The 144,179-nt window shown below is 33.1% G+C and overlaps 8 protein-coding genes, 2 long non-coding RNA genes and 1 pseudogene across 10 annotated transcripts in view; 2 read left to right on the plus strand and 9 right to left on the minus strand.

Annotated features, from left to right (window-relative positions):
• The first annotated feature begins 28,033 nt into the window (after positions 1–28,033).
• On the plus strand, positions 28,034–33,527 carry LOC120264288. Its single transcript, XR_005537396.1, has 3 exons — positions 28,034–28,249; positions 32,458–32,803; positions 32,904–33,527. It is a non-coding gene; the product is annotated as an uncharacterized LOC120264288 (long non-coding RNA).
• Positions 33,528–40,893: 7,366 nt separating this feature from the next.
• Positions 40,894–42,568, minus strand: LOC120264294 (cytochrome P450 94A1-like). Its single transcript, XM_039272094.1, has one exon. The coding sequence runs from the start codon at positions 42,520–42,522 to the stop codon at positions 41,002–41,004; it is 1,521 nt and encodes a 506-aa protein (XP_039128028.1). The 5' UTR covers positions 42,523–42,568; the 3' UTR covers positions 40,894–41,001.
• Positions 42,569–56,936: 14,368 nt separating this feature from the next.
• Positions 56,937–61,258, minus strand: LOC120265389 (protein NRT1/ PTR FAMILY 3.1-like). The gene is made up of 6 exons (XM_039273267.1): positions 61,110–61,258; positions 60,700–60,917; positions 59,875–60,434; positions 57,817–58,730; positions 57,413–57,487; positions 56,937–57,273 (listed from the first exon to the last, which is right to left on the minus strand). The coding sequence occupies exons 1-5, from the start codon at positions 61,180–61,182 to the stop codon at positions 57,414–57,416; spliced, it is 1,839 nt and encodes a 612-aa protein (XP_039129201.1). The 5' UTR covers positions 61,183–61,258; the 3' UTR covers positions 56,937–57,273; position 57,413.
• Positions 61,259–76,010: 14,752 nt separating this feature from the next.
• LOC120265974 (protein NRT1/ PTR FAMILY 3.1-like) lies at positions 76,011–78,250 on the minus strand. The gene is made up of 4 exons (XM_039273917.1): positions 78,060–78,250; positions 77,737–77,954; positions 77,110–77,666; positions 76,011–77,037 (listed from the first exon to the last, which is right to left on the minus strand). Exons 1-4 carry the CDS (start codon positions 78,187–78,189, stop codon positions 76,128–76,130), a joined length of 1,815 nt encoding a protein of 604 aa, XP_039129851.1. The 5' UTR covers positions 78,190–78,250; the 3' UTR covers positions 76,011–76,127.
• Positions 78,251–87,465: 9,215 nt separating this feature from the next.
• On the minus strand, positions 87,466–89,766 carry LOC120264555 (annotated as a pseudogene).
• Positions 89,767–95,298: 5,532 nt separating this feature from the next.
• LOC120265685 lies at positions 95,299–96,010 on the minus strand. The gene is made up of 2 exons (XM_039273636.1): positions 95,716–96,010; positions 95,299–95,596 (listed from the first exon to the last, which is right to left on the minus strand). The coding sequence occupies exons 1-2, from the start codon at positions 95,986–95,988 to the stop codon at positions 95,447–95,449; spliced, it is 423 nt and encodes a 140-aa protein (XP_039129570.1). The 5' UTR covers positions 95,989–96,010; the 3' UTR covers positions 95,299–95,446.
• A 273-nt stretch (positions 96,011–96,283) lies between these two features.
• On the minus strand, positions 96,284–97,254 carry LOC120265160 (protein FAR1-RELATED SEQUENCE 5-like). The gene is made up of 2 exons (XM_039273050.1): positions 96,412–97,254; positions 96,284–96,304 (listed from the first exon to the last, which is right to left on the minus strand). The coding sequence occupies exons 1-2, from the start codon at positions 97,252–97,254 to the stop codon at positions 96,284–96,286; spliced, it is 864 nt and encodes a 287-aa protein (XP_039128984.1).
• Positions 97,255–104,229: 6,975 nt separating this feature from the next.
• Positions 104,230–106,584, minus strand: LOC120265644 (protein NRT1/ PTR FAMILY 3.1-like). The gene is made up of 4 exons (XM_039273594.1): positions 106,455–106,584; positions 106,133–106,350; positions 105,503–106,059; positions 104,230–105,409 (listed from the first exon to the last, which is right to left on the minus strand). Exons 1-4 carry the CDS (start codon positions 106,576–106,578, stop codon positions 104,500–104,502), a joined length of 1,809 nt encoding a protein of 602 aa, XP_039129528.1. The 5' UTR covers positions 106,579–106,584; the 3' UTR covers positions 104,230–104,499.
• Positions 106,585–118,702: 12,118 nt separating this feature from the next.
• LOC120264335 (protein NRT1/ PTR FAMILY 3.1-like) lies at positions 118,703–121,157 on the minus strand. Its single transcript, XM_039272142.1, has 4 exons — positions 121,000–121,157; positions 120,663–120,880; positions 119,894–120,453; positions 118,703–119,811 (listed from the first exon to the last, which is right to left on the minus strand). The coding sequence occupies exons 1-4, from the start codon at positions 121,073–121,075 to the stop codon at positions 118,893–118,895; spliced, it is 1,773 nt and encodes a 590-aa protein (XP_039128076.1). The 5' UTR covers positions 121,076–121,157; the 3' UTR covers positions 118,703–118,892.
• A 13,503-nt stretch (positions 121,158–134,660) lies between these two features.
• LOC120265878 lies at positions 134,661–135,497 on the plus strand. The gene is made up of 3 exons (XR_005537783.1): positions 134,661–134,872; positions 134,987–135,064; positions 135,147–135,497. It is a non-coding gene; the product is annotated as an uncharacterized LOC120265878 (long non-coding RNA).
• Positions 135,498–141,162: 5,665 nt separating this feature from the next.
• LOC120264906 (bZIP transcription factor 39) overlaps positions 141,163–144,179 on the minus strand; it is a 5,869-nt gene continuing 2,852 nt past the window's right edge. Inside the window, exon 2 of the mRNA XM_039272796.1 lies at positions 141,163–141,927. Coding sequence (XP_039128730.1) covers positions 141,488–141,927 — 440 coding nt within the window. The 3' untranslated portion in view covers positions 141,163–141,487. The remainder of the gene's footprint in view (positions 141,928–144,179) is intronic.

The raw sequence follows: 144,179 nt of genomic DNA on the forward strand, positions 1-144,179 counted from the left end.
TCTCTATGATTTGAAAAATCAATATTTTTTCAATGTACAAAATAAAAAAACAGATTATGAAATATTAAGTGGTCATTAATCGCTGCATTATTCTAACAAATGTAGTTGTTAGATGAATTTGCAACAGATATAAAATGCTGCATTACTGTAACAAATGTAGCAATTGAAACAGCACATCATGACTCATATGTAGTGGTTTTTAAATGTCCTTATTTTAACAAAGGTAGCGGTTATTACAACCGTTACATGGCATGACAATATGCAATGGTTATTTTGTGAATTGTTGCATTACAATGAATATGCAATAGTCATGAACCACTGCATTATTTTAACAAATGTAATAGTAACAAAACTACTACATAATTACTCATATATGCAGCGGTTTGCAACGGTTTGTGACAAATGTAACACTTAAATGCAAAATTGCTTGTAACGATATGAAACCGCTACGAAATTGCTGCAATAGATAGTCTATTGTAACAGTTTTATAATCGCTACAAGCTAACCATTGCATAAGTGCAGTTATGTAGTAGTGATTGTAGCCATTTAACAGCCGTTGCATCTACTCACGTTGTAATAAGTTATTACAGTAGTTCTATACAATGTATTGCAACGGTTTCACAATGTTGCCTAAACAGTTCCAATTGCCATTGTTCTTTGTAGCATTTTTTAATGTTGAAGCGGTTGCTTCATATACTATAGTGGTTTGTTTTGCAACAGTTATTTTATATAATGCAACAGTTTCACAATACCTAGTGCAATGGTTTTATAATAACTATTGCATTTCAATTGTGTTGTAATACCTAGTGTAGAGGTTTTGTAATATCTATTGTAGCAATTTTATAATATATTTAGCAGTGATTTTATAATATATATGACAACAATTGTATAATAGCTATGGCAGTGGGTGAGTAAAAACTATAGCAACGATTTCATCATATCTATTGTAGCAGTTTAGAATATCTGCTGCAACAATTAATAAAATCTATTGTAGTGGTTTTATAATCATGTATTATTTTACAAATAATAATTTTAATAATTCAATTCATTAAAATTATAACATTAGCAAACATCATCCTAAAATGTAATAAACACTTAGAGTCAAATGAATATTAAAATTTACAAAAATATTCAATAACATAAGAATTCAAGGAGAACACCAATTAATACAAAACAATTTTAAAGTTAATACAAAACAAGTGATCTTCAATGTGTTGGGATCAAACCAACTAAAAGTATAACATCATTGTCCCTATAATTATAAAAACTTAGTTAGTAAAAATAATAAGAAGAAACTTTTGTGATATATAAAATTTATATTACTTAATATAATAATAAAATTTGTTAAAATAAATTGATACTATAAACAATATTCCAACATAATGACATCAATTAAAATGAAAATTATCATAAAAGAATACCTAAGATAGCTGATAAAATTGAAGACTGCCAATTTTATTAGGGAGTGTTTTAAAACATTCATTTTATAAAAAGATACACGTTTAATGCTTATGAGCATACAAAAACACTTCACCCTTGAACTTGAGATTCAAAAAGGACCATGCTTTAATATCACAGACAACATAAGCTTATCAAAAATTCATGAAAAGATGGATCTTAAAAGATGCTGAAATAAATTAAAATATAAAAATAAAGAAAAAAAAAGGGGCAAGTCTATATGTTTAGATATCACAGACAACTGGAAACAAATAATTGAGAATTAACTACAAAAACCATACTTTAATCAATGAACCATGGTTTATCCATCTTTTTCATTAAAAAAATAAAAAAAAATCTAAGAATAAACATAAAAGGAAACAACTGGAAGAAAAGGGCTAGAGAAGTCCAAACCAAGATATTGATCGCTAACAAAGTGAATGTGATGAACTATATAGTGCATAAAACATCATTCAACAAGGATTCACACAACACACAGTTGAATATTACAAGAAAGAAAATAGAAATCAATTAATTGTTATCAGAGGAAACAACTCATGAGATACGAGGATCCCAAAAACTACAACAAGATATCAGGCTAATAACTATCAGATAAGGTGACATATTAGTTGATAATCATATAAAAATCAATCCCAAAAACACTTTATCATGCGTCAAGGGAAAAAAATAGGAAAACAATTAAAGATATCAGTGAAGTGATCTTCGTATAAATACAACTGTGCCTATGGATCAGCAAATTAGCAAACTTAATACCATCATCTTCATTATTGATAAAGAGCATTACTTTTCCAAAATCTCCATTGTTTTATATGAATTAAAACATCAAGAAAACATCTATCATAGAAATTAATAACTTTGTTCACCCATTAAAAACAGATGAATATTCCACTAAGCATATGCAAGCCACACAACCAATGAACATGAATCATACTTCCAACGAATAATCAGGTCATATTGCTAGAATGGCGCAAAATAACTATCTTAAATCAACCCAAAATTCAAGAAAGAACATTGAATTCTTCAATATAACACCACAAAGCTAAACTTTTCATCAAACAAAAGTTCAGTAGTTTCTCAACCAGTCAAGTTCCCATACTAAAAAAATCTAATTATGAAGCAAAGAGAACCCTTGTTATGTTGAAAATTATCACCATCAGTTACTAAGTATATCAAAACTGAAAAACACCATATTGGCACTTTATCTTAGACATGGCCACGGGCCAATTAACCGGGTCCGCCGAGCCTAAAAGGGCTAGTCTAGGTCAGGTTTTGGTTGACCCACAATGGCCCGGCGTACAGTACTGACCCACTGAGCCTGTTAACCTAGCCAAATCGACGGTTCAGGAGCCACTCAAGAGTGATTCGAACCCGGCCCGTTTGATGTTACAGCCTGTCAGGTCCATCCCGCCCAACCCAGGTGTGTGCTTTGAATGAAAGTTGTGAGAATCGAACATGCACACCTTCAAATTCCCCGAAACACTTTAACCACCTATTCCACGCTTTTTTGTTGAGTTGCTATTGAAACAACTTAAATAAAAAGAAACATCAAATCTTTTTTTAAATTAATTGTAAAAAATCATAAAATTAAAAATAATTTTACTAAATTAATAAAATTTAAAAAAATATAAAAAATTCAAAATAAGTTAAACAAAAAATGAAGGGCTTACTCATAATTCATCTACATGTCGAATTAAACTACTTATATTTCACTTAAGTGTGAGAGAATCTAAAGTTCATATAGTTTTTTTACTTTAGATTGAGATTATTACTCATTTACTTATTATCACTATTGATGTCTACCTAGGGCTTAACCAAACTCTCACACTCTCAAAGGTTGTTATTTTTTTTGTTTATCATGTTGTCAGTGAAAATAAAATAACTAGCTTCAGGGCTTCCCATCTTTGCTTTTTTGTTATCAAACTTAATCGCACTTCCAATAATCTATGCAAATTTGTATTTCGATATTTAATGGCGATAATTGAGAACTTCCTGTGTCTAATATGTTTCCACTTGATATTAAGTGTCTACCACACTATTTTATCTGTGTAAGACACACAAAAATATTATTTATAACTAATTAAATAAAATATGGTATAAGTTTTCATTATCTCATTAATATTTAATAATATTGAAGTTGATATTTATGTGAATGAGTATGTTTAAACTAGATAAGCAACAATTATATATATATATATATATATTCTATACCTTCTCCTAAGAGTTCTTAGTCTAGTTTCGTTATAACTTTTTTGAGTGGAGCTAGAAGTTCAAGGGTTCAAAACCCATGAGAGGCAAATAATGTTTTTGATTGTCATTTTTGAAAAATTTAAAAAAAAATTAAAAATTTTTTTTTAAAAAAAAAAACTCAACCCGCCAGGTTGACCTGGTTCAACCTGGCCATGAGAGGCAAATAATGTTTTTGATTGGCTTTTTGGAAAAATTAAAAAAAATTTAAAAATTACCCGCCGGTTAACCTGGTTCAACCTGGCGGGGAGAGCACCCCAGTGACCCGGTGGGTCAACCCGTAGGGTTACAAGTTGGTGGCCCGGTCCACTGGATCACCAAACCTAGCAAGTTTGGACGGGTCGGGCCAAATTTCAGCCCGTGCCCCCTCTACTCTATCTCTTGATGACATACAACCAGTTGTATGATGCACCCAAATCTAGATTGACATCTAGAGGTAGTAAAGTTAAAAAAAAAAAAAGTTCAAATAGAACATTGCCATCCATATTAATCAAAGATCCTCTCTCAATGCAACATTAAACATAGTGACCACAGAGATAGAATCACTGTTAAATTCACAAACAATAAATTAAAAAATGATAAATAAATAAATAAATAACCTACACATATTTCTTCAATCAATTGAAACATTCTACTGCAATCAATAAGTACACATTTGTTCAATCAGTGGCCTACACCAAATCTAAACCTAATCATAATCAATCAACACTTAAACACTCTCCATCCTCAACCCTAAACCTAAACAATCCAAACTAGAGATCTAGAAAGAGATGCAATACCTGATTTCAAGGAAGAAGATAATTCTTACATTTGATTTTGCAATTCTGTGATAACATCTGCAAAAATGAACACCGATCAACAATTAAAACAAAAAATAAAAAAATTCAAGGAAATAAAACCAAATTATTTATAAATAAAGAAATGAAATCAAATTGCAAGAATATCTTACCTTCCCACTCATCTTCGTTAAATTTGGAAAGACTAACAACAAATAAACCTTGGACTTCATTTCAGCAAATACCTGATAGCCTCATGTTGCAATTTGTTCAATTTGTTCAATTTGTTACAATAAACTAACACATATAAATTAACCACAACAAACTTTTTTAATTTGTTCAATTTCACATAATTCAACAAAATCAAATGGAATAGAAAAGCACTTATAGTTATGGATCAAGAGTGTTAGGATCGAGAGGGAGAGGGAATGTATATATGTTCTCACAAAACACTCTGGTTCACTTATAATATTGAACTCTTAATACTAGAACAGAATGAGAGGAAGAGTTGTTTAGAGGAAATAGATAATCAAGATGCTCTGAATTCCTTCCTTTCATTTCATTCATTCATTCAAGCATTTAAACAAACATCTGATATGCATGCCAGTGAAGCAGCATAGTTAATACAACCAGAACTTTGAAATACAAGAATACAAACATACAGTGAAAGTAGATACAACAATAAGATAAATTTGGATTGATGTGATTCCCAATTCAGTGCTGAATTGATTTTTCTTCGGCCTTGGTGGAGAGTGAGCTGGAGGATGGAGTGTGTGCAGGAAACCTGGGGAGCAAACGACAGTGGCAATAGTGCAATGTCTGATCAAACAGCCTCAACATCCTCCCCTTGATCAGAGAAGTCTCTAATTCCCAGCTCAAGTCTCTGTGCTTCAAACTTGCATCTTGGCAATGGTTTGGTAAACGAATCGGCAAGTTGCTCTTCAGTCCTGCAGTGTTTAACATCAATTGCTTCATCTCTTATAAGATCCCGGATGAAGTGAAAGCGGGTGTCAATGTGCTTTGTACGCCCATGGTGAATAGGGTTTTTGGCGATACAAAGTGCAGACCGATTATCACACCAGATGAAAGTGGAGCCAGATTGTGCTTCATTCAAATCTCCCAACAAAGGCCTCAACCAAACAGCTTCACAGGCAGCAGCAGTCAGAGAAATATACTCTGCTTCCGTGCTAGACAGGGCAGTGATGGCCTGTTTCTTGGAGCACCAGGCTATAGCTCCTGAACCAAGTGAGAAAATACATCCTGTGGTACTCTTCCGGTCATCCTGAGAACCGCTCCAATCACTGTCAGAATAACCAAATAATTTAAAATTCTCACCTCTGTTATAATGAATCCCATAATTAACTGTTCCACTGATATAGCGTAGGATTCTCTTCAAGGCTCCCAAGTGATGCATACTTGGTTTTTGCATGAACCGAGATGACAAGGAAACAGCTTGAGCTATGTCTGGTCGAGTATGAGATAAATATAATAGCCCCCCAATTAACCTTCGGTATCTCACTGGATCAGTTTCTCCTGAACTGTCAAACAGAGAGAGTTTTTCATTTGCATTCATAGGTGTATCAATTGATTTACAATTCTCCATCCCAGCTTTGTGAAGTAAATCAACAGCGAATTTGTGTTGAGATACAAAGATTGATCCTTTCTTCTGAGTAATTTCAAGACCAAGAAAGTACCTCATTGGTCCGAGATCAGACATCTCGAAGGTATTCATCATGGAGTTTTTGAATTCCCTTAGCTGCATCTCAGAAGAGCCCATGTATAAAATATCATCAACGTACAAACAGAGTAATAGAACGTTGTGATCTCCTCCCTTCTTACAGTACACAGTCGGTTCATTTGGACTGCGAATGAAACCCAATTGAGTGAAATATGTGTCGATATGGCTATACCACGCTCGAGGAGCTTGACGGAGGCTATACAAAGCTTTGTGAAGTCGATACACACAAGTTTCTCTTCCTTTCACTATAAACCCTTCCGGTTGTGTGACAAAAACCTCTTCCTTGAGCTCTCCATTAAGAAAAGCCGATTTAACGTCACGTTGATAAACTGTCCATTCTCGTTGAGCACCAATGGACAGAAAAATCCTCACTGTCTCCATGCGAGCAACTGGAGAGAAGATTTCTTCAAAATCAACTCCCTCCTGCTGAGAATACCCTTTTGCTACAATACGAGCTTTCTTCCTTAACAGTGTTCCATCTGGATTAAACTTCGATTTGAAGACCCATTTCAAACCGATTGTTTTCTTCCCTTCTGGTAGAGAGGTTAAACTCCATGTTTTGTTTTTAGTAATTGCAGTAACTTCTTCCTTCATGGCTGCAATCCAATCTTTATGCTTCGCAGCATCTTCGTAAGTGATGGGATCTCCAACAGTGAGAGCAAAAGAGCAAGAGTGATAGATTTCGGAGAGATTTCGGTACCTCGTCGGAGCGCCACCGTCTTCTCCGACGAGATCTTCAATATTTGGAGAAGAAGAAATAAGTGGAAGACGATGATCCGGCAGTTCAAAAAACTGATCGAACGGTGTGGATTGTGGACGAGCTTTAGTTCTAGAAGTCACACTTTCCTCACGTGCAGGCTCACAGTTTGATGGAGCTGACTCAGCACGCTTCAGCCAATCCCACGCTTTTTCTTCGAAAAAGCGAACGCTTCTGCTGACGTGTACGCGTTTAGAATCCGGAACGATGATCTTATAGGCCTTCGATATTCCGCTATATCCAATAAAAACGCCATCAAGTGACCTGGAGTCAAACTTCGACCTGAGTTGCGGGTCAACGAGCATGAACGCCAGGCACCCGAAGACTCTGAAGTGATCCACACTCGGTTTCTCTCCGGTCAAGGCTTCCAAAACCGTTTGGAGCTTCACAGGAGAGGTGGGAGACAGGTTGAGAATATAGACGGCGGTGGCGACGGCTTCGGCCCAGTATTCCGGCGGCACAGACATTTGCCTTAACAGGGTGCGCGCCATCTCTGTTACAGTCCGGTTCTTCCGCTCGGCCATTCCGTTCTGCTGAGGTGTTCGAGGAACAGATAGTTGATGCCGAATACCTGCATCTCTGCAAAAGGTATTGAATTCGGTGGAGGTGAACTCTCCCCCACGGTCAGCGCGTAGTATCTTCACTGGGAGAGACAATTGCTTCTCCACCAACACTTTGAACTCTCTGAAGTTTTCAAAAGCTTCTAGCTTTCTTTGTATAAAGAACACCCAACTGTGTCTTGAGTAATCATCAGTTAACAAAAGGAAATAGATATTACCTCCTATGGATGGAGTATTGATTGGTCCGACGAGATCTGGATGAATAAACTCCAATGGAGCTGCTGCTCGCTTTGCCATTCCTTTGGGAAACTTCGTCTGTGTTTGCTTTCCTTGAGAGCAAGCTTCGCAGGGTTGTACATTGCTGATGTTTGGTATCCTCGACACCAACTGTTGCTCTGTCAGTTGCTTCAGCTTCTTCACATTTATATGACCATACCTTCTATGCCAGAGGTCAGAGACCTCTCCATTTTGTGCCAAATAAGCAGATCCGACATCATCTACTTCCAAAGGGAAAAAGGTTGTGGGTTGTCATGCATACCTGTGCTATTCAAGCTTTGGATTCGGCATTCTTGATGTTGCACACTCCTCCGGTGAACTCAACATCATACCCGGAATCCATCAATTGTCCAACGCTTAATAGATTATGAGCAAGGTTGGGGACGAATTGCACATCATTCAGGGTAGTTAATCTTCCTCTGCTTGAACAGAGAACTACACTTCCAATTCCCTCGACTTTGAGAGCATTCCCATCTCCCACTGTGATTGATCAACATGGAACTGCTTCAAGACTTTGAAACAGATTCACATCTCCGGTCATATGGCTGGAGCAACCGCTATCAATGAGCCAAACTCCTCCTGTTTTCTCAGTTTCTTCACTAATGGCCATAAATGCAACTTCTGTCTCCTCTTTTTCTTTTCCTTTCTCCTTTTCTTCTTTTACAATGTTGGCTTCTCTGTTTCTATACCAACACTGGGCTTTCACATGCCCAAATTTCATGCACACAAAGCATTGAACACCTTTCTGTGTCTTGCTACTTTCTCCTGGGCGACTATCCTCTGTGCGACAAGCATCGAAGCTTCTGCCGCGCCCTCTTCCTCTTCCTCTGTTGTACTGACGACCACGTCCTCTTCCTCCAGCTTGAGCATATCCTCTTCCAATGTGAAGAGCTTTTTCTCCTTCCTGATGTTGTTCTCCTTCAATATTTAGTATGGACTCATGGTTCTTCAACAAACCACTGAGTTCTTCTACCATGAGAGTGCTGAGGTCTTTTGCGGATATGATGGAGTGAACCACCTGAGAGAACCTTGATGTGAGACCTCTCAAAAGTTTGGACACAACTGTCTTCTGAGGGAGTTCTTCTTTCATGGCTCTAATTTGGTATACAATGTCCAGGACCTTGCTAACATAATCTTGGACTGTTTCTCCATGCTTCATCTTAACTGCATCAAATTCCCATTGAAGAGAATGGATTTGGACAGTTTGATTAGTTGTATTTCCTTGGAACTCTGTTTTGATGGTTTCCCTAAGCTTGCTTTGTTGTTTTAGCTTCTGAGATTCTCACAAGGATTCTGGTGTCTAAAGCCTGTTGAATGGGATACAAGGCCTTTGCATCCTTTTTAACACATTCATTCAATCTAGCTCCATCACCTTCTTCGCTGAACCCCTTCTCAACTAGTGTCCACAAATCCTTGGACCTGAACATCGTCTTCATCATCAAGCTCCAGAGATTATAGTTTTCTCCTTTGAAGAATGGGACGTTGGCATCCCTTGCAGATGAGGAGCTAGACATTTGGACAGTCTCTGATACCACTGTTAGGATCGAGAGGGAGAGGGAATGTATATATGTTCTCACAAAACACTCTGGTTCACTTATAATATTGAACTCTTAATACTAGAACAGAATGAGAGGAAGAGTTGTTTAGAGGAAATAGATAATCAAGATGCTCTGAATTCCTTCCTTTCATTTCATTCATTCATTCAAGCATTTAAACAAACATCTGATATGCATGCCAGTGAAGCAGCATAGTCAATACAACCAGAACTTTGAAATACAAGAATACAAACATACAGTGAAAGTAGATACAACAATAAGATAAATTTGGATTGATGTGATTCCCAATTCAGTGCTGAATTGATTTCTCTTCGGCTGTGGTGGAGAGTGAGCTGGAGGCTGGAGTGTGTGCAGGAAACCTGGGGAGCAAACGACAGTGGCAATAGTGCAATGTCTGATCAAACAGCCTCAACAAAGAGAAGAGACGAGAATCGGCAAGCAGAGTTGAAAAGTCTGGAACTCAAGCTCTTGATGGTCTTCTTCAATGGCGGGATCCTTGGCTTGAACTTCCTCTTTTGCCAATCTCAGTCCTATTACACCTCCTAGAATGAAATGACGGTGGTGGGGAGCGTGACGAGCTTAAAGATGATGATGGAGGAGGAGAATGGTTGCCAAAGATGGGCCGACTAGGTGGTGGGAATCGAGGGAGGGGTCGACTGGGCGGATATCAAGGGTGGAGCTAAGAATGGAAGCGCCTTTGTTGAGGTAGAGGATTTGTTAGTCTAGGAGGTGGAGTGGTCGTCAAAGTATTCTCCGGAGAAGGAGGAGAAAAGGCAATGTGGGAGGCTAGGGTTTGGGAGCAACAGAGGAACAGATACATCAATCTATTTTTTAGCCTTATTTTACAATATAAAAATATCAATAAAATAAGTGAAAAAAATAAAAGAGTTTTTATTTTATACCTTGTTATTGAAAACTCCATTTCAAAAAATTACATAGTACTCTATGGGGAAAAGTCTAACAAAAACAATGAATTCATAATTGTGATGGTGGCTCCATAGAGTCATTTTAATATTTGTTGTTGTCTTCATATTTTATCTATTTAATAACAACTTATGTTGATTTGTATTATAAATTAAATTTTTTATTATGTGTTGCAGATATTTGTCATAAACATAATATTATCTTAATTTTCCTGAAATCCATATATATCTAGTGATATTTATTATATTTTCTTCAAAATCCAAAATTTTTTATCTCAAGATGATTTTGTGAACCATATTATATCGTTAAAAACTAACTTTGTTTTAGAGTTAAATATAATAATTTATTTAATATTATACACTTATACATTTACATTTCATTCCTTCACAGTTTTAAAGCGATAAACCTATATTTTGGCTATAAAAGTTCCTTTTATTCTCATACAAACAATTAATAAAAAAAACTAATTACATATCAATATTTTTCTTTGAAAAAGTTAATAAATCACACTTTATTAAAAATATAAAAAAAAAACACACATGGGATAAAAGAAAGACTTAAGACTTAGATGTCTAAAAAACAAAATAAACTACTCTAACCGAACCTTTGGTAAAACACTTGTTCTTCTCTATCTTTTAAATAATTCAAAAAAACTATATTTTAAGGCATTGTTTGTTAAAGTAAACACCGTTGTGTGATGAAACTATAATTTTTTTAATTATGTTGTTTTTTTTATTATTTTATGTTATGAAAAGTATTTATTTATTTATTTTTATTTTTATATCCTCTGATAATATAAAGTATTTTTGATATGGTTATCAAATTGAAATCACATATATATTTTATAAATATTTTCCTCCTCCGAGTGTGCTCATGTGAATATACCTACACCTCTCCTCAACCACTACATTGACCAAGTTGACCATGTATTAAAAATAAAATTAATTATTTTATAATAAATATATAAAATAAATAAATATGGATCTTGAGCAAGATGGATCAAGGAGGAGAGATGTGTTTTTTTCTTCGCATATTATTTTTTTATTTTTTTAATTAATTAATTATTGATTAAGGAGATGTGTACTATACACAAAAACAAATTACTTTCAAGTGTATACTCGCACAAGTAAAAATACTCTTTCTAATTTATTTATTTATATCATTTATTTTAAACAAATGATATTTTTTCTTATTTATTAGATTTATTGATTTTGTCATTTGTAAGTATAAATTTTATTAAACTTATACATTATTTTCACATGTGCAACTGTTTTAAAATATCATAACACATACGCAGCAGTTCCGCTGCATATCATAATCCATATGCAGTTGTTATAAACCGTTGCTTTGTTTAACATTTGCAGTGATTGTATAAACCGTTGCATATCTATCTTAATATACAACGATTTTTGCAATGGATTGAGTCAAGTGTAATATTTACTTGAAAAATTGGCTGCAACGATATGAAATCACTACAAAACAATTGCAATAGATAGCCTATTGTAGTAGTTTTATAACTGTCGTCTAAGTGCAGTTATGTAGTAGTGAGTATTTGTGCTTCACTTTCTACATTCCCCACCTTGTTTTATATGTTGGGCTCTTTTATTTCTATGTCGTAAAAGGGATCTTTTTTTCTTGTTTATGGGATCATTGGTTATTTGAATTCTTCTTCATCTATAATAATTTTTTACTAAATTAAAGGTTTGATTTTATATTGAATTTGTCTTATTCTTTTATAATAATTCTTCTATAAGAAATTCAAGTGCTTTGAGTGAATTGTTTCTTTGATATATATGATGTGTGTTCATAATCTTTCTATTTGAATTTGTTGATTCTGTCATCCATTGATTAAACTAAGTTTTGTTAATATAGACCAGCAGAGTTAGGTAGCTGGTTCCATGAATGTAGAATAGCAGATTCAAGTGATGTGCTTACCCCAATCCCCGTTGTTACTTATCTGTCTGTCTCTCTCTCTCTCTCTCTCTCTCTCTCTCTCTCTCTCTCTCTCTCTCATGGATATGGTTGTGGATGAAAAGTGTTGCATTATTTGTTTGGGAGTTTGAAAATCAAGGAATCTACAATTGTTAAAGGATGCGGCCATTTGTTTTGGTATGCATGCTATCTTAAAATTTTCTTTATACCATTAATCTATGCTTTTCTTTAAATTATGATTCTATCTAATTTGAACCAATAATCAATGTTTTGATTTTTCACTAGCAATTCTATAAGGGTGTTGTTGTGTTTTTAACTATCTCATTTCACTTATTGATTGATAAAATAACAATTCTACATGTTTAAGCTTGTAGTACGATTTGCATATTAATGTGGACAATGCATAAACGATTTCCATACTACCCTGAATGTAGAATACAATTTAATTCTCTTAATGTATATCTTACACATAGTGGAAGGTACCTAAATTTTTTTATAGTATTTATATTCTATATCTACTACTTTCATTAAACATGTTCGAAGCATTGATCCTTCTTTTTTAATTTGAATGCATCATTAATGATTCTCCAATTGAAGAAAGTATATGTGACTTTGAAAGAATAGAAGAGTTAAAATGTCCTTGAATATAATGGAAGTTGCTCGCATAGTAGCTATCTAAAAGCACCAGCAGCATTTGAAGAGACTAGGCTGAATTTGAGCAAAAACCAGAGAAACTTAAATGTAATGGAAGACATGAAGTGTAGTTCCTGAAGATTTTAAATGTTACCTATCTTTTGATTTAGTACCTTAACACAATTAATAACATGGTATTTACATTCTCAAGGGTATTATAATGCTTTTAATACTAGAGTTTTTGAAACATTTGACATTGGAACCTCTTTATTGCAAATTGTCACTCTAGTAACATCTACTTTCATGCTTTTAAAAACAAACTTAAAACAACACACAATATAGTATAACAAATGATATCTTGCTTCAAGGAGACTAGATAATTTTTATTTAGTTTCTCCAGGTGTTGCAATGCCTGTCAATTCACTTATAGACTTATTCTTGTTTGGCATGTGTTCTCGACTATGTAAAGACTAAAAAAAGGTCAAAATGATCATCAATATAAGGCTAATCCAGTGCATCTGCAACTTGGAAGAAAACCTTTTCAGCCAACCCTTCAGCTATTATCTTTAGTCATTTCAGTTATACTTTTTCTATCAAAAGTTTTTATTGAGTGAGTGTAAAAATTGCATTTCTATGTTGCATTTTCATCTTGTTTTCTCTCTTGGGATTTTGTTCTTCCTTTTTCTCGAGATTCTTTGTCACATAAATTATAATTTCCAATGTTGTCAGACCCTTACCGGCCCGGCCGGTTCAACCGGAAAAACCGGGAACCGGCCATGTGGCCGGCCCGGGTATACCCCATTGACCCGGGTATTAAAAAACCCGGTGTTAACCCGGTGACCCGGGCGGTTCAACCGGGAACCGGTTGACCCGGCCGGGTCAATCGGGTCACAATGTTTAATTTTTTTTTACAATATTTAATAATTTATTATTATTTTCTCATTAAAAACCACAAATCGTGTATATTTATTAATATTAATTTATAATTTATAATCAATAAATAGAATTACAATATATATATACCAACAAAAAAATTAACATTTAAATAAATAAAAATATATTAATGTATTATGTAAATACTTTTCTAAAAAAATTTAATTTATTAAGAAAAATAAAACAATAAATGAGTGTAATTTTTATTATAAAAAAATATAAAATTAAAGTATTCTAATTAAATAAAAAAATATAAGAAAAATTTAAAAACAAAATAAAAAAACTCAATTGAGATATAAGAATTAGTGAATTAAATTTCTTATTTATTTTTAACAAAAATCAACCAATAAACAAATAAATAAATAAATAACATCGAGAGAAGTTTGATAATTATATATTAATATATTAAATTTGTAAATATTTAAAAAAATGTAAAAAAATAAATGACCAAATTAGAAAAACTCTCATCGTATATAAGGTCATTTATCAATTTAAATATCAAATTTGAGTAGGTTTTTGTAATATAATTATGGATTTAATATTATATTTGCTTATTATTAATTATTATAATATTTTTTTATATTTAATTATTGACCCCGGTTCAACCCCGGTTCGACCCGGTTGAACCCATTGACCCCTGACCCCTGGGCTTAGCCGGGTCATTGCCCGGGCTGGGTTTGATAACCTTGATAATTTCTCTATCATAATTTCTTGGGATCTTTCTTCTTCTCTTTCTACATTTCCCATCTTGCTTTCTTTCTTGGGATCTTTCGTTATTTGAGTTATTCTTCTTTTCTATAATATTTTTTTAATAAATTAAGGGTTTGATTTTGTACCATATTCTTCTTCTTCTTCTATAATAATTCTTCTACAAGAAATTACAATACATTGTGTGAATTCTTTTTCTGTGGTATATGATGCTTGTTCCTAATCTTTTTTGTTTTGAATTTGGAGGTTTCGTCATATATTAATTAAGCTGGTTTTGTTAATATAGAGCAACAGAGTTATGTACCTGCTACCATGAATATAGAGTAGCAGACTCAAGTAATGTACATCTCCCCTCCCGTCACACTCTCTCTCTCTCTCTCTCTCTCTCTCTCTCTCTCTCTCTCCCCTTTGTATCTTGTTAATTATTTATAACCTTTTGTGATCTTTGGCTTTTTAGATTATAATTTTTACATTAAAAAATTTTACTAAAAGAGTGTAAAAATTGCAGTTATTTGTTTGAAACTTTCTTTGATGCTTACAATCTCATATCATTTTCGTCATGAATTAGCAATTTCTCAAATCTCAGTATATGGCTGTGTATAAAAAGTGTTGCACTATTTGTTTGGAGAGTTTGAAAATCGAGGACTCTGTAATCATTAAATGATGTGGGCATTTATTTTGGTTTGCTATCTTAAAATTTTCTTTGTTCAATTAATCTATGTTTTTCTTTAGGTTATGATTCTATCTAATTTGAAACATTAATCAATGTTTTGACTTTTCACTAGCATTTCTGTGAGAATGTTGTTGTGTCTTTAACATTCTAATTTCAATTATTGATTGATAAAATAACTATTCTATATGTTTGAGCTTGTAGCACGATTTGCATACAAACATGGACAACATATAAAAAATTTTCATCCTACCCTGAATGTTGAACACAAATTAATTCTCTAAACGTATATCTTTTGGACATGTTTAATGAAAATAGTAAATATAGAAAAGAAATACAGTAGAAAAAATTTGGATGACACAAAGTGCAGTTCCTATAAATTTTTAATATTACCTATTATTTGATTTAGTACCTTAACACAATTAATAACAAGCTATTTCCATTCCCAAGGGAATTATAATGCTTTTGGTACTAGAGTTTTTCAAACATTTGACATTGGAACCTCTCTATTAAAAAATTGTCATCCTTGTAATCTCTATTTTAATGCTTTTAAAAAGACACTTAAAACAACACACAATATAGTATAACAAATAAAATTAGGCTTCAAGGAGTCCTCCGAGGGATTGAGATCTCTATGGCATTGAGATCTCTATGGCACAAGGTTTTTATGATTATAGTAGATCCAGGTGTTACAATGAGTGGCAATTCACTAACAAACTTATTTTGTCTGGCATGAGTTCTTCACTCTCCAAGGACTAGAGTAAGTGAAAATGCCCATCAAGATGAGGCTAATCCAATGCATCTACAACTTAGAAGGAAACCTTGTCTGTCAATCCTTCAGCTACTGTCAATCCTTTTCTTAGGATCTTTGGTTATTTAAATACAACTATTTCCATCAAATCTTTTTACATAGTGAGTGTAAAAATTGCATTTGTGTGTTGTATTTTCCATCTTATTTTATCTCTTGGGTTGGTTTTTCTTCTTTTTTTGAGATTCTTGGTTAAATAAATTACAATTTTTCTATCATAATTTCTTAAAGAGATTGAGTCTAAAAATTACACTTCTGTGTTGCATTTCCTATCTTGTTTTCTATCTTGGAATCTTCATTCTTGTCTTTCTTTATTTCCCATCTTGTTTTCCATCTTGGGATCAATTTATTTCTTTTCTTGGGATCTTTGATTATTTGAATTCTTCTTCTTACTCTATAATAATTATTGTATAAGAAATTCCTACACTTTGTGTGAATTAATTCTTTAAGATATACGATGCATGTTCGTAATCCTTTCTATTTTGAATTTGTTAGTTTTGCCATCCATTGATTAAGCGTGTTTTGCTAATATAGAGTAGCAGAGTTAGGTACATGATTCTATTAACGTAAAGAAGCATATTCAAGTAGTATGCATCGATGTTCTCTCTTTCTTTCTGTCTCTCCAATAGTATCACTCTCTCTGCCTCCCATTGGATCTTGCTAATTTTTTTTATGGGCTTTTGTGATCATTGCTTTTTAAATTATACCTTTTGTATAAAAAAATTTTGCTGACTTAAGTGTAAAAATGGGTAGTTCTTTTATTGAAACTTTCTTTGATGTTTATGATCTGATATGATTTTCGTCATGAATTAGCAATTTCTCGAATCTATAGATAAGACTGTAGATGAAAAGTGCTGCACTATTTGTCTAGAGAGTTTGAAAATCGAGGACCCTGCAATTGTTAAAGGATGTGTGCATTTGTTTTGGTGTGCTATCTTAAATTTTTTCTTTCTTCTATTAATCTATGATTTTCTTTAAGTTATAATTCTATCTAGTTTGAAACATTGATAAATATTTTGATTTTTCACTAGCATTTCTGTAAGGATGTTGCTGTGTTTTTAACTCTCATTTAACTTATTGATTGATAAAATAACTATTCTACATGCTTTTGCATACTAACATAGACAACGCATAAACAATTTCCATCTTGCCCTGAATGTAGAATACAATTTAATTCTCTTAACAATATCATACATATATTGAAAGGTTCTTAAATTTTTTGTACAGTATTTCTTTTCTATATTTACTACTTTTACTAAACATGTCCAAAAGCATTGATTCATCTTTTTTAATTTGAATGCAGCATTAATGTTTCTCCGATTGAAGAAAGAATATGTGACTTCTTGAAAACTCCTGGGTTTTCAAGGTTAAGAAAGAACTGAAGAGTAAAAATCAAGGTTGTCAGACCCGGCCCGGGCAATGACCCGGCTAAGCCCAGGGGTCAGGGGTCAATGGGTTCAACCGGGTCGAACCGGGGTTGAACTGGGGTCAATAATTAAATATAAAAAAATATTATAATAATTAATAATAAGCAAATATAATATTAAATCCATAATTATATTACAAAAACCTACTCAAATTTGATATTTAAATTGATAAATGACCTTATATACGATGAGAGTTTTTCTAATTTGGTCATTTATTTTTTTACATTTTTTTAAATATTTACAAATTTAATATATTAATATATAATTATCAAACTTCTCTCGGTGTTATTTATTTATTTATTTGTTTATTGGTTGATTTTTGTTAAAATAAATAAGAAATTTAATTCACTAATTCTTATATCTCAATTGAGTTTTTTTATTTTTGTTTTAAATTTTTCTTATATTTTTTTATTTAATTAGAATACTTTAATTTTTATATTTTTTTATAATAAAATTACACTCATTTATTGTTTTATTTTTCTTAATAAATTAAATTTTTTTAGAGAGTATTTACATAATACATTAATATATTTTTATTTTTTTAAATGTTAATTTTTGTTGGTATATATATATATTGTAATTCTATTTATTGATTATAAATTATAAATTAATATTAATAAATATACATGATTTGTGGTTTTTAATGAGAAAATAATAATAAATTATTAAATATTGTAAAAAAAATTAAACATTGTGACCCGATTGACCCGGCCGGGTCAACCGGTTCCCGGTTGAACCGCCCGGGTCACCGGGTTAACACCGGGTTTTTTAATACCCGGGTCAATGGGGTATACCCGGGCCGGCCACATGGCCGGTTCCCGGTTTTTCCGGTTGAACTGGCCGGGCCGGTCCGGGTCTGACAACATTGGTAAAAATAGCCTTGAATGTAATGGAAGTGGCTCACATCGTAGCTGCCTAAAAGCACTAGCGATATTTGTAAAGGTTGGGAAGAATTTGAACAAAAACCTGAGAAACTTAAATGTAATGGAAGACACAAAGTGCAGTTCTAACAAATTATTAATATTACATATCATTTGATTTAGTCCCTTAAAACAATTAATAACACGCTATTTCCATTCCCATGAGTATTATAATGCTTTTAGCACTAGAGCTTTTGAAACATTTGACTTTGAAACCTCTCTATTGAAAATTGTCATGCTCGTAAGCTCTACTCTCATACTTTTAAAAATCACTTAATTAAATGACACACAAAATAGTATAACAAATGATATCAGGCTTCAAGGAGTCCTCTAAGGGACAGAGATATCTATGGCACAAGGTTTATATGATTAGAGTAGATCCAAGTGTTGCAATGCGTGCCAATTCACTCACAGACTTATTATTGTCAGGCATGAGTTCTCCACTCTCAAAGAACTAGATGAGGTCAAAATGGCCATCAAGATAAGGCTAATCCAATGCACCTACAACTTGAAAGATAACCTTGTCAGCCAGCCCTTCATCTACTATCAGTTCTTTTCTTAGGATCTTTGGTTAATTAAAATAAACTTTTTCTATCAAAATATTTTACTGAGTGAGTGTCAAAATTGCATTTTTGTGTTGTATTTCTCATCTTGTTTTCTCTCTTGGGTTGTTTTTCTCCTTTCCTTGAGATTCTTGGTTACATAAATTGTAACTTTTCTATCATATTTTCTTAAAGTGAGTGAGTGTACAATTGTAGTTCTGTGTTGGATTTCCTATCTTGTTTTCTATCTTGGTATGTTTGTTCTTCTCTTTCTACATTTTCCACCTTGTTTTCTATCCTAGGATGGTGTTTTTTCTTCCTTTTCTCGACATCTCTCATTATCTGAATTCTTCTTCTTCTTCCATAATAGTTTTTATATAAGAAATTCCATTGCTTTATGTGAATTATTTCTTTAAGATATATGATGCATGTTCATAATCTTTTCTGTTTTGAATTTTTAGGTTCTATCATCCATTGATTAAGCTGGTTTTGTTGATCTAGAATGGTAGAGTTAGGTACCTAGTTTCACAAATGTAGAGCAATAGATTCAGGTAATTAACATCCCCCTCCCAATCTCTCTCCCCCATTGTATCTTGCTAAATTTAATCATTTTTTCTGATCTTTGACTTTTTAAATTATACTTTTTATATCAAAATGCTTTCCTAAATGAGTGTAAAAATTGCAATTATTTGTTTGAAAATTTCTTTGTTGTTTGAATTTTTTTTGAATCTTTGGATATGGCTTTGGATGAAAAGTGTTGTACTATTTGATTGGAGAGTTTGAAAACCGAGGACTCTGCGATCATTCAAGGATGTGGGCATTTGTTGTTCTATGCTATCTAAAATTTTCTTTGTTGCATTAATCTATTGTTTTCTTTAGGTTATGATTCTATCTATTTTGAAACATTTGATCAATGTTTTGATTTTTCACTAGCATTTATGTAAGGATGTTGTTGTGTTTTTAACTTTCTCATTTCACTAATTGATTAATAAAATAACTATTCTATATGTTGGAGCTTGTAATACGATTTGCATATGAACATGGACAATGCATAAACAATTTCTATCATGTCCTGTAGAATTCAATTTAATTCTCAACATATACTTATAGTGGAAGGTACCTATTTGCTATATTTATTTTCTATATTTACTACTTTCATTAAACATGTTGATAAGCATTGATACTACTTTTTAAATTTGAATGCAACATTAATGATTCTCCAAATGAAGAAGTGATGCGGACCTGATTGATGAGCAAGCTTGCGCCTACCTGGACAAGTGGGATGCGATGACCTAGGTGGGGTCATTTTCGTAATTTTCCTTAAGAGGTAATTTTGGTGTTCAGAGGACACCATTAGATGAAAAACAGGTCAACAAGCAAAAGTCACAGTTTGCTGCGCAAACTCTTGTGTCACATCCTTTTTCGGCCAAATTCCATCATCTGGGCCTCGAAAACATCAATTTTGCTGTTTGTGGAAAGATTTCCTCCATCGATATCTTGGGCTGAAGATCTCTGATTGAGACGCCATTTTTGGCACTCGCTATGTTTGGTTTTTAATTTTTAATCTATGGTGTCATTCGCGAATTTTCTATTTTTGGAAAATTTTCGATTTATTTCTCTTTTAGTGTTTCTTGTTGGTCTATTTATTTGTAAGCCTTCGGGCTATGAAGGCATCTTGAATTTGAAATAAAATTGATATGTTTTTTCCTCTAAATTCCTGGGTATTTTTAGACTAAACAGGATTTAGGTTTCCATTTCGTTGTTGACTTGGGTATTCATAGACTAAACAAGTCCTCAACTATATCCCGCTGCGTCAAGAAGTATATGTGACTTCTTAAAAACTCCTTATTTCTCAAGGTTAAGAAAGAACATAAGCTTAAAAGGACTTAAATGTAATGGAAGCCGCTAGCATAGTAGTTGCCTAAAGGCACCAGCAGCATTGGAGAGGTTGTGCCGAATTTGAGCAAAACCCTGAAGAACTTAAATGTAAGATAACAAACAAAGTGCAATTCCTGCAGATTTTCAATGTTACATATCATTTGATTTAGTACCTTAACACAATTAATAACACACTATTTGCATTCTCAAGGGATTTACAGTGCCTCCAACTACTATTAGTCCTTTTCTTGGGATCTTTGGTTATTTAAATACAACTTTTTATATCAAAATTTCTACTAGTGAGTGTAAAAATTGTATTCAGTGTTGCATTTCTCATCTTGTTTTCTCTCTAGGGATATTTTTCTTCTTTTCTTGAGATTCCTGGCTACATAAATTATAATTGCTATCATAATTTCTTAAAGAGATTTGGTGTAAAAATTGAAGTTCTGTGTTGCATTTATTATCTTGTTGTCTATTTTGGAATCTTTGTTCTTCTCTTTCTACATTTTTAACTTGGTTTCTATCTTGGGATCTTTTCCTTCGTTTTCTTGGGACCTTTGGCTCTTTGAATTCTTCTTCTTGCTCTATAATAATTCTTCTATATGAAATTAAAATGTTTGTTTGATTTTTTTTTTTTTTTGATGTATAATGCTTGTTTGTAATCCTTTTTGTTTTGAATTTGCAGTTTTTGTCATCCATGTATTAAGCTAGTTTCGTTAATATAAAGCAACAGAGTTAGCTATCTGGTTTCATAAATGTAGCAAGCAGATTCAGGAAATGTGCATTCTCTCTCTCTCCTCCCCCCCCTCTCTTGTTGTATCTTGGTAATTATTTCATGTGTTTTGGTAATAATTAGCTTTTGAAATTATACTTTCTGAATGAGTGAAAAAATCACAGTTCTTTGTTTGAAACTTTCTTCGATGTCTATGATCTAATATTATTTTCATAATGAACTAGCAATTTCTCGAATCTATGGATATGGCTGTAGATGAAAAGTGTTGCACTATTTGTTTGGAGAGTTTGAAAACCAAGGGCTCTGAATTTTCAAAGGACGTGGGCATATTTTTTAGTATGCTATCTTAAAATTATGTTTGTTCCATTAATCTATGCTTTGCTTTAGGTTATGGTTATATCTAATTTGAAATAGATCAATGTTTTGATTTTTCACTAGCATATCTCTAAGGATGTTGTTGTGTTCTTGACTTTCTCATTTCACTTATTGATTGATAAAAAAACTATTCTATATGTTTGAGCTTGCAATATGATTTCCATACTAACATAGACAATGCATAAACAATTTCCATTCTACCCTAAATGTAGAATACAATTTAATTATCTTAACGTATATCGTACTCATGGTGGAAGCTACCTAAATTTTCTTTTAATGAATTTCTTTTCTATATTTACTACTTTCATTAAACATGTTGAAAAGCATTGACCCTTGTTTTTTAGTTTGAATGCAACATTAATAATTCTCCAATTGAAGAAAGTATATGTGACTTCCTAACAGTACTTGTTTTTCAAGGTTAAGAAAGAACATATGAGTAAAGAAGGCCAAGGCCTTGCATGTAATGGAAGCCGCTCGTATAGTAGATGCCTAAAAGCACCACCGGCATTTGCAGAGGCTAGGTAGAATTTGACCAACCTGAGAAACTTAAACGTAATGAAAAACACAAAGTGCAGTTCTTGCAAATTTTTAATGTTACATATCATTTGATTTAGTAACTTAACACAATTAATAACATGCTATTTGCATTTTCAAGGGTATTATAAGTAACTTTTTAAGCTCTACTTTCATGCATTTAAAAAGTCACTTAAAACAACACACAAAATAGTATAACATATGATATCATGCTTCTAGAAGTCCTCTGAGGGACTGGGTGTCATACCCACCCCTTCTACTGAAGTAAATGTGGCACCCATCAGTTAAAAATTCATTTTAACTGGAAAACTAACACCCTGAAAAAACAAATCAGACTTACAAAACATGATTAATAGCTTCACTCAGCTACAGGTTCAAATACACGGATACACTGAGCACAATTACTCAAACATACTTGTGCACCCGCTACCCAAATCATGATACTTGCAGTAGAAAGAAAAGGGATCCACTGTAACCCTAAACTCAGCTTTGACTGGCTCTATACTCACACAGGCAATCTAGTAGGGCCATGCTCCTGCAACTACAGTACATTCAGTTAGTCGATAGTGGCTCAATAATTTCAAATATTTAAATATAACATATATACAGTATCTCAAGATCAATTTCTCATATAATTTCCAAACTTCCACAAAGACCAAAATTTTGGCAAAATACAACTTTAAAAAGCCTTTGAAATATAAATTCAATATAAATCAACATCAAATTAATTTTTTTCCAGAAAATACACATTTTGTGAGGGACTGCCCTCCTTAGAGCAAGAGTTGGGCTTCGCCCCCTCATCGCAATCCAAAATAATATAAATTTTTGTGAGAGACTGTTCGGGCTTCGCCGCCTCATCATAATCCAAAATAACATTAATTTTTGTGAGAGACTGCCCTCCTAAGAGCGACAGCTGGGCTTCACTCCCTCATCACAATCCAAAATAACATGTAAAGTAAAATCCGCCATCAAATCATCGGTCTAAAAACACTCACCGACTTAGCCGCCATTGCAACTAGTTTCAGAGCCACCAAAACCACAACTTCAATATAGCACAACAAAAGGATACAACATGGTCTAGAAACCTCTTTAAACCTTCGCCGTAGTCCCGGCTAGGTTCAGAGATATCAAGGAACTCATGTCCTTAACGTTGACCCATCGGTCCACTGTGTGGTGACCCCGGCTTTCCGATGAACCTCCTGTCAGGGCTCTACTCTCCCATTGAACATGATCATTAAGTATGCCGGTCTTCCACGTCACCTCAACAGGCTGGCCGTGAAAACCACCTACTGCAGTAGAATGTCACCACTCAAATAATACAAACATGCATCTCGCAATGAGGAGTCTATAACCAGGACAATAATCAATATCCAAAATATCAGCCATTTCCCCACGGAAATGATAAACACAAGCGCATCCAAAGATTTTAACATAAATCAATGCACAATTTACGAATCAGGTAACAATCCGAAAATCCTCGCCTTTGAATAATAATGCTTTACTAGTATGAAACATATGTAAATAACTCCTTCCAATTCCATTAAAATCTCAATGCAAGTGAAATAACCAATAAAACTTTACTTAAGCAATATCAAATAATCATAGGTATTCTCTTAGAAGAATTGTGTATAATTAATCCCACGGTTGAAACTACATATAATTGTGAAAACCAGAAATACTAATACAATTTCTATGGCATACTACAAGTAAATATAAGTATCTTTTAACCATATGCAATGAAATAATTAAACAATTATTTCAAGTAGCAACCATTTAAATAACTATTTCAAAATCAAAGCAATTAAAAAATTATTCAAAAACAGTAGCCACTACCAACTCACCTGGCCTCCCTTGGGCTTCTAGCTAGACCTGAAATTCCCTACCAAGCCTGAACAACACCTAACAAGATAATTAAATAAATGAATATATACAGGCCAATTACGAAACTAATCCAAAAGAAAATACAATAAACAAATAACTGACCATCTAATTGGGCCCACTCACTCCAACCGGTTAAAACCCAACCTTGCATAATCAAATTGGTCTCTAATTGCACTTAAACCAACTCAATTTGTGCTAAACCCTCCTATACCAACCCGAACCAACCTCAATTCCACTGAACCAAGTTTATTTGTTATACAAAGTTTATTGAACCAGCTTGGTTCAACTGAACCCAATTCTACTTGAATTGGTTCACCACAAAGTCACTAGCTCAAAATCTCAACCAAGTCCAAATCAACCTCAACCACCTTAATTTAGCCAAAACAGTTTGAGCCCAACAACAACTCATCTTGATTTGATCAAACCTAGACCAAACCAATGCAATTGAACTCAATCACAACAACTCTCATCCAACCCAACTTCAAATTCAACCAAATCAATTAAACCAACCACCTAATTTCCAACCAACTTAACTTGATTTGATCAAACCAACTCAACCAAACCAATTTAACTCAACCAACACATTTCCAACCATTATCATCACCATCTTAATCTTTATCATCAACTTAACCATCATCACCATCAACTTAACCACCACCATCATCAACTTAATCACCCAAACAAACCCTAATCTCGGTGCTACAGTAATGCTATAGTAAAACAGAAAATCATTCTTCATTCCATGCAAAAGCCCACTCAAATACATATATTTTCCAAACAAAATTGAAGCAACAACCCTTATTAAACCCAATTCATCTTTTCCATCATCAAACTCTTTCTCTTTTCCAAGAAAAATGAAAATTTCAATCCAAGATACACACACACACATCTTCTTCTTCATCAACCATCTTCTTCATCATCAACCAACCACACATATAAACATGCAAACATGCACCCATACATTTCAAAACAAAATTATTTAGAACCCTTACCAATCAAGCACCAAGCTTCTTCTCTCAAAACCTCCAAGTTGCTTCTTCTTTCTTCTTCTTCTCCTCTTTCTTTTCATTCCTTCTTCTTCTTCTCTCAGGGTTACTGTAGCAACCATGAAGAAGAAGAAAAAGCCACACAAAGCTAGAACCTGATCTCTTGATTCAAATGTCTGCCAAAATTCATCTTCAGCCCCCGAAAATAAAATTCCTTATGAAAAGTCCCTGAAAAAGTCACCAATGATCCCTGAATCATAAAGTAGTATTTCCAAAAGGTCCTTTCAAATTGTCCAACGGTTCATGGATTATAACCCAGTATTTCCAAAAGGTCCTTGGTGCCTTACCTTCCAGTCCTTGGTTTCTCGAACCATTTCATGCCAATCCTTTTTCTATTACTTTTGAACCCAAAATCTTCTAGAAACTTTCACACTTAGGTCATTGTTCTTTCCACTTGGGGTTTCTCAACAAAATTGCTCTGCAGGAAAAATCTTATTGCAACGGTGTTAATACTCTGAATATAATTTTTTACAAGTATCTAAAGGTTTAGGGTATTACACTGGGCACTAGATTATTATGAATATAGTGTCGCCTGGTGTTGCAATACATACTAATTCACTCATAGACTTATTGTTGTCTAGCATGTGTTCTTCACTCTCTAAGGACTAAGCCAAGTCAAAATGCCCATTAGGAAAAGGCTAATCCAATGCATCTACAACTTGGAAGGAAACCTGTCAACTAGCCCTTTAGCTACTACCAGTGCTTGAGCCCTCTGAACTTGAACAAGGCTCAAAGTGGTACCTTGACATTGAACTCCATACTTCTTTGCTGGATACCTTAAACTACCACCGATCCCACACCCAACAACAACCACTCTCTTTGTCCACTTTAAAGAGTCCTCTGTGGCAATAGATCAAAAAGATGGGCATATGGACATAATTTGATTTTTATAATTTTAGATTTGTGTTGTAGTTTGTAAACATGAAATTCAAAGATCATATTATTATGAATTTTTTATCATTAATATATCATTTGAGGAAAATTCCTATTTGATCACGCTTTGGATAGCCTTATTCTCAGTCACAAACTTGGGTGTTGTTTTGGCAAAATTTAAGGCCTATTTCATCTGGCTGGGCCAGGCGGGCTGGGCTTGGGTAAATTTGACCTTGTTACTTGCTAGTCATGGTTCAGCCCAACCTAGCCCATGGACAAGTCTAATAGCAACATAAAGATAGTAATTCGCAAAATAGGATGTCTAACCCACCTTTTCAGAGAAAAAATTTTCAAATTCAAGTGTTATATTTGTAGAACTTCCTTATATTCATGTTTACCAAAGCATAATGAACAAATTAAAAGAATCTTTCCTTTAGTATGAGAAAAAAAAAGGTTTTTGCAACACAAATTTATGACACAAACTCGTTGAAATATACACAAAATTCGATTAATAACACAATGAAAAAAATCACATTTTAAATGTCACAATTTTTCATAGCATTTTTCCATTAAAAATGCATCCCATATGTTACCCGAAATTGTGAGTGGATGAATGAGACCATATGGCACCTTGTTGAATGGTTTGACAAATTGGCAAGTTACACAACAGGAGACGTAATCTTAGACAAAGAATCTAAGATCAAACCAAGCTCTGATACAAATTGTTGGAAGTTCTTTATTTCTAACTTACAAGAAAATTTAATAATTAACATTCCAAAAGAATCTTCATTGCAACTATAATGAAGATCCAAAATAACACTTTAATAGTCACAATTTTTGCACACTTGATTCACACAAAAAGAGTATAAAATTCACAGAATTTAATAAAACTTACCTTGATCCATGTTTAAACTTATGAAAGAAAACTAAAAAAAATGTGGCAAAAGAATAAAAGCTCTTCTTTTTCTTTTTCTTTTCTCCTCTTGCCTTCTCCTTTTCTTGAGTTCTTGATGGTTGCAAAAGTTCCTCATCGTGATGAGCAATTATAGGCAAAGACAAAAGGAAGTTTTTAACGTCAACTTTAATCCTCTTCGACCATCATAATGAAAAAATCATAATGTTAAAACTTCCTGACATTATATAGATCTTAATTATGACATGAGCCACATCGTTAGAATAATTTATTCTAACATGTTGATCAAGAGCATTTACTTCATGCTATGTAGTCACTTATATAAATGATAACTTTAAAAGAGTTTCTCTCTTAATTTTCTATTAAAGGGAAATATATTGTAGTTCTTGTGCTTGAAAGGAAATAATGTAATGATGCATTTATTACAAGAATTGAAGGTGAAGCAAGATAAATATACTATTTATTATCATAGTTTAAGTGCAATATTTGATCTTTACAAGGATACAAATTATCATTCAATAATCAGATAAAATCGTTATTTCTTAACATTAGGTTGGGGATACTTTAGAGATGCAAAATATGAAATTTGTTAAAATTTATAGAAATCACAGTTCTTGAGACATGACGAACAGGACTTTTCTTGGAGAATAGCTTGGGCTTTGTAGGGGTTTGGTTGTCATAGAACCCTTGTAGTATGGTATTTGTGCATGGATCTTTAGGCATTGAGGTGCTATTTGTTTGCAATGAGTGGAGTGAGATTAGATTGGGAATGGGCCCAGACCTTTATTTGGTTGGCATACATAGGAATGAGGGAGGATTATATGAGGAATGGGATGAGGGGAGAATCCTGATTGGGATTCAACCAAATATCTTGAGGAATGCCCAATCCAAAACTTGAAATGACCATTTTACCCCTGACTTTATTTATTTTTCCATCCATGTTTTGTCCTTTCCTTTGGTCTATGAGAGAAACCAGCGCCCTTGAGAAAACCCTACTTCTTCTCCTGCCGATCTCCTCGTTCGTCATCCTTCTCCAAAGGCACCACTTCGATCGGTGATTACCCAGTGAAGGCATGCAGAGCTTCTCCTCCGCTGATGATCGAACATCACCAGTGCTACTTTTCTTCCTCTCTCTTGCTCCCTCTCTGGCGCTAGTATGCTTTTCATCTTATATATTGTTTTGATTCAATATTATTCAATTTGTCTTTTGTTGCACTGAATTCAGAATATATTCATATTTGTTATTTTCTTAATCTATGGAATCATTTCAAAAATTTGTTTTTTGTTCTGTTGAGACTGTGAAATACAGAATATTTTCATCCTTTACTGTTTGTTCTGTTGAGAGTCTGAGAATTGTTGAAATTTATTAGATATTTAGCCCATTTGTATATATCATGCTGTCTGGAAAACAGTGGTAATGATAATAATAATAATAATGTTATGTGAACTCTACAACTTCAGCAATTTGCAATGTTGTAGGAAGGAAAATAAAAAAGATTACATTGTATAAGATTAATACATGCATGTAGATAAGTGAGACTCTGTATGTGGTGAATATGGCCCTCTCCCAATTTAGATAGCATTTTGCACAATGGCATATAAGATTAAAAATTAAATACAAGCATGCATGTCTTTACTAATTTTAGTTCACAACTCACAGAATTTTTCACTGAAGATAACTATATAGATGGTCAGAAAGGGTTTCTTTCAACTTCAACTAATGGTTTCAGCAAATATTTGTTGTCCTTAAATAGCCCATAGGAAAAGCTATTTAGCACTCCATCCAAATGACTAATGAGCCTAATTAACTATGGTGACTAGTTTCTAGGAAGAATTTAATAGTTCTAATGAACACATGAAATTTTTACTTTTTTTTTGCCTATAGAGAATCCAAACATAAAAGATAATAGTAGAAACAAGATTTTTCTAATTAAATGCATGAAATGTCGATGATGGGAAGGCAAAAAACTATGTAATTATACTCTACATCTACTACAACAACAATAACAATTAATATCCAAAACCTATATATATATAGATAGAGATAGTCTATTGGCCTTGTAGTTTTGGAATTCTTTGATATATTTGAAGGCATGCCCTTTTTTTTTATGTTAATGCATTGGTATTTTAAGTCCTACAATCATGCATGATTGAACACTAAGCACGCAAATTCAATGTTTCTATGTCATGATATTACAAAATCATAGATGAACAAATTGAATAATCTATCATGATATTATATTGTTTCTTGAGCTACTTCCACGTGACTAGTGAACAAGAAACACTGCAAATCATTCTTTTTAGCGTTTGGAACCTATTGATTATATGTTATATAAGAAAAAAAATTATGTGTCATAGATGTAGAGAGAGTAGAATGGTTGTAATTCTTGCTTTTGGTTTCAAAGCCTTTAAATTCTACCATCTATGATTTCCTTTTATTTTAGCTGCTTTCATGATTCATGAACAAAGTGTCAATGAAAATCACCCTCTTTTTAGGGTCTGTTGTTAGTTATATTTTAAATTCTCTAGATATATATACACACTGCAGATATGTTTGGATTCATGAAAGGACACTGGTTCGTGCCAAAGTTCCTCTCTTTATTGCAACAGTACATAGTTAATGATAAAAACTTTAGCTTCTGTGGCACCTTTTGCTTGTCTAGCTAATGGCCTTACAATCCTTGTGTGTACATGCTTGACTATCACTACAAGAATACAGAGATCAATTAGCACATGCTTTATGAGATGTGATTTGAGTAAGAACTTGAATTTGATTTTAAGTTTGTTACACATGAGAATTCTTCCTTTCAGTTTGGTAAGCACATTTTTCTAAATTTGGCAACCTTCCTCAAATGATTGATCTTCAAATTCATGCTTAAATGACACATGATTTGACTAAGAACTTGAATTCAATTTTAAGTAAGTTTTTCTCTAGAACTGTTTATTTCAGTATAGTGAGCATGTTTTACTAAATATAACAGTCTCCATGAAAGACTAATCTTCAAACCTTAGATCAGCAACTCTGCTTGAAAACAAAGATAATAACATAGGATTGATTGAGAACTTGAAATCTTCTCTTGAGAATTTTATTCATTAGTTTAGTGACCATGTCTTACTAAATAATGCAGCCTCTATGAAAGGCTAATCTTCAAACCTTAGATCAGTAACTCTGTTTGAAAACATAGATTATGACACATGATTTGATTGAGAACTTTAAATCAATCTAAGTTAGTTTCTCCTCGGAATTCTTTTAGTTTGCTGACCATGTGTTTCTAAATAATGCAACCTCTAAGAAAGACCAACCTTAGAACCTTAGATGATCAACAACCACCTTTCTTTCTATTTTTTTTTATTGAGAATCTCACACACTTCCATCCTGCTCAAATGCACAACATGGGCTTAGCAATGCAAAATGGTTTATTGATTATAAGCAAATCAAAATATTTTTAATAAGGAGTAAAATATTCGGTCAAAGTTTGGATAGATCTCATCCACTCCATGTGTGTTGGGGAGAGACCCTATAAAATAGGATAATTGTTTACATCCACATAATAATGATATGTATAGTATAACCTTCCAATATATATGTATATATTATTTTTATTTGCATATGAGTTAGTTATAAAATATTGAACTTATTTTTGACATAATGCAAAATATGGACAAGAGTTTTTTGGCTTTCTTTAAAAATATTTGATGACGTCCTGCCACACAGATGCATACAAATATGACAACAATAGCTAACTAAATTCTTATGCATGTAATTGTTATTTTAGATATGAAGAATATTAAACAACTTCAACGATATGTCCCAATGATTATGTGTTACATCTACGTATAAGGCGTTATGACTGTTACATGTGCAATAAAGCAACGAAATCATAGAAATAAAATGATTCAACGGGAGATTGTATCAATATCTACAAGACACTGCAGACAACAAGAATACCTTCACCACGTGGTTTACGAAAGTGATATAAAATACGTCGATAAGTTGCATATGGACCGATGATGTTTCCATAATTTGTATCAATTACTAACTATTACTGGTGAGCTGCAAGGCACTGTAAATGTCCAGGTCCAAGAAGTAACGCCAATGTTTCTTAATATTATGGCATACCATGTCAAGAATAGGATATTTAAATTTGATTTCTTCCGATCCGGAGAAATAGTTAGCCGACATTTCCATGCTGTATTGAAGTCAGTCATTCTTTGTCATGGTGTTTTATTGAAAAAACCATAACATGTACCCGAAAACTCAATTGACTTTAGATGGAAGTGGTTTAAGATAAATAACTTAACTTTTTCCTTTTAAGTTTTATTTATATTTTGTAAGTGACATTTTTTCCTGACATAGTGTTGTTTAGGAGCGTTAGACGGCACACACATTCGAGTAAATGTGTCTAAAGCTGATCGCACAAGATATAGATCAAGGAAGTCTAAAATAACAACTAATGTACTCAGTGTTTATGATCAAGATATGCAATTTACATATGTCATGTCTAGTTGGGAAAGTTTAGCTCATGATGGTCGAGTTCTTAGGAATGAAATAACGAAGCCTAATGACTTGAGAGTTCTAGATGGTAAATAAAATGCATATTTTTTTTGTCTGTCTAATATCACTAACACAACAGTCCATAAAACAATGTGCACTTTTTTTTACATCTCTTAGGTTTCTACTACTTAGTGGACGTTGGGTATGCAAATTGCCTTGGTTTTCTTGCTCCTTTTTTAGGACAACGTTATCACTTAAGTGCCTGGGCCGATGGACATCAACCATGCACACCTCAAGAATTTTTCAATATAAAATATGCAAGTGCAAGATATGTGATCGAGAGGGGCATTTGGTCTTCTAAAAAATTGATGAAAAATTTTATCCAGTCCAAGTTTCTACAACATAATCACTCAACGACGTATCATTAACGCATGTCGCCTACTACATAATTTTATTAAGAGGGAGATGGCAGAAGACCCTGCCGAAGATGAAGTTGATAATCTAATCCTAGAGGAACAACAAGAAGATGATATGGAAAACATCACAACTGTTGAACCAACTGATGAGTGGACACAATTTAGACTTGACATGGCTATCAATATGTATAGCAGTTGCTGTTTAGGTTGATGTATACTATTTAATATTGACATAATTTGCATGTGTGCTTCTATGTATTTTTATTTTGTGATATGGTTATTATTTTTGTGGGATTGTACTCAGTGTGGATTTTGACAACATGTGTCCTGGAATATATTTGGTTGGTACTTCATAATTATGTTATTTTTGTTTTGTGTGACACTTAAATATGTTTCACATGCTCAATATGTCTTCTTTTTTCTTAGCTTGTTTTCTTTTCTTTTTTTCTAGTATGGATTCAAAATCACAATCAAGGGACAGGGGACAAAATAAGCACTAATAAACTGTACATGAGGATAAAATGTTAATTGACTCAATAGTTGAGTTATCTACAAATCCTTGTTGGACTATAGAAAATGGGTTCAGAAACGGGTACCAAAATCAATTGGAAAGAATGATAAAGGAGAAGATTCCTCAAACAACACTGAAGATCGTCTCCAATATCGAGTCTCGAGTGAAATTATTTAGAAACAAAACCATTGCAATTACCGACATACTACGAATAAGTGGTTTTGTTTGGAATCATGAACAATACACTATCGAATGTGATAAAAGTTCATATTACGAGTATGCTAAGGTATGTAAAAAATGTTATTTGGTAAATTTATATTGTTATTTTTATATGTTGTTTGTGTTACTAATTGTACTTTTCATTGCAACGTGGGCTCACAAAAAAGCTGCAAGTCTTTATGGAAAATCTTTTCCATTTTTCATTGACCTTGTCCAAGTATTTGCAAAAGATAGAGCATAAGGCACTGCATGAGGAGATATTGGTGATGATGTAGAGCAATATCAGCATGAGAACATTAATTTGAATGATGACAAGGGTTTCTTTGAAATGGTCACTGATGATTTTTTTTATGTCAACAGAAGAAGCCATTCCTACTTAGTCACCTATGGTATTTGATGCTGGTACCTTAAAAATGTGTCGTGAGAGGAAAGTTCCAGCAACAAACCAATCATTTGATAAACTAAATAACAATTTGAATAACTTTGCAGAAATAGTTGGTCAAGGATTTCAGGCAATAGCTGATTCTACAACTCGCAAAGAAGCTTGTGAAGCAGCGCTTGAAGTAGCCCTCGAAAAGGCCCATAAATTTGCTTTTGCAAAGCGTGACGAAAAGATAAGATTGCTATGTGAAATTATATTTGAAATTGATGGGTTGACGGACGATGAGGCAATGTTCATCTTGCAAGAATTACCTAATAATGAAACATAAATGATAATCTTTTTGAACTTACGGGACAGTAAGAAATTGCGCTTTTGTAGCGTATTTCTAACGAGATCATGGTTTTCCCCACCTGGTTTCAATATTCATATTAAGTTTTCCTCACAATGTTTGTTTTTTAAGTTAATCAAGACTGATTGATTGAATGAATGTTGTTTGGCTAGGTTATTAAGAGAAACTTATAACATCAGCTTAGAATGTTGTTTCGCTAGGTTTTTGAATGTTACCAATCTGTTGACTCTACATTTTAGCTTGAATTGTTGTTTGGTCATAGACTAATTGTTCTACTTGCTTGATTTACTTGATTGCAAAGCACCTAGAAAGTCGAAGAAGTGATTGAGGACACAAGCACAAGATTCGACCTGATTTATTATCTCCATGCAAATTATATTTTTTAATGATGTTGACTATGTCTCCGATTTTCTTCTTTATTTTGTTTCTTTATGCCAAGAAAATTGTTTCAAGACACTACTTTCATTCTTACTTTGAACTTGTTTCTATCTTGTTGACATGTTGACATAGTAGTTTCTTTATGCCAAGAAATTTACTTCGACTAGGGTCACATGGTTGTTTCATCTTTTGTTGTATGTTTGTTTGTTCAGGTTCTTGTTCCTTATTTGTTCTTGTTCCTTAGTTGGAACGTTTTTGCATTTTGCCAAAAAAATGAAAAAGGATTGGAAAAAAACAATATATTTATATATATATATATATATTAAGTTTCTATACAAAAAAGTTTTTATACATGATATACAAGATTTTTTTCTTAAAGTTTTTATTGCATGATCCGCATAAAAAGGGCGAGAAAGACAATGCATATATATATATATATTGTTGAGGACATTATAAAAAACAATAATGATAACATAGTACTAATAAAATAATATTACAATAAAATAAAATAATAATAATGATAATATATTTCAAATAAAATAATATTGTAAAATAATAATAATAATAATAAATTAAATTAATTATAAAATAATAAAAATAAAATGATAACATTGTCAAAAAAATAATAATAATAATAATAAATATTAATTGTAAAATTAATTATAAAAATAAAAATGATTTAAATTATAACAATAATGATAATATATTACAAATAAAATAATATTATTGGCTAATATATTTATTTGTTTAATATTCACTCTATAAGTGTATAAAAGACATTTCCCACATATTTCTTTTTTTTTACTTTTCCCATTCATAATGAATTACTCTCTTATGTCCTCCAACTAAACACAGTTTTTCTTTCATTCCTAATCCATTCCCTCTTATTCTCATTTCTATCACATTCCTCCTCAATTCCACACCTTGTGAGCAAACAACCCTCGAGAGAAAGACCCCCTCATAAGTCTATAATAAGGTTTTGAACAAGCTAAACTTTCTAAGCTCTGTTCAAATCTGTAAACAAAGCTTGAGCTCAAGGTAGCTCCTTAATTGATAAAGGTGGATAAACCACTTCTATTAAACTAAATAAAACCAAACAATAGAACCAACCAAATACAACCAGGAAACAAAAACCACTCATACCACAAGAAGTGATACAAGAGCAACAAAACAGACCACTACACGAGGATAAAAAATCATCCTCCAACACAGAAGAAAAAAACTACTCCGTGCTCCGGTCTGGTGCCTCCTCAGCAATACTATCCCCCATGTCCCTCTGGCTCCTCGACTAAAGGAACTCCAGACTGCGCCTGACGGTAGCCGTGGTGTCTTCTAATCTTGCCTTAGCGCCATCTGCAAGTGCATCGAACCATGATAGGAGCATACGATTAATACATAGCTGAATGCAATAAGCAGGCATAATTTAATCATTAAAAATTCTATCGTTGAGTGCAATCCAAATATTCCAGACCAACGCCTTGTCACTAAGTCCACTGCTACCCTAAGTTCGGGCCTAACTGAACCCCGCCACTCTAGCCACACACATTTCATTGAACTCGGGGGCTCCGGCATGCACAACAGCCTGCAGAAGTAGCCCTACACCTCCTTAGCAACTGAACACTGAAGGAACATGTGATCCACTGATTCCGCATCCGCGTGGCACATGACACAAGTTGCAGTCGGGAGCTTGTTACATCGCCTAATTTTCAAATTTTCCATTGTCAAAATCTTATTTTTCCAGACCAACCAGTTGAAGATGTTGATCTTCTTTAGGCATTTACTTTTCCAAAAGAAATTTGCAATCTCACACCTCACACCCCCATCATTAAGAAAGTTATAAAGCGACTTTACAGAGAAAACCTCGTTGGCATTAAGCGACCACCTTTTCTTGTCCCTTGCATCATGTCCAATAGACCACCACCTGTCCCGGGTTTGAACTAAATCTGCATCCTCAAAGAATGGTTGCTCCTCAAGCAAGTGGGCCAAATCCTTGAAAGTAGCGTCCTGCTGCCCACAGCATCTGTATTGTTCCTGCCAAACGTACATGGGCGCTCTGCGGTTGAGCCATCTGTCTCTCCAGAACAAGGTGTCAGCACCAGATTGAATTTCACTTGAGACACAGCACCTTAAAGCAGGGTACACACTCAGGACCCCTCACCAGAAATATGACATCCTCCCCCTCCTTTTAGGAAACAGATCCCCGCAGCTACCACCATAATTAAACTGGATCACCTCAGCCCTTCCCCAATCGCAGTCATTTGCTAACTTCCACCACCACTTCCCCAACAAAGCCTGGTTAAAGTTATGAAGGTCAAGAATCCCCCATCCTCCTTGCTCCCTGGCATGGCACAACGCTTTCCAGCTTACTAATCTACACTCGGGTTTATCGATGTCCGGCCCCGACCATAAAAAATCCCTTCTGATCCGGTCAATTGCTTTAACTACCCAAGCAGGCAGACGGAAGATAGACATCTAATAAGTTGGAATCGCCGACAAAACAGAGTTTAGCAGGGTGATTCGCCCACCAATGGATAAATGTCTACTCTTCCAAGAAGTCAAACGCTATCGCACTTTAGCAATTAGACCTTCCCAATCCTCGCTTTTGAGGCCTCCCCGAGATTGGAATGCCCAAGTAAGGTACCGGTAATAGCCCCACATCACAGTCCATAGTCAACGCAGCCGTCTCCTCCGGAAACGTCCCCTTCTTCACCGAGTATAGACATGTCTTAGAGAAGTTCACTTGAAGACCAGACATACCTTCGAATAGGTATAAGATTAGCTTGATAATTCTGAGATCCTCCATACCACCCGAAGTGAAAATCAAAAGGTCGTCAGCATAGTAAAGGTTGCACCTATTTTTAAAAGGCCCAAGTGGCACCCCCACCAATACCTTGGATGCTAGGGCATACTCAAACATCGTGCTAAGCATGTCAATTACCAAGATGAAAGCAATAGTAATAGCAGATCCCCTTGCCGCAGACCCCGAAGGTAACGAATATAACCATTAGGAGACCTGTTAACCAGCACATTAGCTTTAGTGGAGGAAAGGATAGTCTCAATCCAATCCATCCACTTAGTACCGAAACCCCTTGCTTTGAGCAGGTCCAATAAGAATTCCCAGTCCACAAGGTCAAAAGCCTTTGTGAAATCCACTTTCAAAATGAACCCCGGAAGCCTTCTCTTATTCATGCTAAAAATCAGCTCCTCAGCAATCGCCACGTTGTCCAGGATACATCTCCCCTTCAGGAATGCAGATTGGGAATTGTCCACAAGATCGTCCATCACCTTGCTTAGTCTAGTAGCCAGAATCTTGGAAACAATTTTCAGAGATGAATTGATAAGACTAATAGGCCTGTAGTCACCCGGGGATTCAGGGGACACCATCTTGGAGATAAGAACAATGTTTGCCCAGTTAATCCTTTCTAAATTAGCTCTACCAAGGTAGAAGTCCTCACAAAGCTTAAAAATGTCCTCCTTGATCGTCTCCCAGAATTTTTGAAAAAATGAATCGGGAACCCGTCAGGCCCAGGGGCTTTGTCCCCCTAGGCTGAAGACCGCGTCCTTAACCTCAATCATTGTAACTGTCCTTTCCAACCCACCCAGATCCACATGTCGCTTGTTTGCCAGGAGCTTAGAGAAATCCACATTGAAACGCGACGTAAGCTTACTTCCGAATTGTTGCTGGAAAGGATTAACAAACATCCTTCCCACATCTTTTGGGTCCGATATGAGACTGCCCTCCTGATAAAATCCAGGAATAAGATTCCGGCATTTCCTCCCATTTGCCACAGAGTGAAAAAATTTTGTATTTCCGTCACCTTCCTGCAGCCACTGGAGCCTTTTGATTTGGAGAGATTGAACTTTAGTTTCTAATATTTAAAATTTTTATTTATTTATATTTTCTATTTATACTCTCATAAAAAGTTTGCAGTTTTATTTTTAACATATTTTTATTTAAATGTTTATAAAAAATAAATTAAAATTTTAATTTATTCTTTACTTAAAATTTTATAAAACCCTTTATCAAAAAAGAAGTCATATTGGCTTTACAACCATGTCATGTATACACATACATACCACCCTGCAATAGAGACTGGTTGATATTTCATTTCTTTCACATTACTCACAATGTCAAATTATTTCTAATATTAATATTTTTTTATAATCTCAAGATCAATTCAGTAAAGTGTGATTTAGAGGTCATGGGATCTTCTGAGAGCGAGATGACTGATCACGACGAGCTTTCACCTTCCCAAGAATTTGGCTGATTCCTAATAGTTAGACATGTTTTTTTTTTTTCAAGATAAACAAAGTAAATAATCCACTATTGTTTTTTGGGTTTTTATTTGGTTCATTAACTTTTAAAAATTATGATTTGATCTTCTACGTTATGTTTATCTTACGATAAAATCATCCGGCTTTACGGTGTTATTGACGATCATATATGACTTATTACATATGAGGTTGATGACTAAGAAAAAAAGTGTCACGTATAATCGCAACTAACACCTTAAACTCGGATAATATTATTATAATAAAAATTAAACATAAGACTAAATCATAGTTTAAAATTGGGACCAAAATAAAACATGAAAAAAAATGGGAAGTATTTAGATTATTTATCAATTTTTTTAAAGTTTGTATTTGCCTTTCCTTTTTCTTATACCCACTTTTAGTAGAGTTTTTGTTGTTAACCCACTGTTGTATTTTTTTTTATATATTTTTTTAAATTTAATTTAAGTGATTTATTGGTAAAGTGGAGCCACATTCAGCTCTCTTGTAAAAAGTGGAGCCGAACTTGGTTGGTGAGGACAATAGAATTTGTCCTATTTAAGGCATCAACTATTGTAGGTAGTCTTCTGTTCTTTAAGCAATCATGTTTTTTGAGGACGTTTTGATTTTCTTGTAATTAAGTTTGTCTTTCTTTCTTATTTCAATGGCCATTATACGTTTTTATAAAAATATATATATATAATTAAATGAGATGAGATTTCAAGCTAGGCAAAACCGGGTTAAACCGAACCCAAAAAGTATAGACGGTTTGGTACCACTTTAAAATCCAGATCAACAAGTCAAAAATCAATACTCACCAGTGTGGACCTGGCAGTTCAACCGTGAACTAGTGAACCATGCCCAGTTCATATGGGTGAACACATCTCAATCTAATTTTAATTTTTAAAAATTTAAATTAATGCACATAGGTGAACAGGGTCCGTTTCATATACAATATTAAAAATTGAAAACCTAGGTGGCCAAAACCTAAAGTGATGCACATTAAAATCTAGGTAGTCAAGAACTAAAGTTTAATATTTTATAATTTTGTTATATTTCTATTTTATTTGAATGAATCAATGTTAAAAGAACTTGTCTATTTGATTTATTTAGTTTGATATTTCATATGGATTTAGTTTATATGTTATAAGACTTCGTTTTTGTGTCTTGTGTGTATTCAATTTTATTGCTCAAAGAACCTTCTTTGCAAAATTTATTTGATTTGGTATTTATAAATAATTAATTTAGTTTATATGTCAGGACTTTGATTTTAAATATGAGATACAACTTGCTTTATTTGATACTTTCTTCGTTCCAAAATACATGTCATTTAAAAAAATTATTTTAAAATAGGTGTCGTTTTACAATATCAATGCAATATTTATTTTTTTGTTTTTCAATTTCACCCATCTTCAATTTTTTAAGTTATATAAATGAAGAGATTAATATTTATAGTTATAAAAAAAATACATGGTTTCAAGAGAGGGATAGTTTAGTAATTTGGTTGTTTTTTATTTTAAAATTTAGATAATTTAATGCTATTTTTTATTATTGTACAACATCCTTAACTGACATGTATTTAGAAGAAAAAAAATATTTTAGATATATTTAGTTTAATAATTAATTTAATTTTTAATATATTATATTTTTATTTTTATTATAAATTCCAGATTAAATAACTAATTTAGTTTATCCTTGTTGGTTCAATGGTCGAATACCTAGATTTCAAGTAGAGATAATATTATGATAATTTTTTATTTTAAAAGAATTTTTAATGCGCAACCAACTGCACCATTTTCCGTGGAGTCCGTAGCGCGTGAACCTAGGTTCTCTTTCTCCACTTTCTACATTTATGCTATAGCAACCTAGTACTTGGGAGACAATGGAGTACTTCGTAATAAATGTAATGAATTGGTGAAACTGTGCTGCTACTCATGAATTCAAACAATTGCTATCAATGTCATGCAACTCTCATCACCATGTAAATAGGCGTCTCCACTCTAATTTGCGTTTCAAAATAATTTTCTTTTTCTCTATTTTATAAACTGTACAATACTGGAGTAATATTATAATGTACTGTAATTTGTTTTCAAATAGATTTGATGAGTTCCCACTAAATTTGGTTCATAAAATTTATCTGGGCGTGTTTTCATCACCTCATCTAATAGACTAAGACTTTCATCATATTAATAAATTTTTAAATTATCAATAAACTATAATCCGTGCATCATCAGACCTATTTGTCTTCTGACATAAAAAAAAAAAAAAAATGTTTTTTATAAAAAATAAAAAAGGGCAATATTGAATAAAACATGCGGATTTTTTAAAAAATAACAAAAGTAAATCACGGATTAATAAATATATCTCTTTCAACTCTTCAGCAAATTTCATCAATAAACACAGTTGGAATCAGAACCTAGGATATATATTCTCACATAACAACCTCCATAAGTTCCAAATAGAAAACGATTACACTTCACCATTTATATCTAATCAATACATCATCGTCTTTGGGCTTGTTTGGATGAGCTTTTGGAAAACCCAGAAGTGCTTTTTTATAAGTTAAGCACTTCTGGGTTCAAAAAAAGTTGTTTGTATTGGCTTTTCTGCAAAAGCAGAAGCTATAAAAAAAGCTGAAAAACAGTTTTTTAGCTTATTTTTACAGCTTCTGCTTTTACAGAAAAGCTAATACAAACACAAAATATAAAAAAGTGCTTAACTTACTCTGGAAAAACACTTTTTCCAGAAGCACTTCTATTAAACTTAAAAAAAGTGCTTTTTTGAGAAGCCAACCCAAACAAGGCCTTTATAAGTGACATGAAGCACAAAAGACAAACCTTTCAACAAATAAGTATCAAGAACCAGACAAACCACTCTTCTTAACTTAATATCTATCCCTGATCCTAACCATCAATCCATGCTTCATCCTCAATGTAAGTGACAATGTATGTTCAGGGATTTTTTCCTTCTCCACAACATCCACTCTGAACCTCTCCAAAACACAAGCAACAATAGACTTCATCTGAATATAAGCCATTTCTTTGCCCAAACACATCCTCGGTCCTGCATGAAACACTGGATACTTGTACGGGCTCTCTGGCCGGAAAACTCCATTGTTGTCAAGCCATCTCTCTGGTTTGAACTCCAAACAATCCTTCCCCCATATGCTCTCCATCCTCCCCATTGCATAAGAATTATAAGCCATAAACATTCCTTTCTTGATCACTGAACCGTCTGGTAGTACATCATCATTCATGCACATAGCTGAGTTCACAGGCACTGGAGGATACAGTCTCATTGCCTCAGTTATTGATGCATGAAGATAGTGCATTTCTCGTAATTCCTCGAATTCAAATACTTCCTTATCATCTGCTTTCCGTGCCCGTATCGAGCTTATCTCTTGTATTATCTTGTCTTCAACTGTTGTATTGAGAGAAATGAGCCAAAAGAACCATGACAGGGCTGATGATGTAGTTTCCCGGCCGGCGAGGATGAAACTGATGACAATGTCACGGAGGAACTCATCGGAGTTGTTCTCCTCATTGGCAAGAAATCTAGAAAGAAGATCATCATCAGCAGCAGCAACAGCAGAAGCATTAGGCTTCCCCTTCTTTGATTTGATGATCTGGGTAGCGAAATCATGGACAACAGCAATGGATTCCTTGAGTTTTCTCTCAGATCCGATGTTGAATAGTCTGGTAATGACCCAAAATTTGGGAACGGCGTAACGGAAGCGGCCGGCGCTGAGCTCGGCGGCGATCTTGAACGCGCGGGCGAAACGGGATTCAGGGGCGTCGGAGAGAGAAACAGGGTCATGATTGAAGGCGAGCTTGCAGACGTTGTCGAAGGCGAAGCGTTCGAGTAGGTCTTGGAGATCGATTGGGGAAGAAGACCGGGAGGAATTGAGGAGAAGGGGAAGGAGACGAGAATGGAGCTCGTGGTGGACGATGAGGACGATGAAGTTGCGTAGAGATCGGGTGTTGAACTCGAAGCTGGCGGTCTTGCGTTGGGAGAGCCAAAGAGGGCCGTCGACGTTGAAGATGCCGCGGCCGAGGAAGTCTTGGAGATGGTGGATAACGCGAGGGCCTTTGGGGAAGTTGGGGGAGTGGGATTTGAGGTAGTGGTGGAGATTGGAAGGGTTGGCGGTGATGAGGCCGCGGACGTTGCCGGGACGGTGGAAGGTGATGGTGAGGTTGTGGGAGGAGGAGAGGAGGGAGGTCATCCATGAGAGGAAGTGGTGGCGGTTGAGGAGGAACTGAGGGAGGTTGCCGATGATGGGATAGGGACGGAGAGTGGTTGAGGATTTGGTTGAGGAGGAGGAGATGGAGAAGAAGATGGAGAAGAAGATGGAGATAAGGGGAATGAAGAGGAGGAGGATGATGGTGAGTGGACAGAGGAAATCCATGATGAGTAGGATAGTAGGATTTAATGGGATTGTGTACAAGGTTTGTTTGGGATTAGTAGTATTTATAGATTTGTTTATGAAAATATTATTATGTAATCTATAATGTTAAAAATTATGGTAGTTTTTTCTAAAATTATATATCAGGCCTGTTTTAGTATATGTAAAAAAAAAATTTAATAATAATGTACTTCTAGAAACTTAGTACACTATTAGTATGAACCTTGAATTGCTGAAGGAATTGATGTTAAAAAAAATTTTATTTTTTTTTTTAAAGGTGGATGAATCATTTCTATTAAAACAAAAAAAAATATACCATCCCAACTAAACTGGTGAGAGAAAAACATCAAACAGTATAATACTACAACAACAACAAACAAAAAAAATAAAAAAGAGGAAGCAAAACAGCTCCCTCAAGGAAAAGGATTTTTTTAATAAATTTAATAAAATGTGGGGTAAAAAGAAATTAGGAAAACGAAAGTTTATTATAGGAACAAATTGCCATGAACAGTATGTTTCTAGAAGCTTAATATATTATTGGTAACAACCTTAGCTTACGGGAGGAATTGATGTTTAAAAACTTAGAACAAAAGATTTATTTTTAAATAAATTAATAAAATGTGAGTAAAAATAGAAACTAGGTAAAGGAAAGTTTATTATGGGGACAAATTGTCATGAACAGAATGTTTCCAGAAGCTAGATACATTTTTTTTATTATAAATAATTATAACTTACTAAATGGATTGATATTAAAAATTTCAAAAGAAGATAATTTGATTAAATTAACAAAAAAAATTGTATAAAAGAAGAAATTAGGGAAAGAAAAGTTTAAATTATGGTAACAAATTAAGCATATATGAAGATACATAAATATAAAAAAAAAAAACACATCCAAGCATATACACACACATACATATATAATAGATAGGGAAAATTATTTTTTAGTTCCTGAAAGTTTCAAAACATCCCAGACATACCCTCTGACATTTGAATTTGCCAGATAGTCCCTCCTTTTTTTGACAGCTTATTTTTCAATCCTGACAGTGTACTTTTCAATTAATGCAACTTACTCTGTTAGTTTATTCTATTTTACAACATATACTTCTCGCTTAAAATTATTAGTTTCCGCTTAAAATTTGGTGTTTTCGCTTAACTACATAAGTTTTCACTTAACATATAACACATTTGCGTTTAAAATTTGACTTTTCCGCTTAAAATTATGGGTTTCCGCTAAAAATTTGGTATTTTCGCTTAAAAACTGAGAGTCAGCCCAGTTAATATCTGTTACCTTTATGTCAACGTCAATCACTTTTATGTCAGAAAGGTCTGAAAAATAACCTGTCAGAAAAATGAAGGATCTTTTGGGAATACTCAAAGTCATGGGGTTTTTTTCTGAATACCTGAACTTTGGAGGGATTTTTTGTTCATTTCCAGTAATAGATATTGCGTCATTCATACATCATAGTGTTAAAAATTATGATAGTTTTCCAAAAATTATATATGGGGTTTTTTCCCCTTTCTAATATAGCTCTTTGTAATTAGGATGGCAAACATATGAAACACATAATTCCCAAGCCTAGAGCTGTTTAAATTTTTCAAACTCAAATAAATTCCAACATGTGGAATTTTTAAATAGTAAGAACAAAATCAATTATATACACTTCTAGAAGCTTAATACATTAATATGAACAATCATAACTTACTAAATAAATCGATATTAAAGCTCCAAAGGAGATATTTTGAATAAATTAATAAAAATATAAAAAAAAGAGTAAAATAAAAACTATTTAAATTATAGTAACAAATTTAATATGTTTATCAAAATCAATTTGATATATATACATCTAGTGGATTTTTTTCAAGCATGCAGTTTATCTGCTTTTTGAAATATATATATATATATATATATATATTTGAGCGAGAGGTTTTTTTCAATGTATGTGATTTATTCATTTTTAAAAAAAAAAACATATTTAGAGAAGAGGTTCTAAAGTGTTAAATCCCAATTCAGATTCTAATTTAAAATCTCAAACGAGTCCCAAATACTAAGGATTAATAAATGAGTTTTATTTGAGGTCAGATAAATCATGTAGACCCTCAATTCAATACTAGGTGAATATTTTGAATATATTTTTATTATTATATCATTTATACTTTATAGTTGTTGTGCATAATTAAAAAAATTGTTGTAATAAAATACTTAATTTACAAATAAATATAAAATTAAAAAAAATCATACTTGAATTATTTTTCATTAATCAATAGCTACAAACATATGAAATAGTCAATATATCTTTAAATAATAAAAGTTTTCATGTCATCCCGTGTATTAGCATGCAGTAACATCCCATTTGGTTCTCGGGATGGAGATGAAAATGTTGTAAAAATGTAAAATCCAATAAAGCAGTACCACAGCCAAAAATAGGGTAAAACTCAGAAGTAATAATAGAAAAATTTACTAAATGAAAAATTATAGGAGTTACAAACTCTCTCTAATAATAAGAAGAAAATTACTACACTCTCTTATACTATGAGAAATACTAAGAGGACGTTCATTTCGCAGTAAGTGAGGGGAAATCAAGAAGTTGGAGAAGTGACACTTTTCTGAAGTGGCGGAAGTGATCTGACTTCCACCACTTTTTGTGTTTATTTTGTAGGAAGTGTCACTTCTATGAAGTATCTAGTTTTTCACTTTCAGTGTTCATTTCGGTGTAAGTGGTATCACTTCTGTAATGACTTACATAACATATTCATTTCAACAGAAGTGAGAGAAGTATATAAAAATAAAAATATTATAGAGATGCCAGACTTTTATTCCAAAAATAAATAAATAAATAAATAACTGCTGCAAAACAACTGCATAAGTAAAATGAAGCTATCTAAGTCAAGTGCCATCTTTAGGCTTCACATTTTTATGCTAATGGTAAAAAAAACCACATGTAGTTTTAAATTTTTTAAAAGAATACTTGAAATGAGTAATAAAATATCATAGGTATATCTGGAAAATATAGAATGGATAAAAAAAATGCTTATCTATTTGAAGGACTAACCTAAATCATATTTACATGCTTATGAAGATAATGATTTCTTATACAATATTTTATTCTAGAACATCAACCACAAAAAAAAAAACATTGTGTTAATAAATTAATAAACATCATTTATTAAAAAAAAACGTATATATATTAAAACTTGGTAGGCTCCATCGGATTCCACCACTCTTTCAACCTTTTGGAGCATGATACAGTTCTGCTAATAGATCCACTCTGACCGGATAGGATAATAGATTAAGACATAATGTTAATGCGAAAAATTTGTTAGTTCTAAATGGAATGATTTCAACCATATTCACACACAAGTTGATTGCATATACAGGTGCTGCACTGAATATTCAGCAATATATATATATAATGCTAAACTTGTCAAGGAAAAAAGAAACTCAGCAGGCATATTTCATCTCAGTAACTTTCACATGCCAAAGTTAAATATCAATGGCAGAGCTACACAAAATGAAAGAATTATGTCAACTAATCAAAACCTACATCTTTTTCTAAGTTATAAATTAGCAATACGAAAAAAATCGAAATTACCTGTATAGCTAAATCATAACCTCCACTTCCGTCTTGCTCAAAATAAAGAAGGTGTAATAAACATACATAGTGTTAGATGACAAGGCAAGCACTTAAAGTTGTAGTTGGTAGAAGGAATATTAAAAATGAAAGAGTAGACAAATTGGACTAGAAGAAAATTTTAGTTATCATGCAACAAATTTGATTTTCAGTGGTGAAGTTGGGAGTTAATGACTATTCCTTTCAGCCAAATGTAATATAATAGCCAAAGCAGGCAATGCTTAATAAACTGATTATCTTAAACATAATTAAGGTCAGTCACAGTACCTTAAATTTACTTTGTGATGATGATGTAACCCTAACAACTATCCCAGCCTAAGCTTGTTCCTCATTGATTGTCACACTATAAAAATGAGCACATTGCTTGTCAACCTGCGGATGATAAAAAGAGAATATAAGAATTTAAAAGAAGAGAAAGAAATTACCAATATGAGAAAAGGTATAAGATAAAAGCACCTTTCCACTTAGTACAAGAATAAATTTGCAGCCACCTCAGATAACTGCTTGTCCTTGTATATGCTTCTAAGTTTTACCTACATTAATATATAAACAATTTAGCCAGTTTCTATCTCGACGAAGACAACCAAATCTGCAGTTGTTGACCTGGATTTTGAGACAATAAAATAGCAAACCATGCAATTCAAAATGAAGAGGAAAAGCCTCTGTCAAAAGGTTACATAGTACCACCAAGAGTAAACTTATTAACAAGGAAAAAGAAGGATCATCTTAAAATAGGTTTTCCATCTCATATCCATGTCCTAGATGTGGACAATAAAAAAGAGCACTTTTCATCAACACTTCGCACAAACCTTAACACCTTTCAGTCACATAAATTCATTTTTCCAACTAAATAAAATCAATGGAGTCACACGAATTGAACAAAATTCTAGAACAATTGCAACTAATGATATTTAAGGCACGCAAAAAATTAGCTAAACCTCAACAAAACCTTAAAAATAAGAGTTGCAAGTATGGAATTACACGAATTGAACAAAATCCTAGAATAGTGGATGCACAATTAGTACTCAAAGAATAGAAATCACCAAAAATAATGAAAAAAAGAACTACAAAATAAGGACCCAAAGTAATTGAAGAAGAAGAAGAAGAAGAGCACCTTGCCGAAGGAAAGATCCAGCCACTATCGAAAGGGAGATCCAACTACTGCCATAGGGCAGATCCAGCCATTGCTGGATGGGAGATCCACATGCCGCCGGAGGAAAGATTTAGATGCTGCCGAAGGGGAGATCAAGCAGCTGTGGGGGGGGGGAGATCTAGACGCTACCGGAGAACAAATCCAGATGCTGCTAGAGGGGAGTCTAGTCACTTCCGGAGGAGAGATCCAATCGCTGTCAAAGAATTCCAACCAAGAAGATCACCACTCATCCTCGCGAAGGAGAGATGGTGAGATGGCCCGATAATCCACTTCAGTGACTTCAAAATAAATTTTGGAAGTGGATGGAAGTGAGCTTTTATAAGGAGCTCACTTCCCCCACTTCAGTGTAAAAAATACTGAAGTGGGGGAAGTGGCCACTTTCTCCACTTTAGAGGAAAAGAACATCATAGTGGGGGAAGTCAGCCCACTTCCTCCCACTTCCCCCCACTTATGGCGAAATGAATGCCCCCTAACTCTCAATATATTTTTCTCACATTTCTCACTCTTCTTTTCTCTCTCTAATTACCACAATCTCACTCTTTCGTTCACTTGGTTGTATATAAATGAGCTTCAACCATTGCCCTTTTACAAGCAATTTATCCACCAACCCCAGCCGCCACTTTTGACATTTTCACACCTTTTAATTTTTTATTATGTTAAGGCTAATGGTTTTTGTGAGAGAGGTTGGTGAGCCATTGTATCAGTGGGATTGTTTTTGACTAACAACTCTCCCACTTGAAGATTTGATTGAAAGACAATCAGAACTTTACACCATTCTTTCTACCTTATCACTCGATATTGCTTACGTCTCTATTAGGCCACAAGAGGATTGACACTATATGAATTTATCTGTGTTGATAGCTTTCGTCAAAAAATCTGCTAGGTTATTCTTTGTGTGATTTTTTTGCATATCTACTATTCCTTCTTCCACTTTCTCTCGAACGAAGTAGTACTAAACTTTGATATATTTTATATTTGAATGAAATGCCAGAGTTCTTGCAAGAAGCAAAGCACTCTGGTTATCACAATATAGAGAAATGTTTTCTCTCTTATGCTGGAGTTTTTCCAGCACTATCTTTAACCACATTACTTCTTTACTAGTTTGATGTAGCCACGACTTACTGTAGTTTTGAAACCCAGCTTACAGATCCTCCAACTAGTTTGAACATATATCCTATGGTGGATTTGCTTTTGTCAAAATCACTTGCACAATCAGCATCAACAAATCCTTTGACAATAAAATATGATCCCCCATAACATAATGCAACATTTGAGTTTCCTTTAACATATATGAGGATACTCTTTACAGTATTCCAGTGTTCCAGTCTAGGATTTGCCATGTATCGACTTATAACTCCCACTGCATGTGCAATGTCTGATCTTGTACAGGGTCATAGCAAACATTAGGCTTCCCACTACTAAGGTATACAATACTCAAGACATATCCATCCTCTCTTTCTTCATTTCTAGGACTCATTCCTATGGATAATTTGAAGTTAACAGAAATAGGGATAGAAATTCGCTTATAGTCTTGCATGTTGAAGCACCGCAAGATCTTCTTTAGATAATCCTTTTGAGAAAACCAAATCTTCATGTTATTTCTATCTCGGTGAGTTTGCATCCCTAGAATCTTGTTTGCCTGTCCCAAGTCCTTCATTTCAAATTCCCTAACCAACTATGCTTTTATTTGCTCGATATGATCATTGTTGGGGCCTATCACCAACATGTCGTCTACATACAGCAATAAGAAGACAAAATGGTCTTGTCCAAACCTTTTGACATACGCACAAAGGTCTGTATTGAGTCTACTATATCCAAGGCTCATAATGAAGTAATCAAATCTCTTGTACCAATATCTTGGCTCCCGCTTTAGACCGTACAAAGATTTGCTCAACCTGCAAATCAAGTTCTCTTTATTTTTTTCTTTAAATCCCTCTAGTTAGAGCATGTAAATCTCTTCTTCAAGATATCCATGAAGAAATGCAGTTTTGACATCTAATTGTTCAAGTTGTAAGTCGGATGTAGCACACATTGCCAAGACTACTCGGACTGTTGTCAGACCCATTTGTTGCCAATGGGTTTTTGCCCTTGTGGTGGTGACATTAGTTCCCATGTCTTATTTATATGAAGAGCTTCTATTTCTTCTTGCATTGCAACCATCCACTCAGATGCATCTGAATTGTTCAATTCTTCTTGAAGAGTTGATGGCTCTCCATCCTCAGTTAGAAGACAGTATGTAATATTACCCTCTATAATATAGCCAGAATGCCAACTTGGTGTATTTCTTGTACGAGTTGACCATCGAACTTCTGGAACTTCAGATTCAGCTGGCTATTGTACCTCGTGCTCTGGTACAACTTCAGCTTTTTTTTCTACCTATTGTCGTCCACTTGCTCTTGTTCTTTGCCTTTTATGAAAATAACATCCCTGCTGATTACAACCTTGTGGGCAGTGGGATCCCACAGATGATATCCTTAATTCCATCAGCATAACCTAAGAACATACATTTTCTGGATTTTGGATCTAGCTTTGTAGTTTCTTGGATATTGTAAATTACATACACAGGGCTTCCAAATATATAAAGGTTTGATTAGTCAATTGACTTACCAATCCCCATCTCCATCGGTGTCTTTAACTTGATTGCAGTTGATGGAGTCTGATTCATCACATAACAGACAATGTTGACTACTTCTTCCCAAAACTTCTTATTTAGGCCTGCAGCTCCCATCATTACTCTTGTTCTTTCTAATAAAGTTCTGTTCATCCGCTCTACCACTCTATTTTGTTAAGTAGTGTATGTAGTAGTGAATTGCCTTTTGATGCTTTTTTGCTTGCATAATTCATCAAATTCTTTGCTAGTGTATTCTCCTCCATTATTAGTCCTCAAGCACTTAATCTTCTCGCCATATTCAAGTTCCACCCGTGCTTTGTAAAATTTGAAGACTTGCAACACATTTGCCTTCCTTTTGATAGGATACACCCAACATTTCTTGGAATAGTCATCAATAAATAACACAAAGTAATTTGCTCCTCCCAAGGACTTAACTAGTGCTTGCCACACATCAAAATGAACAGATTTTATAATTGTTTTGCTTTTACAATTAGATGTTTTAAACTTTAGTCGATGCCGCTAGCTCACAATCAATGTTCACAAAAGGGTAGTGTTACCTTTGTGAGACCTTGAAGTAGATTTCTCTCTGTAAGAATCTTCATTCCTTGCTCCGACATGTGTCTAAGCTTCCTGTGCCATGTCATTATGCATCTTTCACTTGGACTACTTGTAACAATTGAAGTTTCTCCTTCTTGCAAAGTTTCCCCCTTCAGCATGTATAAATTTGCAATTATATTTTCTCCTTTCATACATACAAGCGCACCTCGAGTTACCTTCATGATCTTCTTTAGAACTTCAATATTTCAACCAAGATCATTAAGTTGCTCTATAGACAACAAGTTCTTATTCAAGCCCTCCAACTGTTGAACTTCTTGAATGGTCTAAACTGTGTCATCATACATCTTCAGTTTGATAGTGCCAATGGCAACAATCTTTAGAGCTTGATCATTGTAGCTATGCACAGATCCCCCAGAGATAGGTTTATAGTGATGAGACCATTCTCTTCTAGAGGTCATGTGAAACGTGGCTGCTGAATCGAGAAGCCACACATCAGCAAATCTTTCCCTTGAAGTTGTTGCTGCTTCACACACCATGGAATCTATATCTTTTGAAGTATTTGTAACATTTCATTGAGGATTGGAATCCTTTTTATTTAGATTCTAACAATCTTTCTTCAAGTGATCTTTTCTACCACAGTGATAGCACTTGAAACACTTTTTACTCCTTGATTTTGCCCTGCCATGATTGTAGCTCCAACCAACTAGAGCTACGTTCTATTGGTCTTCCTCTCATCACCATCAAAGCCTCCACTTGTTGTGAATTTGCCAACCTGTCTTCCTTGTTCTTGCGCCAACTCTCTTCTTCCAGAATAGCAGCTACAATGTGGTCGAAGACTAGAATGTCCCCGGGCATATTGTTTGCTAAGTTAATGACGAGTTGATCATAAGAATCTAGTAGACTTTGGAGTAGAAGTTCTGCACACTCACCTAACTCTATTTCATGTCCCAATGATATGAGTTGGAAAAATAGAGTATTTTCTGTGTTCAAGTGCTCCGTGACTAAAGTTTATTCCACCATGTGCAAAGGTATAGAGTTTCCTCTTAAAAAAAAAATCATATTGTAGAGTGACTTGGCCTTGTGCAATTTAGTAAGGTGATTGCAGATCTCCTTCGCCATCTTCTTCTCAGCTATGCTTGATAGAAATCCATTAGCAAGCGCCAAATGAAGATATGCAACAATGTTTCCATCCATCTCATTCCAATTGTCATCTTTGGCCTCAGCTGGCCTATCAATGATGGAAGCTAAGCAGTGGTCCTTCCTCAAGATTACTTTCATTTTTAGCTTCCATAGTAAGAAATTACTCCCACAAAATTTGTCAAACTCGTATTTTGCCGTCATTGCTTCTATTACAAATTGCTTCAAGAGTAATAACCAGTTTTAAAAAGGTAAATAATAATCTAACTTATTATCTGATGTGGAGGATCCACTTGTAGTGGCAGCCACAGAGCATACGATAAGTAGATATATTCACCAAGATCTGGCCCTAATACCATTTGTTGTAAAAATGTAAGAATGAATAGAGCAGTACCATAACAAAAGAAATGAAAAATAATAATGAAAAGTAAAAGACACAGAAAAATAATAATGATAAGTAAAAGACACACAGATATTACATGGAAAACCCCTATATAATTAGATTAAAAATCACGGACAAGGATAAAAGAATTTATTAATTGGAAAAATTATAAGAGTTACAAACTCTCTCTAATAATAAGGAGAAAACCACTACTCTCTCCTATACTAAGAGAAATACTAGGCTTTCTTTTTTTTAATATTGTAAAAAAATATTTATGTAATTACGCATGTTCTGGATTATTTACATAATGGGTGAAAACAGAGAAAATTTCCTTGTTTTCAACTTTGTTTTTTTTTAAGAAAAAATAAAGAAGAAAACCGGAGCTTCTCCCGTTTTTGATTTTTTTTTTATTTTGTTATAAAAAGATTGGAAATGGGAGATTCTTTCCGGTTTTCTTTTTTAAATTTTATATTAAAAAATAAAAATTCATTTATATTTTTTACGTTTTAATTTTTTTTCAAATCCCGAAAAAATATTTGAAAATAGGGCGACCAAAACTGCACTGGTAAGAAATTATCATGAAGTTGGTTAGTTCAGCCTACACTAGTTTGTAATTATTATGAGGTAAGGCGATCAACCTACATTGGTCTAACAGTCTAACCTGCACCCTACAAAGTAGGATAGTCAAACCTGCACCGGTCAGTAATTTGTATAGAGTAGGACTGTCAAACATGCACCGGCCAGTACTTAGTACAAAGAGAACGCTCAAACATGTACCGGCCAATATTTAGTACAAAGTGAAAAGCTCAAACCTGCACCGGTCAGTACTTAGTATAAATCAGATTTGACCATCCTAATTATTGACTGGTGTATGTTTAATCATTCTATTTTGTACTAATTACTGACCGGTGCAGGTTAGACCGCCCAACTGATGTAGGTTTGATCGCCTACTTCGTAATAATTACTGACCGGTGTGGGTTGAACTAACCAACTTTGTAATAATTTCTGATCAGTACAGGTTTGACTGCCCTATTTTCTAATATTTTCAGAATTTTTATTTTTATTTTCTTTAATTAAAATGTAAATATATATATATATATAAATGGATTTTTATTTCTAATATAACTTTTTAAAAATTTAAAAAGAAAATAGAAGAGCATCTCTAGTTTTCATATTTTTATTAAAAAAATAAAAAATAGGGAGAAAATAGGGAAATTTTCTCCGTTTTCACCCCACTTGCGCATTCGAATTAATAATCCAGAACATGAGGAATTTCGTAAATAATTTTTTTTTAATATTAAAAAAAAAACCAAAATACTAACTCTCAATATATTTTTTCACACTTCTCACTCTTCTTTTCTCACTCTAATTGCCTCACTCTCACTCTCACTCTTCCATTCACTTGGTTATATATAAATGAGCTTCAACCATTACCCTTTTACAGGCAATTGATTCACCAAACCCTAGCTGCCACTTTTTACATTTTCACACCTTTTAATTTTTAATTAAATTAAGGCTAATGGTTTTTGTGAGAGGGGTTGGTGAGCCATTGTATTGGGATAAAATTATTTTGTACAATTTTAATATTTTATTTAAAAATATTCTTTACACATTTTTTATATAAAAATTGATATAAATTTTTAAACTAATTGTAAATATTATCCATTTAAAATATTTATTATTTGAAATATTTATTATTAAAAATTTAAATAAATTTAAGCTACTTTTATATTTAAAAATATTTAAGGGAGATGGCCTCTCCAATACTTGATGAGTTAGGAATTTGTTAGAAAATGGGAATATATAAATATGTAATTTTGCATTTGTTAACGGTAAAATGGTAACTTCATCTATCATAATTGTTTAAACCTACCCATGTTGGGAGAGACCACCATGCAATGTTTGGGGGGCATTTCTTCCTTCTCTATGCCTTTCATAAATAATTTAGTGTATACTTAAATATGGGTATGTACCAAAAGAGGATGTGATCCCCACTAAAACCAAATAGGGATATCGAGAGAAGGTTATTTGAAGTGATTGTAAATAATAGAGGATGTACATCCACGAATTTCCCACCTAATCTTTTTTTATATGATTTTAATTATTGACATAAATATATTTATTAATTCATACAAACAATACTACTAAATATTTATTATTAGCCAGGAAAATAAAATTTTTTATCTTATAATATTGCATTTGATTAGTATTAATTAAAATTGTTAAGTCTGATGACGTGGATTGGCATTATATGACAAGCCAAGTGGTGTCATGGCAAGAGGATGATGACGTGGCATGTGGTGACTCATCAAAGGAAAAGATGACTGGGATGATGATGTGGCAAAGGATGTTATCATGAAGATCAAGGTAGAGATTTAATGGAGATCAAGGTGGAGATTTAATTAAGATCTAGATTTTATAGATATTTCTCTCAATACAATCATGTGATGATAAACTATTTTTGGAAAGTGCATCAAGACTATAGGATCTTTTCTAGAAAGGCAAGTTTTATTTTAGATATAATTATCTATCCTTGGTAAGATCCGTGATGATAATTCATATCTTTGATAGAGCTCTTTTTTAGAAAGATCTATTTGAAGAGAGAGGAATATTCTATTATTGGCAAAAGTTCAAGATCATGAAGATTATTTGAAGCTATTTGAAGACACAAAGATTTAGTTTGGTGTGAAGCTATTTGAAGACACAAACTAAATAAGGTAAAGACATACCAAGGAGATCATCAAGACCATATTTAGCATTACTATATTGAAGGAAGATTCAAGAGCTATCTATGGGCGGAACTATTCATGGAGACTAGTCATATGAGGAGATTGATTGAAGATTGCATAAGATATGATTAGAGATTTGAAGATCCAAGCATGGATGATTAAAGATCATGCTTAAAGATATTGAAAGCTAAACTTGGATGAAGACAAGATCAAGTTTAGTAACAATATTTCCATGAGTCAAACGAAGATCATTTGGAAGACCAAACTTGGGCCAAGTTTGGAAATGAAGATCGGGAGATCTTTGGTGGCTATCTTTAGTGAGATGGTCGCGTGTGCCTTGGTGGGCACGTCCCTCGGGAGAGGGAGACCTTCTGAAGTGATGTGAGGAAGGAAGCGGTGCAAGCGAGGAGGAGCTCGGGTCGAGTCAATCGCTATGAGGCGGATCGAAGGAACCCGGGAGGTTGAAGGTCGCAGATTCGGGTACATCTGGCTAGAACTCGGTCCCCTGTTCGATGAGGTGGGCCATGTTGCAGCCCGAGTGTTGCAACATCTAACTGGAAGGTGTCCAAGTTAGGAAGCCGCGGAGAATTCTAAAAAGAGGTAACTTTGTAGAGCGTCGGTGCGTCTATATAAGACATCCTGCTCGAAGATTTAGGATGGAGCCAACAAGTGAGAGACTCTTCGGTGAGAATTGAGTGTGTGGCCGTCGGGCAATCTTGAGAGGATATTCTTTGTATTGAGAGAGTGAGTGAGTGTTGTACTCCCTTGTTCCTATACCTCTTTTAGTGGATTGTTTCTCCCGGGCCCTAGCCCCCGGATGTAAAGCGAGGTTGTCTTTGAACTCAGGGTTACCAATTTACTTGTCTCTTTTATCTTGCTTTGATTGTGTGCGAGTGTTTAAGCTTTGAGTGAGTTTTTGAGTAAACTTAACACATCACACCCCCACCGGAACCATAAAAAATAAATCACTTTAATATATAAATATATGTATATATATATATATATATTCACACAAGTAACATGCATCATATCCTACTACCTCTTCTTCAACTATTAGCGAATTCCTTATTTTTGTTGTTTATGCGTCATGTTAGCAGACTTTTTATTTTTGTTGTTTATGTGTCATATTTTTCTCTTTACCTGATATTGTACAATTGCTTTTAAAAAAAAATGAATGTAATTTATCAATTTTATATTAAAAAAAAAGCATCACATCCTAGAATTTCCCATAGTCTTTTGTATTGTTAAATGGTATGGTTACAAATATTTATATTTATTAAATTACCTTATTTTATATATATATATATATATATATATATATATATCAATCTTCAATTGATTGATAGCATGACTTATATCCATGAATAAGGATATTGGTCTAAGAAAAATAATGTATGAGCAAACACAAATTAATTTAATTAGGTGAATTTTGGATTCGGGTATGTTGTATTTAAGATATTCTCCTATCACTAATTATTTATTTGAGGTAGGGCGACAAGCGCCAACCCTCAGGGGCACACGCGGGCGGGGGAATTGCCACAACGTCCTCACCCTCTTAGGGCCCGGGGAGGCGCTTGAGTCAAAGGGAATCGAACTCGCGTCTCCTCCAACGAGGGGACCCAGGGTATCGTTAGGCTACAAGCTCTTTGGTACTAATTAATTCCTTCACTATTAAACTTTAAATTGCCATATATGAATATTGTGACTAATTTAGACATCACTATTACAATACAAATCAAAATTCAAATCATAGAACAAGTCTGAAGTAATCTCACGCTATACCTAAAAATTGATTTTATAAACAAGTCTTGTTTGATATTATATATATATATATATATATATATATACTTTTTTTGAGAAAAGGCGACAAGCAGGAAGCGGGAACGTGCACGTGTGGGGAGCAAGGCTCAATGTCAACCCACGTACCCTCACCTTGCGTAAGACACGAGGTTCAATCTTAGGTCCTCCTCGAAACGAAAGCCCTACGCAATGAACCCGATACCAATTGACCCAAAGGCTGTTAAAATATCTATATATATATATATATATATATAAATTGATAAATTACAATTTATTGAAAAGAAAGCCGAGTGCAAGCACCAAAAAATAGTTATCAATACAAAGATTAAAAAACATTGAAATGAGCTCCGCAGAAAGTGATTAATTTGACTCTTTACTAATTATGCAACCAGTATTTATAATTGATGTCAAAATCAAATTAAACAACCAACCACATTCTATTGACAGGGAGGAAATGTCTCGTTTCTGATAAGAACACTTAATTAAAATGAAAGAAAGAAATACAATTTATATACATCTGACTGGAGAAAGAGTTCATGCCAATGTGGCATCTCTAGTAGAAAATCAACCTTCCAACCATTTGAACACCACAATGAGGCTTCTCATTCACAAATCTCCAGCACAAAGTGGTAAAATGGTCTTGAATTTCATATAATCAATCAGCTCCACATCAAATTCACCAAGAACATCATCCTCTGATACTAGAGTAAAGAAAATACCCAGTAAAAATGCTCTTCGGTCTTCAAATCCCTGACCTGCAAAATCCAATTTCTATATTGTCATACACAATCAATCTTGTTAAATTAGTTTACATTTTAATCATTATTATCTTATTATCATCAAACTCACAACTTCTTCCATCATCTCAATTTTGCGTTATGACATTAAACTCACTCTATGAACCAAGCAAAGGAATCTCTTCCGCCTCCAATTTCTTCTCTCCGAGCAACTTGTTCAACCTATCCACCTCTGCAAGATAATTTTTCAAATAAAATGTTTATCTCTGAGTAACCACAAGCACCAAAATAATAAAAATTTAGCTCATACTAAGGAAAAAGTTTATATTACGAATTGCGCTGTAACTAACTAAAAAGGAGGACCTCTTCATACAATGTCAAGTAACAGAGATTTACAAGAGGCCCATTTCAACATTTACTGCTTTCCCTTCATTTGTTTTGTAAATTGGAAAATACTTGTACACGTATATAACTCTGACAATCTATCAAGTATTGTGGGAAACAAAATTAACATGATTTTATCTAGTTCTCACAATAAAAGCTAAGGATTATCCTACTTGCCTTCTTGGCTGCGGCGCTCATTGCCATCCCTTAGCTCCGTGTAGCCATCATCACGTTCATCAGTCACAGCATTTGATGATATCTCAGGCACTGACATTTCCAATCTCTTGTAGGTATAAAATTTCACACATATGATAAGGTAAATGAGGTTAAGGAATTCAAGCCCCGTCATTAGCCACCAGTAATAGTCCAGCTTCCCTCTATTGATGTTGTCTTGGAGCCAGTCTCCATGATTCTTGCTGCATTTGTTCACTAAAGCTACTATGCCTGAGCTAACATAATCGCCGATGGCTATCGCCAGCCAATATAATGCAACAGCTATGCTTCGCATGCTCTCCGGTGCTTGGTCATAGAGGAACTCCATCTGACCAACTGAAAGGAATGCCTCGGCCATTCCATAGACAATATACTGAGGTGCTACCCAAAAGACACTGACAGGAATTACTGCCTTTGGCTTGTCCAAGAGTCCATACTCTTTAGCAACTGATTTCCGTTTTATTTCAGCAAGTGCGGCGACCACATAGCATAACATTGAAATAACTACGCCAATGATCATGCGTTGTAATGATGTGATGCCAGAGGGCCTCCCAGTGATGCGGCGGGCAACAGGTACAAAGATTCGGTCGTAGAAGGCCAGAGTGAGAATAGTAGAAATGTCCAAGAAGATGGACATTGTGGCAGGAGGGATTTTCAAGTGTCCTAGTTTCCGATCCATGGTTCGTGCTTGTAGGATCGCAAATGTGCCAATGTTGGAAGCTGTGGCAATGAAGAAGATACCAACTGCCCAGATAGGAATTATGTGAATCAGAGATTTCAACTCTTCTACTCGATGCACTGTAGAGAGCCTCCAAGGGTTTGGTTTGCCAGTGTCAGTTTTGTCACCCTCCATCACAATCGCAGCTTTATCCAGACACCTTCATGGATGCATTTGTTTCAACAGTCAGAATCACATAAAGGGAGCATTTAACCAATTCATTAAACTCTAACCAATGACAAGCTTTAAAAAAAATCAAAACTATTGTTAACAAAGCAGTAAGTAAAGGTGATCAGCAAACGGAAATCAAAGTTCACTTGTCCTCACAAATGTTTGTGATTGCGCAGATGTTATATCATATTTTTTATTCTATTTATTAATTATTTTCGTGAATGACATTCATCTGCACAAGTTAAGAGAAACCATACTCACATGGAGAATGCTATAAAATAAACACAGTGACATCAAAGTCGGTATTCAATAGGTCGATTCTTTGAACCATAATAGTAAAAAAAAAAATTAAAACATGATTGAAAGGTTAAATTAGAATACTCGGGCAATGCATGCAGTAAAAATGTCTTATTCACAATGGTAGTATAATCAGTTCACTGGGACATCCGTAGCCATTCTTCTCCTTGGCCCTTTTTTTAATCCACTATTAGATAGCCTTTAATGTTTCCAACAAGATTGGAATATCCAATAGCATTTTCCTGTTGGGCAATGTGTCCCTATTTTATCGTTTTACCCAAGTAATGAAGAATAGTTATCAACAAACAGGATGAACTACTAATCATAATCCTTTCAAAAATATGAATTGCTAGAATAAAGCTCCTAGGTGATTAATGGGACTATACAAGTAATGAAGAATAGTTATCAGCAAACACGATGAAGTAGCTATCACAATACTTCAGAAAATATGAATTGCTAAAATAAAGGTCCTAGATGATTAAAGAGGCTATAGTGGCACATAGTGAAATCATGAGCTAAAGTTAGGGCTAAGAATCCTTGCTCACCAGGCGAGCAATATAATACAAGATACAGAGGCTTCGAATTAGATTCAAACACAAGTCAATATCTTTTCAAAACATCATGAGAGATGCAGAACGATACATTCTGCATCACAAATGACTTTAGCAAAACTAGTCTCAAACTAGAAATCTCCTAAGTGAAATCATATCGGAAAACATGAATAAACATGCTTTAACTCAAAGGTTAAATGGTGAAATTATGCATTCTTTTCAAGAGCATACAAACATAAATTCAAGTTCAAAAACGATAGCGATCTGATATGAACACCTAATCACCTGAGCTTATCTGTGTGGCAAAGCAGCCCCGTGGTTGAAATACTCGCATCTAGTTCCTTATCTTCGTAGAGAAGTTTTGCATCAATAGGCCCAACAACCTTCATTTTCTTAATTGCAGCAACCACAACTTGAGCCAACCTCGTCAATGGACTTCCCTTTGGCTCTGACTTAATGTAGAGAGAGTAGCCAAACACAAATATTACGATCGATATAAACATGGTTATTGTAGGAATGTTCAATCCCCATCCCCAGCCTACATTATCTTGAACATACACCACAACAATGAGTGCAATGCCAGTAGCGAGCCTCATGCAGAAGAAGTAGAGATTGAAGAAGGTCCGTTTCTTCGCTTCCATGTTGGCTCCGGCATGGTTGAATTGGTCTGCGCCAAAGGCCGCAACACAAGGACGAATACCACCTGAGCCAATAGTTGTTAAGAAAAGAGAAAAATATAGAAGGATGAGTTGCCATGTCGAGGCTTGTTTGCACTTCTCATCACCAGAGCAGCTCGGTGGATGGAGCACGGGAAGAATTGCGGAAATTGTGAGTATGGCCAGTCCCTGTTGTACCATGAACCATCAGGGTATTGAAAATTTGGCAAGTTGTATAACATCACTCTATTGATCAAAAATAAGATTTTGACAAGGATTTTGGTATTTATCTAAAAGTAATAACAGAAACAAGTTCAAGAACAATTAAAGAAACTCATGATTCATCAAATTGCTTCAATTAATTTTGACTCTATGACTCTCTTATGCAGATGATGAACATTTTCAACAATTTTAGAAGTTGAATTAAAAGGGGGGAAAATCCAAAGACTTTTACCAGCAGATAAAAGATGGAACCAACTGTGATAGTCCAGAAACACCCAGCAAATGAATCAGAGATGAGACCTCCAATGATAGGAGTGAAACTTGATGTGCCTTTAGTGATTGTAACTGTATTGGTTGCTATAACAAGGGGCATATGCATCTCTTTAGTTAAGTAAGAGATCAAATTGGCATTCAATCCACTTGTGGCAATTCTATCACAAAGTTCAGTTGCTACAAAAAACAGATCCAAAAAATCAATCCTCCATTAAACTGTCCAAACTTCAAAACTACAAATGCAAATCATCAATTCTTACAATCAAGAATAAGTCACTATGTTACAAACCAAGAAAAACAAAGAAAAGAAAACAAAATTAAAGAAAGAAAGGAAAGAGAAGAGAAGGGACTCAAAGGAGTTTTTCTCACCTAGAATGAAAGGCATAGACTTGAAGCCTCCCTTGCTGGTATTCTTGGCCTCACTACCATTCTCTTCAGCCATGTTTGGGACAAGCAGAGGAGTTCTTGGGCTTCCCAACTGAAAAAAAAAAGGTACTGATCAAAGTCAGCATATATGTGCAAGCAAAAACATAGATTTTTATGACAAAGTGGGACCAAGACAAAGAGTTCATACAACAATAAAAAGAAAAAAAAAATTTTAACTTTGTGAATGTTTAAAAAGGGGAGAACAGTGCTTTCTCTGTGACATTAATGCCACCTCAGCAAATACACACGTGCGAACGAGCATTTCTCACGACCCACACAACACTCCACCCATGCTCACGCGCGCGCAAACAGACACAGGGTTGTCTCTACACACGCACGCACACGCATTATATATATATATATATATATATAATTTTGACAAGGATGGTTTACAAATTATAAGTACGAATGTAAACAGGTTGTTGTGGTGTTCAAAAGAATCAAAACTCTTGTTTTCTAAAATTCCAATGAGGTGGCTAAATATTATTGTTTCTCATTCATAGAAAATATAGTGGATGCTCCTTTATTTATATTTTTCCAAAATCAATATACATGTGTAGAAACAGAAATATCTATGTCTATTGGAAATTGTTCAAGCTAACTAACAACTTTTTGACCTATTGGTATGAGATCCTTTATATAAAATGTTCGTTTTGAAAAGAACTAAAAAAATAGAACCTCAAAATCTATACAAAATAAAAGTATAGGTACTTGTTGAGATTATAGTTGTGCTTTACGTGTACGTCTATGATTTTCCTTAAATACTATATGGGGATTACTTAAATACTAAATGGGGATTTTGTCATCTGTTTATAAAAATAATTAAAAAGTAAAATTGTTCAAGCTATTGTTAATGGGACCTAACTACTTTCTCAAAGGGATTTTTTTTTTTTCATTTAGAGGTAATATTTGTTTGTTTAGTGTTGGATTATCTCTAGCAGTTACATTTAAGTCTACTACGTTATTTAGTAATACCTTTTAGGTAATTTTGTACTATATATATATATTAAAAATATAAAATAAAGTCAACTATTAGATAGCCCAATGGCATGACACCAAAGTGTAAAGAGGGAGGTTATGAATTCAAATTCCTCCCCGGTAGTACTCTTTCCCTTGTCGCCTATTATTTAAATATATATATATATATATATATATAATAAACCAATATTATAAGAAGTAAATGGAAGAACTATTATTTTCAATGGGCGGATTAGAAAAATTATTATAAATTATTTAATTATCAATAAGTGGGTTGTTCAAGAACATGTAATATTAATAATATTTTTTAATTGTCTTTTTATTTTGAAAATAATTTTTATTATGATTTATTTTTAAAATAATTAAAAGTAAAGGAGAAAAAGAAAAAAATACATTTTTAATTTAGATAAACAAAGAAATAAATTAACTGATAAACTAATTCATGATCTATCACTAGATCAGTTCACCTCTAGGTATAATTTTATAGAAGTCGCTTTAAAATTTATCAATAAAATTTATTTCGAGAGTAAAGTGCTTAATAACTCTTTAAAGACTGTTTAGTTTCCATTCTTTTTATTAAAGAGTTTAGTTGGCATTTAAGCCAGGAACGGATATAAATGTAGTGTACACTCACAAGCTCAACAACATCTTGCCCTCACCTTGACTATATTTTGATCTCGAGATTCATCTGAAATGAAAATCTTATGCAAAAGAGCCGATATCAATAGGCCAAGCAATTGTTAGTATAAAAATAGTAAGCTCACATACATATATACATGCATACATACATATAAAAGCAGTCTTCTTTGAAGGTTCGTAAATCTACCAATGTCACCCATGGGCGTTGCATCTGAGGGCTCCCAATGCCTATCCGGGAATTCCCCAAACTCAAGGGGTGTTTGGTTGAAAAGAGTGGAATGAAAAAGGAGTGGAAGAATAATGACAATAAGAGGGATTGGAAAAGTAATGGAGATGAAAACTATATTTGGTTGAAAGGATTGGAGAAGTAGTTTATTGTGAGTGGGAAAAGTGAAAAAAAATGATAATATGACTATTCTGCCTTTTATGCTAATAAATATTATTATATAAATAAATGAGTTATGATAATTATATTTTTTAAAATATTTAAGTATTGACATAAATTAATTATTATAAATAAATATTTAACTTTAATAAATGATCAAATCTCAAAATTTAATTATATTTTTTAAAATATTTAATTATTATAAATATCATTACTAATTTTAATTAATATAATTAAATATTTAAAATAATATCTAAATTTAATAATTCATTGATTTTTTTTGGAATTTTTTTTAATAAAGAGGTTCTTAACCCCGCCATTGGGATTAGAATTTAGATTCTAATAAATAAAACACAATAATTAATCATTTTAATTATCATAATTAAAATACTTAATTAAATAACTAATTACAAGATCTTTGTGTGTTCCTTCACATATAAATTAACAATATAGTAATTTTACCTACTAGGAATTCTCATTCCTCCCGTTTCTTCAAGGCATGTGAATATTCCATCAGTATGATTTGATTACTTCATCATACCTACCCCATTACTATTTATGTACATCCAAATAAAGGTGTGCATGGACTGGTAAACAAACGCCCCCAATCCAACCCCGATTCTTTTTCGTAAACCAACATTCACTAAACACCCAACGTACATTTTTTTTTTTTTTTAATTCTTTAAACCTGCTCATGTTTATGACCGTGCAAAGATGGCTCTTATATATAGATATAGTGATTATGTCATAAAAGGCTAAAAGCTTAACAAAATACAATATATATATAATCCATAACCACAAACCACAAACAAGCAAACCATTATTTGCAAATATAAAAGGGGTTGGTGAGGTCTCAACTTTTTAATTTATTATTATATATTATAAATATGATAAATACAATACTATCATAAGCATGCCCATAGAATGAGAATTGATTATATACACATTGCATTCTCATCTAGTGACACGTAATTTAAACTATAAATGTGTAATTATAACCAAAAACTCATAAACACCACTGTGTTGGACAAAACTTGAATTCAAGACATGAATTTTTCACATTAATATTATTTAAAATTGGACCACTACCGTTTAAGTATTAACTTTTAGTTTTTAATTAATATATTTTTTAAGTATTATGATTTGGCACTGACTTTTAAAGAATTATTTTAGTTCACTTGATTAATACTTGTATAAGATGAGAATATTATGGTTTTGAGGGGATTATTTGTGAACAAGGGACAAATATCACAGTGAAATGAATTATTAAATACAATCAAAATCTCAATGTTCTATTTTAAAGATTCTCAAAATAGTCAAATTTTCACATTAAAAATTCCAATTTTTTTTAAATAGTGTCATCTCCCATGGATTTATTGAATGAAGTAGTATCTAAGTCACGCATATAATTAACTATTAGGAAACAAATCGTTTTGGCCATCCTATTTTAAATATTATTTAATTTCTTCACAGTATTTTTACAGATTAATTTAAAATTAAGTAATTTATAATTTAAAAGAATTTATTTGACCAACTTCAAATGGCTCTGGTGGGTGAATGACCCTATTCTCGGGTAAAACATCGTAAAGTTATGTTATTAATTTTTTTAATAAAATTTAATTAGTTGTTAATTAATTTTCATATATAATTAATATATAATTTTTATCATTAATGAAAACATAAAAATATACCTAAAATATTTAATTTAAATTGGTATCCGTTAACTCAAATAAAATTTTAAAATAATTCATTTTCCACATTCACTCTTACCCCGTCTATCAAAATTTGGAGTTATACCATATAAAAATTATAATTACTTTTATACCCCTTGTAAAAACATATTTTCATGTATATTCTTAAAAACCAGTCATATTTTTACTATTCCGTTGATGTTGAGAAAAAAATTTCAATGGTGTTAAATATACATATATAGGGAGAGGGGAAAGAAAGCAATTATTGGTAAAATTAACAAAGTGACCATAAAAGGTGGCATTGCATATGGTGTAGTTAAATATAGTTGAATGCATATTTATATCCAAACATATCTCAATAGGAAGGTAAATATTAGAGAAATTGTTTACATTATTCCTCCAACTTTCTCACTTGATCAAAAAAATTTTTGAACTGTTTTATATTCCCAAAAAAACTCTTTTTTCTAACACCCTCTAATAGCTTATTTTTCAGTCGTTTTTGACTTAAATGCCCCTCAATGTTTTTAAATAAAAACACAAAATAGTCAAATAAAAAACTAAAATATTAAACATCAAAAACAAATATTAAAAAAAAAGTTACATATTAAATGAAAATTTATATAGCTACACATAAACACACAATATTAAATAAAAAAAAATTTAATAAATGGGGTAAAATTAGATTTTTAAATAAAATAAACGCATGAGTTGTAGGGATTGAAAAATAAATAAAATAGAAAAAAAAGGAATTGTATGGAAAATTGAAATATCATAGGAATAGTAGGGGATATTTGAAAAATTGTAGAGGCTAATAAATAATTTTCCCTAAATATTATTGTTATGGAAATAAACATGATTTTGAGGTTTTCAAAGAGATACATATACATTAAAAAAGTTTATTTTTATTACATCAAAATTACATCAATAATATGTCATAAAAATAATTAAAAAAATATTTGCAAAAAGAAACAATAGTGGGAATGATTGGTAGCCAGGCAATAATTTGAACTTTGAAGAAAATGCCATGCGTACAAACTACAAAGTTGCGTGACAGAGAAATTAGGTCTTGGTCTTTGGGAATGAAGAAGATCAAGAGCATGAGCAGCATCTGAACATTCAGACCTTTTTATCTTCCATTAATTCAAGCCTATCTAAAATTCCACACATTTGTGTGGTTCTCTTTGTTTTGGAAAATTTGTCAAATAATTGGAGTTGGACATGGAAAGAATTTTCTATGTTATTTATGAAATGGAATTATTTGTCAATGAAGTTATGTATGTGTCAACATTTATAGTATCTTGAAGATAAAAGAATGGCTCCAAAAGAGTGGCTCCACCACCAAGTCTTGGAATGCTTATTGATGGAGTCAACATTAAAGCTTTTGTTTTATGTTCTTCTTTTGTTTGGCAAAATAAATTAATCAAAATTGAAGTTTTTGCATCCATTGTGAGCATGATATTATGCTTCATGAGACTTCACAAACCACAAATTATATATCATTAATGCTAACTAAATTGTAGACTTTATCTCAATTTACAACAATTTGTACGATAATATTTTAATAATTAAAATTTTTAAAAACAATACGTATAAATAAAGAAAATTATACATTAATTGTTGCCATGATCCTATCATCCATGTAAACAGATGAAATTTCATTATCAATCATTTTCATCATAAACTAATCTATTAATTACAATAGTCTTGGAATTTTTCATCATATTAATAATTGAAGCATTGACAATAAAATTACATGGTTTACCTAATTTCATGGGTCTACAAAACTATTACACATGTGTAATATCTACCTGTTTTTAATAAACACTTACTAAACACTTACTATATTAATCCCGAGTACACCAAATAAAATAAAGTTTCTAACTCTCATAAAAAAAAAAAACTCACTATTTTTCCTCTTAAGAATATTTGTATTTTTTTTCAACCCTAAGCTAGCGCTATATCAATGAGAGAAGCAGCCAATAATTTATTGGCTCATATCACTATGCTATATGTGATAAATAATTACTTTCATTATTTCTTAGCATTTTATAGATAGTAATGTCAATTATTCTCCTCCATTTTCTCAACAACATCAGCGATTTATGGCAATATTAATTACTTTTTTTATTTTATGAAGTTGTATTGCATGCGCACAATGATATGGTGGAAAGTAATATTTAATGCTAAGAAATAATGAAAGTAATTCTTTTGGGTGGAAGTATGGTATATTCTTTTTTTAATAATAATCGTCCGGATATACAGTGTATGTAGGTGAACAATACTATTGGTGGAGAGATTTGAACCCATGACCTCCACTTTTACACTTTGGTGTTATACCATTGGGCTATCCAAAGGTTGACGTATGGTATATTATTTAATTATTTACTTATTTTAACATGAGAATTCATCAATATTTTATATTGATAACATGGACAAGCCATGACACATATCCATTATATCTCAATCATGCATTAAAAGAGAGTCAAATCCTCGACCTCTCTCATATGAGTCAAATCAAACTGCTCGACTATTATAGTGTTGGCTTCATAAATAGTTTTTAAATCATGCTTTAAAATATATTTTTTGTTCTCAAATTACAACTCTATAAATTAGTTCTTCAACCATCACAATAAGAAAGTGATCAATCATTTCTTTACAAGTGAAATGTTGGAGGTTCAACTCCCCTTGTAATAATAGTTGAGGATTTTGGTTTGTAAACATTTATCAATTAACAAAAAAAATTCAAACTAATAGTTAGTTGATGTTGGAAAGCAATCATATGTGGGATATTATAAATAAAACAAAAACTTTATATAAGAAATGAGAAAACCCGATCTCAAAGACGAGATGAGACAAAATCAGGACCTGTGTATCATATAATTTTCTTAAAGCAGATTCACCATCCTCCCGTGCTTGGATTTGAATTAGTATTTTCTTCCCATATACAATAGTTTTCAGTTGCAAGACAGCACCATTTTACAACTATGACAAACTGAATTATGTGAGTTCTATCACATTGTACCTAGAATTTAGGCCTACTAAGAGAAAGTAGGAGAGAAAGAAGGAAAAGGAAACATCTCTCTTGTCTTAAAGTTAGATAATGAATCCTTTATAAAGGCTTTAAGAAAGAGAGTTAGAAACCAATTGAAACTCCAAAATTAAATTCTAGAGTTTCAATAGTTATAAATTTTTCAAAATCCAAACTAAACATAGAATTTGAAAGGTATGAAACATTTTCGGATAAGTTCTTTTAGAGTTGTAAAGGAATTATAAGAGTGGAATTAGTTTAAAATCCTATGGCAATTATTTAATTTTCCAAATTCCAACTTTTCAATTTCCGTTCAATATTTAATTTTCCAACAACCCCCCTCATCAATAAAAATTGGAAAACAATTATGAGAAAACACAAAATTTTTGACCTAGTTAGCGACAAAGCATATCAGTAAAACCTGCAAAGGATAGGTAGATGTTAATCCTTGGACCTTCCCTTGAGAAAGTATACTTATTTACCTACTAAGCAATAGACTTTGTTGTCCTCGAACTGTTCTGTCTTTATGCTAAATGATAATACATTTCTCACATGAATCTTCACCAACCGAAACGCGCTAAAGCGAGATAAAAAGTAGGTCATGGGTTTGAATTCCTTCGATGGATAAACTTGGCGACTACTATACAATACTTGGATTGTGTTGAGAGGGCAAAGCCCAGCTATCGCTCTTAATTAGGAGGGTAGTCTGTCAAAAAATATTTTTAAGGAAAAAGTACAAAAAAAACCCTTGTGGTTTCCGAGATTTATAAAATAAGGAGTGAGGTTTTTTCCAATTCTATGATGTGTAATTTCCCAAATTTGAAAAAAGAAGAAAAACTGTTACCAAGCTATTAACAGTGTTAACTTAAATGAGCAAAATTATCATTTCATTTAAAAACTAACTTATATGACATAATATATATATATATATATATATATATATAAGTTTATTAATCTATTCCAAAATTTTACTAAAAAAATTAAATTCCAAAAATCAAACAAAATCATGTTAAAATCATGTTTTTATGCCATGTGGTGATTTTTTACATGAATGGATGATTTTGCCCCTATCAAAAATGACAGTTAACACCGTTGATTGTTTTTCCTCTTTTTGCAAATCTGAGAAACCACACATCATGGAATCGAAAAAAACCTTATTTTTTATTTTGTAAATCTCGGAAACCACAAGGGTTTTTTGTACTTTTTCATATTTTTAATAAAAGTGAATAAACCACAATTTAATTCAAGAAAGATTAGTACATAGATGATTAGAACAAAGTAACATAAATAGTATATAGTGAAATAGACATAGAGGAACTAAAGAGAACATGAAGACAGAAGTACAGCTGTCCACCAGTGGTGGATAGACTAAGACCAAGACCTCAAGGAGAATAGCGAAACAAGACATATGGCAAAAGTCAAGTGGTGGACTTGGATGGATCGCTTTACATATTGCTAGGATTTTCTGTCACGCCCCGACTCGCGGGTCCACAGGACACGACAATTGCCGCAGCAATCCCGAGGAGGGATACCCCGCCACTCAACCCTCAGGACGTCGCAAGGCAAATCAATACACCTGGAATTCAACAATAGTAACAACAACAACAACAACAACAACAACAACAACAGTAGGATACAGAAAATATAGAGGTTCACAAATACATAAGGAAACAACACTAACAACAGTAGAAAATGCTAGTACATGAAAGTTTAAGAGTTATTTAGATACTAAACCATGCAACAAAGTTTTCTACACACTAGTGGATCCATAGGTCTTACAATATGTTCCATGACAACAACAACATACATGAACTGAAGGAAATACAACAGAAGATAGAACGCTGCCACACAGTCACACCTACTACCTGCAACAGAGTAGGAGGAAGAAAGAGGGATGAGTAACTCAAGTTACTCAGTGAGGGGAGGTTAGCACAACTTTAGCAGAAAATACACCAACAGTAATAACATTAATAAAACATCAAAATAAAAGCTTTACCAAAACAATACTAGTTTAGAAACATTAACACATATAATAGAAGTCTTCAAAGGATTAAAATAACATAATAATACCAAGAAAACCATTTTTACCCCAACTAGGGTTTACAACACCAAAACCACAAAATATGGTTTTAATAAATTAGCACAATACCCAACACTCACCCAGCATAACGTGGTCTAGAAAACTCTCTAAACCTTCGCTGTGGCCATGGCTAGGTTCAGAGTCATCAAGGTACTCATGCCCTTGACGTTGACCCATCAGCTCACCGGTTGGTGACTCCGGCTACCCGATGAATATCCAGTCAGGGCTCTACACTCCCACTTGAACTGGCCCTCGTAGTAATCAGTCGGTCATCACGCCACCTCAACAGGCTGGTCGTGGAGACCGCCTACTGCATTAGGATATCACCATACAGTCACCACAATAAACACAACTCCACTCGGAGTATAAAAGTCATCCATTTTTATCAATCAACAACACCTCGACCATTGTACGAGGACAAGATAAAACACAAGGAAAGCTCAAGCTTTTAACACAATTTAATTTATAAATCCCACACAAGAAACAACATGGTAACCATTTCCTTTCAACCATTTAAAATGAGTTTTAAGCCTTAGATTTCACAAAATCAATGATTTCCACAACAAATCTCAAGTTTCATACAAAATAAGGATTTCACAAACTCATGGATATATATATATATATATATATATCACAAATCCAACAATAACAAATCAAAAGCCAAATGAGACATCCAAGATTTTCTCAATAATAACTATCATTCACCAAAATACCAAACAAGTATAAATCAATAAAACTTACTTAAAACATGATATGTATATATATATATATATATATATATATATATATGTATATTCATATCTACCTATTGGCACTCTTCTAATTAAAGCTATGCTCAACAATTCCACTCACCGAATTGGCGATTTGTCTTCCTCACTAACTACTCCTCGGCTAAATCTTTGGCTCGAGCCAAGACTTCTCCTTGCCAAAGTATAACAAAACACAACAATAATTAGCAAATAAAATAAATCACATGAGAAAAACCCTAAGTTTTCTAACAAAGAACCTTAATTCGATCCAAGAGTTAGCTCAAAACTAGGTCTAAATGTTACCAATGAATTCCTGAGGGTTTTAGCTTCACTCTAGTCCAAAGAAATCAAAGAAACAACTAAAGATTGTCGGTACTACAATAACATCGAATTTGCTACAGTAAACCGGCCCTTATACTATGATTTTCTCCCAATTTACAACACCAATTCAAGAAATTTCTTCACAAACATTCTCATATATGAACAACAAGTCAATGGCTTCAATTTGAGCAAATAAATAACTAAATCCATGGAGAAATCTAGGTTTAAAAAAAATCTAAAAACAAGAAAATACAAAAAGAAAATACGGTATAAAACATTAAATCCAAGCCTACCAAGTTCAAGAGTGAGGGAGGAAGGGAAATGACATTTGGTTCGCCGGAAAACCTGGCCGGAAAAATTTTAGGATGAGAGAAGGGTTCGGCCAAACTAGAGAAGAAGAAGAACAAAGGAAGAAAGGCTTTTAGAGAAAAAAATTCGTGTTGCTACAGTAACTGACTGCTACAGTAACAGATCACTAAAAGACCGGGCTGCTACAGAACTAAACCGCTATAGTATTGGACTGAAAAATCTATAGAAATGGACTATTTCAATCTACAGTAAAAACTAATTATAACATTTTTCACTTCAATGATAATTGTTCAAAATATTTTAAGTCGATGAGATCTTCAAAGAAAATAATAATTGCATTATTTTGTAAAATGATTTTTTAATTTATTCTACTTGCTACTGTATGGACTAAGATTTGATATACAAAAGTATATCACAATGTATGAAATTTTACCAAGTTGAGCTTTATAACCCATATTTTGTTTTTTTAGATTATATCACTTAATATTTGCTAACAGAGAAAAGTGAATTACTAACTCTCAATTTAAAAAATTCAATATTTAGTGATAAAAGTCTTTCTAGAGCTCAATTTTTTAAAAGTGATTTCATTAATCTTATAACTTCATTCATCAACTAACCAGCCTTCTTTTTGAATAAATGTGGATAAACCACAGTTTTATTGGAAAAAAAAACAGCATAAAACACTGAAAAGGGAAACTGAAAAGAAGACAGACTAACACTGAAGGGAAAGAGGATCAGGACAAACACTGGGAAGAAATAAAACATAACAAAACAATGAAGGCAGACTAAGACCTCACCAAGTACGAGATTCGCTGAACCCAAAAGGAGCAAGAGCAGAAAAAGAACAGAAGAAAGAAAGCTAAGTCAGTGAAGACATCCTCTTGGAGACACAGGCTAGCCCGAGCTTGGAGACAGAAGAAAGAGAATTACTCTCTGGGGAGGTTGATCTCTGGATCGCCGGCGTGATCTACAGACCTGGCGCTCAAGAAGTTGAGGGAGCGTTTTATCCTTTGAAAAGCTTCAAGGTTGGTTTGTTGAGGTGAGACTAGAGCTACAGATAACCAAGAGAGAAGCATGTTAATAGTCTTCAAAATAATAGAATGAAAGGATAAGCAATTAAGTTGTAAAGTTTGATTATTTCTCTCTAACCAAGTATTCCAAATAATTGCTCAGGAAATGAGATCCCAAATGTTCCGAAGATTAGAATTTAAAGAAGATATATAGGCAACCAACCAGTTCTTGTGTGTTTGAAACTTTCGAATCCTTATGAAATTTGATAATTTTTTTTAGTGAATGGATACAAGCCACAACTCTCAACCATTCTTGTGAGAAAGCATTGAACATTCAACTTCTCACTTAGGAAAAAAATAAATTACTACTCTCCTTTGTACATGGAAATAGTTTATCTCTTTATCATATATATATATATATATATATTTGTCATATTAACGGCAGAATATATTGCATCTCAATTGACTATATAAATTGCATAATTACTTCATCGCATTTAAGGATGGCAATAAAATTTTTATTATACAAATTAGCCCACTTTTAAGAAAAATTTCTTTTTCATAGTAAAATCAAGTTAAAAAGGAGGTGAGTATTATGTCATAAAAAACTTATCATAAAATTAGCAAATTCTTTCTTGCCATCAAACAAGATAAAAAAATCAAGCTGAAAATTTTATTAACAATTTTCGTCACATTTAAAATCCTTCCCAATTTCTTATAACAATGGCATTCACATATATATATATATATATATATATATTATATACACACACTATATTAATTAAGCTGACTTCCCAACTTAATGATAATTATACAAAATATTAAACATCAATGATTCTGGGAAACAGAAAATGATGAAAATACTAGTAATCTTAACCATTAATTTATTTTTAAAATATCACCACATAGTAAAATTTGATATATTAAATTGGGTTACAAGATATCGAAATATCTTTTTTATAATGTGTAATATTATATGTTATACATGAGTTTTTTATTAAAAAAAAAAAAAAATTTAAGTTCTAGGGATTTTGTAAAGCAATTTAATAATCAAACCTTACTTTATGAGTTGACACTCATGTTTTATATAAATATATATGTTCCAACCTTTCTATTTTACAAGCAGACTTGAGATTCATTTCTAATTTTAAAAACAAATTGATTGTAACACCCCTTCGTCTCTTTTCTGCTAGCCAAATAAAAAAAATCTCATTTGTATACTCCTAAAAAATAGGTGACAAAGGTTGAGCTGTCAACTCAATGAGTACACAATTTAATTATTTATACAATTATATCACAAATCATACAATGATATATATGTAATAACATGAAATCAACTATACTAGTGTCAAATGGGTCGGCTTAGCCCTGCACATCATCGGCCCACTATGTCCCGTGCGCTGTGTGTGCCGAGCTAACACAACCCGTCATGAACTCGTGTCGGGCCGGCACGACCCATCTACTACTAAGGTAGGCCTAACACGTGGCCCAACCCATTATATTATATTTATATTTTTGTTAAAAATCTGAAAATAAAAAAGAATCCAGAAATTGTTAACAAATTATTAGAAAAAGGAGAAATCTAAAAACATAAAAGAGGATGGCCTCATTGGTTAAAATTTTGAAAATATACAATATATATATAAATATAAATAAATAAATAAATAAATAAATAAATATATATATATATATATAAAAACCCTTATGGTGCATGTAAGCCTGACACGGGCCAGTGGGCTGCAAACCTCCAACCCAGCACAGCCCGGGGGTCTATGTCGTGCCCTGACTGTGCCGGCACGGTCTGTTTGACACCTTTAATCAACCATATCAATTAAATTCTTATAATAAAAAAATATGAACAATCAAATATTACGCATTATCAATCATACCAATCTGAAATTTACAAAGCATTACTTATTTTATACCATCATTAATTATTCCATTTTATTTATTTGGGCATAGCTTGACCTAGTTAAGTTTGTTCAATGATCCAATGGTCTAATGGGCATATCTCTTTCTCCGGGCATACGCTATAGTTGCTTATTATGGATGCACATCCCAATCCTATCAATCTTAGTACAACTATCATCGCCTATATGGACATAGTACCATGATACCCTATCGTCACCTATATGGAGAGTATCAACACCCTATTGTCACCTATATGGACAGGTGCAAGAAAAATCATAGTACACAACATAAATCTTTAGGCTAAAGGACATACTTAAACAAAGCAAGCAGTAGTCATCTACAATTTTATGATTATTACATATCTCACTTCATAACATTAAATAAATCTCGCTCTAGCTACCATAAATTTTTATCATCTCCTTTCCAACACATCTATGTCTGAAACATAAGAATTTAGTCTTATCTTAGGATAACATAAATTCCACCATGCAATCAATCCAAGAATAACAATATTGTACTTAACGTTTACACACACACATATAAAGTAATCCCTCAATGCAAATAAATTCATCACATGCATATATTCACCTGATAAAGGATACATCCACATACAAGTCACTTAAAGTAATCACTCAATCTAATCATTCAATCATATATATAAATTAACATAGTCAAAGATACAATCCTATATAAGTAGAAATAAAATACTTACCTCTCACCCAACGCTAAACCAAAGATTGTGCATCCTCTACTTCACCCATATTTTGCTCACTTGGTTACCGATATTGAATGTCAATAGCCTTTTTAAAATATTATCTAACCCTTTAGATTGTAAAGAAATTCAGGAATCTCGAAGAATTAAGGTAAGGGAAGGGGAAAGTTTGGAAGCTTAGAAGGGAAAAATGGGGCCTTTGTGAGGAAAAATAAAAGAATAAATTTAGGGTTAAAAAACATATCTATATATAGATATTTGTTAATCCACATTAATCTCTAGGACTTACTTTAATTCTATATTTTCCTTGTTTTTATATTGATCCATAATATTTAATTTATTTTTGATTTTCAATTTAGTTATAGTTTTTAATTTCGAGAATGTTATATTTATAATTCGTTGCTAATTTACAAATGGATTTCAGGTCTTCTCCAAAATAGAAATAGATTAGCAATGGATTAAAGTTGTATTTTTTAAATTTAAAACAGATATAATTTTTGTTTCTAAAACAAAAAATGAAACTCAAATCTGTTGCTAGTTAGTAACGAAACAATATGTTTTTAAATTTTTATTTCTAGCTAATTCAACATCATCTCGTGGTGAATAATTTGGATATTTATCTTAATAAACTTACCACGAATGATCTATTTTGTTCAAAAATAATTTTTAAAAATTATTTAAAATAAATATTTTTAACATTTAATATATATATAATTATATTTTTTTACAAAAGGATAAGTGACATTATGAAATTGCATTCCACCCCTAACCTTCTATATGACACTTCTATGCTTTACTGTTAAGCAACACTAACACTGGTAATTAATATATGTGAAAATACACTTCAAATTCTTCCAAAGGCATGGAGCTCCGGAGTTCAACTTGCCGAATTCTCTATAGTATTTATCGGATAATTACTCCCCTCCAAATCTCCCAATGATGAACATCTCTATTAATTGGACACTAGACAAGCACAACTTTCTAATTAAATATTACTTTATAATTTGGATAAGGAAAACTTTTCCAAATTCTGGTGGCAAGTTTAACTTTTATTTGATTCCACAACTACCTTAATATCCAACATATATATGTTAACAAATACCACTAAAATACAGGCACATATAATACAAAACAAATACAATAAAGTCTTATGCAAAAGAGGTCCCATTACTTTCACGCCCTTCACCAACCTCACTTTCTCTTCCCTCAGCCTTCAATATCTGGTTATCTTCCATCACTTCCAAAGGCTTCAGAGTGTGCAACATGGCACAGACAAGGAAATACATAACATTCACCACTTGCAATCCAACCACAAGCCAATAATAATAATCAAGCTTCCCCTTATTAATATTATCCGGCAACCACTCCCCACTCTTCTCTGTAATTCTACTCACAAGACTAACCAAAACTGTGCCCAAATAGCTCCCAATGGATATGGCCAACCAGTACAAAGCTGCTGCAACACTTCTCATGCTCTCCGGTGCTTGGTCATATAGAAACTCCATTTGACCAACTTGCATGAAAGCGTCACCAATTCCATGAATAGCATATTGAGGCACCAACCAAAACACACTTATTGGTATCACAGCTTTCGGTTCATCTATCAATCCATTCTCGGCTGCTGCAGCTTTCCTCTTAACCTCGACAAGTGCGGCGGACACATTGCAAAACAAGGTGATGACAAGACCAATACCAATACGTTGTAGGCTAGTAAAACCAGAAGGTTTATTAGTAAACCGACGAGCCAAGGGGACGAAGATTCTGTCATACATGGCAAGGGTGACTAGCATAGCAATGTCAGAGAAGACGGACATCGATGCCGGAGGAATTTTGAAATTGGATGATATATGTCGGTCCATTGTTCGAGCTTGTAGTATTGAGAATGAATGGTTATTAGAGGCAGAGGCCGCCAACAAGATTCCGACTACCCAGAATGGCAACACTCGGATAATACATTTTAGCTCCTCTACTCTATGAACTGTCGATAATCTCCATAACCTCAACTCACCCAATTGTAACTTGTCACTCTCTGTGACAATCGCTGCTCTATCAAAAAATCTGAAAACATGAAAAATCATTAGTTGTCATCTAACAAAGCATCAGAGCTACTGTAAATATTTTTCTACTGACCGGAGTTGGCTGGTATGGAAAAGTCTCCCCTTGGTGGATATGTCTGCATCCAACTGCTTGTCAGTGTAGAGAAGACTTGGGTCTGTTGGCTTGGATGCATTTCTTTTCCTTATGGCTGCAACCACAACTTGTGTCAACCTTTTCAATGGACTACCCCCAGGCTTTAACTTTATATAAAGCGGGTAACCGACCATAAAGACTAGCAAAGATGCAAACATAGAGAGTGTGGGCACACCCAATCCCCATCCCCACCCCACATTGTCTTGGATGTAGACCACCACAGTGTGTGCGGTCACTGTCGCCACACCCATGCAGAAAAAGTAGAGATTGAAGAAGCTCCCTTTCCATTTATTCTCTGGATCGCCGGATTCTAACTGATCGGCTCCGAAAGGGACGATGCAAGGCCGTATCCCACCGGAACCAATCGATGTTAATAGTAAAGACATGTAAATAACAAGAAGTTGCCACCAAGAAGCACGCTGGCACTTTTGGCTTTTAGAGCAAGACGGAAGCCGGAACATCCGCAGAAAAGAACATACAGTCAAACTAATCATTCCCTGTGAATACAATAAAGTAATTATTCTAAGCTCTGATGCTATGATAGATGGAAATTGTTGTGAATTTTACCAGTTCATAGATGATGGTGCCGACGGTGATGGTCCAGAAACGTCCGGCAAATGAATCGGCGATAAGACCACCGATTATCGGTGTGAAATCTGATGTACCTTTGAAGACTGTGAGTGTGTTTGTGGCTTGGACAAGAGGCAAGTGCAGTTCTTGAGTCAAATAAGTGATCAAGTTTGCATTGAACCCAGTCATGGCAAATCTATCACAAATATCATTTGCTACAGAAACAAAAATATTAAATCATCATCATCCTTTGTATTTGGAATTAGAGATCGCCAAAAATGAAAAAAAGGAAAGATGAGAGAAATGCATGTGTTAATTACCTAGTATAAATGGCATGGTTTTCAAGCCACCTTGCTTGTTCATCTTCTTCTTCTTCTTATTCTCTTGCTTAGTGGAATCCTCTGCCATAGTTAGACACAGAGGGGAAGGCGTGTCCAGGAACTTATGCATTCTTGTTGGCTATGGCATGGTGTGGTGTGAAACCTTTTATAGGCTCAAGCCGCTCAACTTGGGGTCATATATAACATATATATATATATATATATATATAATTTAATAATGGCAACTTATATATGGCTCAGTGTACATTCAAAAGAACGGTTGAGAGAGAATGAGAATACTTGAAAAGTATGCTGATTCATAACTTTTTTTTGTTTAAAACAATATTATTATTATTGTTATTTTCATTTATGGTAAAGTATTCTTTCAAATTATTTCATTGAAAATTAATTGCTCGTCCAACTATATTAAATACTACTCTGCTTGACTAACAATAAATATTTTTTTTAAAGCTTTTTTTGTCCAATTTGACTAGCAATAAAAGTCTAAATGGCAACTCTATCAAGGTGGTTGTGTGGTTAATTGATTATGAAGATTTTCTTAATGGTGCGAATGTGATCTGAAATAAATTTAAATTTTTTGACAAATTCAAACTGAAAACTAATCCTATTTGTCAGCGTCATTAAGACAGAAGAAGAAAGAAAATAATAAGTTATAAATGAGATTTTATTTTAAAATGATCTAATAAGAAATTTCTTTTAAAATTAAAAATTAAAAGAGAAAATATAAGGAAAAATCTAGAGATCTATTATTTATTTTTGTCTTAAAATATATGTTTAATTGTGAGTTGATAAACAATTATATTAGACTAACTAAGGTGAAAATTTTAAATTGCTTGACTCATACTTTTGAGAATTTAATTTTTTTTTCATATTGATTATTTTTAGTTTTTTATATGTAGTTTAATAAAAATAATATTAGAATATATGTGTCTTATACTAGTTTTTTTTTTATAAATAATCACACCAATAATGAAATCACACATATATGCAGTACCAATGATTGTCTATCTAGTTGCTAAATGAGACAAGATAAAAAGGAATTTTAGTGGCTTAACCAAGTGACTAATATGTGGATGACTTTCGTCAAAGCTTTCATCAACCTGGATCAATCTCTTATCAAAGGACTGCTTTATGCCATGTTGGAATTTCAAATAGAGAAACTTATCAATGACTACTATATTTACAACTTTCCGCCCAATCTCTTTAACAACTAACATTTTTTTATTTTTATACTTTTAATAATTTTTATAATACCAAAACTTTGTTCATTTCGGATAAGGAGGGAAACTTGCTAACTTGTGACCCAGCCCAGTACACCCAAACCAATCAAATCAACTAACCCGAGGAAGTCAGGCCAGCAACCCGTAACTGGTTTGCATTATAAAGGTCAAATTATTGGTTAAGATATCCTAACCCAGTGTCGGGCCAACCCGGTTGGGCACCATTTTTTTTTTTAATTTTAAAAGTAAAAGAACAAATTTTACAAAACTAATATTCACCAACCACACATCCTATATATACCCTTATATATCACATTATTTAAAATGAATAAATCCATTGTTTTTTAATGTATTACTTGCCTATATTATTAATATTATTTAAAATGAATATAGTTTATACTAAATTATTTATATAAAAAATATATATTTTTTTATAAATGCCCATTATGTGCAATAGTATAAATATATTGTTAATTTAAAACTTTAATTTTTCCACAACATTTTTGTGTTTTTAGGTGGGATTTCTAAAATCTTGTGTAATTTTAAACATGCTATTAATTTCATATCATAATATTTTCTGAAATATTAATTAATAAATAATTAATTTAAACTTTTGTTAGATTAATTAACAAATTTTTCACTGCAATTTAATTTAAAAAATTCTTTTAATTATATATTTTTCCTCCATCTCCATTAAAAATGTATTTTAAAGGAAAAAATTAATATTCATTAACCCATTAATATTTTAAAAAAAATTTAGATTTATCATTTCTATATTTAACTGTTCTTTTATTAAAAAAAAAAAAATCTTTCATTTAGTAAGATCTCTTCAGTCCCCACCATCAATTCATTTTAATCAAATCAATGAATCTTAAAGAAATTCAAATTTAATCTCACTTCAAGTGATATCCAATTTTTAAAACATTGTGAAAAATATTTAATAATGAGTATACATAGGAAGGGCACATTGTGAACTTTATCATAATTACATAGTGGCAATCATTATTGGAGAATTTGCGATTGATAGAGCCTATAGTTGATTTCCTTTAGAGGGGCGGAACCAAGTGGGGGTTAGCAGGGGCTAAAGCCCCCTCGGCACCGGAGAGAATACTTTTTAACCAATATAAGATTTGATAGTTTATGATTTTTCTATACTTAATTCCATGTAAAATATAATATTTGGACATATGAAAGTGTGGAATGTGGATGTGCTTCAGTGGTTAGAGGGTTTATCCCATAAGTTATATGATCTCTTCACCCACCCAAGTTCAAATCCTACTTGGTACATTTTATTTTTTAATTTAAAAATTACTATTATTTCAAAATTTTAATAAAATAAATCTTATATGCAAATTTTAGTAATTTAAAAAAAGTTTGAATTGGTCATGAGGCCTAACATATATACATATATGTTATAATGTACCATATATGCTAGAGTGAAACAACAAAAGTTTTTTTATAAACAATAATTGGTTGTTTGTAGTGAGAGGGATCAATTTTACCATATTTTAAAAAAATACAAACATGAGATGTATTCTTATTAGTTGAATTATTGAAAATCTCATATATTTACTATTGGTAATAACAAAATTTTAAATTATACTTTATATTTTTTTAATATGTGTATTCAAATTTTGGTTATATTAGCACATTATTCTTCATTTAAAATAATTATTTTATTAGATTATTTTTTACTTTTTATTTTTTTGTTTTGTCTTTAGGCTTCAACCCCTTTTACTATCAAGTCCTGGTTACGTCTCTAAACAAGAACAAGAAAATGAAAAGCAAAGTTGCAGTAGATCGAAGCGGAGCAAGCCATATCTCTGGAACATGAAATAGTTGTTGCAACCTCACAAATATATAATTTTTTCTATGCAAAGGCACAATACACACCCCTTTCATATATTCGGCCTGTTGCATAAGTGTGAATAATCCAAAATTTTTAAGCTTTTATAAAAAAATAAATAAATAATACATGGCATTATCATCTTGATCATGAGGTTGGAATTTAAGCGTCTACCAAGACTTCTAGCTTGTGCTTGTATTCAAACTTCAAAGTCATCATGTGAATGATGGAAGACTAACATAGCAAGCACCTCCAAATTACATCTCAAAACTACTATCTCTGTCAAAAAAATAAATAAAATAAAATAAAATATAATAATAATAATAATAATAATAATAATAATAATAATAATAATAATAACTTATTTTCTTCTCAAACGAGAGGTTGAGGACTCAAATTTCTCCTCTAAACAATGGATTAGGGTTATAACTTATTTATATTTATATAAAAAAAATCTTAAATGACTTCTGCATGCCATGTGTTATTAGTAATAATGTCTATATTTTTTTATTGAAAAAATCATATTTTTTCTAATGTTGCTTCATATGTTAAGAGCTTCAAACGAATGTGGTAACTAAATAATTTCTGTTAAAATTTAATTTATATAGCAATTATTTTTATGATAATATAAATTTAAGTAGTCTTAAATTAGTTATATTTGATGCTTAATTTTGGATGATTATTCATTTTAAAATTTTCGGTGGTGTTAAATTTTTATTATAGGAAAAAAAGATCACATACCACAGTGTCCAATATATTACTTTTGTTAATATATACCCTACCTATTAAGTTGGACATAAATTGGAAGTATTGTCATGGTCTTCGAGTACTGAGCTTAATTATTCAATGTATACTTGTTGAAATTGTTATAGTTGGAAGTATATGGTTCTATACATAATTTATCCAATAAAGATTACCTATGTACGTATATATATAGATATCATAGTATGTTAATTTTTTAATAAATAATTGTTGCTTTTGTTAAGAGATCAAGTTTTAAGCATCTAACGGAGCCTTTTTGAGATTGTAATATGTTGTAAAAATCAAGACTGAACTCTTAAAACAAAAAAAATTCTGTAAGCATATTTTGATATAGAACAAAGCAAAATTATTATTTTTATTTATTTATCTTATAAGGATGAGTTAACTTTAACAATGTTCTTGGCCAATATGTTCTAACGATGAGTTAACTTTAACAGTGATCCGATCTTCCTTCAGCATGAGTTGACCTCCGTCACTTTCTGGCAAACTTTGTCAACTCCTCTGTGTTCTCTTTTCTTTTGCTGCTTTATTGTGTGATTTTAGAAATGCATCACCTCTGTTGATGTACTTCTTATTCTTTTTGTTTTTATACTTTTGCTTTTCTCTACTCATGCTTCCATTTAGTGTTAGTTTGTACTATTTCAGTTTGTTCTGTTCTCCAGTTTGCTAATAAAGTCATGTTTTATCTATTTTTATTAAAATAATAATAATAATAATAATAATAAGCGCCATATATGCTAAAAAAATTAAAATTAAAAGACCCAGAAAAATTTATATGTTGAGTCAATGTGGAAAATTGTATAATATTTTTATAGAATTAATTATTAAATATATTTTTTTACAAAAAACGATTGATGGTCTGAGGTTTATCCTCTTTATTAAAAAAAATTGATGGTTAACTTGGTTGGAATTTTCCGTACCCTTGTTGACAAATGAGATATAAAGTCAATTCTAATAAAAAAAAGGGTTTTATACTTCAGTTAAGTATTGTTGAAAAGTATTTTATTTTTATTATTTTATTTTATTTTATTTTATTTTGAATAAGCCAATGCATACCACATATTATTTACACCCAATCATAAATTTTAAATCTTCAACATGAGAGTTAAATACCTTAACTGTTCAGTCATTATGATGTTGGTTACAAATATTTTGTGTAAATAAAAATATTTTATCATTGTGGCTTGGTTTATGAAGTGCTCTTCTCAAATCAAATTTAACATACAATAATGTTTAAACATTCTTAATTTTTTTTCTCAAACAAAAACTTTAATTAAAAATTACATAATTATGTCTAGAGATGGTAGTTATATTTTTCCCTTAAAAAACAAATTAGATTTTTTAAATAATTTCTCTTTAAAATTTTATGAAATAGTCACTTACATGGATAATGTTTTTTTTTTTTTTTAAATGTGAGCAAACCACAACTTTCAAACATTGTCATGAGACAAAATTAGATCTTCAACCTCTTATAATTATAGAAGTTGTACGTAATTTGTTTTTGAGAAATTGTTTGCATACAAGCTTCCAACTATTACATGCATGCTTTATCACGGGGCAATTGAAATGAGAAATTATTTTTCACTCCATTGTCCCTTCATTAATAGGGTGTAGAGCTTCATTGGCTATTTATTTGGGCCTAGTGTCTTTCTAAATTATATATGAAGGATTGTTGGAGCCTTTAGAGATCCTAGCTCCATTCACTGATTAAAGAAACAAGGGACTTTATTGCCCAAGCCATTATTTAGAATATTTTGTTAAAGCGGAATTAATATATATTCAAAGTCATCTCACTTACTCCTCATATTGATCATTCTTAAAACTAATCATATAGTTTACTATATTTTAATATAGTTCCTAAGATAAAAGAAAACTAGATTTAGGGATTCAATTGCAACTATTAAGTGCAGCATGATGTTTCTGAGACCTTGTGAAAGAGAGGCAGTGCACCTCGAAGAGACAATAGTCAATAGCTATCTCAAAAGTTTATTTACTTTATAATTTCTTGTGTTTCTCCGGAGATTCACCATCTTATTCTCACCCAGGGTAGAGTCAGCTTGTGTCCATTATGTTATGTTGTATCCACTATTAGTGGACCTATATTTTGTTTATTCTACATTATTCCTTTTGTTGTATAGTTGACTTATCTATAACTTTGTCTCTAATTTAGTTTATCCAATTTTTCTAAAAAAATATTTACATACAATTGTAAAAATGTGTAATTACTAAAAAGTTTTTTTAAAAAAAATCAATTTGCTTTATATTTTAGTTATAATTCAATTTAATAAAAAAAAATTAATTTTTTCCCTCACCCCACCTAGATTGAAAAGAAGAAGTGAATGATAATTTGGTCCTTTAGTAAATTTATTTTAACTAATTTTTTAATTAAAATAGAATAATTTGTTAGGAGATATTAGGAAAAGACTGGTTCAAGATGAATATTGGCAAGTGGCAATTGCACACTTGCCATCTACTTAGTCTAAGATGCTGGCAAGGATGATTGGTACTTGTGCCATTTTCTCACTCAATTTTTGCACATATATTGGTGTTACTTTCAAATTAAATCTCCAATGACTTTCAAGTCAACTAATTTTTTTTATATAAAATAAATAAATTTCATAAATTTATAGCTTATAAACTTTATTTAAAAATAAATAAATAAAGTTTAAGGCTGTTGGAGTCTACTGAGACTTGGATCTATTGACCACTTGTTCTTACATTGTGCTTTCGCTAGGCAAGTGTGGGCCGTCTTTGGGAGAATTCTGTAGATACCAGACCCTCCTGAGTCTATGACTTTGGTCTGAAGTAGACGTGGCCATTTTGAACCGAAACCGTGGAACCGAACCGGAACCGAACCGCCAAAAACCAGAACCGGAACCGGAAAAACCGTAACCGTCCTAAAACCGGAACCGGAACCTTCATATAAGGTTCGGTTCCAGTTTCAAAATTTAAAAACCGTGGAACCGGCGGTTCAACCGGCGGTTCCATATGCGGTTCAACCGCCAGTTCCACATACGGTTCAACCAAAGGTTCAAAACAAAAGTTCATATTATATTATATAAATATAATATGAATAATGTCATATTATATAAATAAAGTCATTTATGATTAGGTTTTTTTATTTTTGTTAATATCATTAATTAGTAATTAATTAAGTAATTGCATGTTTAAAAGATATTTTAAATAATTAATTAAAGATATTAACCAAATTGATTATTGATTAGGTCCGATTCGAATACTTGATTAGCCGATTAGGTCCCGATTTGTGACATTCAGTCCAACTTATATGTCTTGCGCTATGCGAAACTTTGTTACTCATGCAAGAGGATAAGTTTATAATTAATTGATTATGCCACAAATTATTAGTTACAAATTAAATATGGATTTATTAAAACAATTTAATTAACGAGAAGTACTTAAATATTCAATTCTTTAGTAGATTTCCATATTATTTTTTTATAATTTAATATAAAAAAAACAAAAGACTAGACTTTTATATATCTTCCGCTTTTGAAACTTACAAAAATTAACGTAGTTCATATTAAATTATATTTATTTTTATATAAATGAAAATATCTTTGAGTAAAATGCTCTCATGTAAAAACATTTGAATCATTAAAAAAATATATAAATAAATAAAATAAAATAAACATGAATATATATGTGTATATATATCAATTTGCTCGATTTTTGTTGATCATTTAAAGATATATATATATATATATATATTCCAATATATAGATAAAACTCCCAAGATTTTTCAATTTAGTAAACTATGCAAACTTATATAAGTATACTAGAAATCAAAAAGAAAAGGAAAAAAATAAAAAAACAATTCCTAAAGAAAAACAAATAACATACATGAACATTAAAAAAATAATAACAACAAAATAAATAAAAACATTGAAACCTTTGGGTATACTGTGATACGTACTTAACTTAACCTACTATCTTATATTAGTATTAAATTAATTCTTGTATTTTTTTGTGTTAATTAATTTGAATTATTGAATTATTTAGTTAAAAAAACCGAACCAGTATGAGCCAGTCAAACCGGAACCGTTGAACCAAACCGCGTAAGCCGAGCGAAACCCGAATCGGAACCGAACCGCCAAGAACCTTGCCTAGGCGGTTCGGTTCCGGTTCAAAGTTTCCTTGAACCGAACCGCGGTTCGAGAACTCAGTAACCCAGCGGTTCTCGAACCGTGGCCATGTCTAGTCTGAAGTACTTGGAGGTCTTCGTTAGTGCCATCGCTTAGAGTTATGGGAGACCTAGTGGTAAAAGTTGTTGTGTGGAATATTTGGCTCGTGCGGAATGACTGTATTTTTAATGCCTATGTGATTCCTATTCAATCTTTATGTGTTAAGATTAATCGTATACTCTTATCCTGGTTCTCAGCAGCGTCCGATGGTGTTAAGGAGAAGATTGAGGGCTCTATGCTGATTGTCCAGTGGAGCTTGGAGTTTACTAATGCTCTGGTAGAGGAGACTGGAGGGGAGCCATCCTCCGAGGAGGTTGCGGATCACGGTGCTGGCTAGTGGGTTCTTGGTGCGGCCTTAGTGGCCTGTGTGGAGACGGTTTGTCTCCTTTTTGTATTTTGTTTTTGGTGTTCCACAGCTAGTGGGCTTCTCTGTTATATTTTGTTGTACTGTCTTCTTTGTTAATAGATGTGGTTTATCCACCTAAAAACCTTGTACCTTAAATAAAAATTATAAATGCATTGAAAGAGAATAAGAAGACTTATATTTCAATCCAAATACAAGGATAAGACTCAACATGGTTATTCCTGATCCCACACATGGTGTTACACCATTCAGACAAGGTCAAGCTCCGCAGGGCTAGGGGCATAAAGCAAGAGCCACTAATCGAAAAAGTCATGCTCCGCAGCCTCATGGTAAGTATTTCTTTGAAGATTAAAGTTTCAGTTTCTTCTTTTGTTGCTTCTTATTTTCTTATTTTAGTAGCTTAAAATGAGTTTCGTTATAGTTGCTGCTGTGCTTCAGAGATCAGGTTGCAAGCGTTTGAATTATACTATATATGCATAATTCATAAAGAAGCCTCTCCTGTGTTTCAAATAACATGTATAAGACATCAAGGATTGAATTATAGGGGAAAGATTTTTTGCCAGCAAATTAATTCCAAACGATGAGCATATTATTTATTTATTTATTTACAAAAGGTGGATGAAAAAACCAATGGTATGAGACACAGAATAGAGTATATATATATATATATATATTGATAAAAGTGGATAAACTACTACTTTATTAATAAAACAGAGCACATTAATCAGCTATGAACAAAATGGTTAAAAAATAACTAGCAGCAATTTGGAATTATGATTTAAGCATATGACTATTGCTTTTGTTAAGTGATCAGGTTGCATGCATTTGAATCATACCAAACAACACTGCATTGTCTTGTTTAGTTTTTAGTGCCCAGTGGAGATTGATCACTTAATTTACAATAACGAGGAATGAATGGAATTTCTGTCAGCGATCAGATTTGTGTTACTTAGCTCTCAACAAAATGAATCAAAGATTGCAAGCTGCAATATTGAAGCTAAGATCATTTCCCTTTATGAGTATCATTCACTGACATTTAATTAAAACAGAGGAAATAAATAGAAGCACTTCTTTTAGTCTAAACAAACTATGCCGTTGGAACTAGTATTTAGTTCTTCTTGTGAGATGTTGGAGCATGGCAGGCTTAAAATAGTCGGACTCGAATCAGAAAAGAAAGGTTTGGGTGGCATTTGCAGGTCATCAACATCACCTTCAAGCATCTCTATTACTTTGCTCATAGAAGGCCGATCAGAAGGCCTCATTTGAATGCACCACAAACCGATCATGCATAACTTCTTCTCAGCATCACTGATTACAAGCTTTGCAACACCAGTATCAATTTCTTGGGCATCATGATCAATTGGATTATTGAGTTTATCAAAAATCCATGATGGATAATAAACTCGGCTAGTTTTTTCTGCTCTCTGATCTGCATTCTTTCTCCCTCCAGCCATTTCCAAGAGTAACATGCCGAAACTATAAACATCAGACTTGTGGGAAATAAGACCAAAACTCCTTGAAATCAACTCCGGAGCAATGTATCCAATAGTTCCTCGTGCAACACTGAGTGTCACAAAGTTGTAGTCTCTTGGATATAGCTTTGCAAGGCCAAAATCAGAAATTTTTGGCATGAAATTATGATCTAAGAGAATATTATGAGGCTTGATATCAAAATGAAGTATCTGCATATCACATCCTTGATGTAGATAGTCAATCCCCCTGGCAATTCCTAAAGCAATCTCAGTTAGTTTCCGCAAGGAGAATCTATGGTTCAAGCTATTGTTGGAAGAGAATATGAACTTGTCCAGTGAACCATTAGCCATGTACTCATATACCAAGGCTCTATGTGAACCATCTGATCAAAAACCAATTAGTTTAACCACATTGACATGATGAATCCTACCAATGGTGGAGACTTCATTGATGAAATCTTCACCATTGGCCTTGGAGTTCCCCAACATTTTGATGGCAAGAAGATGGTTCCCTGGGAGTCGGCCTTTGAAAACAGAACCAAATCCTCCATGCCCAAGTTTCTCCTTAAAATGGCTAGTCAATGCTATTAGGTCGGTGTAGGAGTACCGAGTTGGTACAAGACCTTTTTGCATCCTCAAAAACCTCTCTACATTGTCAACTGATACGATCATCTTACGAAACTTGTAAGACAAAAACCCGCATATTATCAAAGGCGCAACTACAAACCTTCCAAACAGGGTGTGTGCTGCCAAACAGATATCAATAAAAATTTTAGTTCCACTTTCTCAATGAACTTGTGATTTATCTAACGTTCTCAATATATAAATATATATATATATATATATATAGATGAGACTATTAACGAACTGGTAAAAGGAAACAGTGAAATGATGCTCAAATATGTTGTATTCATACCTATTACAAGTGAGGTTATCTGCTCTAGCGTCGCAAGAAAAATCATTTCCAATAAAAATGCCAAGCTTGTAGAACCAGGCTTACCAAGGGTGAACCCCTTGGCAAGAAGCTTAAATATGTCAGTTCCTGAGTAGTTTGTAGCAGCATCATAACTCATGGCAGTCATGGCAAGAAAGCTGCAGGAACTGACAAGGTTACCAACTCTATATGCTTCCTCACTAGCAATAACATAGATGAAGCTCTTGTTATCAGTATTTCTCAAGCAAGTGACAGGCTTGTATATGTAATTGTTCTTCACCTCATTTGAGCAATTTACAAAACTAACCCATAAGCTACCATATAATGAGTAATAAGGGAAACTAGGACTCATGACCTTGCTGGCAGGCAGAGAATGAAGTGGAAGCCTGCAACTATGGTTTGCCATGCCAACATCAATAACCTGCATTTCAAGGAAAGGGTATCTAAAGTACCAGATGTTGGTGACATAATAATCAGAGGAGAATAGATTCAAAATGGCACGGTTGCTGCTATCGCAGGTGAGCTCATACTTCCGTTGACGAGGGTTGACGCAGTTGGAAGGACTGCCTTTAAGATTCACTGGGGGCTTAATGGTGATATTTCCACAAGAAGAAGGACACTGTTCGGCTGTCACGTGTAGCACAAAAGCAAGAATGTGGGAGAAGATGAAGAAGAATGAAAGCAGAGTTACTACAGCATAGGCCATGGATAACCCACGCAGCATTAATAAAAAAAGATAACACAAACTCTAACCACTAGATGTGATAAGGATAAATAAAAGAGTACAACCACAAAAAAGACTTCACCAATGCCCCAAAGAAATAAATAACAAGACACAGAACCTAACTAGAGCCTGGGTCGAGCGTTTCCTCTGAAGACCGAATCCCTTCGAATAGCTGCACACAAGAGCCAAAAAACTCTAAACTGCATCTGACAGTGTTGAAATCCTCATCCAGCTTCATTTTTGGTTTGACAGTATTGTAATTTGGGGCTGATATCGCAATTGTTCCATTGAAAATGATGTCTGATGACTTCCAAGTCAAGCGTACCAAATGACCACTTGATGACATTTTCTCACTGCATTTTCTTCACATAATGTAGGATTTCTTTCAAATTTAAATATCTGATGACTTTCAAGTCAACTAATTAGTTTTTTTAAAGTAAACCTATCAATTGACTTGACTTTCTCATCATATTTTTTAAAAAACAAAATTAATTATTTTTTTATAAAAATATATAATGTTCATGTTTTGTTAACCATCTTCCCATTAGAAGGACCGTAACTCTTTTTTTTAATCAAGTGAGACATTAAAGAATTAACTAACTCTCACAATATTATTTAAGATGAGTGATATATCTGTTTAAATAAATAAATAAATAATAAAAACATTGTAAGAGAGTAAAAAAAAAAAAAAACTACATGTCAGTCCACATACAAAGCCAATAGGATGTAACTACTCAAAAAGAACATAATCCCTCATGCGACTTGCCTCCTGCACCTCCCGGAAATATCATAATTGAACACAAGCAAAGAGTATAGTAAAAGATAATATCAATGTCATTCGTATAGCTCCCTGAAATACAAAATACAAGGTTAGGGGCATAAAAGCAAGAGCCACTAATTACAAAAGTTATTCGCCACATCCTCATTTTCGTTGAAAATAAAAGTTCATTTACTTTATTGTTTTTCTTTTAAAGGTGTATAAACCACATACATTAAAAAAAAAAGAGCGATACAGGACCCGCCAGGACTAGCGCGGTCAAAGCAACCACAACAAAACAAGACTAACCCACAGAACGTGGGCACAAAACAAGACACAACCACCATCACTGGCCAGAACAACAGGCCTGAACACCCTGATACACAAAAACTACTCCCTCCCCTAAACAGAGTCATTCTCACTGGGAGCATCTCCACCGGTGGAATCATCATGATGCCCCGAAAAAGGCAAGCTGCGACAGATAGTAGAAGCGCGCTCCACAAACTTCGCCTGCTGGGAAGAAGGGGCTACAGAAAATCACAAGATCAAAACATTGGCAACCTTTGTAATAACAGAATGCAAAGAAAAGGAAACAACATTTACTTTATTATGTTGCTTGTTATATTAATAGCTTAAAAGGAGTTTGGTTGTAATCTCGGCTTTACTTCAGAGATCAGATTGAAAACACTTTAATTATAATACTATGCATAATTCACAAAAAAATTCTGTGTTTCTAATACCAAATACAAGGTATCAAGGATTAAATTATAAGAGAGATTTTCTGCTAGCAAGATAGATTCCAAACAGTGCATATTATTTTAATTTATATATTTTTTTAAAAAGGTTGATAAAAACTAATGATATGGGCAATAGAACAGAGCAAATTACTCAGCTATCAATAAAATAACAAGATACTTATTTTGGATTCTAGGCAGGGGCGGAACCAGGGGGCTAACAGGGGCTAAAGCCCCACCTCGGTGTTGGAGAGAATACTTTTTAAGCAATATAAGATTTTATAATTTTCGGTTTTCCTATATTTGATTTAATCTAAAATATAATATTTGGACACATGAAAGTGTGTAATGTGGGTGTGCTTGAGTGGTTAGTGGGTTTATCCATAAAATATGTGATTTTTTTATCCACCCAAGTTCAAATCCCTCGTGGTGCATTTTTTTCAGATTTTATTTTTTAATTTAAAAATTACTATTATTTCAAAATTTTAATAAAATAATTCTTATATACAAATTTTAGTAATTTAAAAAAAGTTTGAATTGATTATGAGGCCTAACAAATATATTATAATATATATACACATATGTTATAATGTACCATATATGCTAGAGTGAAACAACAATAGTTTGGTTTGTAGTGAGAGGGATCAATTTTAACATATTTTAAAAAAACACAAACTGAGATGTATTCTTATTAGTTAAATTATTGAAAATCTCATATATTTTCTATTAGAAATAACAAAATTTTAAATTTTACTTTAAATTTTTTTAATATGTGTATTTAAATATTTGTTGTATTAGCACATTATTCTTCATTTAAAAATAATTATTTTTTTGGAGTATTTTTTTTTTTTTACTTTTTAGTTTTTTTGTTTTGACTTTAGGCTTCAGCCCCCTACTATCAAGTCATGCTTCCGTCCCTGCTTTAGGGTAAGGTATACCATCCTCAACAAGCATGGGATTGCTTATGGGGTTGCTAGCAAAGGTGACTTCCGCATAATGTGCATCGTCCATAATTTGTACAAGTAGCAGTTCATGGAGATGGAGGTCAATGATGTGGCAACACTGAGAGAGCTTCATCCATAGTATTGATAGTATAAACTTCCAGTGACTGATCGTGTTTTATTTGTTGTTTATGCACGGATTGTAAAAGTAGTCGAGCTTGTATGCCTTGGGTGCAAGCTCTTGGTTGTTGGTGTTGTTAGTAATAACATTGTCTAGTGTCCAACAACTTGTTCAAATAAGCCAATATACTACCTATGTGTTCTTCTAAGAGTGCAATAAATGTCTCTTTGTGCCACAGTGTGTTCAAGCTAAAGCACATCGCTTGCCAATGTGACGTTTTAGGGTTGCGCTCTCTATCAATTTTTTTTATCTTTCCCTTGTAGATAGCATGCTTACCTATCACGATTGATTGATTGTAGAGGATGCCATCATTATTGGCTTCCTACAGGGTTCTAGAGATATCCGTGTAAAAGGTCGAAGCAATTATTCAGGTTATATATGTCATCACTATAAGTTCTGTCTAAGGGTTTAGTGAGATATGAGAAGAAGGGTAGTGTAGCTAGCAGCCATTCAGACTTCATGCTTTCTCACAACTACATGTACCGTCTGTCCCTAAATGTTGCCATAGTTTTTGACTTCGCCCTCTGGTTTGGCGAGGTTTGAGCAATCATCAACAATTGAGACTTGGTGATTGAACACAACGACCATACACCTCTGGAGGATTAGAAAATATGACTCCCATAGACCCACAATGGGCCCTAATGAATAGTATTTGAACAATGCTCTATAGTATCAAAATATCAGTGAACAATGAGTAGACATTACTTTCTAGTACCTATGGAACCTTGCGCCTTCTCATTCGCCATTGAGGTGAGAATCCACTGGACTATTTAGTAGTGCAATAAAATTTTAATAATTAAAAATTTGAAAAGCTATACAATAAATAAAGAAAATTATACATTAATTGTTGCCATGATCCTATCATATAAGTAGATGAAATCTCAATATCAATCATTTTCATCATATATTAATTTATTGATTGCAATAGTCTTGGAATTGTTCATCATATTAACAAATGAAGCATTGACAATAGATTTACATGATTTACCTAATTTCATGTGTCTACGAAGCAATCACTTTAGGCCCCAATATTTTTTAAGACCTCATTTTTAGATTTTTTTAATAATAATTTTATTTTTAAGGCCTCATTTTTAGATTTTTTAATAATAATTTTAAAAACTTAAAATTTTGAAAAACTCCCAATAATTATCGTAATACAAAAATATTTTAATTTAATATTTAGCTAATAAGCTTTAGTTAATTTTTAAAATTTAAAATAATACAGTAAGATATTAAATATTTTTATCTTGATACTAAATCAATCTCATATCTTCTTTAACCAACTTTTCTAAATTCTATTTTGATCATATTGACTTTTCTCATGCGTTTATCTCTCCAAAAATAATATAATATTTTTTTTAATTGTAAATAAGAGTTTTAATAATTTTTATATTGTTACATTTTTAATTTGAGTTTTGCTCATAAATTTTAAATATATCTCTTCATCACCAGTTTAGTAACATGGAGAAAGACAAGCAAACATGTATTTATTAAAATAAAATCTAAATAAAAGTTAATTTTTATTAAATAAATTAGAGAGTTTATTTTAAAATTCCGCCTAAGGCATCTAGTTAACTTAAGTCGGCCCTGACGAAACTATTACACATCATCATTATAGAGGGAAAAATCTCTATAAGTTTTTAATAAACACTTAACTCTCTATATTAATCCCACGACCCGTTCAGACCCGACCTAACTTGGACGGGAAAACCCGTTTTGACCAGGTTTTGAGTTAGATTCGTGTAAAACTCAACTTCTATGTTACAGGGGTGAGGCGGGTCTGAGAATTTGGTAGCTGACTGGAACCTATCCTCGAACCTATCCCCGAATCTAACCCGAATTTAAAATTACTAAAATACTTATGTGTGTGTGTGTGTGTGTATTATATACCAATATGTTTAACAACTTAGGCTTTTGATATATTTCTCCTTTTTTAGTCTTGTGATTTTATAATATTTTTATTTTGTTGTGTGAAACACATTTATAATTACTTTTAAGTTATTTTTAAAACAAAATATATATTTTTGATTAATTTTTTTAACGCTGGGATAAGTTGGGAATGCCCACAGGTACCCAACTCCCCGTCGGGTTCAGGCGTGGGTTGGGGATTTGAAAACCCTGGGGGGTATTGGGGGCGGATCGAGGATGGGGTAGGCAAAACCCACCCCCGACCCAACCCTAGGGTAGCTCAAGGCTTAAAAAGGCCTAAAGCCCAAGCATAAAATTGACCTTAATTAGTTAATAAAAAAATTATTAAAAAATATTGAAGTGACATTTTTTTTAAATAGATTTGTTTGTTGGGGGATGAAGAGAATTAATTAGGTATTGAAGCTTCTTTTTTTTTGGAAATAGATTTGTTTGTTGGGAGAAAAAAACAGAATTAATTATACATTATAGTAAAAAAAATTTAATATATTAATTTATTAGTTTTTATTTTAAAATGCTTGATGGAAGATTTGAAATCGGTGTAGTATTAAATAAAAAAGCTTAATATTAATTAATTATACAACTAATAATTATTATGATTTCTAGGATAAAATTTAAAACTTTTAATAATTTAAAATTAATAATGAGGCCAGAAATTAAATTTAGAAGTTATTATTTACCCATTACATAGTTATTATTATAATCATAGTGATAAGATTTTAAAAACTATATTGGTTTAAACTTAAATGAGGCCCCCAATTTTTGGGGCCTAAAGCAGTTGCTTGATTGGTTTTACCCTTGAACCGCCCCTGCCAGACCCATTGTCATCCTTAGTCTTGACCATGTGAAAGAGAGTTAGATCATGTAAATTAAGGGCAGAACTTACATGAAGTTCATTATATGCATTTCATGTAGTGCCCAGTTATATGGTGACACATGTCCCATTTGTAGCTCTTTTGCTTTTTCCTTTTTCTCCCGTTAACTTAAGCTGGCCTCCGTTAACTTTGAAGAAAAAAAATAGTATATTATATTATAAAGCTGCTCAAATGACATTGTGACAGATGTTTAACTAAAATTAGGCTAAAATTAGGCTAAACAAAATAGTTTGGATAATTAACTAGAATTACAACAACAAAATCAACAAAGATCTTCCATAATGTCCAGCAATTCCAAAACAAGAAATAAAAGATCCTAACACTCCCAACCATTACATCATAACAATAAACAAAATCATGAGATAACAAGCAAAACTCATTATAAATTTCATGACAATATCATTCAGTTTTGTTTTTTCTTAACACATCTAATCTTCAGTTAAATCCATCTCATCTTCGATAAGTATTCCCTTTGAAGCAGAATTGCTTGATGTAGGTATGACAACTTCCATATTGGATATTTGGATATGTTGGGCAACTGGTTTTATCAACTGAGAGGTCACACATGAAGATGACACCTACAACACAACAAGAACAAAGTTTAGCACATCCTATTTGTTTGGAAAATTAGAAAGCACAATTAAATTGTTCAGCAAAATTAACACAAAAGCTAAAAATGCCATAAAAAAATTATTACCCCCAAGGTGCTCACTGAAGCAATAATTGGAATGTTATCTCTAGATAATGGAATAGTTGGTGAAGCACTCCTTGCTATAGCTACTTGGTTTTTTCTTGTTTTTTTCCCTTTTTCAAGGAAACTTTTTTTTCTTCGACCTTTGACAGAAACTACAGCAAGATTTCTCTTGATACATTTTGCCTTACAAGCATCTAAAACACCTTTTGAGATCTCATTTTGCTCACTTGTAAAAGCATCATTAATGTCAACACTTTGAGAAGAATTCATAGCCATAGAGTTGAAATATCCATCATCTACATTTTTATCAGCTTTAGTGAAAAATTTTTCCACTTCAAGGCTTAACTCAACCATCTTTCTTGCAAAAAAGATAGATGCATCCTCAGATTCAGCTGCTCTACTTGCCACTGTAACTGCGCTGCGACTTAAATCCTTGGATCGGTTTGAAACAACCTGTCTAGGATCTTCTTTCACAATTCTCCCTTTATAGTCCACCACACACCCATCACGAGCATGTTTTGTCCATCTATTTAACATATATTGAGAAGGAACTACCTTTAAATTCCAAATATCAAGAACTTTTAGAGCATGACTGCACAAATATCCAACAAACTCAAAAGACATGCAACAACAACCAATTCTTTTACTTTCTGAATCAAAAGTAACCTTATGTTCTCTTTGTAGCTCATACACACAAACCTTGTATTCATACAAAGGTGGACTTTCAATGCATGTTTTAACTACTATCCCCAAAGACTTCTCATATTCTTGCTGAAATAAATCAAAGATTTTAGATGTATATATATCTCTAGCATTTCTCAAAATAGGAACATTCATCTTCAATGCGGGTTTAAGTTGACTCATCTCATAATTAGATTCCAATTCTTGGTATCTCACATCATCTAATAATTTTTCAAACCTTGTAAAGAATTCCAACACATTGAATCTAGGCTTCACATAACATTTCATACGACTGTTGAAACTTTCACATAACTGAGTGCTTCTAATACCTGCTGAAAAAGTGTGCCTACCATAAACCATTGCCCATTTCCTTCTTTCTTGAAATGTATCCAAACACCATTTGTTATCTTGGAGCTTGTGTTTTTCCAATAAAGAGTTCCACGAATGAATAAAATCTTCCTCGTATTCAAAATCATGCATGCAACTTTTGAACTCAGCACCAAACTTATTTGACCCTTTAAAAGTATGCCCAAGATGTTTGAGAGCATTTTGGAATAAATGCCATGTACATATTCGATGATAAGTTTCAGGAAATACCTTCGCTATTGCCTTAGCCATGGCTGCATCTTGATCTGTGAATATGGTTATTGGTTTCTTTCCTTTCATAACCTCAAGAAAAGTTGTGAATAACCATTCAAAAGAAGTTGTTGTTTCATCATAAAGCAATGCCACACCAAAAACAACAGTTTCCTTGTGATGATTAACCCCGATTATTGGAGCACAAGGACGATTAACATTGTTGATTCTATAAGTGGTGTCAAAACAAACTACATCACCAAACAATGCATAGTCTATCACCATCTTTGGATCAGCCCAAAAAATATTAGCAATCTGGCCTTCAGCATCATATTGTAATAAGTAAAAAAATGATGAATTGTCTGATTTTTTCTTCTCAAGATAATGAATAAGTGTGTATGCTTCTCCTTCTCGCATCTCCCTCATTCTTTTTGATTGCAAATGATTGCTAATATCCTTGAGTGTGAAACCTAGATTCTCCCTGCCTCCAACTCGCTCACTCATAAAATCAAAAATCAATTTTTGCCGAATCCCGGAATTCTTTGCAATTTCTGCTTCAGCTGCATGGGCAATGCTTATCTTCCTTTGTGATGGTAATTTGTGTCTACTGCGAGGGGTCACAACTTGATGATTATGTTGTCCTTCAAAAAATGTAACATAATATTTTCCATTTTCTTGACGTCCAATAATCATTTGAGCATTGCAACCAACTCTCAAATCCTTTCGATTTTTTTTTCCTTCACATTCAACTTGCTTCTTAAAACCTTCCTTGAAACAACAAAACTTTCGAGACAGAAGTGTTGTGCCATCAACTTTACTTTTATTTGCCCAACTTTTTCGAATGCTAAATCCAATATAACCAGCATACATGTTATAGTACATGTATGCAGCTTCCTCTGTTTCAAACTCCATGCCCACATATGGAGTTAAATTTTTTTCCATCTCTATTATAGCACTCTGCAATTTACAAGAATACCATTGCTCCAATCAATCAAGTTTTCACTGCAGAAAATTAATTTGAGGGCACAAAATAATTAACAAGAAAGGACTCCTAAGATGCATCATTTTCCATTTAGAAAAATAAAAAATTCAACAGAACATACAAGACCAAGAACTTGAATAGAAGAGATTATCAAATTTTGATGCAAATCAAGAATAAATTGTAATTATTGATATCTCATAACACACTTGTGAAACAAGAAGTAGTAGCAAAAAAAAATCAAGCAAAGAAGAATATCCAGTTATTACAACCAAAAACAATGATAGAAATAAAACCAAATAAATATGAGAGAATGAAGAGATCCATCACAAATAGATGAAAAACTAATAAAAAAAAATAAGACAATAAAACAAAAGAAAGGGAGTTTCCAATACCTTGATATCAGCAGCCAATGTCCCCAAAATCCAAGCTTACTTTTTCAATTGATATGAAATCCCTTTCTTTATTCCTTACCCACCAGCTGGATAAAGCTTTGAATAGTCCGAAAGATGGCACCTTTTACAAAAATCCCATTAGCCAAAGAAGGGAAAAAAAGTTGTGAAGGAGAAGAAGATGAGCACCTGAATACAAAGGTGAAATAATGGTTAGAGAGAGTAGCTCCGGTGACACATGGCAGTCCGGCGACATGTGGCGGTCTGATCAAAGTAGCTCAAGCTTGGAGAAGAAGCAGCTTCATGATATAATATATGAATGATTGGGTAAAAAGAAAAAGCTTTAACGGAGGCCAGCTTAAGTTAACGGGAGAAAAAGGAAAAAGCAAAAGAGCTACAAATGGGACATGTGTCACCATATAACTGGGCACTACATGAAATGCATATAATGAACTTCATGTAAGTTCTCCCCGTAAATTAATGCCATGGGTAGCCATCTTGGTGGCAGGAACAATCCAGGCTCACGGATGATATGGATTACAGGATTTCTAGCCATGTTGAGGAGTTGTCTGATAATAGGGATCCAAGAATTAAGATGCCAGGAACTATGCTGTTGGTTAACAAATGTTGAACCCGGAGACAAGCATCCACTACAACTTGAAGAGTAACAATCAGACCTTTTAGATCAGCTACAAAATTTGTATCAATAGGGGTGGAACAACATCTTACAAGTGAAATAGTGTGATTAGAGTTAAAAAGGAAAAACCCTGCACCACCTACCTCTGTAGCACCATTCCAAGTCATGGAAGAGAACAAGAAGAGACCATCGGTGTTAGAGAAATTATTAAGAATCATGCGGTAGCTAAATTGGCCCATGTTGGCTTGGGAGAACTCTATGGCATGAGTGAAAGCCCAGCAGACAATAATGGAGCAATTTGGAGGAACATTTCTAAAAACAACATCAGATCTAGTTTTCCAAATGAACCACACACCTGCTGTAATAACCGAGCTAACAAATACTAAATAATTATAGTTAGTAAGCCATACACCAAAACCAAACCCGTCAGGGAAAGTCAAGCATTTGCCTATCTTGGAGCTAAGAAGATTCATAATCAATACTACGAAGGATACACATATTTCGGGGCCTAAATTAAGAGGGTAGAGATGGTCACTGGTAGAGATTCTTCCTTTGAAGGTTAACCAAAGAAAGTGTTTGACATGGGGAGCCACCCTAAGTGCCTAGAGTTTCCTCCACCCGGCCCAAGAGTCTGAAGAGGCCGAATTATGATTCAAGAAGTGATAAGTCATGGAGGAAATCTTATTACTTTGAGACTTGGGGAACCAGACCCAATGAAGTCAGTGAAGTCAATAAGGCCAAGTCTAGAGGTGAAAAAAATCCAAATTATCCTCAAAGAGGTGTTTCATCCTTTGGGGGGGGGTCCCAATTACCATCCATAACCAAATCAGAAACACTGAGGGAATCGAAATCAAAACTCGTATTAAGAAAAGTAGGCATCAAGGCTATAGGAACTTCTGAACACCATGGATAAAAAAGAAGAGAGGTGCAGCTCGGATTCACAAAATTAATTAGTCAAAAAGGTTTCAACTTAGCAGTAGAAGAACATAAACCCCTAAAGAACTAAGAGCAGTTAGAAGGGGCATGATCCCTCCAAAAATTAAGCATTCACTACTTGAAATGTAAAATATCGACCAAAAAGGCATCATCAGAATTGAAATATTAGAAGACATTTTTATCCATAAGAGAATGTTTAGCAAGTAAAAGGTTCTTAATTGCAAGGCCCCCCTCAGTCCTAGCTTTAGTGATAGCATTCCAAGCAACAACATGGATGCCCTTTCCATCGCCACACTTATGACAAAAGAAACCTTAACAACCTTAGAAATCTCATTCAGAAGAAAATCTAGGATAGGATAGATAAATAAATAATAATTTTTTATTATTTTTTCTAACCCTAAATTTTTATTATCAATCTCCTACACCCAAAACTGTTTTGGTTAATTCTTCTCTTCTTTTCATACCACAAAAATCTTTAGGTGAGACTAATTGTGTGACAATGAGTAGTGCTTGATTTTAATTGAAAACCAATTATAGACTCAAACTATGTATGTGAAAAATATTAAATTAATTAAATAACTTTTATTCTTTTTTTTTAAAAACAGTTTTAATGACATATTTATTGGATAAAATATTTGAATTAAAATTACTTTTATGCTTGTATATTAAAATTACTTTAAACATTTTGAAAAGGAACAAGAAATCAAAGTTAAAAGGTTCATGTTTTCATGAACAACTTCATTTGAATTATCCCACATTGATTTGGATGATCTTAACAAAGTTTGGTTTTGATGAGTATAATTTTCATTCAATTGTATAGACTTTGTTTAACTCATGATGAATGAAATGTGAATTATTTTGAGTAGGAAAGAAAGAGAATGATTTGAAGGAGGAACGCATTAAAGCAGAAAATTGGAGAAAAGAGAATCATGTTTCAATGAAGAGTGAACAAACAAAATAGAAAATCTAATACCTAGACTCTACAATAGTAAGAAGTGCAAAACATAAAGTATTGCTCCTAGACGCTACACTCTTTAGCACCTAGGCGCTACCCCGATATTCAAGTTATAAAAGTGACCAGGATTTGAGATGAAATTAAAGAGAAGGAGAATTTTAAAGAACAAAAGGCTGGGAGCGAAGATTCAGTGAAGATTCATTGCCACATTTTAGTTTTAGTTTATTCTTTGTTTATTTGATTATGAATCTTGTTAATATGTCGAGGTTTGCATTTATCATGTTCTAACTACTTCTTTTTCATAGCTACAATGTATCCAGACTATGAAAACCGAGATTTGTCTTTGTTTAATTTAATTGATGCTTGTTTCAAGGTTATATTGAATATTTAATCTATACTTAATGCTTGCGATTGCTTAATCAACAATTTCATGATTGGTAATTCGATTTGAGATGGATAGGTGATAATTGAATTAGGTTTTGATTGAAATATCATACAATCATCATAAGATAGAGATATTTATGAGATTGTATGAATCATTATAAATTCTAGAGTTTAATGAGATCCATAAATTCATAGTTGCTTCAGAGATGATGTTAACTTACTAATAGAATATGCTATTGATGCTTGAGAAATATTAATAGGTAATTTAAAGAAATTTGATGACAACATAAGAAATAAACATTGATTGATTGAACTAGATGATCTAGGTGGACTCAGAAACCTTAGAATCTCAAAGCGTTGATTTCTCCTCATCTAACTATCTCTCTCTATTTCTCAAATTAAAATTTTTTAAATTAAATCTTTCAATTTCATTAATCAAGTAGAATTAGGGTTAGAGTAATTTTGGTAGTTAATAAACTCAATTCTCGTGTGATGATACTCTCTTATCATTATATTATTTGTTTACGATAGGTATACTCGCGTTGCAAAAATTGCACAAGAGGTATGCCCACAATGATATTCATATATACAATATTAATTAAGTTGCCTTCCCAACTTAATGATAATTATACAAAATATTAAAACACAAATGATTTCTAGGAAACAAAAAATAATGAAAATACTTTTAATCTTAAATAGTAATTTATTTTAAACTATCACCCCTTTGAGTAAAATTTGTTTTATTAAATTGGGTTACAATACGTAGAAATATCTCTTTTATAATGTGTAATATTATATGTTATACATGAGTTTTTATAATAATTAAAAAAATCAAGCTCCATAGATATTGTAACGCAATTCAATAATCAAACCTTACTTTATGAGTTGATGATCATAATTTAATTAAATATGTTCAAACAATATGTGTATTTATCTTAATTAACTTAATACAAATGATTCATTTTGTTTGAAAAATAATTTTTTTTTAAATTATTTAAAATAAAAAATTTTAACACTTTATATATATATATATATATATATAATTGTAAAGTATACAAGACATTAGAGGTGAGTAAACAAATCTAGATTCGATGCTCCGATCCAGTATTCAAATCTTTTAGGAGGATTTTTTTAGTACCCTATATGAAAAACAACATAGTAAACCTGTTTGGAATTTTTAAGATAAAAACCGGATTGGATCCAGGTCGTTACAAAATAAAAAATAGGTACCCGAATCTGGTTTGGTTTTTAACATATTCCTATGTATTTAAAATTTAACATTATTTTCAACATACATAGGTTGCCCCAATTCATTCATTTTAATTTGGCAACTTATATATTTTATTTGTAAAAATATAAATTCAAATAAAAGTTTCTAAATAATTATAAAAATTAAAATATAGATAATTTAAAAAAAATGGATGAATATGAAATATAAACTATTTCTAAATGTGAGGAATAAAGCTTAGAACATGAGTCTTTCGAAGAAAAACTCTTTAACTCAATGCATTATTGTTAGGTGCTAATTTTAATAACTGATAATGAACAAATAGTCCCTCTAAAGTTTGGTTATTCACAAAACAACGCATCTGAGTTTGAGTATTCACAGAAGGTCCCTCTTTATTCTAATGGTATATTTTTTCGTCTTTCTGTTATAAAAGTAATTGACGTTGACGGAAATGCCTCTCAAATTTTTAAGCCGAACACACATAATATTAAACGAAAAAGTCAGATATTAAATGAAAATGTCAAATATTAAATGAAAAGATACTATATATTAAGTGAAAACTTATGTGGTTACACGAAAACATGCAATGTTAAACGAAAACTATACATTTTAAGTGGGAAATACATGTTGTAAAATAGAATAAACTGATGGAGTGAGCTTCAATAATTAACTGAAAAGTAAGTTGTCTGAAAAAGAAAAGACTGTCTAGTAAATTCAAATGTTAGAGGATCTGTCTGGGATGTTTTAAAACTTTCAGTGACTTATAATTCATTTTCCCTTTGAATAAGATTAAATACTCATATTTATATGCTATAAAAAATTATTTTATTTATGCACATCAAACTAGTTAAATTACAAACAGAAAAAAATAAAAGTATTTTTATTTTTATTTTTTTCTTTTTTTGTTGAAACAATAAATTTTTTCAAAACAAAATAAAACAAATCATTATTGAACATGAAATATATTATAAGAAAATAGATATTCCAAGTTAAGCAAAACTAAAACTTGGATCCAAATATCCGATATCCGATTTGGTTTAAATTGGATACCTGATTTCGGGTATAAGGTTTAAACCAAATAAGATACAGATCAAGGTTTTTGTCTATCCTAAAAATCAGGTACCCAATTTGGTTCGGGTACCCTGTTTTGCTAACCCTTTACAAGCCATATTTTTATACTATCCACTATGTGTGATGTGGGATTTGAAACCCGACCTGCTACATTAGACTCTCGTGCCTTACTGCTAGGTTATACCAGCAATGACACTTAATATTTTTTAGAAGGCACTTCAAATTCTACATATGTTTTGTTGGCAAACAACAGAGAATCACAAGGGAAATCAAGAAAGAAAGCAAGAAAACAATGTAAACACATAAGATTTATGAGGTTTAATGATGTGTTTACGTTCTCGAGAGTAGAGCGGCCGTATTTTTTATTCACTCATCCTTCATAGAAAACACGATGGTTACATGAATTTTTAAATAAAAATTTTAAGTCTATCCGAATTTTAACCCTATCTAGATCTTAAATTTACCAAGATCCTAAACCTATATGGATATAAATCCTAGCCGGATACAAATTATAAGATTATTAAAATCCTCGCACCCTAACCCATCAAATTGTGGCTCTCTCAATGTGACAAATGTACCACTTCACTCGACTCCACTTCTCCCTTTGCTCATTTGCTTTTGTACATGAGCAATATACATCTCGCTTCAAATTCCTCTGAAGGCACAGAGTTCCAGAGTTCAATTTGCCAAACTCTCCATAACATTTAGTTGTTGGAGAATAACTCCCCTACAAACCTCCAAATGATGAACATCTCATTTCATTGGCCACTAGACAACCACAACTTTCTAATGATATACTAATTTTATGATTTGGATAAGGAAAACTTTTCCAAATTCCAGTCCCAACTCTCCCTCTTATTTTCTTCAAGTACAAGCTTAATATTCAAGATAAAAATGATGACAAATACCACTAAAATACAAGCACACACAATGGAACCCAATAAAATCTTATGCAAAAGAAGCCCCATTCCTTTCATGACCTTCACCACCCTCACCTTGTCCTTCCTCAACCTTCGTTATCTGGTCATCCTTCATCACCTCCAATGGCTTCAAAGTGTGCAGCATAGCACAAACAACGAAATACAAAACATTCACAACTTGCAATCCAACCACAAGCCAATAGTAATAATCAAGCTTCCCCTTATTAATATTATCCGGCAACCACTGCCCACTCTTCTCTGTAATTCTACTCACAAGACTAACCAAAACTGTCGCCAAATAGCTCCCAATGGATATGGCTAACCAGTATAAAGCTGCTGCAACACTTCTCATGCTCTCCGGTGCTTGGTCATATAGAAACTCCATTTGGCCAACTTGCATGAAAGCCTCACCAATTCCATGAATAGCATACTGAGGCACCAACCAAAACACACTCAGTGGTATCACAGCTTGCGGTTCATCTATCAATCCGTTCTTGGCTGCAGCAGCTTTCCTCTTAACCTCAACAAGTGCGGCGGACACGTTGCAAAACAAAGTGATGACGAGACCGATACCAATACGTTGTAGGCTAGTAAAACCAGAAGGTTTATTAGTAAACCGACGAGCCAAAGGGACGAAGATTCTGTCGTACATTGCAAGGGTGACTAGCAGAGCAATGTCAGAGAAGACGGACATCGAGGCAGGAGGAATTTTGAAATTGGATGATATATGTCGGTCCATTGTTCGAGCTTGTTGTATTGCGAATGAGTAGTTATTAGATCCGGTGACAGCAACCAAGATTCCGACTGCCCAGAATGGCAACACTCGGATAATACATTTTAGCTCCTCCACTCTATGGACCGTCGATAATCTCCACAATCTTGACTCACCCACTTGTAGCTTGTCCCTTTCCGTGAAAATGGCGGCTCTATCCAAAAATCTGAAAAATACAACTCCATTAATTATCATCTAATATGGTATTAAAGCTATTGTAAATATATATATATATATATATATATTTACATATTTTTACCGAAGTTGGTTGGTATGGAAAAGTCTTCCTTTGGTGGATATGGCTGCATCCAACTCCTTGTCAGTGTGGAGAAGACTTGGGTCAGTTGGCTTGGCAACATTTCTTTTCCTGATGGCTGCAACCACAACTTGTGCCAACCGTTTCAAAGGACTACCTCCAGGCTTTAGCTTTACATAAAGAGGATAACCGGCCGCAAAGACTAGCAAAGATGCGAACATAGAGAGTGTGGGCACACCCAATCCCCATCCCCACCCCACATTGTCTTGAATATAGACCACCACAGTGTGTGCAGTCACTGTCGCCACACCCATGCAGAAAAAATAGAAATTGAAGAAGCTCCCTTTCCGTTTACTCTCAGGATCACCAGTTTCTAACTGATCTGCTCCGAAAGGGACGATGCAAGGCCGTATCCCACCGGAACCAATCGATGTTAGTAACAAAGACATGTAAATAACAAGAAGTTGCCACCAAGAAGCACGTTGGCACTTTTGGTTGTTTGAGCACGGTGGAAGCCGGAAGTTCCGCAGAAAAGAGCATATAGTCAAACTAATCATTCCCTGTGAATACGAAAAGGAAGTGATTATTTAAAACTCTGATACCATAATAGATGGAAATTGTTTTGAATTTTACCAGTTCATAGATGATGGTGCCGACAGTGATGGTCCAGAAACGGCCGGCGAATGAATCAGCCAGAAGACCACCGATTATCGGTGTGAAGTCTGATGTACCTTTGAAGACTGTGAGTGTATTTGTGGCTTGCACAAGCGGCAAATGCAGTTCTTGAGTCAAATAAGTGATCAAATTTGCATTGAACCCAATCATGGCAAATCTATCACAAACATCATTTGCTACAGAAACAAAAATATTAAACCATGATCATCCTCTGTATTTGGAATTAGAGATCGCCAAAAATGAAAGGAGGAAACATGAGAGAAAGGCTTGTGTTAATTACCAAGGATAAATGGCATGGTTCTCAAGCCACCCTGCTTCACCATCTTCTTCTTCTTCTCTTGATTAGTGGAATCCTCTGCCATGGCTGGACACACAGGGGGAGGTGTATCTAGGGACTGATGCATTCCTGATGGCTTTGGCATGGTGTGGTGTGAAACCTTGTATGGATATACATTTATAAGCCTTTTCTATAGCTTCTATATGCACAACTTGGCTGACATATATACTTTAATAATGCCAGCTTCTGTATGGCTCTGTGTACATTTAAAATGTATGCTTGAGAGAGAGAGAGAGAGAGAGAGAGAGAGGGTGAGAATAAATATTCTTAAAATGTATGCGGGATTCGTAGGTTTTCTGTTTTAAAAATTATTATTATTATTGTTATTTTCATTTATGGTAATGGTTTCAGTTTCAAACTCATTGTACTATATATTCTACTAAATTGAACATAAATACTTTTTCTTTTTAGTTGTACAATATGACTAAATAAAAATTCAAATGTCAACTATCTATCAAAGGTGGTTGTGTGATACGTAATATGCAGGTTTTCTTAATAGTGGGGATGTACTATTGATCTGAAATAAATTTTAAATTTTGGGCAAATTCAAACTGAAAACTAATCCTATTGGTTAACACCATTAGACAGAAGGAGTAAATGAGATTTTATTTTAAACCAATATAACCAGAAAACTTTTTAAAAAGTAAAAATCAACTAACCAGGCATAGCCCAGTGACATCTACCTAGCATTAGGTTTGAGGGGTCTAGAATTTGAGTCTCTGAACTCGCAATGTGCAGAATCTTCTAAAAAAGTTCATGTTAAGAGCACTTTCTCTCTCCTCCAAAGTTGAATTGTAAAAAAAATTTATCTTAGAAGACTTGTAAACCACCGTAATTAATGCACCTCTAAAACAAATTGCAAGAGATAAATCAAAAGAAAAAATTTAAGAAAAATCCTTGAGATATGGTGAGTTGATAAACTATCGATATTAGTCTAACTTAGATGAAACTTTTAAATTTCTTGGCTTATAATTTTGATTTAAATTTATTTTCATATTTTTTAACTTTAATGTTTATGTGTAATTTTATGAAAATAATATTAGAATACATGCGTCTTGTACTAGTTTTATTATAACTAATCATGCAAGTAATGAAATCATACCCACGTATGAAGTGCCAATAATTGACTTATCTAGTTGCCAAATGAGACAAGATAAAAAGGAACTTAAGTGGCTTGACCAAGTGACTAATATGAGGATGACTTTGGTCAAAGCATTACCTACGACAACCTGGACTAATCTTCTCATAGGAACCTCATTTCGTGGTGGAATTTCCAAAAGAGAAAATTACCAATGGCTCCTATATTTACAGCTTTTCCGTTCAAATCTGTCTAACAACTAACATTTTTTAATTTTTGCTAATTATTTATTTAGAATTCTTATGATTTTAGTAATTTTTATAATACCAAAAGAATTCATATTTTATTTGTGTTAGAACTTACCATTCTCGGGCTTAGAGTAATTTTAATTGGGGCATCTTTGCGCTCATTGATTGCTCAATGTAAACCACCCATTATGAGGGCTCAGCGGCTACTAAGCGCTTAATTGGTGAGACCCACCAAATTTTTTTTTAATTTTTTTTTCAATTAAACCGTTGCATCCAATACGTTTTAATAGTTTTTTTAATACTTCTTAAATTCAAAAGTTGGGATGGAACGGCTTTCTTAATTATTATTTTTTTAATTTTTTAATTCTTAAATTTTTATTTTACCTCTATAAATACATCCGCATAGTTGAACAAAACTTACATTCTTTTCCATTTTTCATCTTTAAATTCTCAACTATATTATGAAAAAAAAATACTCCATCTTCCCAAGCTCCGAATTTTCCAAATATTTCCCAATATTTTCATATTCTTTTTTACCACCAAATATAATTTCTAAATATGTTATTAATTATTTTGTTTATAATATTTAACAATTTATTAAATAACTATTTTTTAATAAAATATATTAATGTTAATAGTTAAAAGATGAATGAAATGATTGAATCGTGGGTCCCATTTTATAGTATAAATATTATGAAATATAGTTTAATGGATAAAAATTTGATGGGTTGATTGTGGGTCCTATTTTATAATATAATTATTATGGAAATAGTTTAAGCACCCCTTTGCTCCATGGAAAAGTTTATATATATATATATATATATAAAATTAAAATATTAGTAATTATAATTCATATACATATAGTTCTCTTTTTATTTATTTATTTTTAAATTCCACCCATGGTATTTAAGATAAATTAAATAAAAATAATAAAATTCTTATATTCGATAAAATCGATGTTCAGTTATAATAATATAATATGGGTAGTAAAACTTGTATCAGTTTTAAATTTAAAATTTCAATTTTTTTTTGAATTTATCAATTTATAATTATCAATTTTTTTATTAATATTAATGTAAAAAAACATTAGTGTAGTAAATAAAACAAAAACCTAAAAAAATGCAACCACTATCTCAAAAATCTCTAAGAAAAATATAATCCTTCTCTTTCGAGATTAGATGCAATTTCTCTTTCTCTTTCTCTCTTATAAGTCAAAAGCATGAAATCACACTAAAATTTAACTCTAGATCATTTGTTATTTGGGTCGATTGATCATAAGTTTCTTCTCTTCACTCAATCTCTTCCAAATTTATGTTTTATGTATGAGTTATCTTGCTTTTTTTATGTATCTAATTTAATTTGTTTTATTGATTGTTTGATTATTTTTTTATGAATTTTTTATATATTAGTTAAATATTTGGTTTGTTATTTATTATGAAACTTTGTTATGAAGAATTTTTGTGCATATTATTGTAAAAAATTATTAAATATTTGTTTGATTAATTGTTATGAAAATTTTGATTATTCATTATATTATGAATTGAATTTGATTATGAATTTGTATAAGTTATTTTTTAGGATCCTATTTTTAATTGCATTATTTGTTTGTAAGTTGAGTTAATTGTTAATTATGTAGATATGATAGATTTTTTACACTTAACCCAAAATTTTTTGATGTATGTATATTTTATACATATTATTTTATAATCTCAAGTTTGAATTAATAGAATTGTTTAAAATTTAACATTTTTTTAAAATTTAAATTCAGCACCCTCTTAATTTTGTTTATGTTTCCGCCACTGGTTTAATGAGTAAAAATTTAATGGGTTGATAAGGTGGCATATTCATTAAATTCTATGAAAGTCTAACCACTAATGATGCTCTTAAATATAAGTCCATATATCTAAGAGCAAGCTCACTCTCTCGCTCTTGGGTAACAACATTCTAGAAGAAAAGTGGGCTCATTTTTTCATGTTTAGATATAGATGCTATGTGTGAGAGTTTTTGCAAAATGAGTTACTAAGAAGAAAGAAGAAAGAAGAAAGAAGAAAAAACAAACAAAAGCTAGAACAGAAAATTAGAAGCAGAACAAATGTCTTCAAGCCAACGGGGACGATCACGCCCTTGAGCAAAGAGAAATAAAAGAGGGTTAGCACTCCCAAAGTGCGAAAGATGATCAGCAATGGAGTTTGAGTCGCGATTAATATGCTCAAAGAAGAAGTTGTTCCAAAGCTGGACCAAGTTTTTAATATCCCAAATCAAGGATGAGAAGCGCCAAGCCGTCGTGTTGTTGAAGTCATTGAGTAATTGAATGGCGTTCCTACAGTCAGAGAAGAGCGCAATCAGGTGCCAATGATTCAAGTAGTAGTGGTTCACAGCAAGGAGGATTACCCGCAGCACAGCTTCCAGAGGACAAGAGCAGGAATCGCCAGCAGCACCTGCAAGCAAAACAGAATGGAAATTAGGGTATATAATGAATCTGAAACCAGCCTTACCCGTCAGATGATCCCAAGCAGCGTCGGAGGACACAAAGATAAAAAGATTGTCTGTATAATTGATGTTCAAGTTGTGTCTGCAAAAGAGATCATTAGCTAGGAAGAAATTATGAACCATGGACCAGGCTTTATCAGGGAGAGAGCTGAAGTTAGGAGTGATCTGTTGAAAAATGAAGTTGCATCTAGAAGTCCAAATTAACCAAGCAATCGTGGCACAAAATAGCTCTGATAAAATCAGTGTTAAATCGGCAGTTAAATTTAGAAGTAAGCCAAGAGCCATTAGCTAGAGAATTGATAGTAGAAGGGTCCAGCCCTAGCCTGCAGAACACAATATTCCAGCAGAGAGAACTACAACGACAAAACCAAAGCAGATGGTTAATAGTTTTAGCATGCCGTGTGTAAGAGTTGAAGTCAAGCTCGCCCTCTTTGAACGAAAGCCATAGGAGCCCTGGCGAGCTCACTATACCTCCAGCATGCCTGTACCGGATTCACCATTAGTGATGCTGCAAAATGAATAAGATCGGAGGTAATTTGATCATTTGATATGATTTAGATTTTCCAAATAAATAATTAAAAAATGTTAGTTATTTTGGCATGTAAAAAGATGGGGAGATTTTTCATAAATTTAGAAGAATTTGAATGATCTATTCCTTACTTTTCTCTTTCAACCATAACAAAAACTAATTGGATTATAATTTTTTAATAATATAATTTAGGTTTGATTTTGTTTTTACTAGTAGGAGATGTAATATTTGATATAAATAAATTTATGAAAAAAAAAGTTGGAAGTTGGGAGTCATGAGTTCAAATATCTTGTCATGAACTTAAATCTAACTATTTTAATTAATAACGAGGATTTAAACAAGTTGCATATAATATTAACTTATGTTTAATAAATAAGTCTAGTTCACATGGGCTGCCATAGGGGTAGAATATTAGTTTAATAAATATTATATAAAAGTATTATTTTAATAAATATTTAATTAATAATAAATTTTTTTAAATCACACCTATGGAAAAATAAAAAAATAAAAATTACTTGGACCAGAATTATGGGATTTAGATATACATTGTCTTGTGTATTTTTGTTATCCTTCTTGGTGACGACATAACTCCTCCGTTTATGAATATATTAATTTGGTTTATTTACTTTATAAAAAATATATTGCCTTAAGGAAAACACTATTTATTTTTATTTTCAGATATATCCATGTCTAACACTTTTATTTGAATACCATAGTTGGAAAGTATGAAACTATCTAAATTTGTGCTACCAAAACATATTAAATTATTTATATAAAATCTTTTTCTCTTGACAAATGTAGATAAATCACATGCTAGGGGTGTGTATGGGCCTCTAAACATATCACGCACTCTCACCTTGTACTACAAAAAAATTGACCATCAATTTCCACTCAAATTAACTTGATATATGTGTTTCATAATTTTTGGATAATTTCAATAACATATTTAATTATATTGTTGTTGACTCAATAACTTACTCAATTGAAAGAATTAACTCAACAATATTAAAAATTTAAAAATAAAAGATAATTGAGAAATACTTTGAAAATTGATATTTTTCTTGACTTCATATTGAGAAAATAAAGTTAAGTCTTATTAATGAAGACATTTACAAAGAAAAAAAATAAGTTTACGTCTAAAGAGATTTTTTAAGAAAAAAGTGGGTAATTAATTAATTAAAAAAATATATAAAAAATATTGATTTATAACATTTACATAAAAAACTTGTTTAACTGATTTGAAAAATGAATGATTAATATTTTAAAAAATTATATTAACATATAAACGTCCATATTATACAAGAATATATATATATATATATATATACTCTTCAAAGAATGCTTATTTTGTACCTCTATCAAACATATTTTGGCATTTGTTTCGGAAATTAAAATTTAGTGGGTTTTCTTTCATTTTAAAGGAACACTATTGATAGAGGTACTTTTCAAGCATAAATTAAACAATTATTTTTAAAAATAAACTCAAGTACTTAAGAAATATAGAAACATAGAGTAGGATGTGTGAAAACCACAAGGAAGATGAAAATGAGGCTATTTTTTCTTTGTATAGATATATGAATTATATTTTGAGTTCGTTTACATGAGCAGAGTTCAAATTTAGATCTTGTATCTTATTTAACTGATGATGTTACTAATCCTCCAATATTGAAAAGAAATATATATTCCTTTGAGCTATAAGTGGCATTTCTTTATTGGTGTATAAGTTATATAAGTAATTGATTATATATATTTTGAGATCATTTCTTAAAGTATTTTGCTTGCCCTTTGGATGTAATTAGTTGTTTCTGGTATTTAATTCGCTTCTCTTTTGTACTCAAGTCATAGATTATATTTTGGATCTGAACAATAGATATAGAGTAATTTAGAGGCATTTTAAAATAGAATTGAAGTTTTAAATAGTTACATGATCAAGAACACAATCGTGCTTAAGGCTGTGCAGACTTTTGTTCTTGATCTCGACCATACAAAACAGAGTTGTAGTGAAAAAATTTTATCCCAAGAAATACACGACCATGTTTCCATTTGTGTTTTTCAATGCACAAGGAGGATGAGTTATGCACCTGTGTGCTTTGCCAAGGGTTTTGTTCCAAATATCATGCAACTCAAGTACATGGCCTGGCATATGCATGGCAATGTTGTTGAGCAAGTTTTGCTTTATTTCTAAAGCTATAAAACCAATGGACATTGTTAGTGCAACCGCACTATTATTGGCATGATTTGACACATAGTCAAGATGATGTGGCAACATGTGTGACGTGACAAAGCATGGTGACATGACAAGGAGTTTTAACTTGCAAGGCAAATATCTTGAAGATTTTGGTGAAGTTATTCAAGACCATATTTAGATGATTTGATTGAAGACTAAATATGGATGAAGGCTATTTGAAGATATGATTGAAGATTTGAAGACATGCCTATTGTTGGCATGATTGAGTTAATTGATTGAAGATCTATTCTTGAGAAAATTTGAGGACCAAACTTGGGTGAATTGAAGATCAAGTTTGGAGAATTTTTGAAGACCAAACTTGGAAGGTTGAAGACTAAGTTTGGCAAGTTCCATGAAGACACACAAGGGTGTGCGCCTCTTGCGAGGGGACTGCGTGATGAGGAGCTGAGGATGTAGGCTAGTTGCTGGTGTTGAGAATTCGGATTCCCACTGAAGATCGAGAGAGAAAAATAAAGTAGAAAACAATCACAAGAAAGACAAGATTTACGTGGTTTGGCAAGATTGCCTACGTCCACGGCCGCACTAGGGTTTTATTTCAATATCTGAAGCACTCATACATCTTACAAGGGACTGCCTATATATAGAAGAAATCGAGGGTATATCTGGATTAAATCTTTGAGGCATATCCGGATTAGAACTACGAGGCATATCCGGAAGAGGGTAAATCATATCCGGATCCTAACCCTATCCGGATCCTAAACTTATCCGGATCCTAACCTATCCGGATACAAATCCTATCTCGGGTTCAATTTACAAGATTATCAAACTATAATCCTAATCATATACAAATTACCCTTGTATCCTAATGCGGGCGTTCTCCCCGCACCTCCAACCTAAACCGATGCTCTCCGCACCTCACGGGGTGTCACACAATCGAGCTCCACATACCCAACAATCTCCCACTTGAGGCCCGATCTTCTAATATAAGCGGCTCTCTTATAGTCCTCATCTCGTAGCTTAAATGATGCTCCCTAGTGCGGCGCCTCCTCTTCATCAAGCAACTTGGAGGCCAGCCGAGGCCATGCATAACCTCGGTTTACGGATGGTTGCACTCTTTGTCAACATGTCAGTTTGGATTCTCCGCACTAAGTATCTTCTTCGATTGCTAGTGTCTCATCCTCAATTAACCACTGAAAGCCTTTCACCACAAATCTGGCCTTGTAACTTTTCTTGTCATCATGTTCTTCCTTGACATGGTACACCCATTTGTTCTGTGAGGCTTTTTTTCTCTTACGGGAGCTTAGTCGACACCCAAGTCCGATTCGTCTCTAGGGAGTTCATCTCCTCTTTCATGGCTAACTCCCCACTTGCGAGAATCTTCCACTTGCATAGCTTCATGCGAGTACTCCGGCTCACCACCATTGTCTATTCTCAGACTCTTTCGAGCGGAATCATCGATAAAGGTAACATAGTAGCGCGAGCCTCCAAGAGATCTTACTAGAACTGGCCCCCATACATCACTGTGCACCAATTGTAGCATTTTTTCCTTTGATACTCTTGCAGACTTTGAGAAATTGACTCTTTTATGCTTCCCATAAATACAGTCTTCACAAAGACCTACATTAACCGTCTTCAAATCTGGCAGCTTTCCGCTTGATCCTAACAGTTTCATCCTTTTCTCGCTCATGTCCCCAAGTCTTCGATGCCATAACTTTGAATCAACTGAAGAATCTGCAACTGATATTGTATCTATGCTCTTTGAAGTCATGTATAATGTTCCCATCTTCTTGCCTTGTACCACAATCCTTGCACCCTTGGTTACTTTCCACGATCCTCCTCCAAACACGATAGTGTATCCGGCATTGTCAATCTGACTCATGGAAATCAAGTTTCTTTTCAGGCCTGGGACATACCTGACTTCTTGTAGCTTCCACTGTGTTCCATTGGCAGTCCTTATGTGAACTTCACCCTTTCCCGCAATCTCCAAAGGTTCATTATTAGCAAGATATACCTTTCCATATTTTCCTGCAACATAATTATGTAGCAATTCTCTACAGTGTGTTGAGTGAAACGACGCACCTGAGTCTAGAATCCATGACTCAATAGGACTGTCAACACAGCAAACAAGAGCATCCTCAACATCTTCGCTGACTGAATTTGCAGAATCGTCATCTTCTGATTGATTCTTCTTATTCTTCTTTGGTGCCTTGCACTGACTACTGAAGTGACCCTTCTTATCGCAATTCCAGCAGACAATATTTTTGTGATCCTTTTTTTGACCCTTCTGTTGACTCCTTCCTCTACTTTGTATGCTCAAAGCTAATCCCGACGATTCTCCTGATTCTTTTCTGCGAATATCCTCGCTCAGAATCAAATCTCGGATATCCTCCATCTTTAATTTCGCACTTCCTGACGAACTACTCACTGCAGTTACTGTCGTTGACCAACTCTCCGGTAGGGATGATAGCAAAATCAGTGCCTTTACCTCATCCTCAAACGTGATCTTCACAGAACTCAATTGAGTCGTAATCACATTGAACTCATTAATGTGATCTGTAACAGATGCACCTTCTACCATCTTCAAGTTAAACAGACGACGCATCAAATACACCTTGTTCGAGGCAGATGGTTTCTCGTACATATTTGATAACGCCTTCATTAGATCCGCGGTTGTCTTCTCTTTGACGATGTTGAAAGCCACGTTCCTCGTCAATGTCAAACGAACCACTCCAAGCGCCTGGCGATCAAGCAGATCCCAGACCGCCTGCTCCATCCTCTCTGGCTTCTTCCCTGATAGCGGTTCATGCAGCTTCCTCTGGTAGAGATAGTCCTCTATCTGCATCTTCCAGAATCCGAAGTCCCTGCCATCGAATTTCTCAATTCGAACCTTTCCTTCTTCCATCACTGCTCCCACTCTTATTTTCGAACCTAGGCTCTGGTACCAGTTGTTGAGAATTCGGATTCCCACTGAAGATCGAGAGAGAAAAATAAAGTAGAAAACAATCACAAGAAAGACAAGATTTACGTGGTTTGGCAAGATTGCCTACGTCCACGGCCGCACTAGGGTTTTATTTCAATATCTGAAGCACTCATACATCTTACAAGGGACTGCCTATATATAGAAGAAATCTGAGGTATATCTGGATTAAATCTTTGAGGCATATCTGGATTAGAACTCTGAGGCATATCTGGAAGAGGGTAAATCATATCTGGATCCTAACCCTATCTGGATCCTAAACTTATCCAGATCCTAACCTATCTGGATACAAATCCTATCTGGGTACAATTTACAAGATTATCAAACTATAATCCTAATCATATACAAATTACCCTTGTATCCTAATGCGGGCGTTCTCCCCGCACCTCCAACCTAAACCGATGCTCTCCCGCACCTCCTGGGGTGTCACACAATCAGGCTCCACATACCCAACAGCTGGCAGTCGGGATCGGGAGATTTGGCTGCACCGACTCAGACTAAGCATGACCGGGAGGTTGATGGGTCTTGAGGTCGTCCGCAACGTAACCAGAACTCAGTTAAGTCAGCAGTCAGGGCTATGTTACAACTTATGTTACAATAGGAGTTGCAACAGCTAATTTCAGAAGGTTTTAAATTAGTAGCCACAGAGATTCTAAAAGAGGTATGTGCTATATTTGGGACATTGAGGCGTTTATATAAGATACCTTGCTCGTAGATTGTAAGTGTGACTCGTGGAGGAGAGTATGTGAGTACTAGACAATCTAGAGAGATAGTGATCTTTATTATTGAGAGAGTGAGTGACAAGTGTTTGTACTCATGTATTTTCACCTCTATTAGTGGATTGTTTATCTCCGGGCTTGGCCCTCCAGACGTAGGCAAGTGGACGCCGAACTGGGTTACCAATCTTGTGTGTCTCCTTCTTGCTTGGTTTGTGTGATTGTTCTTTGAATGTTTTTTAAACCACAAACCACATCGGTGGAACTAACAGACATAATTAGCTAAAATGGCAATGTTTTGTTAGCTAGTTACCGAGTTATAAAGTGTGTTTTATATAATTATCTAAATTAGTACTTCATTACATGAATTTATAGTTCAAGTAGGAAATTGTTAAATATGTGCAATTCATATACACTAAACATTCTTGTTGTTTGATCTTTGCTAATTATGAGGCCTAATTATGTAATCAAATAAAAATTAGACCATAATACCATCTCAATATAAGTGTGGGGGGTTAATTTTATAATATGTGTAGAAATGAAGGACTATGATTGCTTATAACCTTTGATGAACAAAGAAGTTCAAGTTTAGTTTAGCGAAGAAATCAAGGTTTTTCTTAGTAAAGAAGTAAATGCCTTTATTAGTGAAGAAGTAAAGATTTTTTTCTTAGTGTAGAAGTAAAAAAAAAAAAATTGGAAAAAAGTCAAAGTTTTTCTTAGCTAACAAATAAGCTACCTTTATATATAGGGGAGAACTTACATGAAGGTCCTTATATGCATTTCATGTAGTGCCCAGTTATATACTGACACATGTCCCATTTGTAGCTCATTTGCTTTTTGCTTTTTCTCCGGTTAACTCAAGCTGCCCTCCATTAAATCAAGCTTTTTCTTTTTGCCCAATTATTCACTATATTATATCATGAAGCTGCTTCTTCTCCAAGCTTGAGCTACTTTGATCAGACCGCCACATGTCGCCCGATTGCCATGTGTCACCGGAGCTACTTTCTCTAACCATTGTTCCACCTTTGTTTTCAGGTGTTCATCTTCTTCTCCTTCACAACTTTTTTTCCCTTCTTTGGCTAATGAGATTTTTGTAGAATTAGTTAGTTTTGATTATCTTCATTGAAGCAGAATGTAGAGGTATTAGAAATAAAGGATAGAGATTGTGAGTTGGTCACATTTATTCAGAAATATTTTCTTAAATTCAAGCAGAATGTATATGATATCAAAATAAATTACCTGCAAGTTTATGGCCAGTATTGTTTCTAATTTTCCAAGCAAATAAGATGTGCTAAACTTTGTTCTTGTTTTGTTATAAGTGTCATCTTCATGTGTGACCTCTCTGTTGATAAAACCAGTTGTCCAACATATCCAAATATCCAACATATCCAACTATTTTGTTTAGCCTAATTTTAGTTAAATATCTATCGCTATGTCATTTGAGCAGCTTTATAATATAATATACTATTTTTTTCTTTTCAAAGTTAACGGAGGCCATCTTGAGTTAACAGGAGAAAAGCAAATGAGCTACAAATGGGACAAGTGTCAGTATATAACTGGACACTACATGAAATACATATAAGAAACTTCATGTAAGTTCTCCCCTTAAATATATGAGTTGTGGATTCTAGTTGCAATATCATAATCTTAATCTTCAACATTTCAAAAGAAAAGGACTTTTTTTATAGCTCCCGTCACCATCACGTAGAAAAATAGGATGCGCTCTGCAATCAGAAAATTGCAAGCTTCTCAATCTTAATTGATCTAGAAGACTGCAAGCTACTCAATCTTAATCGCAAGTATGCTTATAGATTCTTGTTTTTCAGGTATAACTTCCACATAAAGTTATTTGGTTTTGTGATTTCGTATAGAAATTCATATTGAATTTCGGTGTTATGTACCAATATTTTCTAGAATTTTTTAAAATAATAATAAAAGTTAAAAAAAAATCATATAGACCAACCATTCTTGAAGTATTTTTATATATATATATATAGGAGGACGAAAACTAAATATACCCAATACTCCATAAAATTTACGCCATTTCTCACGTTGAGTTCACTCACAGATTATATATAACACAAACGTGGGTGGCAAAGTCAAGTACCACAAAACACAGGACCAATTTTCAACAACAACAGGAAAATTTTATCCTTTACTTGGCTCTCACATCAACAACACCAACCAGCTCCACATCTCCATTGCCACCACCCTCTTCATCACCCACTCTAAACCCCTTGTCCACCTCAGCCACTTCCAAAGGCTTAAACTTATAAAAGGAAGCACATAAAACATAATACGCAAGATTAAGCACCTGAAGTCCAGTAACAAGCCAATAATAATAATCCAGCTTCCCCTTATTAATATTATTTTGCAACCAATCCCCTTTCTTCTTTGTCAAATCATTCACCAAAGTCACCAACAAAGTTCCCATGTAGTTCCCAGTTGACACAGCCAACCAGAACAGCGCCGCGGCTGTGCTTCTCATACTCTCCGGCGACTGATCATATAAAAACTCCATGTGAGCCACTGACATGAAAGCTTCAGCAATTCCAGAGATTGAATACTGAGGAATCAACCAAAATACAGTCAATGGAATAGTTGCATTTGGCTGGTTTATAAGTCCATATTTAGCTGCCACTGCTTTTCGTCGGACTTCCACGAGAGCAGCAGCCACATTGGCAGTGACTGAAATGCTCAGTCCAATGCCTAACCTTTGCAGGTATGTTATTCCTGAAGGTTTGCCAGTGAAACGCCGAGCAACCGGCACAAAGATTTGATCGTAAAAGGCGAGTGTTAGAAGCATGGAGAAGACTGTGAAGATGCTCATGGAAGCAGCCGGGATTTCAAAACTGTGCCAAAGATGCCGGTCCATTGATCGAGCTTGTTGTATAGCGAACGTGTGGTTGTGTGATGCTGCAGTAACTAAAAGAATGCCGACAACCCAAATCGGCATCATGCGTATAATTGATTTAAGTTCTTCGACTCGATGGACTGTTGATAATCTCCAGAGTTTTGGCATGCCGGAGCTTAGCATGTCACCTTCTCTTACAACAGCAGCTCGGTCGAAGAACCTGAATTCATATTCCAGAATATCATCAAACTAAAATAGTACTACAACATATATAGAGATTGAATTACTAAATAAAATAGTACTTGAGCTGATCAGTGTGGAGGAGTCTTCCGGTGACGGAAATGTCGGCATCCAACTCTTTGTCTTGGTAGAGAAGATTAGGGTCAGAAGGCAAGGGTGTTTTTCTCTTTCTGAATGCGGCAACAACAACTTGAGCTAATCTGGTTAGAGGACTACCCCCAGGTTTGAGCTTGATGTACAAAGGGTACCCTATAACAAAGACAACAACGGAGAAGAACATTCCAATGGTTGGGATTCCAAGTCCCCAGCCCCACCCTATATTCTCCTGGATGTAGACCACTACTGTTAGAGCTAACAGTGTGGATATCCCCATGCTGAAGAAGTAGAGGTTGAAGAAGCTCCATCTCTTGGTGTTTGGGTTAGGGTCATTGAGAGTTAGTTGGTCTGCGCCGAAGGCTACCACGCATGGCCGGATACCGCCTGAACCGATAGAGGTTAGTAAAAGCGAGCCGTAGAGGAAGAGGAGCTGCCATTTTGATGCTTCTCGGCATGTCTGGTTGCCAGAGCACGGCGGTGGATGTAAACCAGGTAATATAGCTGATAACGTCAAGCTAATCATTCCCTGTTACATTAACAAACTTAGCTCTGATACCATAAAATAATGTTAAACTCACCCATGAATTTTTTTAACTGAGAGCCCTTTTTTATGAAAGGAAATAATATATATTATCTTGTGATGATTAGAGTATAAACTGACGACAATGACGGTATTAACAACAATGATTGGTATAATTTGATGATAAAAAATAAGTTTATGGTATATATTATTACGAGTTGATAAAAGATGGATCCTAGTGTGATGGTCCAGAAGCGGCCGGCGAAGGAGTCGGCAATGAGCGCGCCGATGATCGGTGTCATGCTTGATGTCCCAGCGAAGTTTGTTAGGGTGTTTGAAGCTTCAACAAGAGGCATGTGAAGCTGTTGAGTTAAATATGTTATCATGTTTGCATTGAATCCTGCTGTTGCAAACCTATCAAACACCTCATTTGCTGCATTCAACCAAATCATTTACAAGTGTATCAGATCATGTTAATCACTTTAATGCATGATTAATGAAGACATTTTAAATGAAAGGAAGTTAATTAAAGTTAAATATAATGTACATCACCTAGAATGAAAGGCATGGTTCTCATGCCTCCTTGTTTTATCTTCTTCATCTTCTTCTCTCTTTCACTTGTGGCCATTAAAGAGAATGGTATGGTATATATGGTTTGGTTTGTTTGTAAGCTATGAAGCTCTACTGTCTTTGCATTTCATGTAAGGAGTGAAGCCTGTGTGGTATATATATAAGTTAATTTCTAAGAGTGCTTTTGATTAAAAAATTTAAAATAAAAAAATATGAATAAAAAATAAAAAAAAATGGAATTGAGGTGGGTGTCTTCTTGAGGTTGGAAGGACCACATAAGAATTAACTCCCGGAGATCTCACGACACTAAAAAAGAAATAAATGAATAAATAAATAACATCATGTCATGTTCATGCATGTCGTTTTGTGGATGTTTCTTGACTCATCAAGTATCAAAGTAAGTTGAATAACCACGTCTTTATCATGTCTAACTTGTGACATGGTTGATCCACAGGTTCAAAAATTAAAATAAAAAAATTACTATGACTTGATGTATATTTCATTTTTCATAATTGGTTCCAAATCTTAAAAAAAAATAATATGCTTTGCCTTATTTAATTTAGGAGAAGGAAGGTAATTATATTGGATTTTAAAGAACAACATGTATTTGAGAAGCGACGGGTAGATGCTAATAATTAATGGACTAATTAATTAAGATTAAAATATCTTAATAAGTTAATAAATAATTTACTCTTGAAAAAAAAGTTTAATTTGAATTTTTGAATATGATCAATTTTATTTAACATTGATAAAATAGCAGGTAAAGTAGCCAAGTGGCTTCCAATGAGAGTTGAGTTTTAGGTTTAATAAAAAAGCTTAAATTTGTTAGCAACAATTTTTCATAGAAGTAATTATTAATGGGAGACTCTTGGCGTTTATTAATAAAAAAAATATTAATTAATTAATTAATTATTTTAAAAATAATATAGAAATGACATGCATATTTTAAATAGGAAAACAACTATGAAGAAGTGATTGAAATGCTCAGAGAAAAGAAAACATACATATAAAATATAAATCATCTTGGTGAATAGAAAGTCAAAACAAAATAGAACAAAAAATAAGAAATATAATGAAGAGTGAAGTTGAAGCTACAGTTGAAGGTGACTGTTGATTCTATGAGTTACTTTGACACCGAGGAAAAATGCATGAGAGGTTAAAAATCACTAATATAACTTATATTTATTATAAATAAGAAAATCATATTAATTAATCAAGTAATTATTGATTTGAATTATATATATATATATATCATTAGAGATGTTTCTAATTTTAACATTTAAGGGCGTTTATAGTAACAGTTAAATTTGTATCTAACTGCTATTATTTATTTATGCATAGTATATAATATAAAAAGTATCAATAATGATTATATATAAAATGATTTAGTATAATACTTATATATAATAACTGTTAAATAATGATCAAATGTAAGAATATCAATAAAGAGTGTTTCTGTGATTACATATCTATATCAATATATTTATATATATTAAAGATGAATTTTGGGTTAGGAACACAGAAATGCTTTGGTGGAATGGTGTTCAGAGAAATGAAGGGGACAATAAGAAGTGGGTCTTGTCCTTGCAAGACACATGTAATGATATCTTGTGAAGAATTGATTGAAAGGTGGTCCACACGTGTGGACTCATATGTGCACGCGTGTTAGGCCTAGACAGATAGGTCGGTTTGATGAACCTTGACGGACCCAATGTGGCCATGTGTCACAGAACAAATTTGAGTGCGATTTGGAAAGTAACCATTTTGGATTTAAGTTCAGTGAATGGTTCTGGTTTGGATTCTTGATTCAATAAGATTATAGTACAAATAAAAAGCATGGAGTTGGTTGAAAACTTTTGAAGAATTATTGTTTAGATTAAGCATGAAAAATGCATGATAATATTGATAATTTGTGTTAGATATGTTAGTGTGACATTGTTTGATATGATTTTTGCATATTTATGTCTAAAGATTAGATGTGAGTTTTCTTAGAGAATAAACTTCGTTTTATTGGTTAATATCTCTCACCTTGCGTTAATAACGGAGAGCTTGTAGTTTACATTTTGGTAGTTCCTAGATTTCCAACAATACTTTAGTTGATTCACAGTATGATTAACATACAGTATACAATGATGAACTAAGATTTTAAAAAAGAAATCCATATTAAATAGGGGAAAGAAAAATCATATTCTCGTATGCATGAAACAGGGAGTATTTATATATATATATATACATATATAAAAGATCAAATTTAATTATATTTTAAATATTTAATAAATTAATGGTTAGTTCGATTTTTGGCAATAGGTAATTCTTAAAAACTAAAAGTATAGGAACCAAGACATAGCCTAGTGGGTTTTTACCTTGCTTGTGTTTGAGAGGTCTCGAGTTCAAAACCTCTCAAGTACAATACAAAAATAATAAAAAGGTGTTTGTCACCAATTTGTCAAAAACTAAAAAGTTCTATTACAATAAGTAGAAATTACATGCTTGTTAATAACAAGGGTATACACAATTGCATACAAAAGATATTAGATGGTAATCACATTGAGATTTGTACTACATATGCATTAATAATAACTATATCAAATTTTAAATTAAAATGTTCTATAAAAATTTACTATTTTAAAATAGACAAAAAAAATATATGGTTATAAAGAACATCGGATGCATGGCATATGTATCTGCTAATAAATGAGGCACCTTCCTGTTTATCTTCAGATGAGTATTTAAGAGTAAGTGGTTTATATATATACATGTAAAAAAGGAGGAAAATCCTATACCTACACCTACCAATCCATAGGTAAGACGACTTGTAAGTGGATTTCACCCACTTCACTCATTTGTTAGGTCTATTCGCATGTTTACAGTAATCATTTTTCATCCTTTGACTCTATAGTTTATCTTATCATTTGTGTTTCTAAAATTGGCTTTAGTTTGTTCTAGAGATATAATAATTTAATTTTTTTAAGACTAGAATTTGATTAATCTAATTTTTCACTCTAGATTTATATTAATAAAATAAAAATGAATAAAATAATAATAAATTCTAGATCGTATATTAAGTGATATTTAAAATTACTCTTAATAATAAAAAATAACAAAGTAAATAAAACACAACAGTTTTATTAAACATTTTGAAAATAAAAAATGAAAACTGGGATATATATATATATTGTTCTAGTTCGTATTCAACACAACATTTTTTTATTTTAATTAGTAAACTATTGATATTAAGACAAAGAACTAAGCGATAAGCTCCAAAATGTGAGCGTAAATGATAAGCCATGATTAGGCAATAACATGAAATTGAATATCAAAATTTTAACTATTTTTTAACATGTATACTCCACTGAAATTGAAGTGCAACATATATGTACCCTAATTCCTCCGAGTATTACAAAACAAAATTATTGTTGATATTTAATTATGTTTTCCTAGTTGCATATAATAAAAAAAAAATCACACACTTGTATGGAATAAAATTTGAGTATGTTCCTGACTATTAAATTTTATTATTTCAATATATACCTTAATTAAGAATAGTTTAATAAAATTTTGTAATTATTCGATCAAGATTAGTAAATTGATGTTAACACTAGTAAACTCAAATTATCATATGTGATAGTTAAAAAATTTAAGATAAATATGGTGGGGCATGGTTGAATTTTTTTTAATAATAAACCAGAAATCCTCCACCATGAGTTGGGAGGGATTCCAATCCTCAACTTGAGTTTGGGAGAGAAATGAGATATCAATTGTCTAATATATTATAATGGTGGTCATTGTTGATGTTTGTATTTTGGTCTTTGTTTTGGATGTTATTTTCTCAAATATAATATACTAATCAAATAGCTTCATTTTTATTATCATATTATTTATGTTTCAATAATTTAGCGGAGAAACTTTATTCTAAAGTTTGATTTTCACTCCTATATTTTGTTACATTTTCTTAAGTTGTTATTTAGCCTTTTAGAGAAATATACCTTCATAAGAGTTTATGAAAGATAAACAATATGATAAATGCACTTGAGTAAAAAAAGAGCCAATTTGAAACAATCAGTATCATAAATGAGACAAGAGTAATCCATGAGGGTATGCGACCTCTCAAGGATTTGGATAGCCCCTTGATACAACTCTAATTAGTATCATTTTGGGAGAAGTCTTTATTATTAAATTTTATAATAACGAGCATGGTTATTAATAAAATTATTGTTATGTTTTTAAAATTTTGAATTTCTTATCCAATTTAAAATTTTTTATTATAAATAAATATATTATTTATAAAATGCCATATTTCAGTGGGTAGTTGTTGTTAAAAAGGATAGATATATTCATTAGTATCTAACAAATAAGATTTTTAAAAAGTTGCATCTTTTAAAATCCCATCCATTCATAAACTATTAATACGAGTGGCACTTAACTACTTTACATTCTTGGAAAACTAAGACGATCAATAACTACTTTCTTAACTTCCAATTCTAATTTCTTTTCACTAGTGTTGGGTGTTGGGTGTAGAAAAACCAACGGCTTATCTAATCCACTAAAGCTATTTGCATTCAAACCCTATAGCAATCTCAAGAGGAGAAAGGGCAAATAACGCTTTTAGGAAAGCGTTTATCTACACAAATTTTCTAACAATCTAAAAGCATTATTTTAAAAGGATTCTCACACTAGATGAATCAAGATTTCATTCGTCTTGATTGCTTTGATGGCTCAAACTTCACGAGATAGAAAGACAAATTAAAGTTCATGCTCATTGCTTTGAAGATGTTCTATATACTCAATCTAGATTTGGCACCAATTCCTTCACCAAATGATGATGATTTAATTACTCAAAGAAAGAAAAGAGAGGAAGACGAATATATATGTAAGGGCTCATTCTTTATTATTCTCTATTTGATCGTCTTTATGATCTATGTACATCCATGAAGTCTACACTTAATATATGGAATACACTAAAATTTAAATACAAGTCGGAAGAGGCATGTGTTAAAAAGTATGTTTCAAAATATTTTGGTTTTAAATTTGAAGATAATGTGCATGTCTTGCAAAAAGTACATGAGTTACAAGTTATAGTTAAGAATTACCGAGATTGATATTCCCATTGCTTTTCAAGTTGGAGCAATTGTGGCCAAGTTCTTGGAATGGCTATTGATAGAAATTGCACCATGATTCCAAAGACTTTACTTTGAAAGAGTTACAAAAGCATCTTCAAATAGAGGAAGAATCAAAGAGAAAACAAAGACTGTGGAGTCATTTAATGGAAACAACAAGGTGACTATTCTTAATCGATCATTTAAACCCAACAACAACAAGCGAGTCAAAGGGGATCCTGGTCCAAAAAAGGATCAAACAAAATTTATAAAAGGCAAAAAAGGGGATTGTTTTGTGGGTCAAAAATCCGGCCATTATGCAAGGGATTGAAAGTTCAAGAAAGTGCATAAGCCAGAGGCAAATTCCCTGAACTTAATTCCAGACATTATTGCTACTATTAGCAAAGTTAATACCATACAAGGAAAAGTGCCCCATTGGTGGTAAGATACATGTGTAACTATTCATGTTTGCTATGACAGGTCGTTATTCAATACATATACATGTGTCATTGATAGACAAGAAGTTCAAATGAAAAATGAAGTAAGATCTAAAGTAATTGGCAATGGAAGTGTGGAACTTGTTTTACTTTAGGCAAAAAGGTGATCCTCACTAATGTACTTCCTGTTCCGGACATGAATATGAATCTAGTAAGTGGAGATTTGTTAAGCAAACCTGGAATTATATCTATGTATGACTCAGGAAAGTTAATATTATCCTGAAATAGTAATATATATATATATATATATATATTGAAAAAGGAGTTGAAAGCTAAACAACTAAAAAAAGGTCACAAAACACAACAAAACAACAAACTTAAAAGTGGCATCCCCCTTTATCAACCAACTCCATGAGCGATCTGGGTCGATCTAGTTCTTGATGAAATAGTGAACAATATAGGTTCCTTCTAGAGAAATTTGCTAGTAGGGAGTCAGCAAGCCCATTTAGCTCTCTCGGAATAACTTGCAGGTCAGCCATTGGGAATTTATCCATCATTAATCCAATATCCTGAAAGATTGAGTGGCATCGCCATCCAATGGTGTCATCTTCCTCTAAACCACAACAAAGCAACACAGTTAGTGAAAACAGCATCCGGCTTCAAGTGAATCCTCCTATAATGTTCCAATGCCAGCTGCAGAGCTTTAGCTTCCGTCATCAGGCTCGTCAACACCAACCACCTACATTCTTGCCACAAAAACATGTTTAGTGCAATCCATGATAATAAAGGCAATACCAACAAGATTATAATCATTGCCCGAAGAGGCATAGCTATAAATAGAAATCCCTCGAGATGAGCTATAAAGTGGAGGAGACTCCATGATTTTTATCTGATTTTGGAGAACAAAGTCCATGGCATATCGAAATTCAAGTTTGAAGACACCCAAAAAAATCTGGAGATAGTTGCGAAATACAAGGGTCTATCTTGCATTCCATATTGCCCAAGCACAGAAGGCCAGTAAAGACTTGAAAATTGGATCAGTAAAATTAGAGCTAAAAGTATTTAATAGCCAATCTCCAGTAGAAAAAGGTCAATTAAAACCAAATCTACAAAAACAAAGTCAATCACCAAGTTCTAACATATTCTAATCTTGGGACAGTTCGATAAAACATGTTCAACAGTCTCTAGAGTAAGATTACAAAATTTCCAAGACATTGCAGGACCCATATCCAAAGCATAGATACGAGCATAGGTAGGCAATCTCCCATGAAGAAGTTATTACATAAAAATTTATCTCTCGGAGCAATAGGCCAGAGGACATACCAACCTGACCAAGAATCAGATGCAATCTTGTCTCTATTAAGGTGAGAATAAATAACTTTAGACACTTTGCTTGATACACAAACAAGTAGCCAAACCCGATGATTATCTGAAAGCGTATTGAAATGTATTTTAGAAAGTTAAATCCATCTAAGAGTGATCCCAGAAGAAGTTGTGTGGCTTCCCTATCAAGGGAGTGACCATTGATAAAATCCTGCAAGGCAAGATCTTCCATAGAGAGAACCATATTAATATGTGTAGGTTTATAGGCAAGAGGGATGTCAAAGCACCAAGGGTCTAATCAAAAGTCGGTAGAATTAGGATTACAAGAATTAATCTAGAAGTTTAGTTTATGAACATTAGAAATTTTACTCAAAGACTTGTACGATCCGGAACTTTTGGTCAACTTAACACAGTTCCAAACATAAAAATCACCATATTTAAGCTTAAAGATGATTACCCAAAGCTTGTTATTAGAGTTGAAAACTGCAATTAAGTTCTTGGCCATGAAAGCAACCTTAGCATACCTAAGGTTTCGGACCCCTAAGTCCCCTAAGATTTGTCTAGTGTAGCAATGTTCCAAGAAAAGGAATGAAAGCCAAGACCATTGTCATCCTTGGCCCATAAAAAATTTATGGTAATCTTGGAAACACTATCTAGATAAGTATCAAGGACTGCTGTGAATGATAATTGGTAAATGGGGATGCTCAATAAAGCACTATTAAGGAGAACAACAAGACCAGCTTAAGATATCAAAGTGTGATTCAGAGCACTGATAACCAAATTAACTTGATCTATAACAAATTGATAATGTCTAACCGCCAACCTAGAAGGAGAAATGAAAGCTACCAAATATTTGAAAGGAAAAAAACTCTCATATTTAAAGATCAAGAAATGGCATCTAGAACTCTTTTATTAAGCCAAGAAGGTGCATGAATGGAGGACTTAAAAAAGTTAGGAGCCTATCCTGATAGATTCTTCTAAATTTCCAAACAAAACCGACAATATTTAGCAACTTTCCTAAAAGTTCTAGTGATAATAACCAAATCATCAGCAAACAGCAGATGATTAAAATTATGAGACAAACGACTATCATACCCATGCACCATATTAAGTCTAAGAGCATAGTTCATAATAGTAGTTAAATTCTAAGACACAAGAATTAATAGATAGGAGGAAATGGGATCACCTTGTCTAAGTCCCCTTTAGAGTTTAACCCAAACACTAGGCTGACCATTGATAATAAAAGAAAGTCTCACCGAGGACAAACTGGCCTTGATCCAATCAATCCAAATGTTGGGAAAATTCATAAGTCTAAGGGTGAGAAGAACAACATTCCATTCAACATATCATAAGGCTTTTCAATCCTAGAGGGGCTAGTAAGGTCATACTCCAAGGAAGGGCTACTTCTTGTAAAGCCAAGATATTATCTACAATAGACCTACTTGCAAGAAACCCACTTTCCTCAGGACCTAGCAACTTGTGAATTACAAATTTTAAGCTATTGGAGAGAAGCTTGGAGATCACTATATAACACACATTATAGAGAGAAATAGATTTATAATCAAAGTCTCTTTTGGAAGAAGCATTTTTAGTGATCAACAGTACAATATGTGTTTTACCCCAAGAAACAGGCAAAGAAGCATGTTTAAAGAAATAATCAATAGCTTGAAAAAGATAAGCACCCACATACTCCTAGTAGAACAAATAAAACTCAACATCTAAACCATCAGGCTTGGGCTTTTGCCTTGACTATGGATTTAATGGTTAAAATAACCTCCTGGAACGTGACAGGTTTCGAAAGAAAGATTTGATCCTCAAAGTTAAGAGAATTTAAGTCATGAAGAAGAACTCTAACAAGATTATTTTCAGAAAAGGAAGTAGAGGAAGTCCACAGAGTAGAATAGAACTTAATAAAGCAGTTAGCCATATCCACAGGATCAGAACACACCTCACCAAAATTAGACAAAATCGATGAAATTTATTGCGGTGATCATGAATCCTAGCAATTCTATGGAAGAACTTAGAGTTTTTGTCCCCATTATTAATCCAAAGGAGTTTAGCACATTGGGCCCACTTAATAGATAATTGTCCAAGCAAAGCTGAGTAACGATTAATCAAAGAGTAAATAATTAAAGACTGAGAAGGATCCAACCCTACAGAAGAATCCAAGTTTTCTGATTGAGCGATATCAACCTTGACATTGTGGATCTCCTGCTCAAGGAAAAAAAGGCCAGAAGTCCTCCAAGCCAAGAGAGTGTGCCGATTTCTAGACACACAATGAGCAATGGCATGGAGAGGAGAAGAATTGGCATCACAAGTCCAAGCTCTGGACACTAACACATGACACTCATTATACTCAAGGTAATAATTATCGAAAAGAATAAAATTCTATTCTTACACTAAGTAGAAAAAAAAAAGCTGAAAGATAAAGCGGCAAGGATTTACCATTTCTCTAGATATAAGTATATCCAGCTGGATTTTCCATGTTCCCAATTCTTTGAGGATTAAACAAAATTTACTGGGAAATCCAACTCTTTCACTAAGAGCTTTCTTATGGCTAGTGGGGCTAATCCTCAAGATCTTGGAGGATCATTAATAAGAAAAAGCGGTGAGGATTTGCCATTTCTCTAATAGATATAAAGTAGGTCAAATAACCTAAATAGTCCCTGTATTTTTTTAAATGTGTCCATTTAGTCCCTTTATTTTAATTTGGACTTCTCCAGTCCTCTATTTTTCAATTTAGGCAAATTTGATCCTCGGGCTAATGTCTGTTTTTTGTACTGTCCAAACTGCTGACGAGGCATGATTAAAATATTAAATATTAATTAAAAAATAGTTTTTTGGAAAAAAAAATTATATTTAATCTAAACTAGATCCGGGTGCAAGTTAGACCCGGATCCAATACCCAAAAACAAAGTTAGGGCATTCACGATTGTCATTTCCCTCCTCACAACCCCACTTCTAGCCGCCGATTCCGAGTTACCTCACGTCGAGACACCGTTGCAGCATCGCCTACCACCAAGACACCCTTTTCAACACCGCCTATAGTCGAGCTATGAGTACTACCTAAGCAGCGAATACTAGTGGCAAGCCAAGTCGTGAACACTACCAGTGAGCAAAGCCCACCATCGCCGAGCCACGAACATTACCATCGAGCAAATCCCACCATTGTTCAACCATGAACACTACCCGAGTATGTTTAAATCTGATTTCAACTATGACTTAAAAAATTTTGTTTGAATTTTACCCATTTATTTAGCATTATATGCATGATCTTTAAGTTTGAATTTGATTTGATTGATGCCTTGGTTTCATTGGAGGCTGGTTATAAGAGTGGGGGTACAAATAGTCAGAATATTCATGTTTAGATTAATGTCTTGGTTTCAATTTGATTTCATTGATGTCTTGGTTTCAATTTAGGCTGGCAATGAGAATGGCCAGTAATTAGATTAATGTTTCTACCATTGTGGTGCTGTGGTTGGTTTCAATTATGTCATTTGACTAGAATAATGTTGGATTAATGCTTCTACCTTGTATGCAACATTGTTTATGCTCTTTTGAAGATGAATTTGATTTTATATTAATGTTTTGTGATTGGATTCATGTTTATACTCTTTTGAAGAATGAATTTCATTTTTAACCTTGTATGCAGCATTGTGTTTATGCTATGGCTTTTCATATTTATGTCTCATACCTAAATGTATATATATTTTTGTCTCATATATATATTTATATATATATATATATTTTTCTGGTCATGCATTGTTATGGTCTACCTTAAACTAGAATTAGTGGATTATATATTTGCCTATGCACCATTGTATAGCTACTTCTGTGGAGTACTCTGTTAAATAGATTTATTACTATATTCAACTAGTAGTTGAATTGAATTTATATATGGACCTTAGTTTAGATTTCTTTGTTGCGCAGTATTCTTTAAACAATTGTGAGGAGTACAAAATTAAATATCATCATGGAGGGTCATTGGTGAAAGGAGGATTTAGATATGTTAATGGTAAGGTTGATGAATTTGTTGTTGACCCGGATAAAATATGTTATTGAGATTTATTGAGAGATATCAAGGATTTAGGTTACGACATTGAGAAAGTTGTGGATCTATTTTATAAGGATGATGAGGGGGCATTACAAAAATTATGTGATGATGGAGGGATTTTAGGATTGGTTAATCAGTTAAGTAGATTTGGGACAACTAATATTTTTGTGGAATCCTTAGGTGGTAAGCAAGACAAGATCTTGCCGGAAAAGTTACCGTCTAATTCTAATAAGGTCAGAAAGTTGGATATCATTCAGCAAAATACTATAGAGTTGGATGTGGGGCAGGATAATGAGAGTGGCAATGATGGAAATGAGAGTAGCAAAGGAAGTGACAATGAGGATGACAGTCAAAGTGAAAATGATAGTGACTCAAACAAAGATGATGAGGAAGTGTTGGTGGATGTCCCATTTCTTAGCTATAATTCAGATGCCGATGATGAAGCAGAAGAGGCTAGGGATAAGGTTAAAAAATATGGTCATTTGAAAAAATAAATACAAGGGAATGAAGTTGCTAATGAAAATGTTGATGAAAATGGTGATGGAAATGAGGATGAAGTTGGAGACAAGGGACAACCAAGTGGTACTAAACATGGCCATGAAGGAAATAAAGCGACACTTTATACTGAGAGTGGGAAAGTCAGTGGATATGAAAGTGAGTACATTGATTCATAAGATGCTGGAAGTTATGATGATACTAGCGAAGGATCTACTGCAGATGATGCAAGAAGACACAAATCCAAAAGAAAGATTTATGATCCTAAAGTCCCTTTGGATGATTTTTGCCCAGATCTTAAGTTCAAAGATCTCAGATCATTCAATAATGAACTAATTGGGTTTTCAAATAGGAAGGGATTTGAATTTAAATACATTAAAAATGATTCTCTGAGGGTCAGGGCCAAGTGTTCAGGAAAATAGTGCAAATGGTTAATCTTGTGCTCTTGGTGTAGTGGAAAAAAAATGTTTGTTATGAAGAATTATGCCCCAAATCATTCATACCTTCTAGGATCTACTAAAAACAGAAGGGTGACAGCTCCTTTAATTGCTAAAAGATTTGGAGAGCTAATAAGTGCCATGCCTTTTATTAGGGCTAGGCAATTGAGGGCAATGGTTAGGGCACAATTAGGTGTCTTCATCACCAATAAAGTCTGTAGAAATGTCAAGAGATTGGTGCAAAAAAAAAAAAAAAAAAAAAAAAATTGAGGAACAATTTACTGAAGATTTCAAGGTGCTGAACAACTATGCTCTTGAGTTGAAGACAACAAATCATAGGAACAGTGTTACTATTGTGGCTGAAAGGGCTAACCCAAATGAAGTACCTATGTTCCAGAAGATGTACATTTGCCTAGCTACTATTAGAGAAGGGTTTTTTGCTGGTTGAAGGAGGATCATTGGCTAAGATGGATGTTTTCTTAAAGGGTTGCTCAAGGGCCAGCTTCTTATGGCTGTGGGAAGAGATGGGAACAATCAAATGTTCCCTATTGCATGGGCAGTGGTGCAGAAAGAAACAAGTGAGACATGGTCATGGTTTATTGACCACTTGAAGACTGATCTGTGCATGGGAGAAGGCTTGGGATGGTCTCTAGTTAGTGATATGCAAAAGGTATGCAAAACAATGTAGTAAAAATTTATTCTTCAACCCACTGCATTTTAAGTTGCTCAATGTTTTTATTACAGGGTTTAATCATGCAGTAACTACTCTTCTTCCTTTTATCAAGCATAGAATGCGTGCAAGGCACATCTATGCAATATGGGCAAAAAATCATCATGGAAAAGATCTACAACTTCAGTTCTGGAACATTGCAAGGTCAACTAGCCATCCCGAGATGACGAAACATTTAGACCAAATGAGTAAATTGAAAGGAGGAGACATGGCTGTGCAAGAGTTATTGGAGAACTGGCATATTCAAGGTTGATGTCAGGCTTTTTTCTCTGACATTGTGAAATGTGAAGTAGTAGATAACAACATGTGCGAAACTTTCAATGGAGTAGTCCTGGAAGCTAGGAGTAAGCCTGTGATTTCAATGCTTGAAGATATCAGACGATATGTGATGGCCAGAATTGCCCTGAAAAGATATTATCCTACCAAGTGGACAGGGAATTTCAGACCCAATATTAATGCTAAGATTGGAAAAAAAAAAAGGAGAGAAGTTCAAAGTGGCATGTTGAGTGGAATGGGGGTGCCAAATATGAGGTTTATTGGGATAATATAATGGTTTTTCTAAGGGAGGCATATGTTGTAATCTTAGCAGAACAAACATGCTCATGTGGCAAGTGGGATAAGACAGGTATCCCTTGTCAACATGCAATGGCTGCCATTGCTTTTCAAGGGGAAGATCCAATTAATTATGTGGCTTATTGGTTCAGTAAAGACACATATTCAAAGGCTTACCAATTTGTTATCAATCCAGTGAAGGGTAGGACATTTTGGCCACCAAGCGAGGAAGGGCCAATGCTGCCTTCTTTGGTAAAGAGAATGCCTGGCAGGCCAGCTAATAAAAGGAAGAGAGAGCCTTTGGAAGCTAAAAGTAAAAGCCAAACAAAGTTGTCTTGAAAAGGCAGGGCCTTTAAGTGTAGTTGCTACCATGTTGAAGGCCACAACAAGAGCACATGTCCAAAAAAAATCTAACATATTTGTAAGCTCTGTTATGAATTTTGTGGTTACATATTCTTCTTCCCTATGTTAATTTTTTGGCCATGATTTAAACTTATATGTTGATGTAGGTTGCACCTAACAATCCTCAAGCAGAGGCTACACCAGTAACATGTCCTGCTAGTACTACTTCATTTGGGCAAAGAAGCCACCAAAAGAAAGTTGTTGATGCACAAACACCAAAGGAGAACAACATAAAAAATGCAATAAGGCAAAAGAATGAGACAGGTGTTGCAATTAAAGGGAGAAGAAACCCACCAGCTGCAAGCCATGGTGCACTATAAGTTTTGAGAGTAAGAAATAGTTGAAACAATGTCACCATGATGATAAAATAATATTCTTTGCAAAATTTTGATGAAGTGCAATAATTTCAAAGCCTAATAAAATAATATTCTTATATGATGTAGGGTGCTAACAGTGGAGGACTTTTTATCGGAAGGGAAAATCCACAATCTTCTTCATTTGTCACTACTGTAAACCTCATTGTAATATTTTCTCTCATTTATTTTCATAGTTGCTGATCTCTTTGGTTATTTATATAAGTTACATGGTGTTTTTTATGAAAAGGCAAGAAAAACTACAATGGCTGTTGAAAAGAGAAAGCAGAATGAGGAAGTAAGCCAACATACAACTGAAGCATTGGAGGTTTTAGAATTTTCTACACAGCAGAGTACAACAACAACTGCAACAAAGGAGAAGACTTAACATTGAAGATTGGAACACCAGCTTGTGATCTGTTTTTGATTGTAGTTAGTTATCAATATCTGTTGTTTGGTTTCTTTTGGTTGTAGAATTTAATTTCATTATATATTTTTAGGTCACAAGCCCAGGGCAATTTTGTTGTTTTAATATGTAAAAGTTAGGATCAGAAGGTTGTTTCCATAGATTTGATAAATTCACTAGAATTGGAATTTTGATAATAGTTTGAATGAAAATTATCAATGTCATTATTTTGATGAAAAACATCATTGTTTAGATGCAAATTTATCAATGTTCCATTGTATGCACCAGAATGGAAAATGCAAAAATGATAGTCACAAGCAACAATGTGTATAATCTCACTGTTTGAATGAAAATTATCTGTTGATTATACAATTTTCCATTGTTTATGCTTCTTTGGATTTTGCATATGCTGCAAATTATTAAGTTGTGTCTCCAGGTATTAATTTTCCATTACAATTGATTACACAATTCAATTGATTACAATTAATTTGATAGACTGGAAAAGACAATGTTGTCTCCAATTATGATTTTTTAGTCACAATATTCTCATTCCATGAAAAATCATTAAAATATCGCATTATTATTAATAATAATATTAAAATCATTGATTACACAAACTCCATGATTCCGATTGCAATTGATACAAACATTCAATTGCAATTCACGAATTAAAAAAAAATGCAATAGGGTGGAGGGCGGCTTGGCTCGGCTCAACGATGGTAGTCTTCACAACTTAGCGATGGTGGGTGGTGTTCTTGCCTCGACTAGCTGGGTAGTGGTCATAACTTGGCAATGGTGGGTGGTTTTGGCGATAGTAGTGTTCACAGCTTGGTGATGGTGATGGAGGGTGGCGGCAAGCATGCTGAAGTGGGTGCTTGGTTGCAGGTGGTGTTGAAACAGGGTGTCCCTATGAGCGACGGTAGGAAGCGGTGCTGCAGCGGTGCCTCGACGGGAGGCAACTCGGAATTAGCGGCTAGAAGTGGGGTTGTGAGGAGGGAAATGACAATCGTGAATGCCCTAAATTTGTTTTTAGGTATTGGATCCGGGTCTAACTTGTACCCGGATCCGATTTAGATTAAATATAATTTTTTTTTTCCAAAAAACTAATTTTTTATTAAAATTTAATATTTTAATAATGCCACGTAAGCAGTTTGGACGGTTAAGAAAACAGACGTTAGCCCGAGGATTAAATTTGCCTAAATTGAAAAATAGAGGGACTAGAGAAGTCTAAATTAAAATAAAGGGACTAAATGGACACATTTAAAAAAATACAGGGACTATTTAGGGTATTTGACCTATAAAGTAAGGATATACTTACTCGAAGTGGAAATAGATACTGTATAAATTTCATTGATGATTTCTCCAGATATATTTATGTATATTTGTTAAAATATAAAGATGAGGTTTTTAATGCTTTCAAGAATTAAAAAGCAGAAGTAGAAAATCAATTAGAAAAAGAACCAAAATTTTAGAAGTGATAGAGGTAGAGAATGTTTTTTTTTTTTTTTTTTAATGATTTTAATACATTTTGTGAAGAATATGGCATCATATATTAAAATTCTGCACTTGGAACTCCTGAACAAAATAGCTTGGATAAAAGAAAAATTAGAACATATCTTGAAATGGTTAATACTTTATTATTATATACCGAACTATCACATCCATTCACTAAAAATCACATCCATTCACAAACTATTAATACAAGTGGAAATTCTTAGTTTTAAGACATAACAGCACTCAACCACATTAAGTTATTTGAAAAACGAGAAAATTAATAACTACTTTCTTTTTTTTTTTTTAAATGCCAATTTATTTTCACTAGTGTTTGGTGCAAAAAAAACCAAAGGTTTGTCTTATCCACTAAAATTATATGCATTTGAACCATACAACAATCTCAAGAAGAGATGAGGCAAATAACGCTTTTAAGAAAGCGTTAACCAACACGTTCTAAGCCTTTCCATTGTTTATATAGTTTTTCTAATGGCCTTTACCTCATCAACTTCCTGGAAGCTTGTGTTTATGTTAATTTAAGTTGCAAGTCCGTCTGCAGTTAATGGAGTTTGTGTTATTTTTGATCTCCATTATAACTCTATATCGTCCTCTTGTTGTACTTTGTTTTATTAAAAAAAATGTGGTTTATAGATTTTTTTTTTTAAGAAGAAGAAATTGCACCTTCCACTATGTTTTGATGTTTTCTTTATTTACCTTCCATTGTAGCTTGCTTTTTTTTTACTTAAATTAAAAAAACCTTTTATAATATTAATTTGTGATGTAAATATATATTAAACATGTTAAATCGATATATTGCTAGTAAATCATCTATTTCAACAAAGTAGAGTTTTTACAAATACCAAATACCATTTGATGTTATTTTAATCAATAAATTTATATATAATAGAAACAAGAAACATGACCATAGAAGCATCATATTAAATCTTTATGAATTATCTCGAATCATATAGCTCAAAGATTAATTTTTATAATAATTAAAGTCATTATCAATCCTTGTACTACGTAGCATCATTGAGTTATTTTCTTATTATGATAATAAAGACCAAAAAAATGTTTGCTTCCTAGCGAAATTCTATAAAAATTCCGACTACGAATCTAAAAATGAACACATCTAAACTAAACTATATTTTAAAATCACTATTTTTTGAATTAATAAAAACATGAACAAATTGTATCCATAAAATAAATGTTTGAGATTAGTTTATCCAATTCCATCTTGATAACAATATATATTCAGTTACTCATAACACAGAAATATCCCATGAAAAGGACTTAATTTGAAAACAAAACAGAGTGATTAATGAAAGACAAGTAGAGTGGTATTAGCTCATTTAAGTTAGTTTGGAAACTCATAAACTACTTCTTCTTCATTGATTCTTTTATGTTGATTACGATGCATACCTGCCTTGTGATCGCTGGAATCAAGGGTTTTGTCATCTTACAATCAAACTAATTAATAGATGGAGAAGATGTGATTGGTCCCATTGGTGGACTAGAACTTCAAAATATTAAGACATAGTGTGAACTAAATTAGATACTTGAGATGTTTTATTTTGTTTTTTTTTTCTTTAATCTTAATTTATAATGTTCAAACTTGATTATTATAATCTTCACATGCATGTGTGAATAGGTTTAGATATCTGTCGGTTATTAGAATATGAAATAAATGAATAGTTTGATAATGACACTAATAAATAATTGAGGAAAAACTTATATTTAATGGTTTGTTTCTCTTATGTCTATCTATTAGACTAACAAGGACAATGAAAGGAGAAATAAGTTTTATTTGTATACATATTTTTTTAAAAATATAAATATAAGTAGTAAAAATATTTAGTAGATATTCCTTTCACCAAACAATGAATGGTGGAATGATGACGTTCAGCCAATCATTTGACAACTTGAATAATCTAACTTACTTATTTTAAATTTTTTAAAAGATATAGGTTAATTGCATATCAGTAGAGGTAATACTATTAACTTCTGCATGGAGAGATGATGGGCTAACTCTTTCCAAAGCATGATTGAGGGTTTAAAATATGTGCATGAAGTGGCTCATCCATGTTATATAATATATATATTACAATGGAGGAAATTTAAACTCTCAACCATAACCAAAACATTGAATAATTCAATTGAGCTATTTTCTATGAGAAATTTATTAATTAAGAATTTTTTGTATTTTCAATATACAATCCTTATTTATCTTTAAAAAAACAATAAAAAAGTAGAAACCAAATGATAGGTATTATTTGGAAGGGACATAAGAAAATTGAAGGACAAAGAAATCTCATCTAACCAAACAAAATAAAGCGCAAGAAAAACAATGTTGGGATATACTAACAATGATAAAGATGATCATGGTTCATGAACTTAATTCAAAGTGGGGGATCTTATGATTTAGTTTAGAATAATTTTTAAAGACCAAGAAAACAGTGTTATAAAACACCTCATGGCTTCTGTCAGCATTATTGGCCTCACTTCCCTCAAGTCATTTGTTTTTTATATCTGCAAGTGCCCAGCTATGCCAGTACTATGTCTCTGTTTCTTTATCTTTTTCAAGAACCTTCATTTGCTTTTGGAGAGAAGAATCAAAATGGCTTTGACTTGGGTACTCCCTCCACCAGATGAATGCACACAATAATGGGAAATATAAAACAATGAAGAAAGCAACAAAACATCTCTGTAGAACTGACCCATTTTTTTCATAATAGATGCACTAATTTTGGCATTTTCTTTTTTGACTGGTGAGAATAATAAAATAGTTTATCTCATAGGAGTGGTATTTTAAGGATAAATCTTTTAGTATGTTTGGAAAATAACTTTTTTTTTTTTTTTTTAATTTACACCTAAAAGCAAGTAGGACTATCACAATATGCATTTGTTTTTGTTTTGAAGAGGCCCAAAGTAAAAGAATTTGTTTTGTTTTGAAGAGGCCTAGAGTAAAAGAACTTTGTGAAAGTGGCACTACCTCTAGTTAGAAATAATATTATTTTCGGTAATTCTGATTTTTATTATTTAATAAATAAAAGAGTATTATAGATTTAGTTTATTTTGCTCATTTCTTCTACCTCATTGGAAAAAATTACAGTGGACTATGTGTTCTGTATGCTCGTTTTAATATTTTTCTTTTTTCAATAAATATATTTTATCCATTTAAAAAAAATAACTTGAGTTTAATTCAGAATTAAAAAAAAAGGTGAAAGAAGTGTCATTTTCTCCCCCTTGTAAAGTGGAGAAAAACCAATCCACCTCAACACATTTCTATGCTACTTGAGAACAAATAAATGCCCTTAAATTAAAAAAATATATTTTTAATAATATTTTAAAAAAAGAAAAAGTAATAAATAAAAATAAATAAGAGAAGGGCCTTCAAAAGTTGCAATGAGTGAACTGAAGAAAGGGTGAGGAATGGAAGTGAAATCAAGCAATATTGCTGTCGTCATCCCTGATGAGAAAATTTTCTTTGGGAAGCAGACACAACCACTCAGACAAGAAGAGCGTGAGACACTTTTACAATATGTAATCATCATTTTAAATTTTATGTTGGGCTAAGTTTGGGTGCGGTTGTTTGGTGTTTAAATCATGTCAAGATGTTTCAATTGGATATTATCAGAGGATTTTCATAATCATTGGTAAAGTTACAATATATATATATATATAACATCATGTGTATATACGAATCAATGCTAAACTTTTTAAACAACATAAAAATAAAAGTTTGATAATGGAGGAGTGATGGGGACAAGGATGCTAGTGGCGCATTTGCATGCACAGCAACTCAAAGGGGGAATAAAGGGTTATGTCAACAAGATATGAGGATGGAGGAATAAAGGAATCTGTGAATAAGATAAAAGGAAACAGGTTGGGACCTTGCAGGCAGGTAGATAGATGCATGCCCTTCCCTTCATCACAAACCAGTCTTAAGAAAAGTATATATATAATATAATAAAATACAAAACAAGTGTTGCCTAGGTTGAAAACAGAATCTCAATATACAAACTTAGACTACAAAATGCCTCGCCTTATTTTTAAGATTCCTAAACCCCCCAAACATGTGAAAGATAACATTAACATTTATAGGGATGACTAGGTTTTGATGCCATCTGGATCACTCACCAAAAAACATTATGAGAGAAGTTCATTAACTGCACAACAGAAGAGACATCAAGCTATATCAAATACAGCATCCTTTAAGGTAACGTCTAGAAATCAAAGTAGACTTTCATATAATTCAAATACCATTGGTAAACTTTCAAATTTAAAATTTTTTTAATCTCACATTCAATCAAACATTTTCTCAACAAATCCTTGGAGTTTTCTTTTCTACACTATCCAATCCTCTGCACTTTCAAAGAAGCATTCATATTAATTGTTCAAATCTGTGAGAATTCCGATCATCAGACAAGATTGCAGCGAAAACAACTTGACATACATGAAACTCTCAAGATCCAAGTTACAAAGTAAACACTGCTAAGATGACTGAACCTAGTTAGCATAAATAGGCAGACACATAGAAGAAGTCTGACTAGGAGTATAGGTATGCCTATTAGCGTAAGTCTATAGCCTCGAAAATTCATAACACTTAAATTAGATCCTTATTAAGCTGAAAAACACATCCAAAAGACTAGCTGACAGTTAAATATGATTTAGTTTCACTTCATCCACCAAAATTAGTTTACCAGATGAGGCGCAGGTGTTTTTCGAGGAAGGACACAAGAGTATGTGACATACTTAACACTGTCCATCAGCACCACCACAAAAATCCTTGAGAGCGACTTCTTTGGTGAAATCATACCCTCGCCATCTCCATCACCGGCCTCCTTTGGATCAGCCAGTATGGAAACAACCATAGAAGGAACAGATTTATTCCCAAAAACATTGGAATCTGAAGAATTCCCAAAGCTGGATTCCGTGTTGTTAACGGTAGATCCACTGAGAGGAATAGGGTAAGGATACATGGTTCTTCTATTTCTCTTCTTCCCTCTAGGGAGCTTACCAGTGGTAGCATTAGCGACTGACGTAGCTGGAACTATGCCACTACGATCCACAGAAGATGGTGAGACTTCGAACTGAAATACTTCAGTGCACATGCCAGAGTTTAATATTGGACCTGTCAAAAGAACCATCATGGCTCAGTTAAAAAGGGCAATGCTAGCACTCAAACTAATATGTGATATGGAATTTTAATTAAATCTGCAAGCCAATACAGTTTTATGAACTTCATAATTATGAATTTAACATTCAAGGTCATCACACTAATGCAATTCATCAAAAAAACAAAAAAACAAGAAAAAACAAAAACAAAAACAAAGGAAACTTGCTGAAATTAACAGTATTCTTCAGTTCAATACATATAGAACCATCAATAGAAATTCAAGACCAATGCAATCTAAAGAGGCCATTGTTAACACATGAAGATCAACCATCTGATTGTTTACATTCCTTTCTACTTGTAGTTGGGTCCTATCTATCAAGATAACTGGCCCCATTAATGAAGATGCAACATACTATACAGGCCATTTGATAAATGACCCAGTTAATTGCCAAGAAAGTAACATGGGACAAGGTGGCAGCTTGGCAAAAAAGACTCCAAGTTTATCCCCTATTGACTCATCAATTGAATCAGTTAATCACATTACTCAAATGAAGCAATTGATCAAATTGTTCATTAAAAGTGAAAGCTAGTGTGGACTGCCAAGATTAAAGGTTAAAAGGTAGACTGCAGGGCCATGCAGAACATGAGCTATCCACTATTCAGATTATGTGAAAAAAAAATCCATTTTATATCACCTAAAACACTATATTGAGCTAAATGGTCTAAAAAGTAGGATTAATCATTAATAAATGGTTTGACATTATGCCATGATCTCTTTGATAGAATGCCTATATTCTTTGATTGCATCAAAAGCTGTCTACTTAAGCCTGCCAATAAACAAGCTGGTTTATGAGCTACCCACATTCAGATAACTTAAGCTCAAGCTCAGATCAATGATCTAATAAATGAAACAAACTGAAACTACTAGTCCAGTTAAAAATAAATTGAGATGAACTCAAGACAGGGAATTGTCATTCAGGTATATCTAGATTAGGCTCAGTCCTGACAGAATTGCTTTTCTTATATAGAAATTAGAACTGGGTTTAAATCACAAGAAAAGGAAAGGCGAAGAGTTAAGATGGTTCCTTCTGTGGCTGACTCAGAAGTGAACAAGTCAGATTACTCCCTACATTTTATACATTCAAATGTGTAACTTTGCAAAGTATGGTCCCCTATTATATTCCTTTACAAAAGATTGATGTAGGAGACCTGGTACGTTCTTGATCAAGTGAAGTTCTAAGAATCCAAACCACTCGTCTCCTTTCCTATTCTGTTAAATGGGATTTAAGTCAAATTTTCCTTTAATACTTATAGAACTCATGTACATAATGGCCTCAAGTAAAACACAAACCATCTTCAAACCCCTTGATGCTTCTGCAGTGTTTCACACAAAAGGTTGATAGTTTTATTAAGGCATGGTTTTGAATCTTTTGATGGTGCCAAAAAAGGGAAATATAACAGATAAACCCGTCTTTAAAACTAACAATATTTCCCTTCCCTGGTTCTCTTATGCTAACTACACAGCAAAACAACAACAGCATAATAAATAAATAAATAGATAAAAAGATAAATAAATAAAAACAGATTCCTACATGCAATTAAAGGAAAATTTGACTTAAAATGCCCATTTAACAGAATGTAATGGACATTTACACCAACAACCAAATTTCCCTAGGGCATTGATGATACAAAAATTCACTTTCTTCAGATAATAAGATTTAAAATTATGGATAGGGAATGAGTACCTCACTAGCAAACTAAGTTTAAAAGATCATTTTAAACCAGAACATTTTCCCAACTAGTGATGAAACAGCTGGCTAAAATGTTCAAGGAACAGCCACCATAGAAATCATGCATCGTTGTTGTAGCTATTAAACAACCGAGTTTGGATACATGACAGACACAAACCAAAGTCAAACAACAAAACCAATATAACTGAAATCAACTAAAACTCTAAAGAACCACAAGCCATTAGATTTACAATCATGATTTTTTAACATTTAAAAGAAAAAATCTATTTCTCCATCTTATCCTTACCCAAAGTTCAAAATTTAAACACTATCAGGGATGAAATTATGCCATTGGTTACTGAATTTGGATTCCAGAAAATTTCAACCGATAACCATAAAATGAGTTATGTGAACTAATATGTTAGACATAAATCAGAGCTTCCACCAATTAAAAACATACAAAGAATTTAGATTAGAATATAATTTATCATTCACCACCTTTAAGAGGGTTCAACCTAAAGAGCGCATAGTTTTCAA

The sequence above is a fragment of the Dioscorea cayenensis genome, chromosome 7 (assembly GCF_009730915.1).
Source record: "Dioscorea cayenensis subsp. rotundata cultivar TDr96_F1 chromosome 7, TDr96_F1_v2_PseudoChromosome.rev07_lg8_w22 25.fasta, whole genome shotgun sequence".
Taxonomy (NCBI): domain Eukaryota; kingdom Viridiplantae; phylum Streptophyta; class Magnoliopsida; order Dioscoreales; family Dioscoreaceae; genus Dioscorea; species Dioscorea cayenensis.

What these genes read in the sequence shown, in the direction of transcription:
- LOC120265644 (XM_039273594.1), bottom strand. Translation starts at nt 106,578, where the DNA reads ATGCATCAGTCCCTAGATACACCTCCCCCTGTGTGTCCAGCCATGGCA. An exon ending in AACCATGCCATTTATCCTTG is followed by an intron (nt 106,351 to 106,454) that starts GTAATTAACACA and finishes TTGTTTCTGTAG; the next exon opens with CAAATGATGTTTGTGATAGA. An exon ending in TTCCATACCAACCAACTTCG is followed by an intron (nt 105,410 to 105,502) that starts GTAAAAATATGT and finishes TGTATTTTTCAG; the next exon opens with ATTTTTGGATAGAGCCGCCA.
- LOC120264294 (XM_039272094.1), bottom strand. Translation starts at nt 42,522, where the DNA reads ATGGATTTCCTCTGTCCACTCACCATCATCCTCCTCCTCTTCATTCCC.
- LOC120265974 (XM_039273917.1), bottom strand. Translation starts at nt 78,189, where the DNA reads ATGCATAAGTTCCTGGACACGCCTTCCCCTCTGTGTCTAACTATGGCA. An exon ending in AACCATGCCATTTATACTAG is followed by an intron (nt 77,955 to 78,059) that starts GTAATTAACACA and finishes TTGTTTCTGTAG; the next exon opens with CAAATGATATTTGTGATAGA. An exon ending in GCACCATCATCTATGAACTG is followed by an intron (nt 77,667 to 77,736) that starts GTAAAATTCACA and finishes TTGTATTCACAG; the next exon opens with GGAATGATTAGTTTGACTGT.
- LOC120265685 (XM_039273636.1), bottom strand. Translation starts at nt 95,988, where the DNA reads ATGGCTATGAATTCTTCTCAAAGTGTTGACATTAATGATGCTTTTACA. An exon ending in CTTCAGTGAGCACCTTGGGG is followed by an intron (nt 95,597 to 95,715) that starts GTAATAATTTTT and finishes GTTGTGTTGTAG; the next exon opens with GTGTCATCTTCATGTGTGAC.
- LOC120265160 (XM_039273050.1), bottom strand. Translation starts at nt 97,254, where the DNA reads ATGGTGATAGACTATGCATTGTTTGGTGATGTAGTTTGTTTTGACACC. An exon ending in CACCTTTGTATGAATACAAG is followed by an intron (nt 96,305 to 96,411) that starts GTTTGTGTGTAT and finishes ATATTTGTGCAG; the next exon opens with TCATGCTCTAAAAGTTCTTG.
- LOC120264335 (XM_039272142.1), bottom strand. Translation starts at nt 121,075, where the DNA reads ATGGCCACAAGTGAAAGAGAGAAGAAGATGAAGAAGATAAAACAAGGA. An exon ending in AACCATGCCTTTCATTCTAG is followed by an intron (nt 120,881 to 120,999) that starts GTGATGTACATT and finishes GGTTGAATGCAG; the next exon opens with CAAATGAGGTGTTTGATAGG. An exon ending in GATCCATCTTTTATCAACTC is followed by an intron (nt 120,454 to 120,662) that starts GTAATAATATAT and finishes TTAATGTAACAG; the next exon opens with GGAATGATTAGCTTGACGTT.
- LOC120265389 (XM_039273267.1), bottom strand. Translation starts at nt 61,182, where the DNA reads ATGGCTGAAGAGAATGGTAGTGAGGCCAAGAATACCAGCAAGGGAGGC. An exon ending in GTCTATGCCTTTCATTCTAG is followed by an intron (nt 60,918 to 61,109) that starts GTGAGAAAAACT and finishes TGTTTTTTGTAG; the next exon opens with CAACTGAACTTTGTGATAGA. An exon ending in TGAGCGCCGCAGCCAAGAAG is followed by an intron (nt 57,488 to 57,816) that starts GCAAGTAGGATA and finishes ATTATCTTGCAG; the next exon opens with AGGTGGATAGGTTGAACAAG.